This window comes from Chenopodium quinoa, unplaced genomic scaffold (genome assembly GCF_001683475.1).
Source record: "Chenopodium quinoa cultivar QQ74 unplaced genomic scaffold, ASM168347v1, whole genome shotgun sequence".
Lineage (NCBI taxonomy): Eukaryota > Viridiplantae > Streptophyta > Magnoliopsida > Caryophyllales > Amaranthaceae > Chenopodium > Chenopodium quinoa.
Window position 1 is genome coordinate 1,589,132 of NW_018745177.1, and position 144,179 is coordinate 1,733,310.

Here is a 144,179-nt window from a genome sequence, read left to right on the forward strand (position 1 = left end):
ACAACAAGTCATGACTCAGCAAGTGATTGTAGTCCAATATTTTATAAAAAGACACTTTAAAACAAACATAATTAAAAAAATGTGGCTACAATGGCAGTAGATTGCTTTATTTACTGGTGTGGGCTCAAAGATCCATTATCTCATCCATCATCATGAATAGACCAACCTCGATGTCTTTATTGTCTGCATAGTGGACAGTCTGCATAGTGGATATGCATGGGATTATCTTAATATAGTATTAATAAAATACGATGTAGAATGATCATACGTTATTTTAATATATTACCTTATATGTACTCCATAGTATTTTGGTAATATACAATTTTTTTTTTTTTACAACATATGAAAGATATGTTAAAATATTTTCATTGAATGTTATAGAAACTTCGTATATAATTTCCATATTAGAAGTTAAATATTATAAGATATAAATTAACATTCATGCAAATTTAACAAAAAAAAAAAGTAAAAATGGCAGAAATTTTTTTAACCAAAAGATGGAATGCCTTTCGCCTTTTGCATATAATTATTGATACTATAGATGCATCCCTTTTCTTTTAGATTAAAAGTTTATGTGCAAAATTACTACATCACCCTCAATTTAGTGGGGATCAACTCCATTTTTAGTTTACACTATATTAGTTATGTGCGTTGCACGATTTAAATAGTTTTATTATGTATGTAATAAAGGAGCGGGCCCTGGTTTATAACCTAGATAAACAAATTATGTTTATCAAATGACATTTTCGTAAATAAGTTGCATTGAAATTTGTGTTTTTGATAAAAAATATTTATTTTTACTATTTGTGGGCCACTATGACAAGTTGGACAGATTTTCAAAGTTAACACTGCTAACTTTCCATTTGCTACTATTCATCATCTTCTTCCGCTGTCCCACATCTTCTTCCTCTTGTTCATATTTTTTCTTCCCACCCACCTTAATCTTCTCCCTCCAATCTCTGCCCACTTTCACCTTCTCTTTCAAGTCCGTTCGACTCCATTTTCGCCGGCAAAATTAAACGAAAACCCTAATAACAAAAAGGAAAAATTAATGGCATGGTTAACCCTAAAAGATAGCTGAGTTTTTCTTCCTTCATTAAATTTGACTTTGCACCACCAATTCCGGCAGCGAAACGAAAATCCAAATAACAAAGTGAGAATAACAGGCATGGTTAACTCTAAAGGGTATATAAGTTTCTCTCTCCATTGATTTTGACTTGTTCGACGTCATATAGTGAAAAAATGTACTTTCCGCCATTGAAATTGAAGGTTGGAGGAGGAGAGAGAAAACAACAAAATGTTGAAGCATGAGAGAGAAAATCATAAATTACCAAAAGGTTGAAAGAGGGAAGAGAAAACAACAGTTAACTAAAGTAAGATGTAATTTACGTATACACCCTTGATAAACAAGAATCAAGGTTATAAACTTGTATTCTCTCGTAAAAAAAGTGGTAATTATTCTTTGTTTGAGAAATGTGTAGTCATATAATTTCATTATTTTTTTTTGAAAGAATTATTATTTAGTTATGGAACTTGGAAAGGATAATAATAATAATAAAAAAAATAGAAGGATTCACAAGCAAATAGCCAAAGGAGAGCTTGTTATAAATGTCTGGGTGTACAGTACACCCATGGGTATTTTGTTCTCATTTTGATGATTGTTTTTTATTTTATCATCAAATTAAGAGCAAAACTAACCTTTGGTCCTTTGGTTAGTTGGGTGCACGGTGCACCTGGGTGTATATAACAAGTTTTATAGGCGAAGAGCTCTGATGAAAGAGCGGATTATGTCATATATAGCTTAAGTGGGTAAAAAAAATTTAACTGAACATAAATTATTTTTAATGAATTAAAATAATTTAACTGTATAAAAAATATCATTACTGATTTTCTATTATATTTCTTCTTTACAATTGTTGTTTTTACTAAAATAAACTTATTTTTACTAAATATTTTTTTTAATATGAATTGAACATGGCTTTATTTGTATAACATTATTTAACTAATGATATTGTTAATGACAATTTAGTTTATGCATGACTTTGGGCCAATCATTTTAAGTTCATCTTTATGTCTAATGATATTGCTAATGATAATTAAAGCCAAATTTCATATTTTTTAGTATATATTACAACAGCAACGAAGACGACGACAATAACAACAACAATAATAATATTACAACAAAAACGGCAACAACAACAACACCAACACCACCACCACCAACAACAACAACACCACCACCACCACCACCACCACCAACAACAACAACAACACCAACACCAACACCAACAACAACAACACCACCACCACCACCACCACCAACAACAACAACTACAACACCAACACCAACACCAACACCACCACCACCAACAACACCACCACCACCACCACCACTAACAACAACAACAACAACAACAATAATCACTACTAGAATTTCGTCCATTTCCGATGGAAAAAATCTGTCGCAAAAAACACCCTTAATTCTGTCGTATTGGGTGTTTATTCAGCGGGTGATGTTCGGAACTATGCTTTCCTTACGTCACGTTTGCAGTCTACTGGTCTTCATGCTATGCTTCTTCGCAATTCTGGTATTGTTGGTCCGAGACCAGCCTTCGATGGTGCTCTTAGTCTTTTAATAGGACTGTGGAGACTGACCTTATAAGTAACCCAAGCCAGATCGCTGCCCCAAAACTCATGAAGAAATTGGCAGATATATATTTCACGAAGGTCACTGCTTTTGCAACGTCCACTTTCTCCTTATCTCCGCGTCAGGTTGCCTTAAGGAAGTCCCAGCAAGGGGATCACACTTCTGCCTGGCTGTGTGCGGTGCTAATATCTAGGTTGGGTCAGACTATGAATGGTAAGACTTATCGTTCTGTTCTTTGCTACCGACTGGGTGTTCCATAATTCTTCGTTTTGGCACCTTGTTCTGCTTGCTCAAGGGTTTTCGAAGGGAATATTTTTGGGGATCATGAAGTGTCATGTGTTAGGATGGTGGGTATTAAACATCGGCATAATGTTGTTCGCGATACCCTTGTTGATATTTGTTTTAATTCGCTCTGGTTTTCTGCAAGAAAGGAGGTTAATGTTGGTTTGACCGGAGGAAACGATAGAGCTCTTCGACCGACAAATGTGTTGCTCTATTCTTGGGATAGAGGCCTTTATGTGTGTGTTGACTTGATGGGGTTTTCTCCTTTAACAATATCAGGGTTGTCTGACTTTCTTCCTGGTCGTGTTGTGTAGGTTGCTGCTTAGCGGAAACGAGACAAGTATGGGGCACGAGCGTTGCAAGGCTATTGGTTATGGTTTTCTTCCCTTCTCCTTTTCTTAGTTGAGGAAGTTAGAGAAGGACGTTGTTGTGTTGCTGAAGTGGGTTCAGGCATTCGCAAGGACTCATGTTATAGGTGCTCGTGCAGCTGCTTACATCTTCAGCGGGATTGGGTTTGCTATAGCTAGAGGAGTAAGGCCTTGATTATATCTTGATTCCCACTAATTTCTTATTTTTGTTAATATTCTAATAACAAGATAATAAATGATAATAATAAGGAAAATTTGCCAATTGCAGCCATTTAAAGTTTGTAATTACAAATTGCAGCCATTTAAAAAAAAATTGTAAATTGCAGTCCAAAAGTTCTTATATATAGTACTATATAAAGAGAAAGCACTTCTTCGTCGATAAATTTTGTTTTTCCTAAAATACCCTTCTATTTTTTTAAAATTACATTATTTACCCACAATTAAAAATTATTTTTTTATTAAAAAAAAAAATTATCCTATGATAACTACTCATAAACATAACCATTATTTAAATAAATAAATAAATAAAACTACCTATCATAACTACCCTATAATAACTGCTCCACTTCTTTCACATAAATGTATATCTTCAACTGTAAAACCGCTCTTAAGTTTTTTTTTCCTTCTATGCGTGTACCTCTTAGCTTGTATATTATAAATTGCAGCCCATATCAACTTTTTCATCGGTTTACGTGTCAAAAAATATTCGGTTAAGGTTTTAGGGGCAATTTAACCCTTAAGGATCCGAATTGAGCTCGGAAGTAACAAAAATAACGTAAGTGTCTCGTTTTGCGTAACAAAAATGTATCGATTTGTGGGCAACTATTTTTTTGCTGTAAAACCGAGGCACTTTGTAAATTATTATTTTTTTTCTAAGATCCTTAAGGACTAAAATGGCCCCTAAAAACTTAACCGAATATTTCGACATGTAAACCTATGAAAAAATTGATACGGGCTGCAATATTTACAATTTATAAGAACTTTTGGGTTGCTTGCAATTTTTTTAAAATAGATGCAATTTGCAAAATACAAACTTTAAATGGCTCGCTAGTCGCTACAATTGGCAAATAATAATAATAATAATAATAATAATAATAATAATATAATAATAATAATAATATAATAATAATAATAATAATAATAATAATAATAATAATAATAATAATAATAATAATAATAATAATATTCATTGTTCAAATGATTGTAATTTTGACACACATTTTTTTGTTGAATGGCAAAATGAGAGTAATACAGAATAGTTACTAGAAAAGTTATTAAAATCAGGATTCTACTTTGAATCGGAAGGGGCTATCAAAATCGAATCGTAAAATCGAATCGTAGAATCGTAAGATTCTACTGACATGAATAATCAAGACGTCAAATATAAATTTAATTAAATATATTGAAATTATGAGTTTGAAACCTAATTATTGATAGATAATAGTTATTTAACCATTAAGCAATCAATACTTGACAATATATATTTATAAAAACCTATATAAAAATGTTTTTTACTTGTAAGGATTTCGCTATTTCGGAAAAATATGTAAAATCGAATAGAATCGTAAATCGAATCGTATGATATATATACATGAATCGTAAAATCGTAAGATTCTAAGATTTAAATCGGGATTTAAATAACATTGGTTACTAGTTTTCATCATCGGTTTGTTCTTCGTCTTCTTCTTGTCCATCAAGCTCGGGTTCCTCTAAATTGACTGCCATATCTGATCAGTTATTTGCTGTCGTACACTATCCATAGTTGCTTTTCTGTTATCATCATACATATTATGATCTTCGTTCTCTTGGTTCCAGGCCATGACTTCAACTTGCTTTACTGCTTTTCTCTTGTTTTTTTTTTAAATCTTTGGATATTTTCTTCGTTTTTTTTGGGTTTGTTTTTGTTTAATTTTTTAACAACCAAACTATTAAAGTAGATTAATTTCACAGGCATTAATTACATGAAAATAAAAAATTTAAACAAAAAAGATTATCCGTGGATTAATATCATTACTAATCCATAGTTAAAAATCATTAATCTATAGTAAACATTTTCAGTTCAGTTTAGCTCCAATCAGTTCAGTTTAATTCAGTTCAGCCTCAATCAGTTCAATTCAGTTCCAATCAATTCAGTTATTTTCAGTAAATTTAAACAGGCCCCAAGTATGCTGATACATTGAATTAGATCTCTTGCACGTTGCTAGGCAGATCGAGTGGGTGCAAATTGTAGTCGAGTGCCTATTATGGACTTCAAGTAGTGCAACGACTTGAGCCGAATAAATCTTGTTCGAAAATATTTTTCATAAATTATTTCGTAGTGTAGTTTGTTGTACTTCTATACCAAATGTTATTTTCTTTACTTATTTACATATTATCTTAGACATAAAAAAAAAAACATATGTGTTAATTCATAACAGAGTTAAGTATAATGTTGGGTACTAACATTTTAATTTTTTCACCTTTTGGGTACTCCCACTTTTTTTTCACCGTTTGGGTACTCAAGTGTATAATCCGGTGATAAAGTTAGTACCTTGGGTTAAAAAAGTTAGTACCTTGGGTTAAGAAATAAAATCAGCAAAAAATGTTAGTACCCTATTAATTACGTCTGACATATGATTGGATGGGGGCCTCTAGGGGAATTACACGTGTCCACGGGGAAGCGGGAATGTCTGCTGGCAGTGACTAAAATCAGTGGTCCAAATTCAATCCTTTCGTCTATCTAAAATATTTATTTTAAAAAAAAAAACCCAAACGTCGTCGTGTACTGGGTACTTATTTCTCCATTTAGGCGCCATTTTATCACATTCACTCCCCTGCTCTGCATATTCTCTCTTCTTCTTCTGAATATTCTTCCTCTTTGGTGGCTCCCTAATCTGGAAATTGTCCAAGAATTTTGCAAGAATACTGAGGTAAGCATCATACTCCTTTACTGTGCTATTTTTTTTCTTCGAAAATGTTAGTAATTTGAAGTTGGATGAAATAGGGTTTAGGGTTTGTAAATTTGTTTTGTTTTTGTTGGTTGAATTATGCAAAATTTTGTTCAATTTAGATGTCGAATGTGTTGTTAGTTGTGTAAATTTAGGTTTTGTGAATGTTGATTGTTTCATTTGATTTTCCTTGGTCTTTATTTTGAGTTTTGGTTAGGGTTTACTTGAAAACAGAGTGTTAGTGTTAGAAATCTTGAAAATTGTTATGTTTGGTGTTTGTAGGAGTAAAATGGACGGACTTGAGAATGCTCACCCTTTGCTACACCTCGATGTCCTCCGTTTCCATGTTTTCACAAGGCTAGACGCAGTGTCAACAACCGCTGCCTCGAACACTTGTAGGCGTTGGAGGCAGATTATGGTGATCAATGTATTCCCCAAACTAAGTTGGGAAGACCAACTGGAGGCTGGCAGGGTATGTATGGCATGGCACAACATGGTCCATAGGCGTAGGATCGTGACGTACCGTCATTTTAACAATTTCAATGCACAAAGGGGCTGGGAAGCTGATGACATAGTGGACAATGGAGGGAAGGACTTCTGGGCACATATGAATGGGGACTGGATAGCCTACTGTGATGGCTTCCCATGTTTGTTTGGGGATGAATAGTGTTTGATGTGGGTAGGTACTTAGGATGGGAGGTTGGGGTTACCATTTTGGGGTTTATGCTTAGTGGTTGTAGGTAACAGTCTTGGGGCTCAAATTGTTATTGTTTGGTTGAAGTGCAGTAGTAGTTATAACAATCTGACTTAGGTATTTTGGTTGTCAATGCTTGGGTGACAAAGTGAGGTTGGTTTTTGTAACACCTTGTCACAACTTTGACAATATTCATGTATGTATTTGACTGATATGAAATGAATGAATGAATGAATGAATGAATATTTTGTGAAATTATTGTCCCTTATTTTGTATTCTGATTTGTTTATGATAATGAGTACTACATTGTTTTGTTAGGTTAATTTTATGCATTGAATGTTTAATAAAAATCCTAAAATGCATTTTGTGTAGAAATGGCTGATGAAATTGAACCATGTATCATTTTGCATCATGGTGGGCATTGGCAAATGAACCCCATCCCAGACTATGTAGGTGGACAAGTCAAGGTTTTCAATGACTTGGGAGATGATTTTGATGGTACCTTTCTGAAATCCCTCATCAACTCCTTAGGCTACAATAATGTGATCAAGTTGCACTATTGTGATCCTTTGAAAAATCTGTCAAATGGTGTTAGGTTCTTGTCATATGATGATTGCACATTCACCAAATTTAAGAGTATATTGTTTGAGTATAAAATTGTTGATATGTACATTGAACATGATCATGGTACTTGTTTTGGGTGTTTTTGTCCCTCGGGAGAGTTACGTCACGAAGACTGATCCGGCTTGAGCTGCACCTACAAATAACGGAGACTCCGGGCGGTTGGAGCTCCGCCTCCGACGGTCAAGTTAGTAACTTGAAAAGGAATAAAGAGTACGGAAATTTAGGTGGGTATCTGCTCGGATTCCAAGCTCAGGTGTTTCTCTGATGTAAGAGAATGCAGGTGTATTAAATGGTAAAACGTGCCCTCAAAATGAGGGACATCTCCCTATTTATAGGGTCTTTGGGAATTGTGCCCCTGATTAGGTCACTGAACCCTAATCATTGGTGGGCTGCGCCGTTTTGCGGCACTCTCGGGATTTGGGCCTGAAGGCCGCATTTTCCCTTGATTTCTGGAATGACACGTGTCGAGCAGGGATTGGTCCATTTTGGACCAATCTGGGGCTGACACGTGTCACCTTCTGATTGGGCCACGTGGCAGGGTAAAATTACCCTAAAAATTTGCCCCTCACAGATGTGACGTGGCACGCCACGTGGAATCTGTGACACATGTCACGCTCCGGTTGGCGGTAATTTTACCGTTACAGAGTAACCGTTCACCTTCCGGGTAAATTACGGAAATGCCCCCAAATTTACCCTCTATATATAGCCATTTTACCCTCATAATTTTGTACGTTTACAAAAATTTCCTAGAGAGAAAAACTTTGAGAGCAGAAGTCATTCGCTTGAGTCAGACGTGAGCAAGAGAGTTTGTTCTTCAGCAACACAGCCGGTCCCGCCTACGTTCAGATACCAAATCAAAAGGTACCGTCTCTGTCTCTCTCAGCTCTTTTCTTTTTTCACCGCTTGTACATATTTCTTGCAATAAATGGATGCATCACCAACACACACGGCACAACCTAGGTTAGAGTCCAGCCGGTCACCAGGGTCGGCTGAGTCTAGGACTGGGAGTGCCGGCTCGGGGTGTTGGGACCACCCTTTGCCATGGATTCCGACCAGTTATGTGTCTGTGCAGGACACCATGGCTCGGACAATGCAGACGGCCACGGACCCAAATTACAAGAGCGAAGGCTCAGGCGGCCAAACGCCTGAGGGAGAAACGTCTGGTCATGGAAACCAGACGGCTCTGGAGAGATCCCCTCCGCGCGCCCCTTCAACCCCTGCAGACTCTTTTTTAGAAGAGTGTGTTCAAGGCGGCGACGAGGCCGCCTCTGCCCCCATGGACCAAAGTGAGGGGGAGACGGAGAGTGACAACTCCTCCGAGAGCAGCGATGACTTGCCCCCTCTTCCGGATAGCGAGGAGGAAGAAAGGAAAAAGTGGAGTGAGAAGGACGATCCCTTCAGCATCCACGTCTCCTCCAAGGACCGGATCCAGATGGGGGAGAACTTAGAGAATTTTAAGAAAATGCACCCGCTAGGAGACGGGTATAGGATCCGGGTGCCGCCTGAGCTGGGCACCATCGCCTGGGGGGATGATCAAGAGAACGCCAACAGCTATTTTGGATGTTATGAGGCGGCGTTCAAAGCCGGCCTTCGCTTCCCCTTTCACCAGGCGGTGAAGGCAATTTTGAGAAGCTACGACCTTGGGGTCTGGCAACTTACCCCCAACTCCTGGACCAACATTCTGGGGTATGTTGCCGCCGGCGAGTTCCAAGGGCTTAACCCGGGCTGGGAGGCTTTTGCAAGCATGCATTACCTAAGCAGAAGCCCAGGCGGCTAGAGGGCGTGGTATACTCTAACCACACAGCCGCAATACATGATGACCTTGGACAAGGTCTCAAAGTTCGATGGCTGGAAGCACAGGTTCTACCTTATGTCAGCCCCAACCAGACGGGAAAATTATGAATTCCGTCTGTACAATAAGAAGCCCGACTTGTTGGACAGGAAGTGCGCTCTTCCTCGGATCCCAGAGGAAGACTTTGACAAAATAATCGAGGCAGACTTTTTCGGCCTCACAGACGCAACTCTGTCAACCGGGGGAACAATAAAAGTCCCTAAGAATTGGATTCCCAAGAGCGCCTGGTTTAGGGATGAATGTTTCCTATCCGCCTGCGGGCTAGGGCACATGTTTAATAAACGTATGCGCCTGAGTTCACACCGTCCGTAGTATTTTTCTATCGGAATTGATTTATGATTTTGACCAATTTCTTTCTTTTTGCAGAAGAAGCACTAAACATGTTGCAGACGGAGAAAACTCCCAAGCGGTCTTCTGCGGCCATCCGCAAAGAGCTTGCGGAGAAAGCTGCGGCCGAGCTCAGGGCCAAGGTATTGAGCGCCTGACCCTTTCTTAAGTTTATTTTAAAAACTATCTTGCCCGGATACTAACCCTGACTTGTTTATTTTCGCAGGGGGGAGAAGTTGGGAAATCGTTTGAGAAGAATCTCAAACGGGCTAGAGAGGAGGCCCCATCCGTTCTCAACAAAATAAAAAAGTCCGCCTCTGCGTCAACTCCTGACGCCTCAGCCGAGGCTAAGACGATACGGGTATCGGGGCGACTCGAGAAGGTAGGAGGCAGCATGTGCCTTGATCTTGTCAACCTCTTATCAGCAGCCGCGGGGTTCACCACGCCTGCAAGCGTTTCCCGCTTGGCTAGCTCTGAAGGTAAGAACCCTTTTGAATCCCCACTTGAGCTGGGGTGGCCTTTACGGGTGAAATTCCACTCCCAACAAACGTCATCCTTAGACGGTCGGCAACAAATAGGTGCTGCCTTAGTTTCGCACTCATTACGTATTGATTGTGGTGCAGATCAATCTCCCCGCTGGCCAGACGTCCATAAGCATGCCAAGGCCATGCTGGAGGCCGTCCGGAAGAGGGATAAGGACAATATCCCTGGGATAGAGACGTTCAACCTTGAACGCATTCTATCCCTTCTGGCTGAGGTAAGAAACTTGTCAATTATATTCTATTTTTTCCAGGTGTTTTATCCCGCCTGCAATTCTTATACCGCCTGCTTTTTTGCAGGCCATGCAGCGGGTGGACGGGCTCAAACGTCCTTATTCCCGCAAATGGGAAGAGGTAAAAAGGGCCAAGAAGTCCGCCATAGACGCTGATAATATTGCTTTCCACTCGACTATCGTAAATGAACTTGAAACTAAAGCAATAATTATGACACAGGAGTCTAAAATCCAGCAGCTGGAGCTAGATCTGAAGGCGGCCGACCAGCGGGCAACGGATGCTGAGACGGACAAGAAGGGGACAGAGGAGGCCCAGAAGAAGGCAGACGAGAGCGCCAAACAGGCTGATGAGGCGCTCAAGAAGGCCCAGGCGGACCTTGGCAAACTGAAGACCAAGGTTAAGAGGCTGGAGAAGGATGCTGCTCAAGCTCAGAAAAACTTTGCAGCAACCCTGGAGGCGGAGCAAAACCGCCTTGTTGCTGAGAGTGATGCTGACAACGACGCCCGTATGAAGATTGCTTGGGCTGCCTTGTACCCAGACGCTGATTATAGCATCTGGGCAATGGCGCACAGCTATGCCGAGTACGTGGTGTACTTGAGAGAGCAAGGCGAGCCAGAGCCTGCATCCTTTGAAGCCTGGCTCAGCAACAATGAGCCGACCGCGCCTGAGCTTCCTGGTCCCGGTGAAGCGCACCAAATTCCCTCAGATGATGAGGAGAAGGAGGAGAACCAGGAGGCTCCGTCTGCAGGCCAGAAGTGACCCCTCAGCGGCAATATGCTAGTCTTTGCTTTTTTAATTTTCTTTTTATTCAGCGGCTGTATGCCAAAACTTGATTTTTCCGGCATGCGAGCCGAGTATTTGTGTTTTTACCGGCTATGGAGCCGGGTTAATTAACAATTTCTTTCTCCCGGACGGGGTCCGGTTAACATTTGATCCATTACAACCGTTTGGTTGGATGGACTTTTATGAATTGCACCGACTAAGTCGGTTTTGATCATTTTGCATTTGAATATTTGTTTTTTGCAAATTTTAATTTTTGCCTAACTTATCAAAAGCATGCGGCGATTTCTTGCCTAACTAGTCAATAGTCCGGCTGTCCTTGCCCCTGGACGGCTGTGTGATTGGTTTCAAGTGGAGCAGGTTGATTGACTTGAAAACGTCTAATGCTGCAAAGAGCATGATATGTTTGTAAGTCAATCAATCACAGTAGTGATTGCCCCAAACCAAGTGCACAGCCGTACACCAACAGGGGTTTTGGTCACTACACAGACGGCGTATGTCCGTCTTGGTAGAGATTTCATAGCCATTGAACTCTTGTCCCAATTGGGGTGAGAGGTGCAATTTTTGGAATAAATAACCTAAGTGAACTCTTGTCCCAATTGGGGTGACCGATTGTGTAGCCACTAAACGTTTTTGTGCTTAGTTTCTTAATCAGTGTTGAATTTACACCAAGTGAACTTAGTTTTTTAGTCAGACGGGTCAGTCTGGGTATTACCCAGGCTGATAATCAGGCGGTTGAATAAACAAAGTATCAAACCGAAATAAACAAAGGGATCCGAGTATTACCTAGGTGGTCCAACAAATGTAACCTTTACTAAGTGTCAAACCTAGTTGGGTAAAGGAGAACCCGCCTGGGTATTACCCGGATGGAGAATAAAAAAATAACACAATTTGCAAACAAAGTGATTTCATTAATTAATTCATTTGTTTACAAAATTTTACATTCTCAGAAGTAATACTTTTTCAGATTGTCTACATTCCAAGTTCTAGGCAGGAGCCTGCCGTCTGGGGTTTCCAGGCGGTAGGTGCCGTCCCTTACTTCTTCATAGATCCGGTAGGGGCCTTCCCAATTTGTGTTAGCTTTCCCAACTCATTGGCCCTACCGGTTGCCTCCATTTTTCGTAACACTAAGTCATCAGCTTTCAAAGGACGCTTGTGTACTTTTTTGTTGTAGGCTCTAGTCATTCTCAGACGGTAAATCTCATGACGCAAGGCGGCATTGCCCCTGCGTTCTGGGAGTGAATCCAATGCCAGGCGCATTGCTTCCTAGTTTGCTTCTTCATCATACAGCATGACTCTGACAGTCGGCTTGTAATGTTCGATGGGCAAGACGGCTTCAGCACCGTAAACCATGAGAAATGGGGTTTCACCGGTTGCCCCTTTCGCTGTTGTCCGGATGGCCCATAGGACATGGATTAATTCTTCTGCCCATAAGCCATCGGCTCTCTCTATTTTCTTTTTAATGCCGTCTGAGATGAGTTTGTTGAAAGCTTCAACTTGGCCGTTTGCTTGGGGTCGGCCAACAGATGCAAAATAGCTTGAGATCCCCTGATCTCCCAACCAAGTTTTTAGCTGAGGCGTCTCAAACTGAGGACCATTATCAAACACCATAGACATGGGTACCCCGTACCGAGTGATAACATTCTTCTAAATGAAGGAAATTACGTCTGAGGTCTTGATGTTTTTAACCGCCTCAGCCTCAATCCACTTGGTGAAATAATCCACAGCCACTAAGATATAGCGCTTTCCGCCTAGAGCAAACGGGATGAATAAGGACTTAGAATGTCCATGCCCCATTTTGCAAACGGGATTGGGCTGTGGATGGCCGTCAGATCAGTAGCCGGACGATGAATAAGTTTTCCAAACTTTTGGCACTTGTCACATTTTTTCACCAATTCCTTGGCGTCTGCCTCAAGAGTGGGCCAAAAGTAATGTCGTCTGGCTCTAACGGCTAGGGACCTGCCGCCTATGTGAGAGGCGCAAAATCTCGAGTGCAAGTCTTCGAGAACTTCCCTCCCCTTTTCTGGGGTGACACACTTCAACAGGGGTTTAAGAAACCCCGCCTTGAGGAGTTCTCCATTTCTCAACTCGAAGCTCGCAACTCGCTTCTTCAGGGCGGCTGCCTCCTGTGGCGAATCAAGAAGGGTGCCGTCTGAAAGATAAGCCCGGATGCCATCCATCCAGATAGAGCTTCGGTCCAGGACTCCAATGGGATCTTCATAGATGCTTCTCTTTTCCAGGACTTCCCAAAAGACAGACCGAGGCGTGTCATGGCAGGCGGAAGATGCCAGTTTTGACAATGCATCCGCCTGATTGTTTTCAGACCTAGGCACCTGATTCAGTCGGAATTCCTTAAGTGCCCCAGCCTCTTCTTTGACTGCCTGAAGATATTTGATCATAGCCGGATGGGTAGCCTCATAACTTCCCTCATACTGACTAACGACCAATTGAGAATCAGAGTAGGCGTCAATTTTCATGGCCCCTGCCGCCTTACACATGCGTATGCCGGCTAGCAGGGCTTCATATTCCGCCTCATTGTTAGAGGCCTGAAACTTGAAGCGTAGTGCATATTCAAATCTGTCTCCTTCAGGAGACTCATAGATTACGCCTGCACCACAGCCGTTCTTTGTAGAGCTCCCGTCTACGTACACTTTCCAAACCTGATCAAGATTATCCGGAGCCACCGGACGAGTCATTTCAACAATGAAGTCGGCGAACGCCTGACCTTTCACTGCCTTTCTTGGTTCGTAAGTGATTTCAAGGCTTTGCATTTCAATAGCCCATTTCAACATTCTCCCGGATGAGTCCAAGGTAGACATTGGCCGCTTGAGTGGCTGGTCCGTGTAGATCACTACCGGATGTGCCAAAAAATAAGGCTTCAATTTTTTGAATGCCATATACAAAGCAAGGCCAAAATTTTCAACCATGGGGTACCGGAGTTCAGCATTTTTAAGAACATGGCTAATGAAGTAAACCGGGAGCTGCACGCCGTCTCGCTCAGCAAGGAGAACGGCACTAAGGGCATGGTCTGAGACGGCTAAATACATGTACAACGTCTCCCTAGGCAAAGGACTGACCAACCTAGGCAGAGAATGTAAATGCTCTTTCAACCTCTGGAACGCCGCCTTAGCATCATCCCCCCATTCAAATCTGGTCTTCTTCCTGATTGCTTGGAAGAAGTAGAGGCATTTGTCACCTGACCGGCTGAGGAACCTCCCCAGGGCGGCCAGGCAACCGGTGAGTCTCTGAACTTCCTTGACAGAACGGGGTGACTTCATGTTAATCACCGCCTGTATCTTTTCGGGGTTAGCCTCTATCCCCCTTTGATCAATCAGGAATCCGAGAAACTTCCCAGACTCAACACCAAAGACGCATTTCTTAGGATTTAACATAACCTTATGCCGCCTAAGGGTGGTGAATGTTTCTCGGAGATCAGCAAGGTGATCCGTCTGCTGCTTGGATTTGAATATCATGTCATCAATGTACGCCTCCACATTCCTCCCAATCTGATTAATGAAGACCGTATTAATCATCCGTTGGAAAGTGGCAGGCGCATTTTTCAAGCCAAACGGCATCACAGTATAACAGAATAACCCTTGATCAGTGATGAAGGCCGTCTTCTCTTGATCTTTCTTCCACAGGGGTATCTGATGGAAGCCGGAGTAGGCATCCATAAAGCTCATCACGGCGTAACCGGTTGTAGAATCGACCAGACTGTCGATCTTTGGAAGCGGGTAACTGTCCTTTGGACACGCCTTGTTGAGGTCTGTGTAATCAACACACATGCGTCAGGTCCCATTCGGTTTCTTAACAAGGACCACATTGGCCACCTAGTCGGGGAAATTACAAGGCCGAATGAACCTGGCGTCTAGCAGCTTTTTGACTTCGGCAGCTGCCGCCTGACTTCTTTCCTCGCCGAGGTTTCTTTTCTTTTGCCGGATGGGCTTCTTTTTGGGATCCACGGCGAGTTTGTGGACAGCAAGATCCGGGCTGACGCCTGGCATCTCTTCCACTTCAAAGGCAAAAATGTCTTTGAATTCCTTCAACAAAAGGTGCAATCTTGCACCCAAGGTAGCATGAGCAACCGTCCCAACCTTAAAAGTACGTTCTGGACGGCTGTCATCCAGAACGAGATCAATGCTTTCGCCAACCGGTTGGGGACGGAGCTCATCTGACCGTTCACCGGTCAGTGATTGCTATTTTTTCTCTTTCTTCACCTCCACCAGCAGAGGTGCCTTTCTTTTCTTTCCGGCTGCAGGTGGGGCAGGAGCTGGGTCGGCATCCTTGACATTGTCAAGGTCTATTGGTTCCTGGCCGCCTGGGGCCATAGTATCTCGGACGGCTGAGAGATAGCACTCTCGGGTCGTCTTCTGATCCCCATTCATGGAACCAACAGAGCCGTCATCCCTCTCATACTTGATGAGCATGAGGGACAGGATGATTACTGCCTTGGCTACGTTGAGGGTTGTCCTGCCAAGAATGATGTTGTAGGCGGTCAACTCCTCAACGACCAAGAATCTGACGACAATATGTCGTCCCTGGCCTTTTTCTCCCAGCCGGATGGGTAAGTCAATTCTCCCGGCTGGGTAGACCATCCCACCCCCAAAACCAACCAAGGGGTGGGTAACCGGATGCATGCTACTGACGTTGTATTTCAGCTTTTGCAGGCACCGGAGGCTGATGATGTCTGATGAGCTGCCGGTGTCAATAAGGATTCGTCCAACCAGCTGGTTGGCAACCTTACATTCAATGACCACCGGGTCATCATGCGGGCGGCGGACGCTGCCCCTGTCCTTCTCAGTAATCAAGACGTATGGGAAGGAGGAGCTGGCTTCCGCCTGCTCACCATCATATTTGTCCATCTTTCGAAGATGGCTCTTGGTGCCCCTGATGGTAGGGCCACCTTAGGAGAACCCTCCTGCTATAGTGTAGACCGGCTCCTTGTCGGTATCCGAGCTACTAGCAAGCTGGGGGGTAGTCTTGGAGGACTGACCCTTGTTTTTCTTTTTTGCCCCGGCTGGGGACTTAGAAATGTAGGACTTCAGCAACCCTTTGTCAGCCAGACGGTCCAACGCCCGCTGAAGACTGAAGCAGTCGTTGGTGTCATGGCCAACCTCCTCATGGAACTGACAGAATTTATTTTTGTTCCGTGACTGGACGGAACTCTTCATAGGATTCGGCTTCTCAATGGACAGCCGGTCCTTTACCTCCAGGAGGATGGAGTTGCAGTCTTTATTAAACTCGTACTTGGGAACGTACGGTTTAAATTCTTTCTTTTTCTTCTGGGACGGCTGGTCAGAGTCAGTAACCGCCTAGACTTCTTTTCTTTTCTTGCTCTCTTCTTTGTTTTTGGTCGGCTGAGCTGACCGGCTGTCTTTCTGTTTGTCGGACTTCTTAGAGTCCGACTGGCTACCAGGCGAGTAGAGGTCGGTAGCTTGAATGTAGCTTTCCGCCTCCCTCAGGGGCGCCTGTAAGGTGAAAGCCCCTTTTCTGACGAGGTCGAACTTAAAAGTCGACCCGTCTCTCAGACCCTTGAAAAAGTCTGTAAAAGCTACCTCGTCAGACAGTCCTTGAATCTGAATTCTTATTAGATTGAACCGCCTGACATATGAGCGCATCCCTTCTCTCTCTCCCTGCTTAACAGTGCTCAAATCAAGGCTCGTTTTCTTAGCAGGGATGTTCATTGAGAAGTTAGAAGCAAACAGGAAGGCGAGCTTCTTGAAGCTATCGATGGACCCGGCTGGCAAATTGCCAAACCATTGTTGGGAAATGCCCTTCGATGTAGCCGGGAAACATCGACACCAAGTGGCATCATCCAACCCCTGCAAGTACATGAGGTTGGTGTAAGCCATGAGGTGATCTTCCGGATTGGTGGTACCATCATAGGTACCAACCAACACGTTCTTAACCTTGGCCGGCTGAGCCACCTCGGTTATCTCCCGAGTGAACGCAGAAGGTTGTTCACCCAGGCGCAGCAGACGAAGCTGCCAGTCCAGTGGCTGGATATTTGGGTATGCCGCCTGACCCCCAAAGAAGGCCGGCTGCATGAAGTGAGGAAGATACTGCCCGTAAGCCTGAGTAGGCACATACGGGATAGCTCCAATCATATGAGGGCTAGAATGGACGGTATTACCGCCTATTTAACTCTCATGCAAGGAGGGTGCACTCCCTGCAGAAATGTTGTTGAAGCTGTCTGGAAAATTCGGCGTTGAAGCCGACTCAGACAGCGATTGGTTTCTCTTCCGGTTAATAATCTCCCGGGCATCAAGAGTTTATTTTTTACTTCTCACCGGTTGTTGGGTCCAGCGAGTGTTATTTGTGTTCCTCCCAGGAAGGAGAATTTTCGACCAATCAATGGTCCCGGCTGCCTTCTCCTTTGGATGAGGAGTGGGCTGCTGGTTTCTGACTGACTTCCCCTTCTCTGGAGGAGTTTTCTTCGCCGACTGACCTTTACTTCGGCCAGCCCGACTTTTGGTGATCAGCTCTGTAATTTCACCCTTGAAACTCGTCATGAACCTCGTGAGTTCGTCTCGGGTGACAGGGGCTGATCCAGTTGCCGTTTGGGTTGCCCCTTCCGGCTGCCCCGTGGGTCTGCTAGGACCCGCCTGGGAGGCGCCCCGCTCTAGAGTCTCTCTGGGCCGGGTGCGCTTGACTCTGAGTGAGCCGTCCTCGGCTGTGGAGGTTTCGACCTGAGGGTCCTCGTCCTCCTCATGGTCTGTAAAGACTTCTGGGTCTTCGCCCAGACGGTTAGCGGGTACAGATTCTTGAACCATCTTCGAGGTACTCTCCCCACAGACGGCGCCAAATGTTTTGGGTGTTTTTGTCCCTCGGGAGAGTTACGTCATGAAGACTGGTCCTGCTTGAGCTGCACCTGCAAAATGACGGAGACTCCGGGTGGTTGGAGCTCCGCCTCCAACGGTCAAGTTAGTAACTTGAAAAGGAATAAAGAGTACGGAAATTTAGGTGGGTATCTGCTCGGATTCCAAGCTCAGGTGTTTCTCTGATGTAAGAGAATGCAGGTGTATTAAATGGTAAAACGTGCCCTCAAAATGAGGGACATCTCCCTATTTATAAGGTCTTTGGGAATTGTGCCCCTGATTAGGTCACTGAACCCTAATCATTGGTGGGCTGCGCCGTTTTGCGGCACTCTCGGGATTTGGGCCTGAAGGCCGCCTTTTCCCTTGATTTCTGGAATGACACGTGTCGAGCAGGGATTGGTCCATTTTGGACCAATCTGGGGCTGACATGTGTCACCTTCTGATTGGGCCACGTGGCAGGGTAAAATTACCCTAAACAGTACTGTACAAGGTTTTAACATTGGGTCAGGTGGTATGGGATGTGGGTCTAGAAGTGATTCTGATGCATTACATGAGCCTATAGGAGTAGTGGAACTAGGACAGAATAACTTTGACACTAGTGGTTACAACTTTGATGGTGCCACTGTCAATTTAGAAGATGACATAGACTATGATGAGGAGGGGAGTGATAATGATGATGTTGAACTGAAGGAGGCTAGGGAGAAACTTTAGGTGGATGCACAGAATGAGTTCTAGTTCACTCAAGAAGTAGAGTCCCTTAATAGACTTGCATGTAGGTCAGGGGAGGGGAACATAGAGGTAAGTAGTGAAGATGGTGATGATTCAAGTTCTGACCTATATTCACCCCCCAATCTGACAATGAGGAAGACTGTGGTTACCTCCTGCCTCAACCTTTGAAGACTAAAACAGTTAAACCAAAGTTCAACTTAAATAAACCAATAAGGGGAAGGGTAGAGGTGCAATCACCATTTTATCTTGGACAGGAATTTGAAGATGTTGTGGCACTGAGGTCAGCAATCACTTCTTACTGTGTGAGTATAGGGAGAGATGTTCATTACACAAGAAATGCCAAGAACAGGATAGGTGCTAAGTGTAAAGGCAAAGATTGTCAATGGTATTTGTGGGCATCTCTTCAGGGAGGGAAAGGAACAATGACTGTCAAAACACACTTCTCACAACATAATTGTGGTAGGTTAGCTAAAGTTAGGAAGATCAGAGCATCATGGATTGCTAAACAGTATCATCCTAAGTTCAATGTCAACCCATACCTGAAGTGTCAAGAAATAGTTAATACTGTTTGGACTGAATGGGGTATCAAAATCTCGTTGTGGATGGCTCTCAAGGCCAGGAGATTAGCACAGAAGCTAATATTGGGTGAATATAGGGAGCAATACTCATTGTTACATAGATATGCCCAATAGATACTTAGGTCAAACCCTGATAATACAATCAAATTCAAATTGAACAACAATGTATTTGAGAGGGTTTATGTCTGCTTCTCTGCCTTAAAAAAGGGTTTCTCGCTGGGTGTAGACCATTTTTTGGGTTGGATGGATGTTTCTTGAAAGGTCCATTTGGTGGGCAGCTACTGGTGGCAGTGGGGAGGGATGGAAACAACCAAATGTTTCTAGTGGCTTGGGCTTGTGTGGAGGTTGAGAACACTGACACATGAACCTGGTTTCTGCAATTATTAGCTGATGATTTGGGTACTGTAGATGGTGGAGGCTACACCATTATGTATGATCAACAAAAGGGATTACTCAAGGCTGTGTTTGATATTTGGCCTTCTGCTAAGACAAGAGTCTATGCTAGACATGCCAACTGTAATTTCAGACAAGTTTTTGGAGGGAGTTTGCAGTACAGACTAGGCTTTTGGAGAATAGCTAAGTCAACAACAGAGAACATATTCAACAGGAATATGGAAGAGTTTAGTAAGATTTCAGCTGCTGCAGGGCTAGACTTGCTCAAGAGAAATTACATGAAATGGGTGAGGGCATTCTTCACACCCCAGTCCACTTGTGAAACCATTGATAACAACATGAATGAAGTTTTCAATGCTTACATTCTGTCTAGTAGGCATAAGCCTATTATAACCATGCTGGAGGACATAAGGGAAAGCTTGATGGAGAGGCTGCACAAAAAAAGGGATTTCATTGCCAAAAAAGAGATCAATATTTGCCCTAGAATCCAAACAAGGTTAGAGAAATCAAAAATCAATGCTAGGGGTTGGTCTGCATTTTGGGATGGGCATTACTGTTATGGAGTGAGAGAGGGAGCTACACAAACAAGATATGTTGTTATCTTATTAGACAAAACTTGTAGCTGCAATGCATGGCAACTAAGTGGTGTGCCATGCCATCATGTTGTGGCAGCTATATGGAAGGCAGTGGAGCATCCTGAGCACTATGTGTCTGAGTGGTTCAGCAAAGAGACCTATCTAAAGGCATATTAGTACCCTTTAGAGCCATTGAATGGTCCTCAACAATGGCCTGAATCACCTTATGCACCAATTGTAGCACCAAAAGTGATATCCATAACCCGAACCGATAAGTTCGGGTACCCGGATTTTCGGAACGGTTATCGGGTGTAACACCCTAGAAATTCCTTTCTTTTAAATACCCATTCTACCCTTTAAAAACACGATTTAGGAATAACTAAGACATTACCGCCACCGTGAAAACGGCTAAGGCAATTATCAAAGATACACAGCGGAAGACTCAAAATTAAAAACCGATTAAGCAAGTCAACTTAAAAGTCAACCAAACGAAAATAAAGTTTAAAACCAAACAAACAAAGTTAAATAAAATCAAACTACAACTTGGAACCATTAAAGGCCCTTATTCAAAAACCGTTCCAAAACCAAACTTTTGTGTTAGTCCACATAAAATATGTCATAAATAAATAAAGCATAAAACACCTTGTAACCTAATGAAAACTAGTAAGATTCACTCTTCACTCATGCCCCATCATGATCATGCTTCAATACCTGAAAAGTTTATCTCTACTTGTTTCCACTACTCTCCATTAGAAATGGGTCATCATAGGGCCAAGGTAAAGACATGGCCAAATACACAAACACACACACAATCAGCAAAGCTGAGTACGTAAGCGTAAATTAGCCACACTAACATGCTTTCACCTATCAACAAACACTTACCTCATTGCACCTGTTCACAAGCATACACACCAATCAACAAGACACAATGACTAGACACTAATTAATTCATTTTACATTGATTACGTATCGAACGGGTTTCCACCTATTAACCTCCCCCAAATAAATTTGAGGTTAACTGGCACGGGAGCTAACTGTACCAGCGACAAAACCACACAAAGGTGGCGGAATCCCTGCGCATAATAATAAATAATAAAAAAAGGAATATACAGCGTCCTGTACTCCATTGGAAGTTATGGTTAAATATAAAACCCCATAACTCCCCCCATTGTTCATACTCAAGGTATATACGTTCCAAGAGTTTTGGTGCGTAATCTCTTTCACTTTACGTTATTTACAGATTATTAGACTTGTTGATGACTCTCAAAGCATAATAAGTCAATCAACAATAATTATACAATCAAACAAACATACCAATTTAATTCTTGAATAATTAGTGACCACATATTATTTATTGTTGAACCCTTTTTAATTCTACCTCAGTGTCAAAGACACCTTAAACGCATAATGCGCCAAAAATCCTATCCCTCGGTGTTAAAAACACCTTAAGTGCACAAAGGCACCAACACACTATTTATTCCTTGTGTACATAGACACTTATATAGCTCCTTCCTCATGCTTAAAGCATCAATAAAAATTATTTGAACCATAATAAAATTCCCTTTCAATATTCCAAACATAATTAAACATGTAGTTTAATTAATCATGCCTTCTAACATGCCATAAATAAAAATGTGGTTCAAACACAACATGCCCAAAGTATAATTTTCCAAATCCATAACCATCACAAATAATTCATGCTTCACAATTCAATCACAACCACCATAAATTCTCAATTACATACATAAACCTTAGCATGATACTACTTGTCATTGATTGAAATCAAACCTAACATGATTCTACATCATCAAAATATGCTAAGTACGCGTACGTACCTCAAATAAGCCCTTAAAGTAGCCGATTACACTACAACAATTCCCGAACCAAGTCTCCTACATAAAGGGACAATAATATTATATTAATTACCCTTGTATACACAATTTTCAGCAACTTAAACTCACTTTAAATAATTTATAATAATCTGAAAATTATTTAAAAACCCCTAATTAAACTCCTTTTTAATGGATACTCACACCCTTTTATTCTAAATCACAATCATACTACTTTAAATAAAATTCTAACATTTTAAACTAATCAAAAAATCCTTTAAAACTTCATCAAAATACATCTTTATACTTAAACTAGTTTTGTGCCCCGTGCGATGCCCGGGTTGTTTATTGAATTATAAAATAAATTTTTAATCTTTATACGATTTGCTAGATTGTGAAGTATATTATTCTAACCGATTAGTATATATTATAAATGTATGTTTTACGCTTTGAACTATTTCCTTTGCCTAAAAAATATTATGATACAAAAAATAATTTATTAATTTTTAAGAATTATAATCTAATAATTTTTTTAATAAAATTATAATTGAATTTGTACATTTGAAATATTGGTATTTTATTGAAAATAAAACTAATTTTATCCTAAAATTATATCCAAATAGAATTCTAAATTAACTTTTTTTTATCTTATGAGGTCTATTTAAATCTATCCATCGTGGCGCGACACTTGGCAAAAAGTTGGAACGCCAAGTGTCGCTGTCTCGTCACCTGGCTAAAAGTTTAGCTTCATATATTAAACTAATTTTATCCTATAATTCTATCAAAATATAATTCTAAATTAACTTTTTTTTATTTATCTTATAAGGTCTATTTAAATCTATTCAACGTGGCGCGACACGTGGCAAAAAGTTAGAACGACAAGTGTCGCAGCCTCGTGACCTGGCTAAAAGTTTAGCTTTATATATTAGTTATATGATTATCCATAGAAACATTAAATTATCTCTTACCCCTTTTAAACTCAAAGATAAAATTTTAAGCATAATAAAAAAAAACTTCGTTAAAAATCAAAAACTGCTCGAAAATCGTATTTAGAGGCTGAATTTGGCCACGAGAGGGTATACTAGACCTGCAATGGTAAGCTAAAACCCCCCATTTGTATTTACTGTAACTACAAACAACAACCATTGATCAACTAAATAATTAAGCTTTTATTGATAATTGTTGCAGCCAATTCATACATCACAGCCAAGTCAGCCACAATCCAACTAAGGATCAACTACTACAACAGTGCGCATGTTCTAACCAGGTTTTTTTTTTTTCTTAACAATCACTAATTCAATTGCACATATACATTACAACAATAACAATAGGAATTTCCTTGCAGAGACTGAAGAACAATTTTGAAGAAATGAAGGCTTTCTGATGGCTTCATGTGGCAGCTAATATGAATTTTTTGTTTTTATTTTAAAATTCAACGGCTAGTTGAATATATGAAGCAGCCTCATCAATTTTTGGGAATTTAGTATTTTTGTTTAAAATATTTGGAATACTTTTATATGCTTAAATTAATCAAGGTACTCACTTATTTGAAACGTTTTTCAAGGAGGGGACTAACTTTTTTTGCCAAATAATTGAATGAGGGGACTGACTTTTTTCCGGTGAGTTTATGTTGAGTTAATTAGCCGAAAACTTAATTAGAGTACCCAAAAGGCGAAAAAAAAGTGGGAGTACCCAAAAGGTGAAAAAATTAAAATGTTAGTACCCAACATTATACTTAACTCATTCATAACAACACATTTGTAGATATTTTTTCTTAAATTATTTCTTCGGAAAATAAAAAATCAATGAATAATGACAGAGTTGAATTACATAAAAATATCAATATAATAAGGGTAATGCTATATGTAGCCCTTAGGGCTATATATAAGCATTAAATATACTCTTGAAAATTGAATAAAATTAGGAATTCATGATAAAAACACGCGTAAATCAGTGTAATTAATGTTTATATTTTCATGATTTCTTAACTTTTTACGATTTCAAATGTAAATTTAATGCTTATATGTAGCCCTAAAGACTATGTATAACATTAACCATATAATAATTCCATAAAAATAGCATTAAAAATATCATAATGATAATTAAATTATCCAATTACCTGCCGCCTTATTAGTTGACATTGACATCAATTACCACTCCTCCTTTTCTCATCCCAATCTCAATAGAAGACCACCGAAGAACTTCCCACCAACACGCAAAAAGTCTTCTTCTTTCTTCTTCCATTTCCTCTTAAATCTCCCCCCCTTTTCTTCCAATTTTCTCTCTCCTAGGGTTTATAATTTACTCCCTTTAATGGCGGCGACATCCTCGTCCTCGTTGTCTCCGCCTCCGTCGGCGGGCGAAGGTCCGTCGACTTCCTCGGCGACGTCGTCCGGATTTCCGACGAGGTTGCCGGAAGTTTTTTCCGATGAGGAGAGAGAAGTGGAGTCCTCGCCGGAGCTTATTCGGCAGCAATCGAGTATGTCGTATCGTGTTCGGCCTGTTCAGCGTCGGTTGTCGTCGCCGGCGATGGAGGACCCGCCTGGTGATGATACTTTGTCTTGCGTTATCGTTATTCTAACTTTTTGGTTCTTTGGTAATTCCTTTATTCCTTTATTTTGTTATTTTTTGATTAGTTGGTTTTTTTGATGTTGTTGATTGTGTTGTTTTTGTGTGTAATTTGTTAAATTTCAATTGCGATTTTTGAATGTTGTCTTGCTGATATTTTTTTGAAGCATTGCATTGCTGAGCAATGGCAATTTAGCTCGTAATCCCCGGAAAATTTAATCGATTTGGGTTTTGACTATTAATTTTGTTTAGAACAGGGTAAAAAATATGGGATATCAATTAGAAATGAGTGAAAAAATCAGCCAAGACTATATGTTCTTGAAAAATTTGAAGGGCTAGTCGCCTAGTCGAGGAATCCTGTTTTAAGGCCATGAATTAGATGAAGTTTTCATGTATCAAACTAGAGTAGGAGAGTGTAGGACTTTTACAAAACTTATAATCAGGCCAACTAGGATTCTGTAGATGCATCTTGTCAATCAGAAGTGTGTAAAGCTGTGAGCTATAATAAGTCTGTATTGACCCCGCTTGTGGACCTGTGGGCCCTGGGATGCCTTTGCTTTCCAGGCATATGGATAGTCTCACTTGGACATAAGATGTATGATTAAACTGCCTTTTCTTGTCAGCCATATGAATTGGGCTCACTTGGATGTAAGAGCTATAATTAAATTGCTGTTGCTTGCTAGACGTACAAAGCAGGCTCATCAAGAGGGCTATGATTCCATTTGTTTTGAAAGAGGTATGAGTGTATGACAGGTGGAAAAGAGTTTTTGATAGACTATTTTAAGTTGCTCTTGAGGGTGAATTGGTGGTGCAGTTGGATAGAAAGAAATTAATGTAGTTTGAGAGTATACCCACCTTTTGTCAAGGTTTAGAGGTCCCCCTCCAGGATTTTGTATAGTTGGAGTCAAGAATAGGCTATGTTATTTAATGTTTGATAGTTCAATGGCATACCTTTTTGTCCTTTGCCCTCCTTTGGTACATAGATGGCATGCCCTTGTCATTATATTACTTCTGCAGTCCCTAAATTCATTTCCCGTTTGCTTTTTTGTGCAGATTTCATGACACATATTTGACCATCAGTCTTCTTAATTACCTATTGATGAACTCATAAAAGTTATAAAAAGTTGATAGTTTGATTGTATACACGAGATAAATCTTACAAGATCCTACGTCCCCCTCTTCCCCACCCAAATTGTACTAGCAAGAATTTATGGGCAAATTAAAATTGACTTTTTGAAAAGCAAATGGGAAATGTATTTAGGGGGTAAGGGAGTATGTCTCACTATAATTTGCCAAAACTAAAATTGCTTTGCATTTCCATTGCTAGAAGCATAGTTTTTTTTGTTGATGCAATTTTTTAAGACTAGGTTTGCCTGATAATCTCCAAACCTCCCTTACATTACTTAAATTTTTTCATGATGAATGAACAGCTTTAGAGTAAATCAATGCAGGCATGGTCAGCAGTTTCTAGATTTTGTGTCAAAAATTTTTAATCTGTTTTTGATGCACATTTCCACATCTTTTAATCTGTGTTTGTATCTGTTGCCAATATTTCCTTTTGTTTTGAGGAGGTTGCATTCAATCATGCAGACTGAAATTCACAACACCTGGTTTTATTTTATCTCATATGCCAATTGACTAAACGTCATCTTTCTTGCAGTGTCTATGACACTCATTATGGGTATTTTTGGATCGGAAAATTTACAAATTGGCCCATATAGCTCCATTCTGTTACGGGCTAACCCCTTATTTGTACATACTGTAAAGGTAAACATACATACAGAAGTGCATTTCTATATTGAAAAGAGATCTTATAGCTTTTCTATTTTTATTTTTGTCTCCCATGGGATGACTTCTGAATTCTGCTCAAGTGCATGCTCTGCAGAAATGGAGCTACTTTTTTGTCCTTATGATTTTTATGTTTCTGTATTATTAGGTGGAAACATCAAAGCATATGAAGGTTGCTCCTGTGCTTTATGGGTTCTATGAAAATCCTCCACTAGAGATCACTAAGATCTGGTCTGAATCTGTGAATGCTTCTATTAAACCGGAGTCTCACAAGGCATGGCCCCCCTCTTTTTATTTTATTTTCCTCATGTGATTTAGTCCATTCTTCAACTTTTTGATACGACCATTATTCGAGCTCCCCTCATCATTCTTTTAAGTTTTGGCTGTATTCTGCTACGTTTGAGTTTTGGACTGACTTTATAATTTGCTTCGTTTTCTTTCATTCAACTCTCTAGGAATGGATATATTACTTGAATAAGGGGTCTCAGATCAATATATCGTACAATGTGGAAAGCTCATCTTCTTTGTTGCTCATAGTAGCAAAAGGTATGCTTATATTTTCTGATGTTTATTTCATCTGGATTTTGCCAGAAGAAATTTTCTGCATTTATACCCGTCGTTATCTTTGCAGTTCACTTTCTCATTTTTTTAGTCTGGGTTATTCTGAGAGGAAATTTGTGGGGAAAAAAAAAGTTTAGGAGAGGTATTGGCGGGAGTGGGTTAGAAGCTCCTTGAAGGGAGATACTATTTAGTTAGGATAAATATCAGGGCATCACACCTTAAGATAGGGAAAGAGAAAATGTGTTTGGGTAGAGAAGGCATAAAAGATTCAATTATTGATCTCTTATGTTTCAGGGATTGAAGGACTTGCTGAGTGGTTGGAGGATCCGTCATATTCAGATGGTACTTTGTCATGGAATGTCATACGTGGTAAGATTTGGTTTTGCTTATATCTGTTTAAGTTTCCACATGCACTTACAAATCTGTATGGTTTAACCTTGACTTGCAAGTTGAAGCTAGTCTTATGTTGACCAGCTCTTGTATTTCAGGAAGTGGTTCTATCACGCAGGATATATTAAGATCTTACGACTATTATGTTGCTGTTGGAAATCTTAACTCTGAGGATGTGGAGGTATTTTTTTCCCCCCTATTAATCTACTCTAAGAGAACATGTCCTTTTCTCTATTGTTAGACATGGATTTTGTTGTCTTGCTGCTGTAGAATTTTTTATATTTTCATCTAAATAGGCTTAAATCTATGATAGTTTACATTGTTCTTAAATGCCTTGATTTGTAAGTCATTTGAGTGTATCCATTGAATACTAAGAGATTTGCTTTAACAACCTTAGCAATGTCATTCTGCCTTGCCAGTTGAGAAAGGCAGTATACTATACTGAAGCTTCACTTTTTTTATGTGACAAAATGCTGGTTTACTTTCTCAAAGGAGAGAATGCAGTCATTGTTTGAAAAGTTTAATCACTGACCTAATTTGTCTCCATATTCATACCCAAAGGCCTAAGCATAGGGCTCGTTTGGTATCGTTGACTTCATTGTTAGTTTCTAGTTATCGGTATTAAGAAATTACAATTCATGTGATATAGGCTGTGTACTGAAACGTAGTCATACTTATACTAATCATGTTAATTTTGAAAACGACAACAAAAAAGTGGAAACTATTTTTCCGGTTTCCATATTTTTTGTGAAATTGGAAGTACAAACAATAACGAACAAGCCCTTAGATATTTAAAATCACAAACCAAATTCCCGTGTCATGAAATTTCCCAACAATCAATGAGGGTCAAATGTTCACATACTAATAATCCTTTTGCTTAAGTATGAAGAATAGGTTAAAAACTTATTCTGTGCACCTTTTGTATGAAGGGGATTTTAAATGCCAATAGTGTTCCAAATTGATGCACATCCACTCTCAATCGTTAGATCTCTCCTAATCCAATGGGCCCACATTGGTTATTGTGACACTGTGAGTGAAAATTTGTACAAGGAGTTTGGAGTAATCTCAACATTATTAGATAATTTAGGTAGTCTTAATACAGTACTATGCTCAACTAGAAGTCATGCCAGATACATATTGTACTAGGGAATGCCTGAAATCAAAATGTCAGAATATGTTTTGTATCTTGTCCTTACTAATTGAAAGAATTACTGCTAGTTCTTGGCACATACATACAAGCAAACATTCATCTTGGCTTTGGTTTTAATGTTCCCACTGTATGCGATGATTTTCTCTTTCACTTTTTGAGTAATGTTGACGTTATGAATTGCTTTGCTGTCATTTTTCTAAACAGGTCGAACTGAATCTCACAATACTATCTTCCATGCATAACACTGAATTTTCGTACTACAAGTGTAATTTGACTCAAGGTTGGTGCAATTTGAAGATTCCTTTCCCAGGTGGAAATGCTGCTTTGTTGACTACTCCAGGACCATTAGAGGTGAGGGCTTATTTTGTTAGTTGTAGTTATGTCTATGCAAGGGAGGGACACTGTCTTTGAGTAGCTTTCCTCTCTATTATCCTTCTATTATTAATAGGTGTTCATGCTTATATCACTCATTGTTTAGACGGCCGATTTAAGGAGTGCAATGCCAACTGCTGAGAATATTTAACAGGCAAGTAAATCATGTCAATTGTGGAAATAGTAACTGTCTAACAGAAAGTTAATGGGAACATTAGTAATATCAATAACTATAGTAACTACAGTAAGAAACATCTTCCCAATACTAATATGCACATGTATTCAATTTTACTCAGCCTAAACCCTCTAGATTCTTAGTTTTGTCTCAACTCTACATTACTCCAACTTAGAATTAATTGGAGTTGGCAGGAATAAAATATGCTCCATGAACCCGACTCTAGAAAAATACCTCTAGATACTTTGGCAAGTTCGCTTCTCCTTTATAGGCCTTGAATTTAACAAGCTGTATTCACAGCATGCATTTTTGGATTGTGTTGATTGTCACATTGATGTAAGATTTTTCATGGAATGGTGACCTATAAGCTAATTAATTTATATTTTCTGTTCATATGGGTATGCTTGCAGGGTGTTGAAAACAACAGAGAGTATGTCAAACTGTCTTATGAACCGCGCTGGATGACTTATTTTCTTGGTATAGGTAGAATTCATCTTTTTCTTCAGTTGTCATACTAGAGATTGCTATGTGCTATGAGAATATGCTGACACTAAATTGTATAATAAAATATAAATTTGACTATTTGTTCTGTTGGCCTTTTCATTCGTAAATAATAATTGAAAATGTGATGTTTAGAAAATTATAGCTTTTGTATATCCTTTAATTTAGGATCATTGTTCATAAACCAAAAGAAAGGAATGTCCTTTTCTTTTATATATAATAATTGAAAATTTGTTGTTTAGAAAATTATAGCTTTTGAATATCTTTTAATTGAGGATTATTGTTCATAAACCAAAAAAAGAAACGTTGTAAATTAGTATTGCTGGAGTAAATCATAAATTCTGGTGCTTGTAATTGCAGGTGGGATGACTTCGATCATGTTATGGGCATTCAACTTCTTGAATAGAATCAGACGTAACATGGAAGAATCTACAGAAAGCCAATCAGGTGACCTGGGATCAGAGAGAGCTCCCTTGTTGTCTCAGAAAGATGATGAAATCTCTAGCTTGGGTTCTTCATATGATTCTGGTTCACAAAATGATGAGGAAGCCCAAGAGGACTTGGAAGAAGGATGTCGGCGACTGTGTGTTATTTGTTTTGATGCACCTAAAGATTGCTTTTTCATTCCTTGTGGCCACTGTGCCACTTGTTTTACTTGTGGGATAAGGTATATGCTCGTTTTTTCTATGTTTTCCTGTTTGCTTTACTACATTTTTTGTGCTTATTGGAAAAGGTAAAGGGCTAACAAGAGACTGAGTGGGCTGGGAAGCCGGACCATTTCTTAATATTGTTCTGTGATCTTAGTTGTAAGCAATGAGCTAATTGGAGACTTCGCAAATCTAGGAGCCTGTTAGCCATTTATCTGTGTTCGTGTTATTAAGTTAGTAAGTGGTCAGATAATGGAAGCTGAGCAGCTTATGAAGACACAGATATAATAAAGAAAATTATAATTTGGATGATAATTATATTAGTTGTACTTGGTACGTCCTATATTTACGTCTCTAGAGTCGATAAAAAGGTGGAATGGCTAATTTGAGTTTACAGTAAGGGCAATACTCGTTACTATGATCTCATTGCATTTTCATCTTTTGCTAGGTATATTTATTGGATATGTGCTAGCTATCTGATTGATTTCCATTAAGAAAATGAATTTTATTCCGTGCTTTGTCCATTTTCTCAGAATCGCTGAAATTGCCGGTACTTGCCCTATTTGTCGACGGAAGATGAAAAAAGTTAGAAGAATATACACCGTCTGATGTTATCAGTAACATACAATCTCTCAGTTCTCCATCTCTATATCGCTCTCTCTGTGGAGGGTTGTAGCTGGCCAGTTTGAGAGCTGATGTTTTTAGCCTCTTACATTGCCATCGATTGGGAATGCATCAATTACTTATATAGGGCACTCTTGGGTGAATGGTCAAGCCTTCGTATTTTTTCTGGGTTAACCATTTACCGTATCTGTACTATGTCATTGTAGTCCAGATATGAACAGATACATGTAAATCATTGTTGGGGTCACTAGGCAGGGTGAAGAATACAACTGCTTTTCAGTTGGCTCTCTGGATAGTCTAACGTTCACCAACTTCCCTCCTGTAATTTTCTCTCCTCTTGTGTACAGACCTGGATAGTAATTATTGTATATGTCAAAAATTCAAAATGTATGCTCTTGTAATATCTCATTGTTAAACGATAGTAGAATTGAGGCATGTCTTGAAAAAAACCATTCAAGGAGTTGCAAAGTGTAATGACAAACAATTTTACATTAAGAGACTGCCTAACTAGAAATTAATCGCTGCAAAATTGTTGATGGGTGAGTAATGGTTCTAATCGGAATAGGAGCTGGATCTACGGTTTTGATTCCAGGTGATTACACAAGGGTTATAACTATTTTACATTTTTACCTGACTATTTTTTTTTTTTTTTTTTTTTTACTATTTTACATTTTTACGTGCCCTGACTAGTTTTTTTTTTTTTGTTTTTGTTGTTGTTAAACACCACCCTCAAATATCTGAGTAACGCCCACAAGATAAAACTAAATTTATGAACTTACCCTTATTTATAAATGAATACTATCATCTCCAATCACTTTCACCAATTCATATTCAGCCATTGAAGGAGAGATAAAATTAAAGGTATCAATCTATCATATACACCACCACTGGTCAAATCACCATCTCCTTTCTTTACAAATCACCATCATCCACACTACAAAAATATCACAAAGTGTAGACCTACGCATCACCATCACGTGAAAATATTGAGGAAGGACAAGGGATCGGAAGAATCTCGTTGAGAATGCCGACGCGTCAAATGTTTTTTTTTCTTTTTCTGAAATGGGCTAAAACGCCCAAGTTTTTCGAAATCTCTCGGTGAAAACGCCTAGAAATTTCGAATCTTTGACGGAGGTTCGAAATTTCTAGGCGTTTCATGTGGAATCGCCCAAAAGTTTGAACCACCATCCAAGATTCGAAATTTGTGGGCGTTTACTACTTGGTTGTGCGAAAAAAATGGAAGTTGGTGTATAGGAAATTTTGATTAAAATTTTTGTAATTGTGTGATTTTGTTTTTGTTAGCAATTTTCATGAGTAATTTCCATGAATAGGGTTAGAAAAGTTATAAATTCCAACAATATGCTAGTTTTTGTTAATATTTGCTACATACTGTCCATGTCACCATAAAAATCTGTTATTTTTTTGTAGAAAAATAAAACAGCTAATTGAATAGAGTTAGTGTAAAACCGTTAATTGAATTAATGTTTTTTTTGTTCAAAAAATAAATAAATTAGTGCATGGTTTACTTACTTAAATCTCATATACACAAAACAAAATAATTGAAACTGCTTATTCTTAGCGGTAAATTAAGGGTTCATTTGACATCCTTATCGTTTTCTGTTTTTTGTTTTTCAAAATCATATACTTACTGAAAACTAGTATGTCATATAATGAATAAAAAAATTAGTCAAACTTATTAAAATTATGATTATTTTGAAAACTGACAATAGAAAAAGGAAATCACATTTTTCTTGTTTTTTTGTTTTTTTTATTAAAAAAAGAATGTCCAACAAGCCCCGAATGAGCGGTTATATTGTGAACTAGTAAAAAAGAAAAAAAAAAGTTAGTTGATGACATGGACAATAAGTGGGGAATAGTTGCAAAAAGTAGCATAATATTGTAATTTATAACTTTTTCAATATTGAGAAAAATACAAAGTTAATTCAAGTTCACATGCATGTAGTCTTTAACCGGTTAATGCAAAGTAACCTACTACATTTTAAAGTACAACAATGCTAATATAGTAAAATTTCGCCTATAAAAGGGCAAGTTAATAAAAAATACGGAGTATATTTCTACTACACAATACTTCAATCTCTATTTTTCCTCTAAACAGTAGAGTTTTTAACATTCAACAACTTCTATGAAAATTACTCTAATTGTAAGTAATTAAAATTTCTCAATCAAATATATAAAGAGTATATTTTTTACTTTAACTAACTAAACTACTACTTTGTACCTCACCAAATAAAGGTGGGGGGAGGTGGCTCGGCTTGTGGGGGTGATTTTTTTTTTTTTTTTATAAAAAATTAAATTAAAAATGATCATATGTTAAAAAAATAAAACTAAAGACCCGTTCACTTCACCCTATTTTTGCTGAAGTGAAATTATTTTTGGTGAACTAAAATTAATTTTAATGAACTTAAATTATTTTTACTGATCAGCTTAAGAAGCTTCCTCCATAACCCACTTCAGTTGTGCCCATTCTGCAGCTGTATTGGTGCCATATATGATTTACAATGGCCTCCAATGACCCTTGTAGGCTTCCTCCATAACCTACTCTAATTTTGATATTGGGTCCCAAATGATCCTTTAGAAGTGAATGGTAACCTACAAGATGGGTTAAACCAGGGTTGTTCCAAACCAAGTGTAGTTTATGATCCATGATATCTAGTATCACTCCTAAGGATATTAAGTCATTCTTAGCATCATCATGTGCCTGCTAAAATTACATATAAGTTGCCAGAGGGTTTGTTGTGAAAGTAAGGAGCAGACTTGATGATAATTTCTAGGAAAGAATACTTCAATATCAAGAAACTGAGAAATAGAGATGGGAATGGGATGCATACTATTCAGCAATGATTGTCTTCAAGCTTATCAAGAGACAATTAAGAAGGAAGAGGTCAACAACATAAGGAGCACATAGCAGTGTACACATAGTAATATCAATACGAACCATCAGGTTTGTTAATTCCCATGCCAAATGCCACCTGAAAGACACGATCACAGTGAAATAAGGCAGGCATTCACTCGATAAGTATAGATGATAAACAATTGAATTATTTTCGCTAGCATCTTACTGTCCCAACAATGACCTGTAATTTGCTATTGCTCCACCTGCATCGTGATAGAAATACCAACTTAGACTAAAATATGCCAATAATCACCAATTCTAGATCCATCACTTATTCATCAAAAACCATTAAAATAAAGACTACATATTTAATTAAATCAACCTAAATATCAAGGTTTGCAAAAAGACACTGTGAAAGTGAAGGGTGATCTGGCATACTCTTACCACACATTTATATTGCATCAATTGATATGTACATACAGAGAAGTGATGAGTCATAGAATAGATCGATGACAAGAAACGAAATAAAGGCAACAACAGTTCTCATTAAAAGGGAAACAAACCCAAAAGTAAAAGGCAAGAGTAATTAGAATCAACATCCAAAAAGATAACATATTCTCATGATCAAGAAGCAGCACAACATGTTATGAGTATACAAAATACTACTTTTAATTGAAAACTATCATTAAAAAAAGGACCCACTTAAACAACAAAGGTAAACAGAATCCACTTAAATCTACCTAAAGCTAGTATCATTACAAATGGATTACATGTAAAAAGGTCTGAGAAAATAGGTGTTTTGAAAACAATTTTGAGGTGTTAAGCGGCAAAGGTGACTATATAAAAGGAAGCTGTTAGCGAATCTTACAAAGCTAGTAATGGGGTGACAGCGAACATCAGTTTGTGAGCTGAGATAGTAAAATTTTAAAAATGGAAAGAATAGAAAAGGAAAATTTAACAAGAAAAAATAAAAGACAGAACAATGAATTGCTATGCTGCATGATTGATGCATAGAAAATTTAGACCATACCGCATGTGAACATTTTCACAGTCTCTAACTTCCATATCAGCATGGTAAAAATCAGCTTTAATTCTCTTTTCACGTAATTCCTTTGCAACCTATTTTCCAGAAAAAACAGAAAATTGTTAGAAACCAAAAAGGTTATAGTTCACAGTACGTAAACTATCTATTGTGGAAGGTAAGCCGTATAACTAACCTGCTCACATTCTTTCCTAGAGAAGCAGTAAACTATTCCTGATTCATTATTTGGATATGATCCACTGATAAAATCAGCAATTTCATCAACCACCACCTTTCCAACTGATGACTTCTCCCTCACCTGTGCAAGAAAATAGAAATAACCATTGGAAACTCTGGCATTCAGGCAAATAAGAAACAAAGCACTCATATGTCTACTAACCATATAAAACAAATTTGGCCTGTTCACACTGCTAACAAATGTTACACATTTTTGTATATGCAACATCTCCATCAGATCAAGTTGGACTTTCTTTGTAGCAGTTGCCTGAAAATAATAAGAGAAAAGATCAGGTTTAAAAACATAAAAATTAATATATCGGACACTTGATTCTTTAACAAAAACAACTTGGCAGAAAGAAAAAAAGGGCAGGATACCGTTAAAGCAATAACAGGAACTGTTGGAAATTGAGTCTTCAAGATACCAAGGTTCTTGTAGTCAGGACGGAAATCATGACCCCACTGACTGCAACAATGTGCCTCCTGCAAAAGAGCGACTTACTGACTCGTGCTAACAATTTCAGCTATAACAAGAATCATTGTCTATGGCAGCAATAAACACAGTTAGCCAAAATTTTTAGGATACATCAAACTTATAAGTCCCTACATTTAAAATTAATGAGAGCATAAAATAATGCAACACAGGAAAAAAAATCGAAAACTAAGCATTCAATGACAGATTGACAGCAGAAAAGTTGCATATTCTTGTATATGCCTCAGCAGACGACCACCATTCAAACATATTGATTTTTTTTATTTTATTTTCAATTTTTTATCTAGAGTCCACCAAGCAAATAATCGTCTTAACTTTATTGAACAGAGTACAATATAAGTTCTTTTTTGGTTAGGAAAGTGGGAGGGAGTTAAGTAAATTGTTGTAGTTCTTTTATAATGACGTATTAATTTGTTTACAGCACCAGGAACAAAGTGATTACCATACATCAAATGAGTTCCTACTCTCAAGGAGGAATTAGCAATTTCAACTCACATCTATTGCTATGAGCGAAAGACGGCCAGCATGGTGGCACTTTTCAAGCTTTGACATAAATCTTTTACTCTTAGATATCTTCTCTGGTGTAACATACAATATCTTGAGGTCTCCTTCATTCTTTTCAAGGGCCTTGTATATGAACTTCTCATCTTCCTTGCTAGTAGTTGAAGTCAACATGTATGCTGGAACACCTAAAGCAGTCAGACCCATCACCCGAAGCAAAAATTCAACATTTTATAGCTAGATTTGTTTGGTGGCAAACCAATGAATGCTTTGCTTCACGCAGCATTAGCATATATGGATATATCTGATCTTGGATTAAAGAAAGCAGAGGACTGACTACAAGGCAAACCCCATCACAAAGTACAGCTGGAAGTTGGTAACAGAGACTTTTGCCACCACCTGCAGCCATAATCACCAACACATCTCTACCACTCATGACTGCATTTATTATCTAGTAAAATTGAATTTACTGGGTCAGACCATGGCAGAAAAAAAAAGTAGATTCCTGGATATAGTTCAACATGGAGAAAAAAAAAGTCACAACAATGGGAAAATTCATTGCATAAATTTTCTTATAAATAAACTAAAATAAAAGAAAAATGCTGAAAAGCCTAAAATATAGGAAAAATCCACCACGACAAGTATTTTAACCCTCAAAAAAGTCAAAATCCCCAAAACATGAAGAGAACATATTACTTACATAGATTTAAATATTTAATACCTTTTTTGTAACACACCAATAAATAGCCAATAAAGCAAGAATCTAGATGTTCCCCCCCCCCCCTCCTCTTTTTTTATTTTTTTTTTATTTTTTTATTTTTGTTTTGTGCGGGGTAGGGGGGGCTAAGCATCTGTTGTTGTTGTTGTATTCGGCCAGAATAGTATTTGAATTTTTAGGATAAAGATACTGAGCCCACACTAGCAATTCTTTCAACCCAAAACCCATTACCTGACCCTGATGCACACAATATCTCCTAACCAGCAACTGCACACAAATTAAACTCAACTTCAAAGTTTCCCAAAAGACCAGTTGATGTGACATACTGCCCATTAACTCTTTCACCACTTCCATGGACATAAATATGTTGCTCAAGTCAGCCATGATACTTCTGAAATTTTAGAAAGATTAAGATTAATCATTTGCTTTGTGAGAATCTATGAAAATAATTTAAACTGGACTTCACAGCCTAGAGACTAAATTCATCATGATGTTAAGCTAATGGATTCACAACATAAAAAGAGGACTCCAAACAAATCAGGAAACCCTAAGGCTCAAGCTAAATAGACTATGCATTATCTCAACCCAATTAGACCTAATTTTGTCGACAAGAAGGCAAAATATACAACATTACTGATTTTAGAAAACTATGTTTCCTTTAGATTAGACAAACAAGTTGATAACGTATTTACCTCCCGTTGATTTGCACGATATGAAGAAATGCCAAAAGGAGATCCTCAGCCTCAGAATCCCAACCAAAAGACCCTGACCAATCCTCTGGAGCTGTTGAGGCACCATCGTTACGGACTTACGGTGGCTACCTGATGCCTCACAATCTTCAAGGAGTGCCTTTAGTTCAGATTGTCAGGCATACAAATTTTCTTGTTGATCTAGCAGTAGCTTTATTTGATCTGCAGATCCATGCAAAATTGTAAACAGGTATTACCATACCAAATTAGATGACTTATACTCAGGTATCCATTTCCTGTTTCGAAGAAGGTTTTTTTTATTTTTTTATTTTATTTTATTTTTTTCCACTTTTGAAGATAGAATTTGGGTTGTAGGTCAACATATATTGACAATCCATATTAAATAAGTAGAGCATACGTAATTGCTATTCTATGTAACAAGCACTTTCTTATATTTGTGATGTATTAAAAATCAAGGTTCGGACTTGTAAATTGAAGGTGAAAAGTGTTTATGAGGGAGCGACGATCTTCTGGCAGGCTTAAAGCAACTGACACTGGCAGTTAGAAAAGTTAACAGAACAGCATTATAAAAGACTGCCAAACAAAAATTTCAAACCACAAGGCCACAAAACAATAGCCCCGATAAGCTAATATTACAAAATTCAAATCAAGAACAAGATGGACAAGGATAGACTACAAGAAATTAGACGGAGTCAAATGGGTTTTTTTTTCCCCTGTGGGATATATAGCGTCACTGTAATTCTCAATTTCTCCTTTTTACATTTTGAAAACAGCTCGATACACTGCTTCGGTCTCTAGCCAGTGCTGAAGGCCTCTCTACAATATATAAAAACCAAACTTTTCCAAAACCAAATTCTAAAAACAAACTCTAGGAGTCTTCAAACAGTACATCATCATACAAGCAGTTAGATAAGTAACACAATGCCTTTTGTTAGGCCCTTCCTCTTAGGTTACCAAACAAAAAACATCATGATTACCCTAGCCATTGTTACTCTCTCCAATTCTTATTATCTGTCCATTTACCCAGCCTTTCTTATCAGGCACACTTCAAAATCAATTAGCAACACTATATAAGTCGTCATTTCAATACCGGATGCGATACTACTCACCAATTTTAAATACCAATGCGATAACTAACAAATAGTAAACTTAGTATTAATATTAGAACTTGGCTCTTACTGCTGCTCTTTGTTCTTTACATGTTAAAGTTCTTGGAATTAGTCCAAATATATATAAACACATCAAATGAGCTAAATTTCGAATTTCAGAAATCATATCATACCCCAATTATTTAATGGGTGCTTTAAAAATGTTAATTTATACACTATTTGGAAACAATTGTACACACAGAAAAACCAGACCCCCAAAACTAATTTGTAACAATCATCTAAGCTTCATTTACCCAAAAATCACCGTCTAACTCAACTAAAATGTATTATTTCTTCACATTTTCTGGTTACGCAAAATTTGCCATGAAAGATGGAAATAATTATATAAAAAAAATACCCAAATACAAATACTAAATTAGTAATTTACCTATAAATAAAATGCAAGATTATAATGCAATTTAAAACTAGAAAAATAAACAAGAAAAGAAAAAACCTTGAACATCTTGAAGCTCGGCTTCCACATTCAGCAACTCTTCCAGAACTTCATTGGTGCAGTTCATTTCCCAGAATTTTTGCTCTTCGTGTTTGTAAAATTTTTATTTCAACAAAATTTGTACTTTTGAATCAATTAAATTAACCCCCAGAAATCGTAATTGAAGAGACTACTGCCCAATTAAATTTGCGAATTAATTGAAAACTGGAGAAAATGTTATGTAATGTCAGCCCATTCTTTTCTTTTAATTTTAAGATAAAATTGCCTTTTTTTTTAATATTTTTTAATAGGTGGTCTTAAATGTTTTTTTTAATAGTTGGTCTTAAAGGTTAAAAATACTGGAATTATAATCGAAAGTTCAATCCAACACAAAAGCATAACAAAATGGAGTAGTGTAAATGACCAATTCGTGGCTATTGTGAGTTGATGTGTAAGCTTGTATAAGTTGATAGTACTACTCGTGATTATATTGGGATAAATTTTTTGGACCGAATTATAAATCGTAACACTTCATTTATTAATTCATATCTCCTATGATCCCACGTATATAATCAAATGTACAAATTGAAATAACGGATCTAGATGGATTCGAACCACCAACCTCCCAAACATAATTTAGGCGCTCTTTCCATTTAGAGCTTATAGATCATGAATTCATGATGCACCTCACATAATACTAATACGTAGTATGAAATTCTAACCAAGGCCTCAGCATCATGCTTTTTCTCATAAAAAGACTATAGAACTGCACATCACAGCTTTTGTTTAAAACATATCTTGTACCCTAGTAGCTACGTTCGTGAGTCCGCCCCGGTCTCACTCACTCCAAGAGCTACAGCACTGATCGATTTTCCATGTTAGATTCTCAAGTTTTGGAAAATTCATAAGTGGTCAATGAACCATTTCGAGGCTACCCTAGCTCAAAAACAAAAAACATTGCAGGCTACAATCATATCACATTGCAACTCAGCTAAATTGATTGCGATGAGCATCATCTTTTACTCCCAGGAAGTGTAACACAAAGGAACTTCAAATTTATTAATTATTCGAGTAATTAAAAAAAAAAAAAAAAAGACAAAACTTGAGCAAAATCTAATCTATTAATCATATGGGAAAACATATCTTTGAGAAATAGTCACAATAAACAATCAATCAAGGAATTACTATTAATAGGTTCACATCTCACTCTGACAACAGGTATTCAGCATTGAACATTGAAGTTGTGACATTGGCAAAACACATCAAGCATCAACGAACCACATTTGATAGTGCCTCATTGCTAGGCGAACCATCCATGAAAATCTAACAAACAGCTAAAAAGTTAAACTTGTGCAGATGAGATCCTCGGAATCAGAACAGCACCTTGCCCACACAGCGTAGAGTATCAGCAGTCTGGCACCTAAATGTACAAAACCTGTAGAAGAACATCTAATACAAAAGTATACAAAGAGAATGATATAATGTCGATTACACCACTAACTCCAAACACGATTCAACACTATTGTTCTCAATAGACAGTAATGTAAAATGCGAACACAAGCAACAAAGAGCAGAATTAAAAAAAAAAATAAAAAAATTGCTCGCTGGTAATAGATTGTTTAAATTAATTTGAGCATCAAGATGCCTGAACAGAATGCATAATAAATAAACTTAGAATTTACTTCAAGGATTACGGTGGCATGAAGCTGTGAAAATAAATATTGACATGGTTGAGAGATTGCCAAATAGCCCCAAACTGTATGGGGTAACTACGTACACATATATGATGGTTGGTGCAGTGTCCACATACGAGGATTGGTGCAGCGTAAACATAACCGAGGATCGGTACAGAATACAATCTAGTGGAATATATGACCTATCTGTGCAGCTGGCAAGTGGTAGTCACGTCTATTTTGCAATACCCTCTACAAATTGCTTGGAAGTTGCTCAATCAGAGTAGCTTATTCAAGAACATAATTAGCTATTCTTTTGATAAATATAAATGCAATGAAGGGAACTGTATGTAGCTTTCCACATAATGATCATGGAAGTTAACCTAAAGTTCGTAATGAATGTTTTGTATGGGTAAGTCAATGAAGAGATCTTTGACATGCTCGACATTCTGAACATAAATTAAGTTCTAAATAAGCAGAATTTCTCAATACTCCGTACAAGATTGTAGGACCCCCAATTTAGAAAGATTCAAAAAGCAGAGCTCTGTGCATGCAAAAAAATTTCGAAGACAGCAATTGTAGGACAGCCTTGATGTCAAGGGACTAATGAAGAGTACTGACACCACCTTAACCTTCGCAGATAACATTGCAATCTAAATAGTACCAGTAATTAGAAAGGATTTTTGATAAACATGGAATTTGATAAATATACCTTGGCAAAATTGGATCTTGGCCAAACATGTTGTCCAACGAAATCATTTGAAGTGGCTTTGCTCGATGTTGGTGCAATAGCAGTGGAGTTTGATGGTTCAAGTGCATAGGGGTGCAGGGAAAGGGAGACAAATAAAGAAAAACAGACACGACACACACACGGTTGGGAGAGCCGGGAAAAACCCCGTGCCATCTCCCAACAAAACCACAAAAAAGATCTTTTATTAAGATTGATGACCTGCCAAGCAAGCGCACCCGACATGGCAAAGGTCGACTAACAAGACCAATTCACCAAAACAAGGAAAACACTCCATTCTCCCCAACGACCCCGACCATACGAACTATACTACTAGTTTCCATCCACATAACATAAAACTCACCAATACCACATGTTTTGAGAGTAATTTATCACAACTGTGAAGTACAAATTATATGAACACACCATAAATTGGGCGAGCCAAACCGCAACGCAGCCATCTTCCTATACAGCCCTATCAGCCTGCTGAACTGTGCAGAACATCTGACAATCAATCAGGACCAAACCACTAGTCCACACGTCAGAGCACTGCAAAAGTCCTGGTTCCAACAACCAATGTAGCAAAATTAAATCGATTGTATAATTTTCTAACCTAAAAATCAAAGATGAATCATGTTTATAAGTTCGTCTAATCAAACCATCAAGGATATATCATGTTTATAAATTCGACTAGCGGAACAATCAAAGATGAATCAAGCTTCTTGCATCGCATGAAATCAATTTCATAGACGAACTTTAAATTTCAATTTCAAACCAATAGAACGAAAATAATAACCAATTTCACAGTTTTCCAACAATAGAGGCAGATTTATGCAGCAATCAAAATCTTGAAATAATGGCGATGTAATCACATGCGAACAGCCAAAATAACCTAAATGCACAGAGATATATTCAATCCAAACAGAAAAATTCACTTAAATTGACAGAAATATTCGTAAATTTCATTTAAATTAAACGAAAGAAACAATGTAAAAATTAAACTATTAAGCAATTACTCCATCAAAAATTTAATGATCATGGAAATTCAGCAATCTTATTTAAAATTGATATGATTGAATAACAATAATCAAACAGATAAATATATTCAAAGAAAGGCAGAGACAACCGATTCGAATCAAATTCAAATCTCTTACGACAAACGAATCATAAAATTCGACCAAAATCAAACAAAAACGCCAAAAAATTTCAAGAAATCATAATTATTGCATATAAATTATAATTGAATCGAATAAATAAGATCGGATGATAGCTTAATACTTCCGTAATCAATCAAATCCGCAAAAAGGGAAGAATTAACGGGAATCGACGCGAATCAAATAAATCATTGAACAAAATAATCGATGAATTTGAAGAACGATTAATTGAATGATTCGAAGAACAAAAAATTGTTTGGAGAAATCTGATCGAAGAGGAGAAGACATGGTTAAGAAGAGAGAGAAGGAATCAGAAATCAGAGAACAGGTAAAAATATGAGATATATATAGGGGATCAAGAAAAGTAATGGACGATTGAGATTGCATGGTTAATAGGATGATCGGACGGTTGTGCTTAGAAGGACTTGGTATTAAGGGTCTGTTCCGATTTTCGATTGACTGAACTGAACTGAACTGAACTTATTAATTAGTGATTTTTAACTACGGATTATTATTATTATTATTATTATTAATTATTGATATTAATTATTATTATTATTATTATTATTTATTGATTACTAGATGTAAGCTCGTGCGATGCACGGTTTTTAAATATTTCATTTTGTATATTTTTTTGTAATTTCTTAATATTTTTTGTACAATTATTTTAACATTAATTTAAGCTAAAATATTTTGTTAAGTTTTAAATTATTCTGATAAAATCATAATCATTAAATCAAAATATATTTTTTAATTTCTAATTATTTGTTAAAATAATATAAATCCTAATGTAAAAGATAATATAAAAGATAATTTTTTGTTTTTTTCATAATTTAAATCTTAAATTACTATTTTTTGTTTTCAATTCTCAAATTTCATTTGTTAATTTTTTCTTAAATGGCGACTAAAAATTAAAATTCTAAATTAATATATAAATCTAATTTTTCATTGGTCGAAATATTACTTTTGCTTATGTGGCGTGCGATGCATGAATTTTTATACTTCGTATACATTTTGTATATAAATATTTTTTTGGTGATCTCTTAATTTTTTTTCTTGCATTATAAGTTTTAAAATTTTATATGAAAGTATCATATCATCAGATATTTACATAAAAACATTAACATCAAATGATAATTTATATTTTTTTTAATATCAAAATATAATTTTTAGTTTTTTTAAATAATATAAATCCTAATATCTAAAGATAATTTTTAGTTTTGTAATAAATAAAAATAATAAAATTTAGTGTTCTTAACTAATTAAAATCCTAATAAATTACTATTCGTCGTTTTTACCTACGTGGAAAAAATTTAAAATTTCATTCGTCACTTTTGTTTAGGTGGCGAGTGATTTTTTTAATTCTAAAATAAAATAGAAATCTAATTTTTAATTGGTCGAAAATATATCTTTTCTTATGTGGCGCTCCCAATGCTCTCCAAAAATGTCTACTTTATTTATTTACTAGATGTAAGCCCGTGCGATGCACGGTTTTTTAAATATTTCATTTTGTATATTTTTTTTTGTAATTTCTTAATATTTTTTTTATTTTCTATTCTATTATTTTAACATTAATTTAAGGTGAAATATTTTGTTAAGTTTTATATTATTCTTATACAAATTTTACATATATAGAACTTGAATATATAAATTGAAATAAATATTTCTCATTCATCGGATAGTTAGATAAAATCATTAAATCAAAATATATTTTTTAATTTCTAATTATTTGTTAAAATAATATAAATCCTAATGTAAAAGATAATATAAAAGATAATTTTTGTTTTTTTTCATAATTTAAATATTAAATTACTATTTTTTGTTTTCAATTCTCAAATTTCATTTGTTAAATTTTTCTTAAATGGCGACTGAATATTAAAATTCTAAATTAATTATAAATCTAATTTTTCATTGGTCGAAATATTACTTTTGCTTATGTGGCGTGCAATGCACGAATTTTTATATACATTTTGTATATAAATATTTTTGTGGTGATCTCTTAATTTTTTTCTTGCATTATAAGTTTTAAAATTTTGTATGAAAGTATCATATCATCAGATATTTACATAAAACCATTAACATCAAATGATAGTTTATATTTTTTAAATATCAAAATATAATTTTTATTTTTTTAAATAATATAAATCCTAATATCTAAAGATAATTTTTAGTTTTGTAACAAATAAAAATGATAAAATTTAGTGTTCTTAAATAATTAAAATCCTAATAAATTACTATTCGTCGTTTTTACCTAAGTGGCAAAAATTTAAAATTTCATTCGTCACTTTTGTTTAGGTGGCGAGTGATTTTTTTAATTCTAAAATAAAATAAAAATCTAATTTTTGATTGATCGAAAATATACCTTTTCTTATGTGGCGCTCCCAATGCTCTCCAAAAATGCCTACTTTATTTATATATATTAGATATATATATATTAGATTAGATTATGATTATTATTATGATTATTATTATTTATTGATTATTATTATTATTATTGTTATTATTATTATTATTATTTATTGATGATTATTATTATTATTATTTATTGATTATTATTATTAGTATTATTATTTCAATTATTATTGTTATTATTATTATTATTATTATTATTATTATTATTATTATTATTATTGTCAGGGCCTGTTCATATTTACTGAACTGAGCTGAATTGAACTGATTGGAGCTGAACTGAACTGAACTGATTGGAGCTGAGCTGAGCTGAACTGAACTGAGGGCCTGTTCATATTTACTAAACTAAGTTGAACTGAACTGAACTGAACTGATTGGAGCTGAACTGAACTGAACTGAAGTGAACTGATTGGAGCTGAACTGAACTGAACTGAACTGAAAAATTAAAATGCATAAAACTGAACTGAACTGAACTGAACTGAAAATAAGTAAATATGAACAGGCCCTGAACTGAACTGAAAAATTAAAATGCATAAAAGTTGTTGTTGTTGTTGTTGTTGTTGTTGTCGTCGTTGTAATAAGAGCTTTAAAGAATGAAATTTGGCTTTATATCATTAGCAATATCATTAGACATAAATTAAGAGCTGAATTGAACTGAACTGAACTGAACTGAACTGAACTGAGCTGAACTGAACTGAATTTCAACGGAAGAGAACAGGCCCTAAGTTTGGCGGAAAAAGGGGTCTATTAATAGAGTGGATAGAGTTTGGCGGTTGAATTAGGCCACGTCATTAGGGCTCAAATAGTATTATGTGGTAGTTAAACACAATTTCTATATTCTTAATTTATTTTATAAAAATCTTTGGCGGAAAATATAATTTAATTAAGATCCGTCAAAGTAATTAATGAATAAAAAAAAATCTAGTAAAAGTCCCTCGTGCTTGGGTTCGTGGTCCCGTGCTAGAGTTAGTGATTTTCAGTGCCTTCTTTGTGTTTTTCTGTGATTTCTGTGTGAATTTTGGTGATTGATTTGTGATTTTCCTGGTCCTTTAATCGTGTGTGATTGATTTTCTGTGTGTATGCTCGTGATGGATGGTGATTTGTGTAAGGAGTGGGAAAAACTTAAGCTTACGGAGGATGAGAATAAAATTGTTGGAAACTCGGAGGAGTCTGATGTAGGGTGTGAGTTTGAGGACCAATTGAGTCTTGCTCTGATTGGGAAACTGTGTACTGTGAAAACGTTTAGTGTGGAAGCCATGAAACGTACCCTGTATGGCATCTACATGATAACATTGTGATAAATTCTGTGGACACAAATCTCTTTATTTTTCAATTCTTGAAGGATGAAGATAGGACGAGGATTATAGATGGTAGTCCGTGGTTCTTTGATGGAAAATTACTTCTGCTGAAGGAGATTAATGGTGGAGAGCAACCTTCGGAGGTATCTTTTGAGTTCTCACCTATGTGGATTCGATTATTGGATGTCCCATTCAATAAGAGGAACTTCTCTGTTATGTATGAAATTGGTGAATTACTTGGTGGTTTCTTGGAGTTTGATGACTCTAATCCGTTAGGGTGGGGCGATTATATGCGCATAAAAGCGAAGATTGATGTTCGAAAGCCTCTAAGAAGGGGTCTATTTATATCGGCAGGTAGTCGAAGCCAAAATGGATTGACATCAAGTACGAAAGGCTGGCTGATTTCTGCTTCTTCTGTGGCCGATTGAACCATACGATTAGAGATTGTTCAGTGAAGCAGGGGACAGAGAGGAGGGTGGCAAAATTGTATATCAATATCTCGCTTGGTTGAGGGCATCTCCATCTAAACCGCAACAAAAATCATATGTTGTACGGGAGAAAGAAAGGTTATGGACCGAGAAATCGGAAGCTGCTCGTTGCGGTGAGAGTTCGAAGGGGAACAGCCAAAACATATCAAACTCGGATCTGTTGGTGTAGTAAGAAAGCTGGTTTTTTTTAAGGAAAAGGGGTCTGAAAGTCTGCTGCAACCTAAGGCTAGAGAGGCCACTCTGGCTCTGGTTTTTGATGAGCAAAATATGAGAACCGTGCTTCGACCGAAGAGTGTATCTGCGATGGGAGTGCAAAATCCTATTATGGCAAGCAGGGGGAGTGAAGAAAGGGTGGTGGAAGATGAAAGTAAGGTTAGAGAGAAGATAGAGGAAGGAGGAGATAAAATAAAATGTTAGGGTCAAGTAAGGGGGGTATGGAAGGGTTGTTGGTTGCTGAGAGTGGGAGTTTGGAGGTGGAAAAAAATGGGGATGGTGTGGGACTTGAAGTGGCAGGAAAAAATAATGAGGGGGGGGGGAATAAATTAAAAAATAAAAATCATGGATGAGAATAGAGAGAATGGAGGAGGGTTATGGGAGTGAGGTGCGGCTGGCGGGAGCAGAAAATTTGATGGAGTCTTATGCATATAATAAGAAGAGAAGGAATAAGAGTGAGATGGTGGAAGTTTTGGGGGACAAAAGAAGGAAAACATATGGTATTATTGTTACTGGGGACAGTAAAATCCAAGTAGAGGGAGGTGGAGATAGCCACTCCCTTGAAGGACAATGAAACTGTTAAGTTGGAACATCCAAGGGATTGGCAACCCTTGGGCGGAAAGGACTCTCCGAGATTTATGTTGGACAGAGAGGCCGGATGTGGTGTTCTTAATGGAGACTATGACAGATGATGGTAGATTAGAAAAAATTCAAAGGCGTTGTGCTTTTGAGAATGGAATTTGTAAGTAATGGTAGGTCGGGTGGAATGGGTTTTTGGTGGCGTGGTGTAATGATTAATACTGTCTCTTACTCCCCTCATCATTTTGCGGTGGATGTATGCAAACCGGATGGTGTGCCTTGATGGAGAGCTATAGGTGTATATGGGTGGCCAGAAACAGAAAATAAATATAAAACATGGGAGTTAATGCGAAATCTTAAGAATAATTGTAGTATCCCGTGTATTATGTTTGGGGATTTTAATGAGATTGTTAGTATGAGGGAAAAGGAAGGTGGTACGGTGAGGAGAGAGGTACTTATGGATGCTTTTCGTAATTCCATTGATGATTGTGGTTTGAGGGATTTGGGTTATAAAGGAAGCATTTTTACTTGGCAAAGAGGGAAGACGGTGGAGACGATTATGAGAGAAAGTCTTGATCGGTTTCTTGGTGATGATGGGTGGTGCGAATTATTCCCTAATCATTCGGTGCAACATTTAGTGAGGGAAGAATCAGACCATTCTCCTATACTTCTTGATAACCTGAATTATTTTGAAAGGGGTAGGAAGAAAAAACTGTTCAGATTCGAAAGCATGTGGCTCGCAAGAGAGGATTGCACAAATGTTGTATCGGATGCTTGGAAGAGCAGCGAGGGATTAGCTCCTCATATGCGCATAGCTCTATGTGTCGATGACTCAAAATATGGGCAGCAAAGGCATTTGGGGACACAAAGAAAAAGCTGAAAAAACTTGAAGGGGAGCTTCATACGACGCAGGGAGGTTCAGTGGATGATGCTATGTTAGCAAACTGTGAAAAACTGTCGAATGCAATTGGTGAACTTCACCGACTTGAGGAGTCTTACTGGTATTCTAGAGCCCGGGAAAATGAGATACGAGATGGTGATAAAAACACAGCTTATTTCCACAGGAAGGCAAGTCAACGTCGTAAGAAGAACCGCATTGAGGGCCTGACAAATTCGGATGGTAATTGGGTTAGTGATGAGCAACGTGTGAAGGGAATGATAGCTAACTATTTCGCCCATCTTTTTAGCTCGGATAACCCCTCAGGTTTTGACGAGGCTTTGGTGGGAGTGGATTTGACTGTGAATGATGAGATGAATGCAAGTTTGAGTCTTGAGCCTAGCGCAGAAGAGGTCAAGGAGGCGTTATTTCAAATGCACCCGAACAAAGCTCCAGGCACTGATGGTATGCACGCTATCTTTTTTTCAGAAATTCTGGCATATTGTTGGTCCCGATATTATTACTCTTGTCAAAAATTGGTGGCGTGGTTCTGTTGATATTTCTGAAATTAATCGGACTTGTATTGTACTTATCCCAAAATGCAATGATCCGAAATTTTTGACTGAGTATAGACCGATTAGTTGCTGCAATGTGATTTACAAAACAATATCAAAAACTCTGGTGAATAAGTTGAAACCCATTTTGAATGATATTATTTCTGTAAATCAAAGTGCTTTTGTTCCAGGTAGGTTGATTACCGATAATGCCTTAATTGCTTTTGAAACCTTTCATTATATGAAAAGGCGTGGTGAAGGTAGACATGGGTCTGTAGCTCTGAAATTGGATATGAGTAAGGCATATGACAGGGTTTGAGTGGGTTTTTTTTGGAGAAAATGATGGAAAAAATGGGTTTCTGTGCTGGTTGGATTACCAGGGTCATGAAGTGTATTTCTAGTGTCTCTTTCTCTTTCAAGGTGAATGGGGATATCTCAGGGAATGTGTGTCCTACTCGTGGACTCAGACAGGGTGATCCTATTTCTCCGTATCTTTTTTTGGTTATGTGCCTGTAGACACCCAAATGTGTCTCCCCAAAACCAAACCCAGTGATGAACCTTTCACGTCATTTGATTATCAAACAAAGCGAAAGTGTGAAAAGTCTAGTGATGATGTTTTTATTAAAATATCTCTTCTTTCTGTTTTTGAAAATATTTTTTTTCTTACCCTATTTTTGAAAAACATGCATTCCAGTTTAGTTTGGTCCATGATATGGGTCTAATAATGGTGTAGTTGGATGGAGCTTGAAAAGACCTTTCCAACGATACATTATAAGCCCAATTCCGATGAATAATGAGGAAGTTATGGCCAAAATACTAAACTGGGCTCGAACCGGATCTTACCTACGACCCAATGATCATGTGGAGGGTCCAAAAGTATAATCCTATTCCTAAACTAATTAGGATTAATTAGAAGCTTCTATAAGTTTCTAAAAGATCTTAATTATCCTTTTTGAAAAGATAAGATTAAAGAATTTGAGTTAAATAAAAACTTTCCTTTTTTAAAACTTTCCTTTTTCTTAAATCCTAATTCTATTCGAATTTAAAGATGTTCAAAGACAGTCAGATTTTATTTTCGTGCCTCCTAATCTTTATCCAAATTTTATATGTTTGGATAAATTTTGAAATTATCTTTCCAATGATATATTATAATATTAAATCCGAGTTATAACGAAAAAGATATGAATGGAATATGAAACTTTATCCAAAACTAACACCCTTCCACTATTTCGGCCATATCTTTTTATCTACAAAATATTTTAATCTGATTCTAATTGTTTTGGAAAGTAGACTTCAATATCTTTCCAACGACATATTATATGCCTTATTTGGATTTTTGGATCAAAAGATATGATAAAAACAAAATCCGAAAAAACTGATGTCCATCGAGTTTTATTTCGATTCAAATTCAGATTCTTTTCTTATTCTTTGACTCTCTTTTTTCTCTATAAATAGAGGTCATATCTCCCCTTTTTCAATCATCAACTCTTATCAAGAATTTCTTGATTCTCTCTCTTTCTAACCAACCCTTTTTACAAACACAATTCCTCATACATTAGCACTAGACACACCTAGCCAAGTTCGAAGTTACATTCGCCCTAGACGTGAAAGGTTTTAATTTCTGAGGGCTTGGTCCCAAATCTCTATTTCAATTATCTAATTTAATTGTTGTTTATTTTATTCCTTGAAGTTACTAACGCGTGTATTTTGTTATTAGAAAGAGATACGAGGCATCCAAGTAAGTGCTTTAATTGATTAATTGATATTTTGATATAGAAATCATGTCTAGGTTGTTATTTTGATTCCTAGCGTCATGTTAGGGTGTTTTGATCTTCCTAGTATTATTTTTAGGGTAATTTATAATATCAAATATGACAATTGTGTTTCCTGCGATGCTTCCTATTCTTTTCCTAATATTCATGTTAGGGCTAAAACTTTGATCTTTATGTTTAGTGACATGCTAGGGCTTGTTATTAATCTTGTTAGTATCATACCTAGGATCTTGCTATTAATATTATGCTTAAACATGATTATGATTATTTTAAATATTATTATTATGATTATTATAATTGTTTTAATTTATGATGATTATTATTATGTTGCTTGATATTTATTGTTATTGCTTGATCACACCTTTTATGCATGTTTAAAGGAATTAGTACTTGTAATCACGCTTAATAAGATAATTAATAATCTTGTTTAGGGTTAATATGATTATAATTCAAGTGATTGCCAATAATAGATTTATTTGTGCATTAAATTCAACCAACATAGATTAAACAAGTTTAGGGTTAAACCTAATGATTGCATGTTAGTCAGAAAGCGCACATGAATAAGATCAGAATAAAGTAGAGGCCTAGCTATTATTAGGGCAGGTTCAATCTCTTTTAGGTTGGATTTGTACCTTCATCCCCGAACTACCAGTCATGGTTCCAGACCTATTGGAGTTGACGATCTCTTGGATCGTTAAGGGGTGTAACCTTCACTCTGTGAACGGTTTACAAGTTCCTAAAACTTGTTGGCGACTCTTTTGCTCTAGCTTCTTTCCCTTTGGACGCCACCGTACTTAAGTGTATGATCACAATGGGGTTCAAGCTAGGGGTAATGCTTGAAATATTCTCTTCAGTGCCGATGCTTTTTCAGGGTTGATTTCGAAGGCTTCCAGAGAGAAGAAAATTAGTGAGGTTAAAATTTGTCGTTCGGCCCCGAGTGTCTCTCATTTATTTTTTTTTGCTGATGACAACATTTTGTTTGCAAAAGCTCCACTTAAAAAATTGCTGAAATTATTAGTATGTATGAAAGGGCGTCTGGTCAGAAAGTTAATCTAGATAAGACGGAGGTCGCTTTTAGCAAATGTGTGTTAGTAGAAAGGAGGAATTTGATTATTGAGACATTGGGTGTGAGAGAGGTTGAGAAGCATGAAAAACATTTGGGTTTGCCGACGATGATTGGTAAATCTAAAAAAGTAATTTTTGCCTGCTTGAAGGAAAGAATTTGGAAAAAGGTGAATGGTTGGAAAGAAAGATTGATGTCAAGACCAGGTAAGGAAGTTCTTATAAAGGCAGTGGCTCAGGCTATTCCCACTTACATGATGAGCATTTTAAAGATGCCGGATGGTCTTATTGAGGAAATACACTCGCTATTATGCAAATTTTGGTGGGGTTCTAGGGAGAATGAGAGGAAACTACATTGGCAAAATTGGGATAAATTGTGTCTTCCAAAAGCTAGGGGTGGCATGAACTTTCGGGACCTTAAATGCTTTAATCAAGCCCTCCTTGCAAAGCATCTATGGCGGTTACATACGAATGAGTCGTCTTTGCTCCATAAAATCATGAAAGCAAAATATTTTAAAAATTCATCAGTTATTGAAGCAAACAAGGGGTTTGACCCTAGCTTTTCATGGCGAAGCATGTGGGGGGCAAAAGGCTTATTGCGTGATGGTTTAGCTTGGAGGGTAGGAAATGGGTCGAAGACTGACATTTGGGAGGATACTTGGCTGTTTGTAGATGGAAGACCATGCAAAATTCCCATAGGTGAGAATGGGGGGGTAATGTGAAGGTATGTGCGCTGATGTATGATGATTGGAGTGGGTGGGATGCCTTGAAGATCACTGATATTGTCGGGGCTGATTGGTGCGCTGCTATCCTGGAAACACCGTTTCCTTTTGTACCTCAATCTGATACGAGGTTTTGGGGCTGGACAAAACATGGGATTTATGCGGTTAGATCAGGTTATTGGCTTGCCAAATTGGGTAGTTTCGAGGGCTATACTGGAAACTTAAATGAAGATGTGTGGGACTCAATATTGGAAGTTGCGTGGCCGTGCTAAACTACAACATTTTATCTAGAGTGTAGTGAAAGGTAACTTGGCTGTAAAAGATAGGCTCCGTTATCATCACATTGTTAATGAAAGCTCATGCCAAATATGTAGTGCGATGGAGGAGACGATCATACACGCTCTATTTGAGTGTGAAGCTGCACGAGACATATAGGATAAGAGCGAGCTTCAAACCAATGTAGTTGGTGCTCCGTGTGATACTTTTGCCTCGCGTTGGGAGTGGATTGTTAGCAAATATACAGCAGACGTGGCATGCTCAATGGCTGTTTTGATGTGGGTTGCGTGGAGGTGTAGAAACTTGCTAATCTTTGACAATGAGAGGCCTAATTTTGTCATGTTAGCAGCGGGTTTTTGCAGATTGGTTCAAGAGCATAATTCCTACGCCTGTAAGGTCTTCCTACGTGCTGCAAGTCAGTTACGCATTACAAGTTTTGATGCCTAGCACCCTCCTCCTTCAGGTTGTGTGAAATTTAATTCTGATGCTCATGTTCCCAATTCTGGAAATGCTGGTCTTGGAGTGGTGGGGCGTGATGCAGAGGGTAAGCTAGTATGTACTGTAACTAAAAGGGCATGGGGTTCTCATCCGGAGTTTGTAGAGGCAATGGCAGTACTGAGTACTATATGCTTTAAGGATCGCACGAAGGTTAGGCTACAAAAACATTTGGGCGGAATGTGATTCTGTAAATGTGGTCAAGCAGATGAATTCGGATATTGGAGGCTTCTCTCCAATCTTTGTTATTTATGACGAAATTAGAATCGATAGAGCTTGGTTTGATAGTTGTATTGTTACTCATGTTAAACGATCTTGTAACACGGTAGCTCATCTTGCAGGAAGGTGGGATATGGGTGATTCTTTGGAGTATGCAAGACTTAACTCTTTTCCCCAAAGCGCTTTGACTTTGGCGGAACTCGATTGTTCTTAATAATATGGCTCTACCGATTCCTTAAAAAAAATATTTTTACTGATTTTCTTTTATATTTCTTCTCTAAGTTTGTTGATTTTTACTGAATTGAAATTATTTTTTTACCAAACTTAAATTATTTTTATTGAACTAAATTTATTTTTACTGAATTAAATTATTTTTTTACTGAATTGAAATCATTTTACCTAGTACTATTTTTTTTAAAAGTGGAGTGAACAGAGTTAACTATAATAAAAAATATAATTAAAATTCATTATTAATGTTATGATTGACCATTCACTAGAACATTTAAAAATAGAAGGTTATCAAAAATAATTTTCATATCTGTCAAAAAAAAAAAAAAAAAAAAAAAAAAAAAAATAAAATTCATAGCTTGTTCATATGAAGCTAATTAGGAAAGTTGTCCCTAACAATTTCTCTTTCTCAGTCTCTAACGTCCAACCCCTTGTTCTCCCGCTCGACCCCCATTAACTATCCCCAAAACATACAGCAAGATCTTGCTATGAAGCAATTGCAAAATTCACAAAATTAATCAACCAAGAAGAAGAAAGAATAATGGTGGGATTAATGGCGGCTGGTTCTGAAGAAAGAATTCAGAGTCTCATTGATGCAATTACCTTTGCTGCTGATACCCCTTCAAAGCTCGAAAACTTGCATCAACTTAAGCAGGAATTGTTGGGCTTAGAAGATGATACTACTGTTTCTTTCTCTGATTTCCTCCCTTCTTTGTTGAGGCTTCTTTCGGATTGTTTTAGCCCTGTTCGTAAATGTGTTACCGAGTAGGAATCTTCTCTGGGTTTCATTTTTACTGATTAAAACTTATTTTTACGGATTCGCTTTTGAATTTTATCGTTGTGGGTTATCAATTTGATTGTGTTTTTACTGATTAAACGGAATTCGATATTTTTAGTTTGTGGGGTTTTGATTTTTTGTGCATTAGAGTTGTATAGGATGATTGATGATTGATGATTGTAAAGTTTAATACTTGTACTAGCCGTTTTTACATTGTTTGTTGTTTGGTTTAGGAGTTTGTTGGAACATTGATATAACAAGAATTATTGGTAACATTCTGTAGTTCTTAAGAAGAATGTTTGTGGAAGGACAATTCAGTATTGAGAATTCAATGATTGATTTCAAAGCTACTAGGGTCTAGGGATAGTCTCAAGAGGAGGTGTTTGCGATTTTTCATTTTGGACAATCAAGAGGATAGTTTGATGATAAAACCTTAGGGATTACCTAAAATGGGTTTAAGATTGGTACATCGATTTATGGTAGAAGATTGAAGTATCATTTTTTCTTCCCTAATGATACAGTTGTTATAGTAGAATATCAATCTTTTTGTTCATTTTTTCAAATAATACGAAGTAGTTACATATATTGTTTTAGAATGTCCAGAAAAAGTTTTCGTAATTTCTAAATTTGAAAATTATAAATTGGGCTTCTCAACGCACCCCCTCTTGAATTAAGTTCCTGAAAGAAGAATGTAAGAATAGAGTTACTGTATTGGGCATATGGTGACATTGTGGTGGATCCTTAATTTTGAAGAGTTGGGAATGTGACGCTTATGGTGAATCCTTACTTTCATATTAGTTTACTTACTATGATAATATATGTGTGAGCTACAGGAATTAAGGATCCTAACTTCTGAATGTTAGAAACAAAATCCAATGTTTTGCTGACAAGGTGTCACAAGAACACTGAATATTATTGGGATTCTATGTAACAATAGAAGTGATAATGATTATAATGAAAGTAGGCTAAAATTTCTACTCTATCAATCAATCTTCTTTTATTCTAAGGTTTATTGTGAGAATTGTTGGCCTCGAGATCAACTTGTTTGTTTAAAAGAATTAAACTGGAGTTTGGTAAGGTTGGCTGATTCACTTGTCAAGCTACTTGTGCCGTGCTGTGAATTTAATTTCCAGGATGCAGGTTGTCCTTCTCCACATAGGAATCTCTTTCTTAATTAATGCTGTATTTCCTAAGAGGTTACTGCCAAATTGGAGCAATGGAGGCAAAGGTTGGAATCTAGAAGATTTAAGCTAAATCAAAGTAAGACCGAATATTTGGTATGCCGCTTTGGTACTCAGAGGGGGACAAGCGATGATGTGGTGTGTTTGGATGGAAAGTTTTTGACCATGAGTGAATGTTTTAAATATCTTGGGTCGATCATTCAAAAATATGGTGACATTGATTAAGACGTGACTTATAGGATTAAGTTGGGGTGGCTTAAATGGAGAGCAGCCAAGGGAGTGTTATGTGACCAAAGCATTCTCTTATAGCTGAAGGGAAATTCTACGGGATTGCCATAAGACCAGTGTTGCTCTATGTTACCGGATGTTGCGCTCCTAAGATAAAAGATGGAGGTTACAAAAATGCGCATTTTAGTGGATGTGCAGGAATACTCTAAAAGATAGAATTAGAAATGAGGTTGTTTGGAAGAAAGTAGGTGTGGCAGGCATTGCACACAAATTAAGGGAAATTCGTCTACGTTATGTAAGACGGACGATACAAAGAGTTGGACCATAGAGGGATTAAACGAGGGAGAGGGAGACCAAAGATGTCTTGGTTGGAAGGAGTTAGGAAGGATATGATGTATTTGGATTTGCATGAGGATGAGGCATTGGGTCGTAAGGGATGGAGGAAGATTTTTGTCGATGACTACATGGAATAATCACTTTTGGTTCATTTTAGCTGACCCCACTTATGGGATTAAGGCTTTGATTGTTTGATTGATTTCTAAGGAGGGTTCTTATACTAGTTGATGAGGTGTTGAGGCATGATTCTCTTTAATGTAAGAAAGGTCTTCATAATTCTTGCTTATGATTTGTGTAGGATTGCTTGTAATTTTAAAGAAGACTAGGAGCTTCCTTGTGGCAGATTGTTTAATTTTATTCCTAAGGGATAAGGTGAATTGGGTTTTATTACAGTGTTTAGAAACATCTCCTGAGTGTGTAAGGTAGCTTTAGCAGTTTCTGTTAAATGGTATTTTCTTTGCACAAGGTGATTAAAGTCTATGTGGTCTCCAAGGGGGTGAGATGCTTTTTTTGATGGGCTGAAGCCAAACTAGGAAGAGTTATGGGAGAACTATTTAAAAATGCAATGTTCTCATTATTAAGACTTTGACTGATTCCTGCTGATACAAAATCCCTCGATTTCCTTGTCTCCTTAAACTAATTTCTGGAATGACCTTAGATGACAGGCCCATGTCTGTTCTTCACTAGTGGACTTGTAAACTGCTGCTTCCAATTTCACACACCCCCCTTACCATTTGTATTCGTCTTCTCTTTGCATATTCCTGATTTTTTGAGGGGGTCATTCATGCATCTGTCGTTAAACTCTTTTGCGTTTGCTAAGGTTAGTGAGCTTGAAGCAGATTCTGATTTTGTTGCTTTTTTGGAAAAAAGAAAGGCTTTAAGTCCTTTTTATTTTCTTAGATTGGGCATTAAAGGTCTTAGCACTTTCCCTTTTCTAAGATTGTATTTTCTTTTACCTTCCATTTTGTCTAGATTTTCACTCTCTTCTTTCTAGAAATATCAATCTATCTGATGTTTTCATCTGGATTCTAGGGTAATTGGTGAAATTGGGTTGAGGCATTTGGAGGTTTTACCTGAAATTACAACTGCACTGTTGACTGTTGTTGATGATGATACTCCAGCAGTGGCCCGGCAAGCTATTACATCTGGCACTAATATATTTTGCTGTACCATGGAGAAAATAGCATTACAGGTAATCTCATGTGACATATGATCCATTAAATTTGTTTGCTGAAAAGTTGAATCTGTAATTGTGTAGGATTTTAACATCATGTTGGTGGGAATATAGTGACCCAGATAGGAGGGGGGGGGGGGTTGTTAGTTTGACCCAGTTATGGCTGATTCTGCTAACCGTGTAGAGGTGATGCCTTGAGGTTTCCCATGTCACTGCTGAGAATGTGAGTGAGCTTGAGACTTTTTATAGCTTAATATGCTGCATTTAGGTATGTGAGCCAAAATGTGCTTGAGGCTTTGAGCACGCTGAACTGGCTTGGCTCATAGATTTGTAAGAGTTCAAGCCTGGGATTGTCTTTCAGATGATGCATTTAGCTATGTGAGCCAAAATGCGCTTGAGGCTTTGAGCATGCTGAACTGGCTTGGCTCATAGATTTGTAAGAGTTCAAGCCTGGGGTTGTCTTTCAGATGACTACTTAGAAATTTGTGTTTGTAAAATCTTCCTAGTATAAGGTTTTCCGATTGTCCTGCACTTTATTCACCCCCCCCCCCCCTTTTAATGATTGTTATTTCATCAAATTCTATTTTTTTTGCTCCTTTCATTAAAGGGAACAAATATGCAATTGCAAAGCTTTCTTAGGAGAGTGATGATATAGCATTCCAAATTTTAGGTTGGTTTTTAGTACTCCCTTTGTTCTTCTTTCTTTCTTTTTAAAAAAAAATCTTCCCACTTTTTATTTTTGATATGTTCTTTTTTTTTTTTTTCATCTTCCTACTTTTGCTTTATTTTTATTTTTTTATATTAAAGATAATTTCCACTTCTATCACTCCTTTCCCCATCACTTGGTCCATATTAAATTATATAACAATACCTAAACAACTTTTTATCTCCTACCTAAAAAGTAAAAAAAAGGGACTCACCTTCCACTTACTACATTTTATATGAACATTAAGTAGGAAGATTTAAAGAAAAAAAAAAAAAAAAAAAAAAAAAACAGAGGGACTATGAATTATCAATGCCTGTGTAGGAGGGCATGAATTTAATGTGATTCCAATTTAATATGATGTCAATTAGCTTAAACTTATCCCTGGATGGTTCGTACCATTTTCCTTACAAATATTTTTCATCTTCTAATCAATTTGCTTCAAGAATGTTCTCATCTCATCTTATTCTGGCAAGTGTAGGGGCTAAATGCAAGCAAGTTGGATGATTCTCTTGAGTCAGCGTGGGAGTGGATGCTGAAGTTGAAGGAAAAGATATGTTCAATAGCTTTTGAGGCATGTTACCTTGCATAAAGTTCTTCAGTGTTTTTTTCAATTGTATATAATTTTTTAAAAATAAGTTCTCAGTGCTCTTATTAGAAGAAAAAAAAAAAAATCATTCATTTTTTATGTACTGATGAATGCCTGTATTTCAGTCTGGAAGTGATGGAAAACGATTGTTGGCTCTGAAATTTGTTGCAGCCATCATTCTTATTTATACTCCAGACCCCAATGGTGGTACTGAGCTTCCATCTCATCTTATTAGTGATGGTAATGGTATGGATCATAAATCAATCTAGCAATTAGTATGTACTTAATGTTTCTTGTTGATATTGTTATTAAGGGTCTGATTTTAGCTGTAGGTAAGGAAGCAGGGTTCAGTATCTCATGTGTTCGTAGAGGGCATCCTCTTCTGAAGCTTGGGGATCTGTCAATTGAAGCCAGTCAAAGTTTGAGATTATTGCTTGATCAGCTTCGCCTCCCCATCGTGAAATCGCTCAGCACCTCCATGGTGGTTGTGCTCATTAATTGGTAAGCTATACCTCTCTAATGAGTTCCTTTTTTGCTTGGAAAATGATGTAAGGTTGCTAGTCTAGAAGTTTAGTAGCTCCCTAGCTAATACCCAAGTAATGCTTGGTGTTTTCTATTTTGGTCTTGAAGTTTAGTAATTCAAGTTTTATACCCGAGCCGTGCTTTTATTTGAATACATATATGAAAAAGAAATGGCATTATTGACTAAATCGATGTACAAGAAAGCTCTAGGTGCGATAAGGCCATATAAGTCTTGCTGCACCTAGTCGCGCCTTAGGTCTCCATTGATCTGCCTCAATAGAGTGATTTGCACTAAATTTAAAAATTAAATATATTTCGAGTTGCGAGGGGGGGCCTTACCTTGCTTTCAAAACTAGCTGCTTCAGCTTCGACTGATGTGCGCCTTTGGTAGTTGGTTGCATCTGAATGGTGCGCTTTCTGGTGCACCTCATGCACTTCTTTGAATTCATCTCATCTAGATCACAAAGCGCTCTACCCCAATCATCTAGCAACTAGGCGCTCTTGAGGTGTGCTTTTTCATACACTCCCCCTAAACTCTGATTTCCAATATTCTTATTTTATCAGTTTTTACTTAAATGACAATAGTAACTAATTTATTTGATTTCTAATGCTGTCATTTACTAAGTGTGGACTCAATTACCCTGATACACCTATTAAATACTTTGTTAAACGGCCTTCTGTTTTTGAATAAAACCTGGGTATTACTAGATGAGATTTTTTAACATTCACAAATCTTTGGATTTTTAGTCCAACAGGAACAGCTGTCAATGCAATGACTTTTTAATTGTTTGTTTAAGTATAACTGTATCTAAGCACAAGAAGAAGGCATTATTTTGGTGTTGTATTTTGCTTTAAGCCTTTTACAACTCCTATTAGCAAATGTTCCTGCCCTGAACTTGCTTTACTCTTCAAAGTAATAGTGATGCCTTTTTCTCCCCAGAGTCAACTGCAGGAAATACTTCAATTTTGTGAATGATAATGGGGTGACTTTAATTTTTCTGGAGAAACGCTGTGGTGATTGACGACTGCAGTAACATGGCTGTGGAACATTTTACCATCATCTTTAGATGTTAGATCCTTTGTCAATTGCCTTGGGTCAGTAGTCTTTTATTCTATTTTAAGTTTACTTGCAGGAAGCACAACAATGATGGGAACTTCCCATTCATGTAGTAATGAATTATATCTGTAAACTGTAATGCAAGGCTTTACATTTATTGTTGCGGGGGAGATTGTGGCAAATGTTCAAGTGCTGTGTTAGTGTTACACACATCTTTTGTTGTTGTTGTTGGTGGTGGTGGTGTGTTTGTGTGTGTAATCGCAAGTGTTTCAGCCTATCAAATGATATCACTGTCTTTGAATTGTTAGAAAGATAAGTGATGTCATAGTCACCAGAAAATAGATCCTCTTAGGACAAAAAGGAAAACATACTATCAGTTCCTATTGCAAAAGCCTTTTTTAAGACCATGAGACCATGACCTTCTGATTGATGTCATAGTCCAAATATTTAGATCTGTGTCCCAAGTTTTCTTCCTTTCATTATCTTGGGATCCTCATGATTTTTTTCTGACTGTTTGGTCTTACTTATTATATATTCTTTACCAGTTTGTCAGCCATTGCTGTGAAGAGGCCATCCTTCTATGGACGAATTCTTCCAGTCCTTCTGGGTCTGGATCCTTCAAATTCTGTTATCAAGGGGTTGCATGCTTATGGAGTACAAAATGCTTTAAAGAATGCATATCTCTCTTGCTTGAAGTGTGCACACCCTAGTGCTACACCGGTATGATCTTTCATCTTCCTTTTTTGCGCTGTTTCTTATGTAAATTAATAAAGTTCTGATTACCTTGGTTGTTAGGATAGTTGTATGAAGACTGTCTACTTAATTTGATGATAGGGTTGATAGATTTACCTTGGTTGTTTAAGTAACTGTAAGATGACTGTCTACTTAATTTGAACAATACACATTAGATAATTAAGAGTCATAATTTTGACCCTTTGTATATTTACTCATTTTTTTCTTTCATAAATCAACTTTCTTTGGTCATCTGCTATCTTTATCTTTAGGTATGTGACACTTTCTAGTCGTACTTGACCTGTTATTAATTTTCTTATTGAAAGTGGCCTCACTGGATTGGGATTAGATATTCTATTTTGTGTCAGGTATAGATGCTTGAAACTGGCATAGCAGTGAATGACTTGCATGTGTATAAGAGAAAGTTTGTTTTTTTGGTATGAGTTTGGAATTGCAAATGAAGCTGAGGTGGTATGGGTTTAATTGTTTGGTTATGTTTGGGAGTGAATATTGTTACTTTATTTGATATCTGATAATTTGGTGCATTTGGTATGAGCCATACCCACCTTCCCCGTAGGTTGAGCCTTTGAGGTATGGGTTTAAAAATTAAAACTTTGTTAAACAAACCCTAGGTATGGATTTTAGCCATTCCCTTTTTGTGATGTTAGTTCCTCCGAAGTCCTAACTTCTTGACAGCGATGACATTATAAAGGAATTACCAGTTATTGGATGCCATTATCTCCTTAAAGCTCCTGCACTCTTATTTTATCTTGAGAAGGAAAAGAGTCAACTTTGTACAAAACCAATATTGCAGGTTTTCTCTAAAAAAAACAAGATTATAGCAAGTGAAGAAAAAAAAGCCTACAAAAATTACAAAGAGTAGAAGAATGTAAAATTTTTTGAAGATTGAATAAAACGCTAACTATTCTATTCATAAAGGCTATAGCATCTCTTTGCCTGAATTTTGCACCTAATTTGCGCCATAATTAGAAAAGAAAAAAAAAACTAATAGCGTCAGACGAAGAAGAAACGTTTGGTGATGCCTTTCTAGTGATGGCTAGGGTTTGTATCCAGAGTGGAATAGAGTCATAATCTTAGGGGGATGGTGGGTATGTGATTCTTGGTAGTTGGGGAAGAGTTAGAAATTTTATGGTATGAGATTCTAAGGCAAGAAAGTTCAACCAAACAATGGAACGTATTCTAGCTCAATTTGAATCCATTCCAAAAACTCTGACCGAGCTCCCCGTTAATTTAAAGGTCCCTCAACTAAGTTAATAAGATCATTTGGTCATTTTGCAACCACCACTATAATGAGAATTGAGATGATGAGGTTTCAATTGCGCAAATTGTTAGTCACCTTTCCACAATTTCTTATATGAGATGAGCTACCCCATTAGTTGACGGTGTGAAAAATTTTAAATGAGGTTGTCAATAATCCCATATATGGACTTACTAACCATTATGAGATTACTGACAATGTATGTAATTATGTATGGGGTTACTGATGGAGGGATAGAGCTACCTACATGCTTAATGAAGCTACTTGTAAAACTTTAGAGTAGTTGCTGGAATTAATTTAAAGGGGTTACTAATTATGTCACACGGCTCACACCACCAATTGGGTGAAAACCAGCTGGTCACTTTATGACCTTTTGTCTTAACATGTTTCCCTGGACCTAGATCTTTGTTACTTTATGACAAATGTCTTGGTTAAATTTTTTTACCTCTTCCGGTTCCTCTCCCTTTTTGAGCTTTTGCTCCAATTTACTTTCAATTTACCAAGATGTATAATCTAAATGCTATCTTGTTTTCTCAAATTATCTTGCCACTACATTTCCCACAAAGCTGCATAATACAGCTGGATCACGCTTTCCTCATGGTCTTGAATGATGAAGCGCCAGACCGATTCATAATCACTCAATAACGCATCATCAATATTTTCTTATACCGTATGCCACATGGAGGCACCAACTGCTGTCAGCGCTGTTGGTCTGGTCCCTCTTCTCCCATATTTCTTAATGTTAAGTAAATTAAAGACTGTAAGGTAGGTCTGCAGTTTTTCTCTTCCTTGCTCCAAAACTAGACTATCCTTCTGTTGCATGTCTTCTGAGCATTAAGACTTGGGGGGATTTTTTTTTTTTTTTGTTTGGCTTTTTGCCCTTGTTTGCACATTGTTGATATCTTGGTACATACTCCCTCTGTCCCTTTATTTTTGCCCCATAGCCATTTTTTGGGTCAAACTTTAAAACTTTTGATCATATATTACCGTTAATCTATGCAAGATTACATAATCCTGAGTTGTCTTGTTAGATTCGTCGCATTGTACATTTTATTAATATCAAATTTGTATAATTTTTACGTTTATGGAAATGAAGATATAGACGTTTTAAGATGCGTCTTGAAGACGGTGTATGGTCAAATGGGGCAAAAAAATAGGGATAAAGGGAGTAGCTATTAAGAGAGCTGAATGAAAGAACATCATAGAAATTAAGTGTAAAAAAGTTTCTAATGCATTCACTGGCTCACAGCAGATTCCTTTCTTTGCAAATTGCGCCACATTACTTTGTTTCTGTAAATCAAGCTCTCATCCGATGTCTGTTCCCACTAGAGTAATCTCAGAATTGGGATACAAAGATACACGTTTCATGAATTCATTCCGTGGGATTCTGGCTTTGCATTGCAATCATTTGGCCCCATGTTGAGTCAGTAATTTCAGTCTGGTCTTAATTTGCAGTGCTTAACATAACGTATCACTATAAGTTGCAGGCTAAACTGACCCTTTTTGTGCATTTAATATTCATTAAAGCTGATTGGGATTGTGGGCCTTGCCTTTATGTTAACTATCACTTTCATTGATCTAGTCACTGCAATCATTCTTGCACCATCCATTGTCATACGCTTCAGAAAATCAACCTGATGCTTCCTGACCATGGATTTGATCCCTTTTTTCTAGAGCTGCAATATTTCACACGACACGACCGAAACCGGCACAACACGAACACAAAGTTACTGAGAGAAAACACGAAGTCGACACGAAATGAAATTAACCCGAACATGACCCTTTTAGATGAAGTCAATTTAATTGATGTGACTACCAGAATTCTCTCTCTCTCTCTCAAACACACACACACACACACATGCACGCACCCACCCCCCCCCCCCCCCCCCCCCAACAGACATAAACTCTGCTATTTTTTTCACGGAGCCTAAATTTATAATTATGACCTTGCCATGCTCCACCCTAGGTCTGAATATACTTGGATAGAGTGTGTCTCCTTTGATTTGGTAGACTTGAGGATGCTGATGGATTAGAGTCTTTGAGCTTTAGGAGAGTCAGTTTGTAGCTGCATATTTATTTTGACTCTTATGAGGAGGCATCCACTAGTTCCATTAGGCTTTCAAAGTTTGCTGCATCATTTAATCATTCTGCCTACATTTTGTGATGTGATAAATGAGTATTCCTTCATAGGACATCGGAGATTGTTTGCTATAACTTGCCGAGTTGTTGACTTATTTAATGTTGTAATTTTTACCAATCGGACATTCAAGTTGCAGCGGGACAAATAATGAGAATTATTCTATTTAAACATTATGCTCTTTTAGCTCATGATATCATTGATTTCATCAGTGGCGGGATCGATTAGTTGGTGCTTTGAAGGAAATGAATGCTGGGCATATGGCAGAAAAAGCCCTTGAAAGCATGTGCAGTAACAATGGAAATGTGAAGGAGGAAAAGGCTGAGCTAGTTGCTGTTAAGGTATTCACTTTTGGATTATTTGAACTGAATAAGATTTTTCTTTTTTAGATGAGTAACTTTATGTAGCATTTGCTTGAATGTACCAGTTTTACACATAAGAAAACTTAGATAATTTGTTCAAATTTGCACCAACTTATCCTGAGGTATCTGACAGGAGGAGCAGTCACTTGAAGTCCATGATCCAGTGCATAATAAGGTGGGTAGAAAAAGATCCAGTGACCTGGAAGTTGGTGACAGGAATGAAGATGATGATACACCTGGAAAACGTGCCCGATCTATGCACAGTGTATCAGAGGAGCTGAGTGATAAGTCAGGTGATCTTCGTTCTTCTGTCGAAATTAAGTCTGATTCACCTGGGGTGGCAAGTGCATCGAAAGAAGATGATTTGGGGCCTGTACAGCAACTTGTTGGGCTTTTTGGTGCCCTGGTTGCTCAAGGTGAAAAGGCTGCTGCATCTTTGGAGATACTTATATCAGGTATCTCTGCTGACTTACTTGCAGAAGTGGTTATATGGAACTTGAGAAACCTTCCTTCTACTTGCCCAAAGGCTGAGGGAGATGAAGAACTGCAAGCAAATTTTGGTTTGCGTTACAATAAAGTTGATACTGATACCCCCTTTGACCAACTTTCATCATTTTTGACAAATGCTGTTCACTGTAGCAGTTCCGAGCTCATATCTGCAGCAGCTGATGTCAAACCACCAGTGTCACTTGACATTGAGGCAAGCATCTATATTTTTCATGTTGCATCTTTTTAGTCTCAAAGATGTGATGTTGCAGGCCCCTATATATATATATATATATATACTTCCTCCGTTCTTTTATTATTGCACCATAAGGGTTTGACACAATATTTTTGGTAGTGGAAAAAAGGATGAGAGAGAAAGGTAGAAATACAAAGTTGTCCATGTGATTGTACACAAAATAAAATGTAAGTGTTGAAAAGCAAGGGTATATTAGGTAATTATAGTGTGAACACAACTATTTCTTTTCCTAAAATAAAAATGGTGCAATATTTGTGAAACTTCCTTAAAAAGCAAGTGGTGTAATATTAAAAAAACGGAGGAAGTGTATATATATATATATATATATATAAAGTTTGATCAGTGTACAAGTAATGCTTTGTCACATTTATTGGAAATTTAGCTTCCTGATCATACTTTAAACTAGGAGATAACTCCAGCAGAACCACTATGAAAAAGTACCAAAGGGAAATTTAGCTTCCTGATCATACTTTAAACTAGGAGATAACTCCAGCAGAACCACTAAGAAAAAGTACCAAAGGGAAATTTAGCTTCCTGATCATACTTTAAACTAGGAGATAACTCCAGCAGAACCACTATGAAAAAGTACCAAAGGGTAAAAATGGCTGGAGCAATGACAGGCTAAGTGATGGGGTTCATGGAGGTAATGCTTTGCTTTGAGGGCAATACCGTGTTTATTGCTATATGACTAGTGGAATTGGGGTGTTCTGGGATTGTGCTGTGTTTGTAGCCTGTTTGTGGTTGGTTGCACCTGGGTTATTTTCCCACTTAATCAAAATTCCTCTGTATCTTGTATGCAGTCTTATAACTTTTATCGTGATGTAGTTTTGTTCTATGAAATTATCTTTTATCGAAAGTAGTCCAAAGGGAAAGTAGTCTGGGACTCTGTTCCACAAGGACTCAAGACAGCCATTCCTAAAACCTGCATTTTTGTTACAGATTGTATATATGCTCTTTTCCTTTCTTTTTTTTACACAAGTATATGCTCTTTGTTCACTAATGTTATAAAGAACTATTTTTCCTGTGTACTTTTTTTTTTTTGGTATAAGTTTGTTTGTTTTTTTTTTTTTTTGTTTGTAGGAAATATATATTATTTGTTCTCTAGTTTATTTGAGTTTCGTGTCTACCCTGAATTGACAGCATCCGCTTCTAGAAGAAACTCATGCTATGGATGTTGCTGATAACATTGTGGGATGTGCTACGTCAAAAAGTTCAACTGAGCTTGTTGATTCAGATATGCCATGTGCTTTTGCTTCTGGTAATCTTTTTGAAGTACCCAAAGGGTCAGCTGTTACCTGTGAGTTTCAAGATATGGGACCTTCAGATAATGCCATTCCGGGCTTGGATAATGCTCATAGCGATGGATTCCTGGACACTGTTGCTTCTTCATCGTTGGCCTCCACAGATCGGGATGATGGCAGCCAAGATCAAGTTACAAGTGTTGGGAAAAGTTTTAAAATAGAATCACTTCCATCAGTGTCAACTGAGAAGTCTGAGGAACTTAGCTCTAAAGCTGCTGCAGCAGATGCAAACATAGGGATGGCCTCTACAGCTAGTTCCCTTGGGCCAGTTCACCAGTTTGTCTTGCCTAAGCTCTCAGCACCTGTGATAGACCTTTCTAGCGAGGACAAGGATAAGCTTCAAAAACTGGTATTTTTGCGCATTGTGGAAGCATACAAGCAGGTTGCTGTCTCTGGAGGTTCACAGCTTCGATTCTCTTTACTTTCTTATTTGGGAGTTGAGGTAATTATTATGTTTTATAATTTTAATGCTTATCCTTCAATTAAGGTGCTTTTGTATTTCTTATTTTTAGTGATGGGTTTGTTCCTCAGCAAACATTATTATAAAACATTTCATTTGCGGATTTGAATTAGTCAATTAGTAGAAAGTGTGCAAACACGTTTTTTTTTTTTTATTTTTTTATTTTTTATTTTTAAATAATTTATCAACATGAAAGACAGCAAAGAACTATCAAACTGTAAGGTTTCAAAATTTTCCTCTTGGGTGAATCATATTTTTCCCTTTACGCTGATTGAACAGGGAAATTTGATATCCAAAGGATCTTTCAAATGATTGCGTTATCAAGAGCCTTCATTCAAGTCCTTGCATGATAAATTATCCTTTTTCTTGTAAAAGTTAAATCACTTCATTTACTAGTGCATGATCTGGTATGATTTCAGATAAAGAAGTGATGTTTTATAAAGAGAGAACTTCCGTCCAGGAAAAGAGGAATTTTTGGTGTCATTCTAAAGGATTTTGGGGTGTAAATTTGTATAATGGCTTTCTAAAATACCTGGTTTTTAAAGTTTCTTATTCTTCACAAAGAATCCCAAAGCCGTAGTTTAAAGTAAACTTTTTTTAAAAAAAAATTTATCAAGTTTTCTTATCCAGACAAAGCATTTACTTTTGAAGATGAAAACTAATATTTAGGGCCTTTTCTATACGAGAAATTTTTATTACAATAAAATGGGAGTTTTGGGACCAAAGTGTACTAGATATCAAGGGAAAAGAATAGAAGGATTCCTGCTTCACAATACATCAGAATGATTAGGGAACTCCTCATGAGGCCATGATTCTGAGACAAAGTCCAAAGAGAAGTTAACATCAGCATTACAGCCCATTAAGATGTCAGAATATTCCCTAGTATGGAATTTAGGTCATTCATTTCTAACTTAACTTTGATATAGTAAAGAAGCAAAGTAAACTATTTTATTCCCCTTGTTTTGCCTTCCAAACTGCATACTTATACTGTATGATAGAGGAGTAAACCAATAGAATTCTACCAAACCAAAAAAATCCTATCACCTTTGAAGATGTGTGATTGACTTTCCTTTTTTCTATGTCAGAACTCATAAGCGTTTTTCACTACGGTGCAGCATCACTATTTTCTAGTGGACTTAGGCTTTTGATAATTTCTACCTCTGTGAATATGGCTGGATTAATTAACTTGTTAAAGCTCAAATTTTATGTATATTTACTCATTAACGTTTGGTGAGAACATTATCTTTTTTTATTTGCTTAATAGACCTGGATGCTAAAATTAATATTGTACTGCCTTTTGAAATGAACTCTTTAAGTGTATCCTTCTGGCTACCTTGAGGATGGTTATTTTTTTTTTGGGTGATGTGTTAATATTAGAAAAGCAGCTCCATATCGAATATTAGAAAATCTGAGAGAAGAATAGTGATGCTGGAATGAAGCAGATAAAGATGCTGTGTTTTGAATTTTTACGGCTTTTAGTCGGGTGTCCCTTTGGTTTTCACTACCATATGTGACATTTTCTGTGCTTTGACCTAGTTTCCCTTTCTTCCTTCTGCAGCTCTCATTGGACCTTGACCTTTGGACATGTCTACAGACACACATATTGTCAGATTACATAAACCATGAGGTGATGTATATTATTTAATTTGCTGCTATTGACGTCATGTTGTGTTAATTTCTATGATATTTGTTTGAGTTTCTTATGATTGTTTTGAAATATGATTGTCCAAAAATATGCACTACATTAACTGAATCACGCAATGTTTTAGGGACATGAGTTGACATTACGTGTCCTCTATCGATTGTATGGGGAGGCAGAAGAAGAGCGTGACTTTTTTTCTTCCACAACTGCTTCTTCTGTATATGAAACTTTTCTTCTAAAAGTGGTGGGTATACAATCCTCTATTTTGTCAATTTCGTTCCATTGGACATATATTCTTTGTGGTAAGTTGTTGAATATCTATGCAGGCAGAAACACTGAGAGATTCTTTCCCACCATCTGACAAATCTTTGAGTTGTTTGTTCAGTGAAGTTCCATATTTGCCCAAATCGAGCCTTAAATTATTGGAATGCTTGTGTTCACCTGAGATTGGAGATAAAGATGAAAAAGAATTGCACAATGGAGATCGGGTTACTCAAGGTCTCAGTGCTGTGTGGAGTTTGATAATGCTGAGGCCAACTCTCCGTGATGTGCTGTTGAAAATTGCTTTGCAGGTCTGTGTTTTTATCATATTTAATGATTTTATGTAGATGTCATTCTCTAATTGAACCATGATCTAAATGTAAATGTTGATTGGAAAAATTTGTGTTCATTGAGAAATTAGCTGTGGTCGGGGATGCTGTATGAGAAATCATCTCTATTTTCCCCATGTCAGAATGTCTACATAGATGTGTTATCATTCTGATAGATCATCCTTTTCTTTTAGGATATTAACCCTTGAATCCCTAGAGGCATGAAATAAAGTAATACGCTAAAACATAACCTCATATGCCGGAGATTCAAAGATGACCCTATGGTCTTGTTTGCTCATTTTTTTTGGATGGAAATTGACAACGTTATTAAAAAAAAAAAAAAAAAAAAAAAAAAAAAAAAAAAAAACCTATGGCTATGAACCTTCCTCCTCTTCCTCAGTCTTCACTTATGGTCAAAAGCATGTGAGCATGTGGCAACCATAATAGCTTGCATGGACAAATTTAGAGGGGATGCAATGGCCAATGGGTACAACTGCAACACAAGAAAATCTCAATATACAAGGGTCATTATTGGAGGGGGGGGGGGGGGGGGGGGGGGGGGGAATATCCAAGAAAATCTCAAAATTTAAACTTTATTAAAAAAAATAAAAAAGGAAATTTTGTCTAAAACCACCCGCCAAATTCTTGTTTTTGTCAAAAAGCACCCAAAAAAAAATATGTTGCCTAAGACCACCCAAATTCAAATTTCTGTTGTTTGAACACCACCTGGATCAACTTTTTCCGGCATTGACTTTGAATTCCGGCGTTGACCAGGGGCACGTGACAACCACGTGACCCCAGTCCCTTTTTCTTTTTTTTTTCCCTTGAATTTTCTGTCTATTATTGACCACCACCACCACCACCACCACCAGCCCCACCTCAGAACCACCGGCTCACCCAACCAACACAAAGACCCCAACCACCAACCTACCCACCACCACTCCCACCAGCCCATTCCCCACCGTCACACACAACTGCACACCACCACCGACACCACACACCACCACCATTCCACCAGCCCCCACCCCACACTACCAGCTCCACTTCAAACCACTACCTCACCCAACCATCAACCTACCCACCACCATTCCCACCAGCCTCTTCCCCACCGTGACACACAACCACACTCCACCACCAACACCACCACCACCACCACCATCTAAAAATTATTGCGAAAAACCAAAATTAACCCATTAAAACGAAAATCAACCCCAAACAATCGAAAATTAACCCAAGAAACGAAAATAAGCCCATAAATAAGAAAATTAACACAATAAAATCGAAAAATACCACAAAAAAAAATCAAAACCATTAGATAAAAAAAAAAACGATAATTAACCAACAAAAATTAAAGAAAATATATAAATATACAATTATCTAATAATATTTATAAATTAAGATCACAATTACATAAAAAATTAACTAGATCTACAATCTAACCTAAATTAAAACAAGATCTACAAGAGATAGTAAGTTATTGCCTCGCGACGGTGGTTGCCTTGTTGGTGTTGCGCCATTGTTGTAGTTGCGGTTGACGATGTTGGTTGTTGGCTTTGTTGTTGGTGTTGCGGCAATTGTTGTTGTTGCGGTTGATGTTGGTGGTGGTTGGTTGATGTTGTAAGTGTTGCGCCGTTGTTGTTTATGGTTGTTGATGTTGGTGGTGGACAGAGAGAAAAGAGGAGGGACAAGGAGAAGCTAGATGAGAAAGAGGAAGGAGGACCAGAGAAAGAGAAGAAGAGGAAAGAGAAGAGAGAGGAGTGAGAAATTCAATGCAAAAATGCCCAGAAAATTCAAGGAAAAAAAAAAAGAAAGGTGGAGGGTGTCACGTGCTTGTCACGTGCCCTGGTCAATGCCGGATTTTGAAGTCAATGCCAGAAAGTTGATCTAGGTAGTCTTAGACAACAAAATTTATTAGGGGCAAATTTGTCAAAAAAAAACCTTTTAGATACACCATTTTGCGAAAAAAAACCTTTTAAAAGCTTTTTAGCTAAAGGAAACCCGAATTTTAACATTTTGGCAAAAGAAAACCCGAATGTGAATTTTTTTTGTTGATGACAACCAAGTGCCTCTAATACACGTAATTAATTTCTGATTTATTCTAATTATCCTTTTAGTACTCACTTAACAATTTTATAACTAAATTAATTTATAAAAAAATAAAAAAAGAACAAAAACCACCACCCTCCTCCCTTTCCACCTCCCCTTTGCAGCAGCCCTTTCCTTTCCTCCTCCCACTGCAGCAGCCCTCCTCCCCCACGCCTCCTACAACCTCTCATCCCCGGCTACCCACCTCAACCTTCGGTCGACCCCCCTTACCACCGGCTTGCTGCAACCCTCCACCTCCCCGGCCCCTCCCTTCGAACATCTACCTTTCATTTCTCCCTCAAACACTCTCAAACACACAACCCAAATTTGCTAGGATCTTTTTGGAAGCTTCAAATCAAGTTTTCGCACACAATCAATGCATTTTTGCTTCGATTTTATCTTATAATGTGCTTGAACTTTGCAATTTTTAAATTTGTCCATAAACCCTAGAAAAATCGATTTGGGGGTTTCTAAATTTGTGCATCTTGCTTGCAATTGATGTTTATTTTGGCTTTGATTATATATGTATATGATGGTAGGATAATTTGGAAGCAAATTTCAATTGATTTGGACTTGATTTGAGCAATTTAGGGCCAAAAATTGAAAATTGCTTACTTGTGGTGGTCGCCGCCGGGGATAAGGAAGAAAGGGATTGTCGGCCGGTGGTGGAGGTAGATCGCCGGTGGTGGGGGATCTGGGCAGCGGGTCCAATGGGGGTGGGGATGGTTGGCTAGTGGTTGGGAGGTGGTGGTTGGCTAGTGGTTGGGAGGTGGTAGTTTTTTTTTTAATTTAATTTAATTATTACTCATAAATAGGTGGGTTAGAGAGTGATTAAAAGAAAGAAAACAAAATAAGAGACTAATTAAGTGAATTAGAGGACAATTAGTGAAACAGGTTTCTCCTTGCAAAAAAATTGAGGTTGTGGTTTTTTTAACTAAAGAGCTTTTAAAAGGTTTTTTTTGACAAAAGGGTGCTTTTAAAAGGTTTTTTTTGACAAATTTGGGTGGTCTTAGGCAACATATTTTTTTTGGGGTGGTTTTTGACAAAAACAAGAATTTGACGGGTGGTTTTAGACAAAATTTCCAAAAAATAAAAAGGATTTGAAACTACTGAAGGAGGAAAGATTGAGAGACATCATGAAAGACAAGGTATAAAAAATAAAAATCACAATGCCATCATGCATGAAATCAGTGAGGAGCTTTGAAGTGTTTGGATTATATGCTGTCTTTCTTGTATAATTCCAGCACCAACTAGAAGGGAAATAAAAAAAAGATGATTACATTGCTTCCATTGCATCCCCCTTTTTATAAGGAAATACTAAATTTGTTCAATGCTCCTAGTATGTCTTTTCATTACAAATTTGATTTAACAAAAGAAGAAATATAAGGTGGCCACCATATAATGAATTACAATGGGAATTATATAGAGAATGAATAATGAAACTATCACAGTCTAAAATGAACAATAAAGTGGAGAATTTATCATTTAAAATAATATCAATTATATATTACAATATAATTCTTATATTTTTGGAGAGAGTATTATAGCAAGTGGTAATTATTAATTGTTTCTGGGATAAGCTGTCTAACTAAAAATAAGTGTCCATGGAAACAAGTTAAACTAAAGTGTGCGCAGAATGATCTTATGGAAATGTGTTGTGACTTTAAGAAGTAAAAATCTGGGATAGTATGATTCTCAGCCCTTTAGAAATTATTCTAGCTACCACCATAATTCTTGTAGGATTGTTAGTGAATATTTTTTATTGTTTCAGAATTATGAATTTTGAAGATTTTTCTAAGAAGTATTTTCTTATTCTCCACTTTGTAACTGATTAAAGTTATATATATTTTTTTTTATTGCTATTCAATGAAAACCGTCAAGAAAGGAAATAAATATATTGTAAATGTGCGATAAATTGAAAAAAATATGCAAATTTGTGTAGAGAAGTTGTAAGCTGTAACTTTTAATTTGTGTCACAAAAAAAAGTAACTTTTAATTGAGAATAGTGATCACAAATCTCACAATGAATAAAACCACCTTTTGGAAGTTGCTTGTTTGACATTTCTTATTAAATTATGAAAGACTATTGCGTTAAGGTATGTGAAATGTTAGAACGTAGGATTAAGTAAGAACATGGGTTTAGCAATGCAATAACAGCTTTACCAATTTACTACGAAACTTCTTTTATATAAGCTAGTGCCTTAGTGATATTGAAATTTATGTAATAAAAGGCTTCTTACTATAGGAACTGGGATCTAATATAGGGGTCGGACATGATTTAAAATGATGAATCTGTATACGCATTCATTCTGTATCGATATCAAGTCTTCTGATAAGCTTTTCTCCTTCCAAAGAGTGCAGTGCATCATATGGAGGAAGTTCGTATGAAGGCAATACGTTTGGTATGTCGACTATGCTAACAAATAAAGCTTTCTATATGTACTATTTAAGTGCACATATCACTTGTGTGCCTTTTATCTTATTTCCTTTTTTGCAGGTTGCAAATAAATTGTATCCATTACCGTCAATTTCCCTGCAAATAGAAGAATTTGCTAAGGAGAAGCTGCTTACTGTAGAAAATACTCATAGTGCAGATGCTGAAAAATCAAGTATTCAATCACAAAAGGTGTAAATTGCTTTTCAGAACTTGTTCTGTACATAATAATAAGAGGAGACTGAATTTCATTAGATTACCTGCTGGATTTTATTCTTTTTGAATCCCCCCCCCCTTCCACCTCATATACTAATATGTGTCTACTACTCTACTTGAAGGATTTGAGCGGTTGTTTTATTGTTGATATGCAAACTCATATGTGGAGGAGAATTGTTATAATAACTTGTTTGATCAGTGGGAGGAATATTTTTGAAATTACAGATATATGTTTAAGGGACGATTCTCATGAGAAGGATTTTTCACTCATTGGATGTCTAAATTCAATCCATCCTGTCAATTCTCTATTGTTGCATTCCACTTCGTGTAAATTTCAACCTTCTTTTGATGTCCCCTTACCCCCTTGTTTTTAACTTGATCAGAGTCTTGAAATAACTTTGGCTGCGAAAGACCAATCTACAGGGGAAACAATGGCCATAGAATCATCTGCCCATAATTCCCCGCCTTGCACACCTGGAATTGTTGCCAGTACTTCCGTATCTGAAGCACAACAATGCATGTCACTGTATTTTGCCCTATGTACAAAGGTGACACATTTTCTTAGTTGGTTGTGTATGACTTTGTTATCTGTCGTCTAATTGAATATTTTGTTTTTTGCGGCCGACTTTGCTTGCAGAAACATACTCTTCTTCGTCAAATATTTATCATATATAAAAGCTCACCAGAGTCAGCGAAACAGGTGTATTTGGATTTGCATGTAAAATGCTATTTGACTGGGTTATTTATGTACTTTTTAATTTGCTCATTCTTAAACTGTTTGGTTTTGTACAGGCAATTCATAGCCAGATGCCTATTCTTATTCGGACTATGGGTGCATCACCACCTCTTCTTGAGATTATCTCTGATCCACCTGATGGAAGTGAGAATCTTCTGATGCAGGTTTGTTCAGATTTATATTACCTTAGAGACTGATATTTCCTTGCATTTTATCCTTTTATGAGGCATGTGGAACTAAAATGCCCAAATTCTGAGACACATAATTTTCCATGCTATAGGTTTTGCATACTCTTACAGATGGCAGGGTTCCATCTGCAGAATTGATATTTACTATTAAAAAACTTTATGAGACAAAGTTAAAGGTATAGTATATTTTTATTTCTTATCTCTGCTTCTCATAACTTCCATGTAGAATTGGTAATATACTAATGCATCTTTACTTTTGCATGGCACAGGATATAGAGATTCTGTTTCCAATATTGCCCTTTCTACCAAAAGAGGAGGTTCTTTTTACATATATACTCTCTATGTTATTCTCTTTCATGCTTGTTTGTAAATGATACTGTGTAGACATTTGATTTATCACCTGCAGCTTGCAGAGAAAATGCTACTATTTATAGAAATTATTTTCTTAGATAGTTTTTCTGTAGTTACTTGTTGGATACTGTATAGTATTTACCTCCGTTTTTTTATTTTAAAAGTCAGACACGTGTTCCTTTTTAGGAAGTTTATTTTTAGTTGACACGTTTCCTTTTAGAGTAAGTTTTATACCTTGCATTCACTAGTGTACCACACTTGCTTTATCATTCTCTTATCTTCTCTCTCCTCTCCTTAATATGTGTGCCTAAATTGAACGCGTCAACTATATAGAAACGGAGGAAGTAAAATTTCCCTCAACTTTAAGCGTTGTTAGGGATGGTTATAGTATGTAGCATATCATCAACCTCTTTACTTATGTTCACCAACTTCCAGAATTCTAGGTTACCTTTGTGCTGATTGAAGCTACATCTGTTTTTTTTTTAATTTTTTTTTTTTTAATGTTGATATATAAATATAGGTTTATATATTTTACTTACCCAAATAGAAAAAAGGTATATATAATTTACCACATTGGAGATTTGGAGGAAGAGAGGGTCCCAATAATAGTGCTGTAACGGTCTCTCCTAGTCTCTTTGTAATCACCTTTACTTCGATAATTCACCACTTTTTTCATGTTAGGACCCCCGACTAATGTTATTGTTGCTGTGCAAATACTACCTCTGTTTCACAATAGATGAGACGTTTAGATTTTGTTCACTATTCATCTTGTAACTTCGACTACAGTTTCAATGCCTGCACATCATCATTTTATAGCTGTATTTCTAGGTTTTTGGAGTAGGCAATATTTGGAGTAATCGTTATTGACTTTGTATTGTCAGGTGTTGAGGGTCTTCCCTCATGCTGTTAATCTCCCCCAAGACAAGTTCCAGGCTGCTCTGGCACGCTTGCTGCAGGTATATTCTTGCTAATTGTTATTGCCTGTTTGGAATAGTATTCTTCTACTACTACTTCTAGGATGTCGATCTGAAAGCAGTAGAAATTTTGTGTTGCTAATTTTTTTTTTAAGTCTTAGTGTATTATCTCAAGTAAAGATGACGAGGAAGATGACAAAAGTAGAGAGAAGACTTTTATCTTACTCTTTGCCTAAACTGTCAAATTGAACTACCTATATGCTGTTTTTTTCATCCTATTAGAGCCTGGAGGATACGAGTCATGATTTGCTATTCTTGGTAGTATCCAAAGTGTTAACGAGAAACTATTCGCATTGAGAGTTCTTTGTTTCATGGAATCCATTGACTTTTGATTTTGAGTGGGAAAACCATCCTAGCTTAATAGTACTCATAGATTCGGCAACTACTTAAACCATTAGATTCAGCAACTGCTTAAACCATTCTATGGAGGGTTTTTTTTTGTTTTTTTTTTTTTTTTGAAGAAATTCTATAGAGTATTATATAACCACTTGAACGAATTGTTTTGCAGGGTTCGACTCCTAATCCTGTGCTAACTCCATCAGAAGTGTTAATTGCCATCCACAGCATAGATCCTGATAAAGATGGAATTCCTTTGAAGAAGGCATTTTTCTTGCCACCATCTTTTAATTTTTACATCTGCTTGTGTCTAGATTCCCATCTTAATATGATCTTGCTTGTATTTCCTTTCCATGAACAGGTGACTGATGCATGTAATGCTTGCTTTGAGCAAAGACAAATGTTCACACAGCAAGTAATTGCCAAGGTTCTGAATCAGCTGGTATGTTCTGAACATTCTTATGTTTTCTCTTTATTTTTTTCCCTTATGTTAATCCTGAAGCCCTTGGTTTTGTTTTCCCCTATTCTTCTTGTAGGTTGAACAGATTCCTCTTCCATTGTTGTTCATGAGAACAGTACTACAAGCAATCGGTGCTTTTCCAGCTTTGGTAAGAGGGATATTATTTTTTTCTGCATGCTATGATATTAATATACTTTGCTCCTTCTTTGACCCTCTAGCCTTTAAAGCTATGTTCTATTATGTATTTCTCTAACTTATTTTCTGTTGAAATGAGCAAGCAAAGATTTGCTTCTTTAGTCTGAAACAAAGCTATATAAACTCTGCTGCTTGGCTAGCTGTCTTGATGTGCTTAAAATCTGTTGCTCAAGCCACTTACTGTTCATAATATGTGAAACTACCCCAAACTTGTGCAATAAATGTCAGGGACTGGAGAAAAAGAATAATAATAGTATTATTTTAAAAAAATATCTTTTAAGTACACTTCTTGTGCGTCTAATTTGGCTATTTCATTTGTTGATTGTAAGTCTTAGCGAACTCTAAGTCCTGTCTATGTTCCATTGAATCAATTCTCTGATTATTCCTTAATCCCTTGTGAGATGCCGTATTGTTCTTTTAAATTTATTTCTGCTTCTTTTATCTTATTATAAAGTTCTTGGAAAGTTAAGGTCTCTTCCATGAGTGCTTTTGTGTTGAAACCGGCTTTAGGCAAGATTAATACTCCCTCCGTCCCTCTTTACTTTTTCCATTTCCATTTTTGGTGTCCCAAATTGGCAAAATGTGCTTCCCATTTCCTTTTATACTGTAATTATCTTCATTAGGCCTTCGTTGGAAAATGTTAAAGACACAAGTAAACTCAAATTTGCCCTAAAATGTACCCACTATGAATAAAAAGTTTATGGGGAACCATATCTCACTAAGTTCCAAAATGACTTAAATGATATATCTCCTTTTTGTCATAGAAAAATTATAAAAACAAAAAAAGGACAACCTTTACACTGTAATCACATCATGTCCCAAATTCCTTAATTTCACATGAAAAAACTCAAAACAATAAAAGTAATGTGGGACAGAAGGAGTACTAGTGATTTGCTCCCACAAAGTGATGACCAAGGTATGCTATTTTTCAAATATTTGCTTGCTGTCTTTCTTCATTTTCAAGTGGCTGAATATTTGTTTGACTATATGTATTAGCATACCTTAAGTTTGATCTTGCCTAGCTGCCACTTTCATTGGGAGATACCATTTACCTGTAACTGCCACTTTCATTTTTTACCTTTAACTGTCTCTTTCATATTTCAAGTATTTTGGCTGCGTGAAAATTGCGAGATCATTTGTTGCTTTGATTTAGTACTTGAATACTGTGTTATTATTTATGGTGCATGCTACTGTGTACAAAGTATCAACTAAAACTTAACCATAACAGCCTTTGTTGGATACATTCAGTTACAGGTATATGTTTTCCTCGTGATCTGTTCTTTTTTTTTTTTACTTTTTTCTTTTTTTTCTTTTTTGGTGTAGAATGAGCTGCTAGGGTAATTGATGTAGACGGGATTTGATCCTAGATTTAGAGTACCACCCCTCATGGCTTTAACCAACTAAGCTAGTTAATCTTCCACCCTTATGATATGTTCATGCATTTAGGAAAATCTTGCCACCATATTTTGTTAGATTTGTTACACCACACATTTTAACTGTGAGGCAGGATTTTACATTTACTCATAAATTGAGGCTACATCTAAAAACGTTTTTTTGCCTTAAATTTCAACCAGCTTAGAGTGAGCTTGTTGGTTATTAGTATTAAAATTAGTGTATTACAATGGTTTCCTAGTTTTAGTATTCATTTGCATTTCACTTTGAAAAAGATTACTCTAATTTTTATTATTTTTTCACACTATAGGTGGACTTCATAATGGATATCCTTTCTCGACTTGTAAGCAAGCAGGTAACATTTTCAGCTATAGGTTGCCTTGCTATTTATCTCTGAGTACCTTCATGTTTACTTGAATCTTATGATTGACACATTGTTTAACAGATATGGAAATACCCAAAGTTATGGGTTGGATTTCTCAAATGTGCACAATTGACACAGCCTCATTCTTTTACCGTGTTGCTTCAGGTACGTCCAATGTTCTGATATATGTCTCTGTGTTTTTTAATGAGCCATCTTTTCTGAGGCATCTTACCAGGGGATCAAGTATATTTTATTAAAACAGAAACAATGATATTTCAATTCAATATGAATTTACTGTTTTCAGAGATGAATGAAAACTGAAAACTAAAGCTGCAGATTTAACAATTCCATTTCTCTTCAAATACTGGGATCCTAAGTTTTATAGTACATCTGAGTCCATCTACCTGCTGCTATCCAATAAACTGGGAGGGTAAAAAAATTATATTATTATTATTATTTACAATAAAGGTTTTTAGAATTCTTGGCTCTTCCACTCTAAGTTGTCTAATCTTCTTTTGAAAAGAGATTGAAGCTTTTCAGCTCTGGTTGACTTCTTCCTTGTAAATTATTCAGAAGAACAATCCTACTAGGTTTTAGCATTTTTAATTGAGCACATCTGGGATCTATAGAGAGCAACTCTTAAATTACTTTTGCTTGTTGCCATTAAGCGCATGGTTGTTTGTAAAGAGATCATTTCATTAGAATCATGCTGTCTGCTTGCAAACTCCTTCAGGACCAGACGGTTTGTGCATGACACTGTTTAATAGTGAAATTAAGTTGTACTTTCTTTGGATGGTAAAATCACATTGGCTCGACATAATTTCTGTTAGACAAATGTTTACAACACATGAATTCTGAATATTTGTGGTGCCTTTGGAGTTTTGTTTTAAATGTTTATACTGTTTTTTTCCAGTTGCCACAAGCTCAGCTTGAAGCTGCTCTAAATAAAATTCCTGCACTCAAAGCACCTCTGGCTGCTCATGCAAACCAGCAGAACATTAAATCTTCTCTCCCAAGGTATGTCGAAAATGATCTCTGTTTTGTGGCACATTTACCTTTTGTCATAAAATCATGGACTGATGATTATGATTGCATCTGCTCTCAGGTCTGTACTTACTGTACTTGGCATCGCCTCTGATTCTCAAGCTGGAAGTCAGTCGCAGTCAGCCCAACCTGAGGCTGAGGATGCAGGCAGCTCTGACAAGGATGTCGTCCCAGAGAAAAGTAAAGAATCATCCAGTGGAAGCTAGAGTAACTGGTTGAAGTTCATGTAATTAAGTTAGATTACAATTAAAGCTACTGTCTTATGCAAGTATCAAGTTTAAGCTTGTCTACCTACTGTCTTATGTCAACGTTGAAGTGCATATGATTCGCATGAAGCTGCTTAGAAAATTGATGAACATGAGAACCAAAACATTTGGAAGTGTATCAAATGGAGCGGCTTTGCAAGGACTGCGCATATATTGCACCTGAATGTTGTCTGGTCAGCAGAGGATTATATGCGCTCCATTGTGAAAAGGTTTATAACAAAACAGATATATAATAATATATAATAGAGACCCACAAATGTTAAGTTGTAGATCAAATTTGGTTTTGGGTAGCACTAGAGAATTTTATTAAGCTAAATGACATCCATTAATAGGAGTTGAATTAATATCATGTATTTGTATCCAACATACCAGCTGATATATAAAAAGGAAACCGATTCAATGTCTTAACACATACTCCCTTTGTCCCTTATGTTTTTTGCCTCATTCACATTTCACGGCCTCCAACACGGCAACACACGTTTTCAAACGAATATATCTCCATTTTTATACGTGTAAAAATTATAAAAACATGATATTAAATATACTATGAGAAGATTCTAACAAAATCTAACATAAATATATTATCCCTAATAGATTAATGAGAATTCATGGTCAAAGTTATAAAAGTTTGACCCATATATTTGCTATGGAAAAAAATAATAATAATAAGGGACGGAGGGAGTATTTTATACGCAAATATATAGATATTGGTTGCTTGCACAACTGCACAAGCATACATCAACCTTTTGCATTCAGTTAGCTCTCTCTCTTTTCTCTATTGTCCTGCCTCCACTATTGTTAGAGACTTTTGAGCTATCTTTAAACATAAAATTATAAACTCAATTTGACCTATGGATCTTAGAATCAATTAACCATTTCTACACCTTTTTACTGTTACCTTCGTTTCTTTTTAGTTGCAACAAAGGGATAATTTATGTCCCACAAATAATACTTCTTTGCAATTAAAAAGAAATAGAAGTAGTATTTTGCCAAATCTACCATGCACCGTCACATATTTCCCATTGTCTCAAAATCAGCAACACATGACTTTCTTCCTCGTAATCACTAGTATCATAGAGAAGCTTGGTTTCATCGGGGAAGTTGGAGCAGGTGGTGGTGACTCATTAACCGATATTCTTTTATTTACAATTCTTTTTTTGATAAGCCTTTTATTTACAATTCGACCATTAAATTAACAAACTTTGTTGATAAATAAAATAACTTGTTAATTCTCAAGGGTACCCTGATTAAAAAATCAACTTTAAAAATACTAATGGTTGATTTGATTGCACAAGAAAATGAGGGAAAAAAAAGGAGAGAATTTAAAAATAGTCGAGTTGTTTGGTTGACAATAAAAAAATGTAAATATAGAGATTGCAAATTCATGAGAATTATGACTTCCCATAAAATATGATAATTTAATTATCCAACTCCTAGATAAGTTATCATCTCAACCAAACAAGTTTAAGTAATTCTTAAAAATTTAATGTAGTTATTTACTTCAAATAAAAATTCCTTCCCAATATCAAACAAACAACACCAACTTAAAGTTGATTAAACAGCTTAATTATGTAACGATTAAAGTGTTGCGATTTTGTAGAATTAGAATTCTACTTAATCATGTCATAATTTCACAAGATTCCAAACTCACGTGAGCAATTAAACTAACATGAGTCCAACAAAAAAAATAAAAAGGGCAATTTAATCCACCGGCCCAAATCATCGTTTTCTCCCACTCTTCTTTGATCATTCACCCTTCTTCAACCTTCTCAATTCCCAAAAAATTTCACCCAAATAAAAAACAAAGACATAATTTTTCTGAGAAAAATTCCAGAAAAAATTCCTGATTTGATTGAGAAAAGTAGTAGCAGACATGGGTGTGGATTACTACAAAGTTCTTCAAGTTGATAGAAGCGCTAAAGACGATGATCTCAAGAAAGCTTATCGTAAATTGGCTATGAAATGGCACCCAGACAAAAACCCTAATAATAAGAAAGATGCTGAAGCCAAATTCAAACAAATCTCCGAAGCTTATGATGTAATTCTCTCAATTTTTTTATCAATTCCCATTGTTAATTTTATAGGGTAAATCTTGAATTTTGATTTTATTTGTTTGTTTGTTTGATTGAATTGGAATTAGGTTTTGAGCGACCCCCAGAAGCGAGCTGTGTATGATCAATATGGTGAAGAGGGGTTGAAAGGGAATGTGCCACCTCCAGGATCTAGTGGGTTTCCTGGTGGTTCAGATGGAGGAAGTGGGTATAGTTCGTTTCGATTTAATACTCGAAGTCCTGATGATATTTTCTCCGAATTTTTCGGGTTTTCGAGCCCGTTTGGTGTGGGAGATATGGGGGGATCTCGTGGTGGTGTTGGGGGTTCATCTGCATTTGGGAGAGGAGGTTTTGAGGATATTTTTTCGCAGTTTAGTCGTGGTGCTGGTGGCGGTGGCGAGCCCTCGGGTATGCCTTCTATGCCCCGAAAGGCGGCAGCTATTGAGCGCACATTGCAATGTAGCTTGGAGGATTTGTACAAGGGGACTACTAAGAAGATGAAGATTTCGAGGGATGTTGTCGATTATTCAGGGTAATTGCTTGCTTGCTTGCTAACTTTTTAGTCTGTGTTTGATTTTGTGTAGATTTTAGTGTTGAGAGTACTTTTTAGTCTGTGTTTGATTTTGTGATCTTTGATTCAGTGTTACACTATTGATAACTAGTATTGTCACTGTGCAATTGGATTGTGATTGTAAATGTTTTTGTGCTGAGGTTCTAGGATAGGTGGGTGTTCCATTCGCATGTTGCATGTCAAGACATTGTATAATGTGATTTTGAAATTTTCCAACTAGATTATATAAGTGCACTGAATTTGGATAAATTTCGAGCTACCAAGTACCAACTGATGGAGTTTATCGGAAAACTTATATATCTGTAAGTTGTTTTGTGGTAAGTTGGTAATTTAGCCAATGCGTAGCATCCTTGAACTGGTACAATCACTAGTACAAGAATCTGAATTTCTGAAGGGATGAGAAGAAAGATTTGAGAGTCAAAAGCCTGTTTGATAGGAATTAGTTTACTAAAGGATATCTTTCTGCCATATACTTATACTTCTACACAGCTAACAGAAGGGTGAAATTAACAAAAGCATTACATTGTCAAATTAGTAATCTTTTATGTCTCTCTTATACCTCTACACAAAGGCACCTTGATGTAATTAGATGTAAGGACTTGAGAAGTGCTAGAGAATTTTGCTTAAGAATTATCCCGACAAAATTGTGATTTCATAGCTACAAAAGCAAGAGGTGAACTTGGTCAAAACTGGCATACATAGCTTATATGTAATGTTCTTTATATCTCTAAATATGGTTTTTGGTAACATTACTTAACTTTATTACCATAAAAATTGCAACTTTGAACAAAACTTCAATTAAAGTTTTCATCTTTGTAAAGCTACATGTTCTTTAATTCTGATTTGAGCATAGGTGATCCATATGGCTTTTGATTTCAATTGGGGACGTTCTTTCTATTTATGGCTCCATGCTAATGTGTTTGTTATCAATGTTATCCTTCTGCTATTGATGTCATGTCTTATTATTAGGTTGAAGTTCTTATTTTTACTGCTGGGTTTTTAAGCTATGAAATTATACCTTTCTTGATGGTTTTACATGTGTTTAAAGTTTACTCAAGAATCAAGATAAACTCTCCTACTCTTCAATCTTGAGAACTTATAGTCGCTATAGATGCAATAACTATTGATTGCAGAAGTCCTTTTGACCTGTATTTATGTAGTGATGGTTGCTCATTTAGTCATTAGTCTTTTTATATCATCTTAAATGTTTTTGAAACCAAAATATATGTGGGAATTCCAAGAAAAGATGTTAGCATATGGATACTAATACATTCGAAGTATGTATTACGAAAGTTTAGGTGCTTGTTGCAATCAGGTCTGAAGAGGTTATTAGGATTCTGTGCGATAGAAGAGCATTTGAGACCTCATTTATTAGGTTATCAGTGATAGAAGAGGTTAACTGGTTATTACAAAGTCGGCTTTAGGTTTTGAATTTTAGGATGGCAGTTATGTATTACAAAAGTTTTGGATATACATCTTGCAATAAATATGGGGTGTTTTGCAAAGCTTATGTCAAGATAAGGCCTCAGCCATTACCTTGGTTAATTTTTGTGCAAAAAAAATAAAGTAAAGCTATAACTAGATATAGGTAAAGTTTGTGTTACCTACTTACCTATGAGAAGTCTAATTCTTGTGAGTATCGTTGAATTGATATTTTGCTTGATGTCTTGTCAGTGCTTCAGAGACATTTGGTTAAATAGAAATATTACTGAGGAAGGGCCTCATTTGGTTAAAGTAGGAAATAAATTCCTATGGGAAATTCTAATGCATGAAAAACTACTTTCCTTATAAAATTCCTAGGAATTACACAAATGTATTTGGTTGTCATGTGGGAATTTGTAAATCTTAGGGATTGGGATTGACCAAGTGGGTGGGTTTATAAATTCTCATGTTTTGTGGGAAATTGTAATTCCCATAAATTGTGAATTTGTGATTTCCTCCATTTTCTTTTTTAATTTCAACCAAACAAGATGACCAAAAGGAAATTCATGGGAATTTTGAGTGCCAATAGTAATTAAGGGCAACCAAACGAGGCCTTAGAATTAGGTAAAGTGGAAGTTTCATTTATGGTTTAAAACTTTGGTGTTTTCTACAACACATTATTGCAGATATTGGTTTTTTCTAGCTATGACAATGAAATTATGTTAGCATTATATAAAGACAATGGATGGTGTTGTAGAAATTGATTTGGCAATATATGTTGCATCAAAGGTAAAACGGCATAAGGTGTTGAGTCGGATTTTGATATTTAATAGTACTAGAAACATCCAAAATATGTAGTGCTGTTTTTTAAATGATTTTCCCTTTTTTAGCATCCCATCTCCCCCCCCCCCCCCCCCCCCCCCCCCCCCCCCCTCAGCGGTTGCAGTGGTATTATGTGTTCCTTATGGAAGGTTAACAATTTATTTGGATAGAAAGAAATGGAAGGAAAAGAAGAGAAGAGAAAGGGAGGGGGACAAATTTTCTTGATTGGGTAAAGGATTAAGGGAAGGAAGGGAAAGGGGAGGGAGGGATTCATTTTCCCTCTCTCTTTAATAAGCATAATCCCTCCAATATTGGAGAGATTTGGAGGGAAAATGGAGCTCACCTCCCCCTCCCTTTCTTTTCCCTTCCCTTCCTCCTTTTCCCTTCCCCCTTTCCCTTCCCCTTCCTTTCCTTCCTTCTTTGCTATCCAAACAAAGCGTAAATGTAAACCAAAAATACTGCTATTATGAATTTATGATATGAGGAGGAAACGATAACCTGTTGTTGAATACTAATCATAAATTTTTGTATATAAATTGCTGCAGAAAAGGTTTTTTTTTTTTTTTTTTTTTTTTTTTTATTTATTTAATTTTGCATGCTTGGAATACTAAAAAATGCTACGTATGAGATAAATATGTGATTGGAAGATGATTGGCCTGTTGACCTTTTGTGCTCTTAATACCTTCTCTTGTTTTACATGTACTTTGAATTTGGACTGCTGCTTATACTTTGCTTCTGTTTTTTTTTTTTTTTTTGGGGTAAGACCTTGATTGTAAGACATTGTTTATCTCTCCAAGGCACAGCACTCAGAGGGGGGGCAGTTATTACCATTAGTGAACCCTAGATAGTCTGAGACTGAGGTTGCTATCAACAAAGCATCTCAACTGCTTGGGTTGCTTCTTGATGTTCATCTGATCTTCATGATTTTTTATTGTGGTTAATTGTTACTGAAGTTGTATTTGTATCTGGTTTGCACAGCTTTCAATATGGATTACTTTATTGTCCCAGTTTTATGGTTAGTGAGACTTTGTACGTGTACTCCCCCTCCCCTTCTCCCTCCCTTCCCCCTCTTCCTCTCCCCTTCTTCCAGATAATAATAAAAGAGAAATACAGTTGGAAGGGAGCGTGGGAAAATCTGGTGTCTTTGATATTTGTGTCAAATAACTGTGTTCTTCCTCTTGTAGGAGGCCGTCCACACTGGAGGAGATCCTCACCATTGAGATCAAACCGGGATGGAAGAAGGGTACAAAGATCACTTTTCCAGAAAAAGGAAACGAGCAGCGGAACGTTATACCTTCAGATCTAATTTTCATCATTGATGAGAAGCCTCACAGCGTTTATAAGAGGGATGGTAATGATCTTGTTATTACTCAAAAAATCTCCCTAGTTGAAGCCCTGACTGGCTTTAATGCACAAATAACAACACTTGATGGACGTACTTTAACAGTACCCATCAACTCTGTTATTAGCCCTTCATATGAAGAGGTGGTTAAAGGAGAGGGAATGCCTATCCCTAAGGAACCTTCTAAAAGAGGTAACTTGAGAATAAAATTTAACATCAAGTTTCCAACAAGGCTTACTTCAGAGCAGAAGACTGGTATCAAGCGGTTGTTATCTTCATAAATGGTGGTCACGGCTTAAACTTTGTGTATGCCACTTGCCTTATTTCATCTTGCTGTTTTGATTTGCAAAACATTGCACATTCCCAAGTTAGACAGCTTTTGAAATTCTTAATTATGATGGGATTGTATTTTCCCTTGCTTAGCCTCATGACCGTTCATGTCATGTATATCTCTGAACTCCATTTGTGTTGGTTTTCTTTGAAAGTCAGTTTGATCTCTGTTCATGGTTGTTTCATTTTCTAACCTGAGAGCACCTGACTGTTTCATGATAACTTTCAATTGCTATCCATGCAGAAACAGCAAGGGCATTGATGAAGGAGAATTCGAGTAAATTTTCTTAATTAGTGTTAAAGTATGCTCAACCTATATTGTTGCAAAACCTGACAATGTGTGGTTGCAGTGTTGCTCTAGCTGTCGGTGTGCTTGGACGTGCAGCCTACATTGGTACTGGATAGTGTAATCTTGAGTTAGGTGTATATAGGAGTTTGCTTTTTTATTTTTGTTGTTTGAGTTTTATTTTTTAATTTAATTTTAACATGAATGGCTGAATGGTTTGGCTGTAACTGTAGTTAAATCAGCTCAATAAAGCAATTTTTATAACTAATTTTTCGGATTTCTTTGATATGATAAACAACATTCTTCTATTTTTAATGTTTTAATGTGTTCAAATGCTTTTGGATTGGGTAGGTTAATTTTTTTTGTGTGGTTTTAGTTTCTATCTTCTAGTGTGGTTGATTTGTAGTTGAGTTTCAGGTCAAGTATTTTTTTTCTACCTTGAAGATGTTTTATATTATTATATCCTGTGATAGTTCTTACCTGCATATGCACACCTCACAGGAGTAACCCAACTACTTTGAGTATGATTCATGTGGTGCAGAAATAATCAACACTGTGACTTGTTTTAGGACGCAAGAAATAATATGCTTTTTGTATCTGAAATTAGCAAAAATCTGTAACATAACACTAAAGTACCTTTTCGGGCTTTTACAATAAATTTAGAGGTGTCAAAACTAGATTCGACTCCGACCTGAAAAATATCCTATTCAAATTTTGACTTGTATGGACGCAATAATTTAACATGGTTCAAGTTTGAAATTACACCTGACTTCATTGAACCTGACTGAACATTCAAATTGACACCTTACACTTCTATTTACATATGCTTATTCATTTTTTTAATTTGTTGAGTAAGACAATTGATGCACTTGCAAAAGCCGGATGGAGTAGTATTTTTTTTATTTTTTTTTTTTTTAACTTTATTGAATATGGATTAAATGTACGGTAAAGATCATTATATCATCCAAGTGAAAATTAAACCCAAGGTATTTTTCACTTTTGATAATTATTGCTCATTTAATCAAGTATAACCTTGAGTAAACCTTGCACTTGAGTTGAGCGTATATAAAATTTTTCAATATATAGGCATTGTTTTTTAAAGATCTAAATTAATTACCAAAGTGGAGGACTAGAATATAAATTTATTTATTGACTGATGTTTACAAAACCAGAAACTTGATTGGATCCAAGCTTTAAAGGTTTTAATTCAAGGATAAAAGATTAAACTGGAAAGAACATTTTACAAAGTAAAGTGGAAATTTACATTTTCTAGATCCTAAAATAAGGATTCTAAACATTAGCTTCACTACAACTTTTTGGCAGCCCTATACATCTTAGGACCAATTCTTATAACCTTAAATCAGAAACAGTGGACAACTCTTCTCTAGAATTAAAGGTGTCGAGGCCATCACACTCTCATTGATAAGCTTTTTCTGTTCTGCTAATTTATCTTCTAGTTCATGTAGTTCAGCACGCAGCTTGGATGTTGTCGTCTCAAGCTCGAGCATAGCTTCCACCTGCTCATTGTTGTTCTGGAGGGCTATTGCTCTTTCAACATAGGGAACTAGCCAGTCTAATTTAAAGTTCATAGACTGAAGGTCGGCTAGGGTAGATCTCAAGTAGTCGGCTTGAGATTCGTTCAAGGATGCACGTATGTTGTCTTGGAGAATAACTACCATCTTTGCTAAGGACTCTAACGCCCATGTCAAGAGACCAATACTGCAGACTGCATGATCTTCGATTATATTTCCATACTTCGCCCATATTTTTTGCAGCACTGGAATTAGATCAGGGCTAACTTCAAGTCCTTGAAATATGTCTTCTGATGCAACATTCTCAGGTGTCTGAGAAACAGCGAAGGTACAGAGATATGAGACATCTAAATCGTTGCACTATTATGCAAGGTTAAAGACAACTGCTGTCGATGAAAGAACAAAAACCTATCAAATTTACCTCAGTTGGACGACTATTTACTGGATCCGAACCATTACTGTTCTCATCTGGAATCTCTGAAACAAAATATGAATAATCAGTGCTAAAAATCCAACTTTTATGTAATATGCGTAAAGCCAAGTTCAGATAAAATTCTTAGACAGAAAGGAAATGGAAAAGGCAGCACTTAAACACCGCATGACTGCAAAGAGGAATAGGGAGTACTACCTTGCTGAGCTTCATCTCCTTGGCAGGCAGACTGAGAACGAGCCTGAATAGCTCCGGTGCCCTTTTCTATACACTGCAAAGAGGACTTGGGAGTACTACCTTGCTGAGCTTCGTCTCCTTGGCAGACAGACTGAGAACGAGCCTGAATAGCTGCCGTGCCCTCCTCTATACATTGTAAAGAGGCAGGGTGTTCTGCTGCTTCTGAGCAAGACATTGAACCAATATCACTGTAGGAATCCATATCTTCATCTTCATCCTCATCAGAGTTCCTTTTATAAAAGCACTAGTAACAATCAAAACATTTTTCTAACCATCAAGTAGTTTTTGCCTCTTTAGTCTAATTAAAGCAATTGGTATATACGACTAATACGAGTAGCTCTCGTGCTCAACCTTTAGTTCAAGGTAATACAAAGATCATACCTAACAAGAAATGAAAAAATCCCATAACAAAATCATATAGTTCGGTTCTTTAGGCACGTAGCAAAGGCACAAATCATTAGTTCCATTATACACAAACATAAAGTATGAATCTCAAAAAAAGGTAGAAAGTTTTATACCAATTTTGTGATTCTGATTCAGGAGAAAGCCACGAAGGGGGAGGCCAAAACAACTCAGATAAGCCCGGCTCACTAGATAAAGGGCGACAACCATCCTCGTTCAAGTAGTACACACCAACCTCCATATACTTGCTAACTCCCTCAAAAAGTTTATAATCCTTACAATACTCTCGAGAATGTAAAGCAAATAAATTCTTAGGGAACACAATACAATTCCCTCGACAACCCGGAATTTCCTTAGCCTTAACAGCAAACACATTATCGAATGTCATAAACAAAATCCAATCTCCCATATCACCCATTTTAATCCAATCATGCTCTTCTTCTCTTAGCAAATAAACCTCGAACTTTTCCTCATTTCTGACAATCATGAACACCAAACTATAAATCAACACCAAGAATTTACGGCTAACTCTTGCATAACAATGATCATGTATTGTACAAAGAGGTACACTCATTGTTCCAACGACCCTACATTCACTCCCATCAATAAGATAAGCTGTACCTTCGCGATCAATGCCACAAAGTAGTCCATTTCTTCGTAAGCTTATAACATCATCGAATCGAAAACCCGGGCCACGATCAATGAAACTCCACTGCCCATCCAACTTCAAAGTACCCAAACTACCACCCTGACTAAGCAATAGAACCATGACAGACCAAGGATCATCAGTAGACGAATCCTCGTCTCGAAACAAAACGACTTTACTCTTTGTTGGGTAATTAGAACAAGGTGCAAAACCCTCAAATTGGTAGACATCTTCATTGCCATTAGAGAAGCATAATTTAAGGCCTTCGCCGATGTGGGACACTTTGAAATCAAAGGTACAGAGCTTTTTAGGGAAATCATTGGGGAGATCTTTAATGGGGTTTTTGGAAAGAGGAAAACGAATACGAAACCGACGTCGGTTTAATTCTTCAACTGATATAATCCAGGATTTAGAAGAGAAATCAGGGTCTGAATCTTGAGGGGGTTGAATGAGATAAAGGGCACTACCCACAAGATTAATCGGCCGATTCGATCGGATAAAAATCGAAGAAGGGAGAATTGGGATTGTTTTTTGGAGAGATGGGTATAAAAAGTAAGTTAAGATTGGGTAAGAGTGTGAAGATCGCCATTTCTTGCAAACTGCTCGAAAACGGTGACGTTCGAAGCGAGAACCGGTGAAATTGGCAATTTTTTCGAGTAATTCTTGAGGGAGTGATGACCAATCTACCTTCCTACGTTGAATTTGTGACATTTTTTCAATTGATTGGAAAAAAATTGGGACGGAAAAGTGGTGATTGAAGTGGTGGAAGAAGATTTTATGGGCAAAAGATGAAATGCGCGGTAAATTTTGATTAGGATTTAGGAATGAAATTTAAATGTTTGGCTGAATTTTGTAATTTGCCGCCAACTTTTTTTGGGTTCTATTTTTAAATTGGGAGGAAATTGAAATTTTCCCTCTATTGAACTTTTTGGGATTTGGGAATTAGAATTGGGATTTCTATCCGCAAAATGTTTAGCCCGTATAAATTATGTATAATCCACGATAACTTCCGAGATCTTGGCCTCATGGGTGGGACTTGAGTTGATGTGAGAGAACTTTAGCGTTGAGGGGTGGTAAATTGGTAATGGATTGAGTTTAGATTTAAGCGGTAGTAGAGCAGACACTGATATAATACTCCCTTTATTTCATAATAATTGCAATAATAGGCTTGCATAAAATTTTAGGAATTTTATAAATTAGGATATTGAGGATCAAAGGATGAATTTTATAATAAAAAGCATAGTTATTACAAGAGATAATTATAATAAAATAAAATTAAATAAAAAAAGTAGTTCCTTCGTCCCAATTTATAGTTTCTGTTTATATTTTTCATGGTATTTAACTAAAGAAATGGGAGGTCAAAGTGGATGAAGTACATTAAAAAGGTGAAAAGTACAATTATAGACAAGGGTTAGAGAGAGAATCGGAAAAAATTAATACAAGGCGTGTGCAAATTTCAAGGGTATATTAGTATATACAATGAATAAAGTGTTTTTTTTTAAATGAGGATATAATGGTCTTTACATATATGAAAACGTGTTCAATATTATGGGACAGAGGGATTAGTAAACATGGGATTATTTAGAATGAGAAATAATAAAATATATATGCAAGTAGGGTAAGCAGGAGAGAAAAATAAAATAAAAAATCGAAATTGGTCCTTACCACCACTTAATTGATTCCATTAACTAAGGTCCACAGTGCCATCTTTCAAAAAAAAAAAAAAAAAAAAAAGGTCCACAGTGCCACATGTCGCTCATAGACCTAACCCTAGTCGTTGCAACCTGTACAACTGCACAGGGCCCAATATTTATTGGGGCCTCAAATTCATATAATAAATAGAAATTGTTAGGGGTGTCCGTTCGGTTTTTTATTTGGATTTACGCTAAATCCAATCCAATCCGAAATATAATTTGGTTTTCACATTTTCAATCCGAATCACTCACCCAATCCAATCTGAATTAAAGTCCGATTATTTGGATCCGATCCAATAACCCGAATTAAAATATGCTAGTTTATAGCGTCTAATTAACTAGTACGATAATATAAAAATAACATTTTATCCAATCATTAAGATTTATACAAATCTTGAAAATAGTCATCATTAACATAAATTGTTTAACATCAAGTCAAAATAACTAGTATAACCGAAAGGAACACCATTAGTTCATTACAACCATTACTCCATGTACTAAATACTAATATCAAGCAGCAACTTCCACCAGTTTAAGACTTAAGATAGTAGCAACTTCCATATTATGTATGCTTAATTCTAAAATTCGGTTTTCGGTTTGGTTTGGATCCGATTAGAGTCAATATGATCCAACCCGAAAATCAAAAATTTCAAAAAATCTCAATCCGATCCGATTTAAAATTCGAATCCGATCCAAATTAATAATTCTTTTTGAATTGGATTGGATTTCGGTTTTAATCCGAATTATAGACATCCCTAGAAATTGTTGTTAAAAAAACAAAAGCTAGTATAAGTGTTGTGGATCAGCGGTGAACATGGAGGTCTTTTTTTTAAAAAAAAAACATGGAGATCTTAGTTAGGGTAAGGCGGCGCATGGTTCAATTTCCATTGATTTTATTTTTTCAGTTTTTTTTTTTTTTTAAATGTAAAGGTTTAAAAACTCTCTAGTTTTATCTATGTGCTCTATTTTCATTTTGGGTCAAGGCCGGTGATGAGACTGTGCAACCAGCCCCACCGCACAGGGCCCCCAAATTAAAAGGGTCCCAAAATCCAACTTACAATATATTATATTGGCTGCATCAAAGTACCATAAAGTTTGTTGTAGCGTAGTGGTAAAGCGGCACATCACAACATTGATTATCACCCACCTAGAGAAGCAGGGTTCGAATCTCTTAGGGGTATAATCATTTATATTAGCTTCCTTCTTATTTAGTTTCCCACAAGTGAAAATTGTACTTTACCTTACAAGGAAAAAAAAAAGAAAAAAAAAGAGAGATAGAGAGAATTTCACTCTATCTTATTGTTAATTTTTTTTTTTAAAAAAAAAATTATTAATGTTGGGGCCTAATTTTTAAAATTAGCACAGGGCCCCCAAAATATATAGGACGGCCCTGGGCCTTAAGGTTATGTGAGATGGGTAGCCCATCGTTGAAGATCTCATTTCTTCTATACCCTATGCCCTTTAAAAGTCTAATACTTTACACTTGTTAAGATGCGGTAGGATTTGAATTTTTGACTATTTGGGAGACCTTGAATTTTAGAGGAGTTAAGCAAACACTATTTTTTTACATAAACTAAATAAAGTCGTCAATAAGTTTGAGGAAAACTCATAAACCTCGTTCATACATTTCTCCCAAGTAGAGTTCATGTGATACTTAATATGAATCATAAGTTTACTAATGCCCACATTTGTAACACCCTAGATTAATGTGAGCCCACTAGTAGATATTGTCTTCTCTAGACCCTAATCTATAAGGATTTGCTTTGGTGCAGGACAAGAAGTTCTACCCAAAAGTCCTCTAATAAGTTGATGTATCAACCATCATATAAGAATAGTTTCCTTCTCCTCAACTTTCAACGTGAGAGCGTCATAGGTATCTTTGAAAAGCTAAACAAGTATACATGGGAATTGAACCCCAGACCTTGTGCACTGCCCAAGCGCACAATCACAAGCACCTTGGTACCACCGAGCTACGTTGCGGCTGTCAAAAGTTGACACGACACAATAATTCGACACAAAATAAGCGGGTTTATGTCAAGAGTTTTCGACTCGTTTAAGTAATTGGGTCGACACGTACCCAACACGAAATTAAATGGGTTAGGTTTGGGTTGAAAATTTGAACCTGAAACCGACACGCATAACCCGATTATGTTAATGGGTTGAACGTCAACCCGTTAAACTGAATTTGACATGGTTAACTTGTCTATTAAAATAGTTAAAATAATTGAATTTTTTTATGCCAATCTTATTAACCCTCTAAACTACATAACTTGGCAGTATAAATATTTTGGTAAAAACTTTTAGCGGGCAAATTTTTTGGTTTGGGCGGACAAATAAATTTACTACTTATTCACTTTAAAGTTTTATAGTTTTGAAATAAGTGGGTAAAACCCGGGTAACCCGTTTAATAAGTGGATTAGGTTTGGGTAAAGGGTTTTCAACATGTTTAATAAATAGGTTAGGTTTGGGTCAAGGGTATATCAACCTGTTTAATATTGACACGAACACGAACCCGACATGACACGACTCGTTTGACAGCCCTAGCCTTTTTTAAACCACAAATGAGTTCAAGAATATAATAAGGGTACTAGGAAATCATTCATTTGAGAATAAAAGACCGGCCTAGCCTAATACGACCTTTACTAAGCTTCCTTTTTCACAATTTCATGTAAAACACACACACACACACATATATATATATACAGGGTCCACATTTGTTGCAACTTTGGTGGTGATTGCGGAGGCCGAGGAAAAACTTTTAAGGGGTTGATTAGAAAAATTAAGGTGAAGTAATTAGGGGAGAAATTAGGGGTGAAACAAACTCGGTTTAAAACCAAACCAAACCGAAAACCGAATTGAATAAGAAATTTGGTTCGGTTTTTTTCGGAAGTGGTTCAGTTTCGGTTTTAAAAAAAAAAAAAAAATTTCGGTGTGTAGTTCGGTTTCGGTTTGCGAAAATGAAAAACCGAACCACACCGAAATATAGGCCCAATCCAATTAAACCCTAGCCCAACTCTAAAATTACCCTAGGTATATAATGCAAAAAAAAAAAAAAAAAAAAAAAAAAACCCTAACACTCTCAGCCTCTCTCTCCTTTCCTCTTCTCCTCTTGAGGATTCCGTCCGTCCATTCTCTCTCCTCTCCTCTTCTTCGCTTCACGCCTTCACTATCTACGAACACCATCAACCTTTTTCTTGTCTTTCTCCTCGCCACCATTAACGAACACATCACGAATTTGCTTTCAAATTCGCCCCCTTCACCATCTACGAAAACTATCAACTAAATTCGAGGTTTTGATTTAACACCATCAACTAAAGGTTTTTCATGTCAAATTCGACCATGAATACTCTAGATCTAGAGTTTTCATGGTCGAATTTGACCTTTAAAAGCCAAATTCGATGTTTTTTCGATGGAATGTGAGGTATGTTCTCTTTTTCTTTCTTTTAATTTGGTTTGAGTTTTTTTTTTTCCTACTAATTTATGCTAAACTTCTAATTTATGTCCAATTTTTTTCTGATATTTAGGTGCTTTTTATTCTATTTTTTCTTTATCATGTTAGAAAACTTGTTTAATTATGTTTGTATGGATTGGTTTTGTTTGGTTCGATTTTGATTGGTGTGATTTGGTTTTTTTTTTTTTTTTGCAAAATTTGATGTTTATGGTGCTTGATATGAAAATTCAGTTTGGTTCGGGTTTTTTTTATAAAAACCGAAATAATAATGGTTTGGTTTGGTTCGGTTTTGAAAGTAAAGTGGTGCGGTGTGGTTTCTAAAATCCAGAAACCGAATTAGAGTGGTTCGGTTTCGGTTTGGCAAAAAACCAAAGCGAAAACCGAACTTTCACCCCTAGGAGAAATATGTAGGGAATACATGTGGTCCCTTTATTTGACTTTAGAGGACCACTTCCACTTTTTGGTTTTTAGTGGGAATTTCCCACCCAATTTTCCTGCCAGCTTAACAAAATTTGGCAAAATTGTTTCCCACCTTTTTTCCCTCCCAATTTTTCACCGAAATTCAAAATTAAGTGAAGTTACCCCAAATTTCAAATTTTTCATTCATCATTCAACAAAATGCCCCATATAAAAGGAGGGCATCCTTTTCAATACCCCATATCAAAAGATCATTTTTAGGGGAATTGGGGAGGGGTTGGGGGGGGGGGGTAATAGAGTAGTTAGGTTACATCACCAGAAATTAAGTACTGTTAGTTCAAAATACAGGCAGCCCTACCAAATTACATAATTCTAAACCAAGATTAGCAATAACCTAATTCCTATAGCTGTGTTAGTAGATGTAGCATTTGTAATTACAGGAATAGGCTCCGTTGAAGACCGTCCAAAAAAAAATCAGCCACCACTTCATCACCAAAAAGCCAACCTGAAAAAAAAAAAAGAAAGGGGCTCATGGCAGAGTTCATAGATGAACTTATGGATGAGTACATTCAATCTCAGCATGCATTGGATGATGAGTTCATAGAAGGTGAATTCTTCCGAGAAAAATATCTATGGTGGTACGATTCAGATGCTGAAGAAAACCAAGAAGAGCAGGCCAATGCTGATGGGTATGAAGGAGATGATGATGCAAACAATGATGAAGCACAACCAGAAAACAGAGTAAACAAGGAATTGACTGTGGAACAAAAAAGAACTCTTGTTGATGAGATAATGTTGCACATGGAGGGGTGACTCACTGCCAAGAGGTTTCTTAGCCAATTTGGCTAGAAAACATTCAGTGCACAAATCCACAACAACAAGATATTTCAAACTAATCAAGCAATCTCTAGCATAAGGTATTGCAGTTGTTGTTGAAAACAAAAAAATTGGGTAGGACAGGACCCAAACCAAAAGTGTACAGAGATGAATTTCTAACTTCAGTACCACTGTACAAGAGAGGGACTGAAAGAGGATATGTTACAGCCCTTAAAATTCCCAAAACAACACTGCACAGACTAAGGCAACAAGGGAGGCTCAGGACACACACCAGCACAAATCATCCAGCTCTAACAGAGAAGCATAAAATATCAAGATTGAAATGGGTACTAAGTCAGATTGATCCAATTCCAGCACAAGGGGACCCAAAATTCAGAGACATGCAGCAATGGATACATTTAGATGAAAAATGGTTCTACATTAATCCAGAGACAAGAACATTTTTTTTGCTACCCACAGAGGATGATCCATACAGGGCACATCAATCAAGGAGATTCAAGATCAAAGCAATGTTCATGGGAATGATCGGGAAGCCCTTATTTGATGAGCACAACAACATGGTACATGATGGAAAATATGGGCTATTCCCTTTTGTAAAGTACGAAATGGCAAAAAAAAAAAAAAAAAAAGCAAAAACAGAGATGCAAGGAATCTAGAGACTAAGGCACTTCAAAGTGTCACAAAAGAATGCATCAGGGATATGCTACTCACACATGTCATTCCAACAATCTATGAGAAGTGGCCAGAACAACTACCAAAGGACATCATCATCCAATGGGATAATGCAAGACCTCACCAAGTTCCAAGAGATGAAGAATTTCAGGCAGCATGTAATGCACATGGATTCAACATTCAATTCATTTTTCAACCAGCTCAATCACCAGAAACAAATGTTCTAGATTTAGGTTTGTTTAGTGTCATACAATCACTACAATACCAATCATTCCCAAGGAATCTAGATGAGCTCATACAAGAAGTTGCAAGAGCTTTTGAAGAGTTTGATCCAGTTTTGAACAAGTACACATGGATTACTCTACAATCATGCTTGATAAAGATACTAGAGAAGCAAGGTGGGAACAACTTCTCTCCCCCTCACATGAAGAAGAGAAGTTTGGACAGTCAAGGTCTACTCCCACAATTATTACAAGTAGATAGGAATCTGATTGGTGAAGTTGTTCAATTTTTAGACTCAGTCACAGATATAGTAGATGATAATGGACACATAGAAGTGGATGCAGACTGAAGCACATGAACACAAGAATGCAAATGGAAGAAGGACTCAAGATATGACTGCCACACATAACCTTTTAATATTCAAACAACTTTTTAAGTGAGTTTATGTCTAGGTTGTGTGTCATTTTGGTAAATATGAATTGACATATGTTTTAGGTAGTCATGTAATTAGTCTAGGCTTTACCTTTTGTGTAACCAAACATGTAATAGCACAACAATTATAATTATATTATGAACTAGTATTTCCATCAGAATGGGTGTGTATTCAGTCAAAGCTTTAGTGAGTGTTGGTACCTCAACATCAAACCTCTAAAAGAGGTATCAGGAGCATCCAGACCACCCAAGTAGCTATCAGGTGAGTCCCATCATCATATGGAAATAAAACATGCACTTCACACAAACATAAGGGGAATCAATGCAAGTAAGGGACTCAAATGCATAGGAACACCAACTACACCATGCTTACATTAACAAACAGGGGACTTTCAACTAATGGCCTGAGTATTATGCATCAGGGAAACTACCAAAACTTATTAACACCAATTACCAACAACAACTAACATAGATCCATACACAGAACACAGATAAAAAACAAACATCATACAAGCACGCATAAATTCTCACCAACAAAGAGTCATCATATCCCACCAACATCCAACATTACATTCACAGCAACAACCATATCCATTCGCATCAAATTAGGGTTTATACCAACAAAATAGAGGACACAATAAACTTAGGGTTTATACCACAAAACACAACAAACAACAAAATTAGGGTGTATACCAAAAAACAGATGAAACAATATACCAACAACACATTCAACAAGATTACAGAACAAACAAACAACAGAATAAGGAAAAAAATTAGGGTTTATAGAGTATACGCTGCTGAATCAGTTACGAGGAGGGTTGAATTGAGGGTAGTAGATCTGCAGGTACGCCTTAATCACCTCCTCCCTCGTCATCCCTTCAGGTGGACCAGATCTGATCCGCTTAGAATCGGTGGAAGGCCCTTCACCTTCTTCGTGGGACTCAGGTGGCTTAGCCACCTCAGAGACCTCCACATCTACTGGGTAAGACTCACCAGTAGCAGATCCAGCGGCGGAAATCTCGGCCTCAACAACTTCAGCAGCCACCTCAAGCACCACCACAACCAGAGGAACCACCTCAACTGGTGGTTCCTGTACAGCCGTAGACACAGGGACAACCTTCTCCTCCTCATCGCTCACATATTCAGCCAACTTAGCACCAAGGATCTTCCTCCTAGCAATGACTGAAGCACGACGAACAGGTTTCATGTTACCCGTTCCTCGTTGGGGCTTGTACGTCACACGTCTAGATCGCCGCTTAGTTCCACTGGTTTCAAGGGTCTCATGGCAAAGAAGATCCAGATCTTTGTCATTCGAAGAAGACATAGTGAGACTCAACAAAAACAACAAGTGAATCGAAGAAAGAAGAAGGGAGAAAATAGAGATGGAGATGAGAGAGACACAGACTACGAACTAGAGAGAGAGAGAGGAGATCAAATTCGGCGAACAGTGAGGAGTGAGAAAAAGAAGAACTAGGGTTTGGGGGGGTATTTATTCTGGAGAATTCTCCAGAATAAATGTACTCAACCATATTCATCAGATCAATTGAATATAGGAGCATTCAATTGAGTTGGTTGGGATGATGAAGAATTTAAACAGTTGGGGTTTTTTTTTGGTGGGAGAGATTAACCTAATTAATCAGTTTGTAAGTGTACATAGATTAGGTTAGTTGTTTAATAAGTTTGGTTAAAAAATAAAGTAAGGGTAAAATTGTAATTTTAACAATAAAAATTTACTAAATTAGGAAACAATTGGGAAAGTTGCAACTAATGTGGACCAGCTCAAAATGGCAAAAGTTACAACAAATGTGGACCGGAGGTAGTGTGTGTATATATATATATATATATGTATGTATCGTGATACCTGTAGGTGTCGTTCAAAGCGCACCCACTTAAGCATGTGGTGAATATACTTGGCACTCATAAAAAGTGGGAATTGACATACGATTAGGGACAAAACAAAATAGGTAGCCGCCAACAAGTTTTTGAGGAATTTGTAAATCGATCACGGATCATTAAAAGTAACCACGATAAAGAGACAACGATTGATAACAATGATTGACCCGTGAAGGTTACACCTCATTCATAATCCATTAGATTACTAACTCCATATGGTTCGAAACCATGAAAGGAGAATCGGGGATGGTGGTATGAAGTGAGTCATGGAGTCACATTTGCCCTTATTGGCCTCTACTCAATTCTTATAGTGAAAAGTGTTTCTTGTGATCTCAAAGGCATGCAAACAAAGATTCAATTTGCTCCAAACTATAATTAAGCTAAATTGGTTGAACATTTATGCAACATATAATTCTAAAATATTGTGATCACTTGATTAAAACAACAAGATTAAAAGGAACCTAAACCGGTGGTCCAAATTATCTTATTAGTCGTGATATTCAATTGCAAATTCCCTTTAAACATGCAATATGGTGATCAATAAATATAATAGAATAAACATCAACATTGAAAGCAATTTAACCATAATATCATTAGTCAAATAAAATAATAATAAACCTAATCATGATACTAGCAACAATAACAATAAAAAAAAAGTAATTAAGTGAATTAATTACTCACGTTCCGCGTTTCTTTGAATTGCTACATCATGAATAAATTGTTAGTAACTTCAATAAAAATATAAATCAAATTGAATTTAAATTAAATAAAAAGTAGAGTTGATTTGGTCTCAGTCAATTATGCCTTTCACGCCTTGAATTAAGTATGAACTCCAGGTATTGTATGAACTCCGAAGAGTGCTTAAGGGATGTATGATGAGAGAATAGGGAAGTATAGTGTTTAGGCTAAATCATTAGAGATAATGATTTGATGTATAAGAGAGAAAGAGAGAATGATTTAATTTGGTGTATAAGATAGGAAGAGAGAATTGTTTGGTGCCCCTAAACTTGTGAAATTAGCCTCGTATTTAGAGAGGAAATGTAAGGGGTGAAGCACGGAGCCCTAGTATTTAAGCGTCGTGAAAAAATTACCTATATATTGCCGTGTCACGGCATAAATTGCTGTGAACGACAATGTCTGTGATGTCACGTTATTTTTACCGTGACGCGCTAATTTCTAGTTTTTATGCGTTTTTAAAACTATAATAACTTTTGATTCGTGATTTCGAATAAGAAATTTAATATATCGTTGGAAATATATTTAAGTCTACTTTCCAAGACAATTAGAATCAGGTCGAAATATTTTGTATATTTTAATATACGGTCATTTTAGTGCAAGGGTGTCGGTTTTGGGCCAAGTTTTAGTGTTTTGCCCATATCTCCTTCGTTTTAAATCGGAATTGGGCTTATGATATACCGTTAAATAGCTTATTTCAAAGTCTATCCAGTGAAATATTATTTGGATCAAATTTATAGTGACACAAAATCAGTTTATCTCGGTTTTGTGATGTAGACACGAAAGAGGAAAATAAGTTATGGTTTGAGAAAATGGGATTAGAATTGGGTTGATTTATGAAATATATTGGATTGAATATGGATTTAAGCACTCCAAAGATTAAATACTTAACTCGACAAATAATGACGGTGAAAGGTTGTTCATCATCGGGTTTGGTTTTGGGGACACATTTTTAGGTGTGTATAATACCTAAAAACTAAGTGAGTTGATTTTATTTATAAGCAAGAATCACAAAAAATCTACATTGCAACGTATGTCGTTGTTCTTTTTTAATCCTAAATTCGTGAAATAAATAATATTAGCCTTGTTTAAGGTGATTAATTAACAATTCAATTATTCCTATTATAATGTTTAATCAAGGAAATTTTGTCAAGAACTACCAATTAAAGTGCATGTTTTGAAAACAACTACCTGCTATTTTTTTTTTTAAAGAAGTACCACAAAATTGTAAATAGTTTAAGTAGCACTACCACTCTATTTGTAAAAAATCTAAGCCCTAACCCAGTCACCACCCACACCACCGACGACACTAACCCACATCGGTGGCTACCCGACCCCCTCCCCATCTCACCCTCACCTACTGCCGGCATCCTCTCCCATCCCCCGTTGAAATTAGTCCAGTTGACCACCAGAAATCCTGAAACACCCAGCCCTCGATTTTGTGTGGATTGCCAATCGATTTTGGATGCGGGTTTAGGTCTAGGTGAGGGCTGGGCTAGGGTTCGCCTCGTCGGCAAGGCTAGGGTGGGGATTTCGGCGATTGTGGGCAAGGGTGGGGATTTGGGAAGTCGCCGAATGGGTTTGTGGGGTGTGGGTTAAGGGATGAGATTGAGATGGTAGCTGCGATAGGCGTGGAACGTGGGATGAGGAGAGGGTGCCGACAATAGGCGGGGGTGGAAGCTGTCGGCGGTAGGTGATAACTTGTTATTTGGCATGATTTTAGGGTACTTTTGAACCTTGTTTTCGTTATTAATCGACATCAAAGTTCATTTTTTATCCTATTTTTATGCAAATTTTGTGCCATCCATGCTTCACCGGTTGTTTGTGTTTTTGATGTAATGTAGCTATTTTTAGCACTATGGACATGATCAAGCATGAGTGAGAAAGGATAAGGGCAAGCTTGGTTGATAGAGCCATGGAGAAAGAAGGAGGAATGCCTTAAAGGGAAATGAAAAGCTTTTGGAGAACCTTGAAAGGTCGTTTGCGTAAGCGTCAACTTCAACCAACCATAACTTTTTATCTTATCAACCTTTTGAAGCGATTCAAATTGGAGATTAAAGTTCGTCTCAAGAGCTTTCCAACGACTGGTCACAAGTCCATTTCCGACAAGAAACGTAGAAGTTACAGCTTCCCAAAGTTAAGCAGTCTAGGCAGGGCATCCTGCACGGACGTGCAAGATGATAGCACGTCCGTGCAAGTCTGCACGTCCGTGCCAAAAGCTGCACGTCCATGCAGACCTTGGCAGAAGCTTCTGCCTCCATTTTGGCCCTCCTGCACGTCCGTGCCAAACTTGGCACGGCCGTGCTTAGCCTTGCACGTCCGTGCCAAATCTGGCACGTCCGTGCAGACCTACAGTCGAACTCCTTCCTTGTTTTCTCCGTCCTTTTTATTTGGGGGTCATATAAATACCCCTTTAGAGCTCATTTGTACGGGGATGCAGTTTTTTAGAGCTTTCCTCTTAGTTTGTAGTCTTAGAACATTAAATTCTCAAATCATTAGTTAGTTCTCAATTATTAGCTTGGAAACATTCAAATTCAATCATTGTGGAAGACAAAATCCACCATTGTTGCTCACTTTGAAGCTTCATAGTAACCATTTCTTACTCATCTTTTCTACTTCTCTTTACTTTGTTGTTAATTATTTGCTAGTTCTTGCATGTTTTGGATTGTTAATTAGCTTAATCCTTAGTTTGAACTTGTTCATGAATTGCTTGAAATCTTTAATTGCTTTAACCCCCATGGATTGTGAGTAGTCTAAATTCTAGGGTTTGGGCAAAACCCTCAATGTAGTCACTAATTACTTGTTGCATGTGCTAATTTGGTTGTTGCGGGATGTTAATTAGTTGAGCTTAAGTGGTTTAATTGCTTAGTTCTTGTATATGGCCATTGCTAGAACTATTTATCCAAGCTTTCTCAACGAAGGATCGAGAGATGAACTTGAGTTAGCTCCCTTATGCTTGATTGACCCGAAATGCCATGAGAATAGGGATTACCGGTCAAGGGAATGTTTATGTCATCGTGATTATTCTTTAACACTTGTTTTATGCTATGTAACCACGAGAGTAGGTTGTACTCATGATTCAAGTAATCCCTCTAGCTTGAGAGAGTAGTTGGGTGCTTTAGATGACTTCCCCTAATTTATCCCATTAATTTACCTTGATTGTTGCATGCTAATTGTGATTTGTGATGAAATTGAGTGGTATAACCCAAGCCCTAGATTCCTCTTAATATTGTTAATCTCCTCTTAGCTTTAGTTGAGTTGAATTAGAAGAAGTTACTCAAAACCAACCCAATATAGAATTCATTTAGCTTATTTAAACGGTAGTACTCGGTGGTTGATTCAACGCCTCTCTTGGGTTCGACCCTTTCTTACCCTTACTATTGTTAGTGAGACCAAGATAGGAATCATTATCTTTGGTAGGCTCGACGACGGCCTATCAGTAGGATGGGGAAGGGGTTGCCGCTAGTGGGAATTAGGTTTGTCGGTGGAGGCTGGGTTAGAATTTAGGTTTTTTTTTAGTTTTTATTTTATTTTTAAATCCAATAGATTGGTGACACGGGTACCGGATGGGCCCCAGTAATGGATTTCATCCAAGAATTCGTTAAGTGGTGGTGAAATTCAATTGGATTTTTTTTTGTGCTGTTATAATAAAAGTTTTAAATTTTGTGGTGTTATAATCAAATTTTTGACAATTTTATGGTGTTATTTTCTAAAATTTCCTTTCATTTTTGGTTTTTTCTCTCTCTTGTTTACAATAACCTATAAATACTTATATAAATTTTTTTCAACATAATTTGCTTGAATAATAATTTAATACATTTATTTATTTGTTATAAACGTTTTGTGAAAATTATAACGAAACACTTATTAAAAATCATGAGAGTATTACACATTTCATTATATTAAAATGGCCTAATTTTATCTCAATTCATTGGGTCTCCATAATAGTTGGGAGTTGGAACGGTCTTAGTCGCCATAATATTGGTTAATGAAAGAAAAATAAAAACATTGAAACTAGTCCATCCACCGGCCCTTCTGTACCCTGCCTAGGAGACCACCACTAACTACCACCCTTTGGCGCACCGCTTCCCCAGCCCAACTGACCCTTATCCTTTCCCTCACCACAAAACCACCGGCTACCACAACCCCTTTCCCTAGCCAAAACGGAGCCACCCTTTTTTCAAATTCTCTTAATACGGTCATTGAAATCGGCCGGTTCAGGGTCAAAATCAGTCAATTTAGGTTCAAAACCGACCACTCAGCCCCTGAATTGGCCTATATTGACTAGTATTGGCTGATTTCGGTGGTCATTTTAGGGGAGTTGGTATATGGGCGACTGTTTTGGATGGGGGAAAAGAGTAATGACCAATTTTGGAGTGGGGGAAGAGGAGGGTTGTGGGTTTTGGTGGCTGAGTCGGGGAGGAGGTGTGCCAAAGGTGGGATGGTGGCATCTGTCTAGTGGGAGTGGGGAAGGGGATGCCGGTGGTGGGGGTAGGGTGGTTGGGTTAGTTTTGGGCTACGGAGGGGAAGAGAAGTTGGGCACCGGTAGGGGAAAGGGTCATGATTTTTGTTTTATTTAAAAATAATGCTATATAATTTTCTTTCCAATTCACCAAGAGAAAAATTAAAAGTTAAGTGTTACCAATGAGAATTTTTATTTTTTTAATATTACATTCCCATTTACCAATTGCTACATTAATTACCTTGACATTAAAATCTTTATTATTTCAATTGAATTTCTCTTATTAGGATTCATTTTTAATATATCCCGTGATTATATTTTTTTCTCCAAACTTTTGAATACCCTACATCTATTTTTCTAATTCCGCGTGTTTTGGCTGAGGATCAAATCCATCTTACAAGTGACTGACGTGGAAGGACTATCTCCATCCACCAAGCCAGCCTAAATAATCTTATCTGGATTGATACGCTATGATACGATATTCACTGCGTATCATACATCTCCATATTTGGTCAGAAAAACTAAAGCATAATCACGATCCGAGCTGATCCTATCCTTGGCTAGGCTAGGTTAGGTTAGGGTTAAGTTGACTCAATCAAAGTAAGGGTTAACTTGGACATTAGCCTATAAAATGTCACATCAAAGTCACATGAAAGGGTCCCAATTATCAAGGTTGCATATTTTAGCAACCACCTTCAACTCTCTCTCTCTCTCTCTCTCTCTCTCTCTCTTTCTTTCTCTGTCTCTTGTGGCGATCTCACCGCACTTCTCCCCTCTGAATGACAACAAAACTCCACTCTTTGTCCTCCAATTCAACCATTTCTTCACTCACTTCCTCATACCCTTTTCATCTTTTCCTGTAATTTATTTTTCTTTGTTAAATTCTTAACAAATAAAACCCTTTTAAATCTGCTTTTTATAACGATAATTAATTATGTCATCCTCAAATCCTCGAACTGTGGAAGAGATCTTCAAGGATTTTAGCGCTCGTCGTGCTGCTATTGTTCGTGCTCTTACTTCTGGTACTTTCTGGGTTTTTCTCTCTCCTTTTTTTTTTTTCAATTTTTGATTTCTGGGTTTTTTTGGGTAACCGTTTTGTGATCTGGGTTTTTGTTGTTTTTTTAATTTAGATGTTGACGAATTCTATGGACTTTGCGATCCGGGTAAGTTGAATTTTCTTTTCTTATTTTGTGATTATTTTTCATGGGTTTTTGATTCCGATGCCTATTTTAGTTAATTGGGAAAATGGGGTTTCAGATTTGATGGTTGATAAGATTTTTAGGTCAATTTTGGATTATGTTCTTGTTCAGTTTGTACATTTGGATTTTATTGTTTTCGTATTGTTGTAATTTTTATGGGTAATTGTAATTTGGCGTTGTTTTCATGAAATTCTTTTATTTCTGGGTTACTGAGTTTTCATACTTGTTAGTTGTTACCCAGTTCAATGCTGTATGTAGTTGTTGAAGTTAGTTGGCTCTTAAATTTTGGATAAAAAATTCGGTTTTGCAAAGTCTTCAAAAAAATTAAAAATTTATTAAAAAAATTAAAATTTTATTAAAAAAATTCAGCCTTTTTGTTTTTTTTTTTAAGACATAAAAAAACTCAGATTTATTGAGTGTATTTTTGTACTGAATTTTGATATCGAAATTCAGTGGTTAGCCTGAAGTTAAAATCTCAATATCAGATTTGGGTAGTTGGTGATGCATGAATACAAAAAGGGTTATTTTGTCTCAATTAATCAATCAATCAATCAAAGCCTTAATCCCATAATTGGTTAATTTGACTAATTTTGTTTAATTTTAAGTACATTAGTGAGATGAGTTATGTTGCATAGGAATTACATTGTCCTGTATTTTCATACGAGAGGATTTAGGTACAGGGGCAGGTGACAGCACCTTTTTTCTTAATATATCTCCTTTAAAATAGAGGTTCAAGATGAGCAAAATGTGTTTTACTTAACATGTTTGTAATATCTCCATAATTTGAGTAGTAAAGAAATGTCATCTGGATAGACCATCTTATAAATTACTGGGATTTAATCACGTAATTTACTGAACTTTCAATAGTATAAGGCTGATATTTGACCTTGAGGCTACACTGTAAGGCCAGAGCCTTGCTATTGCTATTGCTATTGTTATTAGCTATTGTGATATGTTACTGTGTAAGTGATATCTTGCTGAACCATGGTGCTAGAGTAGCTGATATTGTTTCATTTTGCTTGTTTTGTGTCTCCTTGCAGAGAAGGAGAACTTGTGCTTGTATGGGCATCCGAATGAATCGTGGGAAGTTAATCTCCCTGCAGAAGAAGTACCACCTGAGCTTCCCGAGCCAGCTCTTGGGATCAACTTTGCACGGGATGGAATGAACAGGAGAGATTGGCTTTCTTTAGTTGCTGTGCACAGTGATTGTTGGTTGTTATCTGTGGGTTTCTATTTTGGTGCACGTCTTAACCGCAATGAGAGGTATATATTTTCTGTTGGTCTTGTGTGTGGTTATATGCTTGTCTTTCCTTTTTATAAGGATGGACACAAGCTCTTCTGAGATATGTTGATAACCTGATAGTTATGCTGTGGATGACATGTTGGTTTATTGTTGCCATTTGATGTACATGTGCGCAGTTAATTTTGTCATGTACTCATGTTGACATGATTAAACACATTTATGGTTCTCCAATCTGCTTGGAGACAGCTGTCTATACAAACCAAAGTTTGGAAAATAGGAAGCAGAGAGAGGGAGATTTGGGGGTAATCATTTCCCCAGACTTCAGAGGCAGTGTCAAATGGTGAAAGAGACAGATGGAAAGTCAACTTTAGTGGTGGAAGTAGGGGCTGACTATATTGGGTTCTCTGAGGATAATAGTTGAGGACTAGTGATGGACCTGATGGCGTAGCCGCGTAGGACCAATAAGGGCAAGATTTAGACATGACAGGATGTTGAAAATAAAATTGCCAATGATGTTTGGCTTTGTTGGTGAGAGTCGTAGAAGAGGGTGGTGAAATTTGATCTAGAGTCTTTTTTTTAGGGATGATAGAAGAGGAAGATAGGAGGGAAAGGGAAGACTATATGGTTAGAGGGGTAAGGGAAGACTATATGGTTAGAGGGGTTGGGGAAGACACGAGTGGAAGTCTTAGTAAAATTAAGCACATAGGCTTAAGATGTCACTGTTGTAAGTTTTGTAACTTTTCTATGCCTCCACCCTATATTATACATCCACATGATTTTTTTTTTTTTTTTCCCAATAGTATTATGTGAATATTATAATACTTGGTATTTTACCAATGTAGTAATTCTTGTTAATGATTGAATACCTACCGTTTCTCAATATGTGCATAGTCCTCTTTTTCTATAATTAAATTGCATTGTGGAGTTACATTGTGATTGGTGTTTGTCTTGCATTTGCTTAAAATGATAAAAATGTGTCTCCTTAGGGTGGTTTAGAAATTCTATGGGCATGTCATTACATGAAAGAATTTAGTTAGAGTGGAGTCCTCATGTCCCAAATTTTGAGTTGTGGCAAGTTGCAGACCAGTTGCACACCTGAATAATATATCCATAGTTAACCTATACTACCTCCATGTAACAGCCATTATGCATTCTATAAAGTTTCCCTCTGTTGCTTTGTTAAGTTTGTCATTTTATTTTTAGTAGAAAACTGTAAGTGAAATAAGAAGCTGGTTGGTTTTTAGAGAAGTGGAAAGGAAATCAGAATCATAAACTCCTTTGTTGCTGTTTGGTTGTGCACTATTTTGATTAGAATGTTCAATAGGCTAGGATGGATGATTCATTAATAGAGGAGCGAACACTGAACAGTGGCAGATTTAAGTCAGTTGGGGCATTAATGTTGGGATTTTGAGAGCTGTGTGCGTTGTTGCTGAGATATAAAGAAGGGTCTGGAATCTTGAGAGGAAGAGAGAGGTGAAGGGAGGATTAACAAATATAAATATCCTTTTTGCTCAACTTAACGATACCCCCCCCCCCCCCGGGGGGGGGACTGTAATTTTTTTTGTCTTTAGTTTCTCTTTCTTCATTTCATTCCTTTCCTTACTCTTGAACGCATTTTGAATTTACTTTGACATTTTAAAAGGGGAGGGTACTCATGGGAGGACTCTACTGAATGGAATTTGCCTGCATGAACATTAGTTTCAAATAGAAACTTATCGCTGATGATTATAAGAATGAGTGGCCATTTAGAAAGGCATATTACAACTTTGAAAGCAAGTTCAAATTGAAGTTAAGGATTTTAGAGTAACAGTCTTTAAGAAGCCATCCTATAGAAAAACTGGGGAACTCTAATGATTCCTATGACGTATTCAGGTTCTGTAGAAAACCACCAAATAAAGTGTCCCACATCATAGAGTAGTAGAAATAGACCCCTTTATAATCTTGAGTTACTCCTATTGCAAATTGGTTTTAGGACAGAACCTCCTTTGGGCTTGTAAATGGTTCAAACTTTCTTCCATTGATGGGTGTGGCACTGTGTCCCAAACCCTTTTGGCCATTGGCAATTTTGACTTTCAGTTGATTGACAAGTGCTCTCTCTTTTATTTCCTCTGACGTTTTGTCTCTTCATTTCTTTCTTGGAAGATTATCTTAGATATACTCTCTATGGGGTACTATATAAGTAACCTTCTAGACTCTATCCCCCTTAAGCTTCTGCATTTTTTTTGATTCCATTGAAGTTTGACTTACCTGGGGATGAATCATATGATAATTTCCCTGCAGCTGTTTGTGATTGATCATAGCTTATTAATATCCACTTGTTAAACCAACTTGAGTCACACCGTGTTCTTTTTCTGAGAAGGTAAACTATCTAGTATGTACCCAAAGTAATTGATTACCTTAATCCTTTTAGTAACTGAGTTAGTGAAACATTTTCAACCACTTATACATTTTGTTGATGAAAATAGGTTGCTAGTAGGATTGATGAGATAGGATGCATGTGTCGTGTGTCTCATTATCTTGGCTTGAATGTGTGCAATGTGGTATCTGTATTTAGATTCTAATGTTGTTAAAGTAGCTGGCTTACACTCTGATATGTCTTGGCTTCTCTCTTATGAGATTTTCTGTGCTATCTGCATTGAGCTGTCACTCGGTGTGGTAAATTGATGATAAACATTTAACTTTGCTAGTCTGCGGCTTATTAAAAAAATCTTGCCTCAAGCAGGCTGGGACACATGAGGCACTTATCTGTGATTTATGGGTTCACTTCCCCCCTTTTTTTTATTCCCTTTGTCCCTAAATATAACCACCATTTCCCCCAAACTCTTGTCCCTAACTATAATTCCCAATTCTCATTTGGGCGGGGTAATTAACCAATACTTTTTTTTTTTTTCCTTCCTTATTTTACCTTTTTATTGTTAACTTTCAATCAAGAAAACCCCTCTATCCTCCATATTTTATCTTGTTGACCCTAAAAATAATAAACTGTTTCCACTACCTTACTTTTATATTATATTTAAGAAATAGTACTCCCATTCCGATTTATTCCCTAAGAATGTGTGACTGGGAGACGTGGGGCTTTTATTGGAGGACAGGAGTAAAGAGGATTGATTTGTTATTAACTGGGGTGAAAGGGGACACTGGTTTGTGACTGCATTGCCATTTTTATTTTTTATTTTTATTTTTTTAACTTGAAATATGCTACTCCGTAATTACTACTCCCTTCATTTCGAAAGATTGTTACTTTATGCGGTTATCAAGGAAAAGGAGATGGTGGAAATGATTAGATGTCACATATGTCGGGTACTTCACAGTTGGACATGGATGACTCAAGACATTTCATTTTTCATCAAAACATGCAAATTCTCCATAAATGCCTCTGACACTTAGATACATACCTGTTTCCAATACTTTGAATCTAGTCCAAACATAGTTTACCGAGATCTCAGTTTATGCTGTCTGTTTATTTGTTCTGCGAGTGTATTTTGTGTCGGCTTTGAATTAAAACAGCAGGCTGCTTATGTTCACAATTTTCTTTATTGTCAGTTGTGAAGAACATTATTGATAAAAGTTTTTTTTTTTTTTTTTTTTCTTTTTCAGGAAGCGTCTATTCAGTATGATAAACGAACTGCCAACTGTCTTTGAAGTTGTGACAGAAAAGAAGCCTGTTAAGGACAAGCCTAGTGTGGATAGTGGTAGCAAATCCCGAGGAAGCACCAAGGTGAGAATAATAGCAGTAGTTCATCATTATCTGGTTGTATTGATACATTATTAGGATTGTTGAATCCTGAGAGTTCCATTGAACTCTTGTTTATGCTTTTTGATAATACAGATATCAGTGACTTGTCTCTTGTGTCTTCTCTGGCATGTTTGTGATACACATCACATTGAATTTATGTGCTTTTAATTTTTTTGGTTATTGAGGGAGAAGGCGGGGGCTGATTCATATTGATTATATCAAATACTGTTGTGTGAAAAAATTTTATACGTAGTATTTTGAATTCAGAATTACATTTTGCCAAAACAAAAACAGAAACAACCTGCTTCTGTATGCTAGTCTCTCTCTGACCTGTATTATTTACACCACTTAGATTGCTACAAACTGTTAGGTATCGGTGTGAAATGTATATTTGCTACCGGATCTAGTATAAACTAGGAGATTGAAGGTGGTATGCTTGTGGGAAGGGAGAAAGTGTTTTTTTTATTCTTGGGGCATTTCCTTTGGGTCAATAATGCCCCTTTGTTTTCTTGCAGAGAGCAAGTGATGGGCAGATCAAGAGCACTCCCAAGCTGGCAGCTGATGAGGGCTTTGAGGATGATGAAGATGAGCAGGGTGAGACACTGTGTGGCAGCTGTGGTGGTAATTACAGCGCAGATGAATTTTGGATTTGCTGTGATATTTGCGAAAGGTGGTTCCATGGCAAGTGCGTGAAGATAACTCCGGCCAAGGCCGAAAACATTAAGCAGTACAAATGCCCATCTTGCAGCTTGAAGAAGACAGGCCGTAGTCACTGATGCTGGTACAAGGAAGATCAGAAGAATTTTTACCTGGGTGGCTGACATAGTATAGCAGATACTAAAACTATCTTTAAAGTATGAAATTTGTAGTTAAATTTGTTGCCAGCTGATGTTTGTTTATACAGCACCCGCATTTTAATGTGATCCAAGAGTTCTTTATCTGTCTGGGAGTCTTGTATTTTCTTGTATCGGATAGTCTGGTTTATGATAAATGTATTCGTATTAGTAGCGATAGGCAATAGCCAATCACAACTTGATGTTATCAGTAACACATAGGTTGATTGTCTTAAAATTTCAAGTATTCAGCAATCATTATACATCGAAAGCTGAATTTATTAAACTTAGCCCCAAAAGTTTCTCATTCTAAAATGTTTTGATATGCTCCATTTTTTAATAATTAATCTTATCTGAATTCTTCAAGATTCCAATGCAAAATGGAATCTATAATTAATTGAATATCTATATCAAAATATACTCAAGTGAGTTTTTGTTAGATTATTCTTTTTGATTTTTAGTATTAAGTACTTCTTATATAATAATTTGTATATTATGATATATATATATATGTTAAGATTTCTTAATTATCCAATTAAATTTTGCATTGAAAAATTGACTGAAGGAAAGGACTAGAATGAAATGACAAGTTAGGATGATAGAGGTACTCCTTCCTCCTAGAATAATTGACACACTTAACACTTGTTTTTTTTTTTTTTTTTTCCTCTCAACTTTAACCATTTTTTTAAAAAATATTATTTAAAATAAAATGTTAATAAACAAATTGTCGTTGGATTTATCCTTAATGTATATTGTTATTGGAATATTAATTTTTTTTTACTAAAAATTATTATATATAATATCTTTTGATGGTCAAACTTAATGATATTACCTTCGTTACAGGTTATGTGCAACGATTTGACATAAAGTAGAGAGGAAAAATATCTAATCGTTGCACATAATCTGTAACGAAGGTAGTATAAAAAGTCAAGTGTATCAATTATTTTGGGATGGAGAAAATAATCAGCAAACAAAAATCACTCTACCAAACAAATTCATTTGTAAGATATGACAAGTCACAAGAAATTAAAAAAAATAGTAAAAATTGAGTTTATAAATCCCAACTTTGGGCGGTTTACTATAAAAAATCCCAACTATGTATTATCCCTAAAAAATCCCAACTTTGATACCCATTTTCTTTTAAATCCCAGATGACCGGTTACTTGAAGAGATGGTTAACTCATTTTTTCTAAAAAAAAAAATTGCCACTTGTCAGAATTTTAATGGTCCAAAAAATAAAATTAATTTTTTTTTTTTTTTACAAAAATCTAATTTATTCAAAAATAAAAATAAAAAATAAAAATAAAAATAAAAAATAAAAATAAAAAAACCCAGCCCCCACCCCATCCCGGAAAACACCTCACCCCCACCCCACCCTGTCGGGAAATCGCCCCCATCCCCGAAAACCCCTCCCCCACCGTTGGAAAACGGCGCCCACCCTTCCCCCACCCCCGATAATCCCTCCCTGTCACCAGAATCCGGCGAAAAACCCTCCCCCCACCCTCGCGAAACCCTCCCACCCCCTCCCAAAACCCCTAACCTCGAAATCGCCCCTCTTCCCTTCCCCTACCCCTGAAATCGACCCACGGTTAGGGAAGGGGAAGGGGGTGTTTTCGAAGGTGGGGGTTAGGGGGGGTTAGTGGGTGGGTTTCGCGAGGGTGGGAGGAGCAAAAGGGGTGGGTTTCGAGGGTGGGAGAAGGTTGGTTGTCGGATTCCGGCGACGGGGAGGGGTTGTCGGGTGTTGGGGGGGGCAATAATCTGGCGGGGGAGGGGTGCGGGTAGGTTGTTTTCCGGGATGGGTGGGGGCTGCTGTGTTTAATATTTTTTTTTTGGTTTTTTAGTTTTTTTTTTGAATTTTTTTTGACCAATCCCGTGTTGACACGTGGATTGTAACCTAGGTAACAGGTTAGGTGACCTGTTAGGATCTTTAAAAGAAAATGGGTATTAAAGTTAGGATTTTTGAGGGATAATGCATAGTTGGGATTTTTTTATAGTAAATTACCCAAAGTTGGGATTTATAAATTCAAATTTTCCAAAAAAAACTATTACTCTTGCTTCCAATTTTCGATAAAAATAAAATAAAATTATTACTAGCCGACTTGGTAAAACTGGTTTTGTTTTTTGTTTTGGGGGTAAATATGGATTGATTATTTACTTGTTACTTGATTAAAAAAAAATTCGTAAAGACTAGCCGTTAAAAATGGCACAACTAAGGATAAATATTACGCGCAAAATCTTATAGATTTACGTAGTACTCAGTTAGTTACATTCTTTGGTTTAGTTTAGGAAAGTACTTTTCATCATTCCATGCATTAATTCTATCTACCATCAAACTTTCATAAACTATATATTAGACCGTTAAATGTTATAGATTTAGCGCGCAAAATCTTTTAGATATTATTTGGTAAGTTAATTTAGGAATGTACTTAGCTTGACCATCAAGTTCATCAACTCTATGATTTCAACCGGCAATATCATACTTTCCTAATTTAAACCTAATTCATACATTCATGCTTTTCATTCTATATATTAATATATACTCTTAACATTCTATGCTTTCTTTCACAGTACAACAATCATCCCTTCCTCCATTTTCCTTTCCTTTCCTTTCGTCGCCCAATTCGTAAACCAAACACCCTTAGCTTCGTACCACCACAAGATCAACCAAGAAAATACGGTGATGAGTAACAAAACAGTTGTTGACATTATGTCTCTTCCACCCAAAAAACGAACTTATGCCTTGGCTTTTTCTACTACCAATCAAGAACCCCATAATTCGAAACGTCTTAGAGGTGATCAATCTACTGATGTTGTTAGTAAGAACAATAATGGTGCATTGTTAGAGTCATTGCGTCAACACATCAAGAGCAATAATATGGATTTTAAAGACATTAGTGATGCTAAAATACTCTTGGACAAGAAGCTTACAAAATCCGACATGAATGGTAAACAAGCGCGATTATCACTCCCTAAGAAGCAAGTTGTCCCAGTGTTTCTAAGCCGTGGTGAAGATTTATTTCTTGAACAGAAAGTTGGTGTTAAAAAGAACGCTCACATCGACGTGAAGGTGATCATGGGATCGTCCGTGTACAATATGCATCTAAGTCGATGGAACTACGACAAGGGTTCATATAGATACGTTTTGAAGCACAATTGGAACAAATTGAGCTTGGATAAGGGGTTGAAGCTAGGGGATAACATTCGAGTCGCGTCGTTTCGATCGGAGAATCGTATTAATTTTGTCATCCTTGGTCCTAAACGTACCTTCACATTGTTTGGGAATAGAGTAGAAGATTATCCTTGGTATTAAATTAACTATATGTACGTTTTATAAGTTGATCTAGTTTTATTTAGAGTACGTATGTTTAATTAGTTGGGGTGATTTATGTAATGTAGGAAGATTGATTATGTTTCATGTAGAAAACATTAGTTAATTGGTGTGATATCTTACGTACTATATATCATTGTTTCTTGATCAAATATGGTCATATGAATATTATGTTAATCATCTTTTTAGCAATATTAATTTGCTTTATTGCTTCATTCATTGTTTATGGTGTTTTTATTCTAGTAAAAAGCGATAGTGGTACAATAAGTTAGGATTAATTATACAGATCATGTTAATTAAGTAGTGATTAAGACCCTGAAGCCCAAGGGCAAGTTGATCATGTTAATTCTAATATTTTTTTTTGATGGAATATCTATATACGGAGTATATATTATTATTATTAATTAAAACTCAAGGGCAAGACTTACTATCCGCCATATGTTACCAATACTTGGCAAATAATGTTGTCTTATGAAGTTATGATGTTGTTTCCTACTAATAATTGTTTACATCATATTTTTAACATAAGGCCAAATTCTAATTAATCGCCTTTCCAAAGCTGTCATTTATTTTTCTGATTTAGATAGCGTCTTGCAAGATATTTTTTTTTTAATTTATTATTATTATTATTTTTTTATTATTTTTTTTTTAAAACAAAGCCCCAAAGGCTTACTCATTCATCATTAATAGGGAGATCATGATCCAAAAACGGAACAACACAATCAGGAAAATTCGACAACCAAACTCTACTACCCAATACCCACAGAAAGCAATGAGCTAACTCATGCGCAACCTTATTACCCTCCCTACTAATATACTTCCAAGACACAGATTCAAAGCCTTGAATTACATGATAAATATCATCAAATATTAAATGGAGACTACTATCCCCTCTCTCTTGTGCTTCAATTGCGTTCAACACCCCCAAGCAATCACCTTCGACGATGATTCTTCGTACTCCATAATCAGCAGCCGCTTGCACACCCCATAGAATGGCCTTCGCTTCAGCTATCTTCGGCTCCCACCTATCTTCCACCATCCGAACAGCAGCAAGCACAGCTGCACCATCAGCTCCACGTATCACAACCCCTGCAGAAGAACCCACCCCCTCAAAAACACCCCCATCCACATTTAGCTTTAGCACGCCAATAGGAGGTGGCTTCCAGCGTTTGCGAGCTGATTTTCCCTTCGGTACAGCACATAAATCCTCCTTTGCTAGCTCCCCAATAAGTTTCTTCACATGCTCCATCGAGTGCTTGGGGTCACACTTCTCTCCTTCAAAAATCCACCGGTTCCTAGCGTTCCAAATAGCCCAGCAGGTCATAATAAAAAGTCCAAGCTCTGAGCTTGACAAGCGCTCCATACCAGCTAACACCAGGTCCTAGAAGTCTCTGAACTCCCCTCTCAAAATTTCGAACAGCTCGCACTCCTCCCAAATTAATTTGGCTATAACGCACTCCCACAAACAATGCAGCTCCGTTTCCTCAGCAACTCCACACACACTACAGCTAGCATCCCTCTCTTGTATTCTCTTACTCAACCCCTTAGAGGTGGGTAAAATTCCCCTACAAGCTCTCCAAAAGAAAATTTTAACTCTTGGGAGTATATTCGAATGCCATACCTTGTTCCAGATCTTAGTAGCTAGTGAAGAAGAAGCCACATTTTCGCTGACCCAATCCCCAAAAATCGCCCTATACGCTGACCGTACAGAGTATTTTCCGTCTTTCTCTAAATCCCAGCAGAGCTTGTCTCCGGGAAGGCGAAAACTAAGAGGAATGCTTAACACTCTTTCCCTTTCAAATGGCAAGAAATTTGCATTCACCTTTTCTACATTCCAGGACGCCGTGGGCAAGTGAATGAGATCACATACCCTCAAATTACACTTATCATGAATAACAGGAGATAGTACCTTTCTAGTTTGCGTCCCGGGAATCCAAGGACAATGCCACACCGGAATATTGAGCCCATCCCCCACCCTCCACCTCATCCCCCTTTGGATAACCCATTTCACACCCCAAAGACCCCTTCATGTATAACTCGGGTTATTCCCAATTTGAGCTCAAATAATCCCCATTAGCAAAATATACTCTTGCAATCAAGCTGTCCGGTTCTTGTATAATCCTCCACGCCTGCTTTCCTAGAAGGGCCGCATTAAAATATCTAAAATCTCTAAACCCAAGCCTCCCTGCTGCTTTCGGCTCACAAAGCTTCCTCCATGACAACCAATGGATCTTTCTCTCACCCTTCTTTTGGCCCCACCAAAAATTCGACACCATCGAACGCAACTCATCACAAAAGGAAGAGGGAAATTTGAACAAACTCATCGCATAGGTTGGGATAGATTGGGCCACGACCTTAATCAACACCTCCCGACCTGCCTTTGATAGCATTCCCCCTTTCCACCCTTGAAGCATCTTCCACAATTTCTCACGAACACCCTTTGTAATCACTCTCTTTGATCTTCCTACCACCGTAGGGAGACCAAGATACTTATCATGAATATCCACCAACTTCACTCCCATCAAATTGGCGAGCTCCCTCCTCTTCTCATCCGAAACACCCTTACTAAAAGACACCGTCGTCTTATCAAGATTCACTTTTTGCCCCGAAGCCAATTCATAAATATGAAGAATATTACGAATTGTCTCAACTTCCTCTACATTCGCACCTGAAAAAATAATACTATCATCTGCAAATAATAAGTGTGAAATAGAAGGGGCTGACGATGCCACTCTGATCCCGTGTAAACTACCATCCACCACGGCTTTATTTAATAACCCAGATAGAGCTTCTGCACAAAGAATAACTAAATATGGGGAAAGAGGGTCACCTTGTCATAAACCCCTAGATGGAATAAACTCCCCCGAAGGTGCCCCATTTATAAGAACTGAAAAAGTGACAGTCGACACACAATGCAAAACACGATCCACCCAGCTCTCCACAAAACCCAATTTCAACATAACAGCTCGCAGAATACTCCATTCAACTCTATCATACGCCTTAGCCATATCTAATTTCAAAGCCATGGACCCATTACTACTGCTCGAATTTTTCATATGATGAAACACCTCAAAAGCCACCAAAATATTATCAGTAATAAGCCTGCCCGGGATGAAAGCACTTTGATTCAAAGACGTAATATCCGAAAGAAAAACCTTTAATCTATTATCCAACACCTTAGTAATCAACTTGTACACCACGTTACAAAGGCTAATAGGTCTAAATTCCGTCATTTTGTCCGGGGACTTTGTTTTCGGAATCAACACAATAAAGGTCTTATTAATTTCTTTCGGAATCACATTACCATTAAGCACATCAATCACAAGAGTAGTAACAGCAGGGCCAACAATATGCCAATAAGTTTGGAAAAAGAGAGGACACATACCATCCGGACCGGGAGCTTTTAGGGGATGCATTTGTTTAAGAGCCGTGAGCACTTCCGCTGCCGAATATTCAGCACATAATCCCTCATTCATCTCACTAGACACACGTGGATCAACTACACTCAAAGCCTCATCAAAATTGGAGCCCACTGAAGATGTAAAAAGAGTTTGGAAATACTCTACCGCCACTTTACATATTCCATGTTCTTCATCATGCCTAACACCATCATCTGCAACAAGACACCCAATATTATTTTTTTGACGTCTTTGCGAAGCTTTCTTGTGAAAAAAACTTGAGTTCTTGTCTCCCGCAGCTAGCCATAATGCCCTTGAGCGTTGTCTCCAATATATCTCCTCATAATGAATCAAATCATTGATCTCCTTCATGACCTTCCTCCTTTCTCTAACCCGATTCTTGGACCTGCTACCTTTGTTGAGAGAAGCAAGTTTTTTCCTCCTTTTTCTAATCTCCCTAAAAATATTTCCGAACTCACTATCACTCCACACCTTAAGTTCAGCCGCACACGCAGCCAACCGACCCTCCACCCATCATCCAACTATGCCGAACCACCTCTTCACACCCATCATTCTCCACCCAAACTTGTTCAAAGCGAAAAGGCTTCTCCTTTCTCTTCGTATTACCCTTTTCCTCATCCAGCAACAACAAAATCGGAGCATGATCCGACCACTCCCTCTCAAGGTTAATCACTTTTGCTCTCGGAAAAGAAGCCATCCATCTTTGATCCGCTAAGGCCCTATCAAGTCGGCATTGAATGTTATCATCCCCCCATTGTCCGTTATCATAAGTAAACTCATACCCCTTAAAGTCTACATCACACAAATTCCAAGTATCCACCACCTCCCTAAAATTCCCCATTTGCCATATAGCCCTATCTCTACCACCTTTCCTCTCCGAATCGAGCAATATTTCATTAAAATCACCTACACACACCCACGGTTCTCCATTACCATTTGCTAGTTCACTAAGGAGCTCCCACGAGAGATGTCTATTGGTCACTTCCGGCCACCCGTAAAACCCCGAAAGTCTCCAAGCTTCATCCCCAACACCCTTTTTGACTAGCACGTCCACATGATGCAAAGACATCGATAGTAATTCCACCTCTAGACCACTCATCCAAAACATAGCAACACCCCCAGACCTCCCTCTACTATCCACCGCAACACCATCATAACCAACTAATTTATCCCGGACTTTACACATTTCACCACAACTCAATTTCGTCTCCATTAGAAAGATAAGAGATGGGGCCTCCCTCCGAATCAAATTCCGAAGGTTATTAACTGCAGAGGAATTGCCCAACCCTCAGCAGTTCAAGCTAAGAATACTCATTGAGCTCGACGGGACTGTTTAGCAACAGTCTCCGCCACTCGCAATCCGGATAAATCATCATCAGTCACCATACCATCCTTTAGTCCATCATTCTCTGTCCTACCCCTCTTTCCCAACACTACCTGATCCTCACCCCTCATATAGCTGTCATATGAATCTTTTTCTCTCGTCCTTTTTTGCCAAGTCCTCAACCCTTTCAAACTCTCTGTCCCCACCTTCCCACTAGCATCCAACTTACCATCCTGATGCGTACCATCCAGCACCTCCTTCCCTTTTTCCATCTTCCCCCCACTCGCATCAACCCCCTCACCCCCCGAGACAAGCTCACCTCCCCTCTTAACATTCTCCTACTCCCCCTTATTCACCACTACCTCCAGCTCCCTCACCCCCGATACAAACCCACCCCCACCCTCAATAAGCGGCTGCTCTCTCACGGGCACCTCTGCCTCCAACTCACTCACTTCCTTCTCATACTCCAAAGATGATTTTGCCTTCTCCTTAGTAACAAACAGTTGTTTCCTCCCACCCACTACCGCTTCAAGCTCTTCATCATCCTTCATCTTGCCCTTTCGAGGCGAGGCCCGCAGCCACCTCCCCCAGCCCAATTTTTCTTGTTTGCACTCCTCCGACACCAAGCAACAGTCTTTCTCTGAATGTCCAATAATCCCACGCGCGAAGCAGAAAAATGGCAATCTTTCATAAGCGAATTCCACCACAATCACATCCCCTTTTTTGTCTCTAACTCGCTGCACTCTTCGCAAAGGTTTTGTGATGTTTAAAAGCACTTTGACTCGCCTAAACCTATCCAAACCCAGCACATCCTGCTCCACCTCCAAGACTTCCTCCCAATTCCCCACAATTTCCTTCACATCATCATCAGTTCTGCAATTAAACGACAGGTTTTTAATTCGAACCCAGAAAGGAGCGTGCACAAGTGAAACATTCTCCGGTTGTTCATCTCCTTCCACTTCCCTTAGCACAAGTAATTTGTTATCAAAGCACCATGGGCAATCCCTCAGCACTCTCTCCTTATCCCTCCAATGGAAAAATTGGAAAGCATAAAGATTAGGACCCAAGACCCTAATAACTATTTTGTTAGTAACACCCCAAGCCTTTGTCATGGTATTCTTAAAAGCCTCGATATTGTACGGTCTCTCAGTCACAAGTCTACCAATCAAGAGCAAATGGAATTTGTCATTCGGAGTTTGTTTGTCAACAGCCCCTAGGTCCACGACACCATTCTCTTCCTCCTCCAATCGAAGCCTGGCATATCTTTCAGCAATATCGTCAGCCATGATCAATCAAAATCAAGAAACAGAAGAAAAATAGCCGTCTCGAACGGCAGCCCAACCCTACTTTCTAGAGAGAAAACCATTTCTTTTGAGGGAGATAGTGCTCAATTGTATATTATTATTATTATTATTATTATTATTATTATTATTATTATTATACAACCTACAATAAATTAGTGAAAAGCCGAGATACAATCTAGCTGGGCCCCACTCCTCTAGCTATAGCAAAGCCTACCCTAGTAAAAAATATGAGCTGCAGCACGTGCTTCAATGTCTTGCGTCGTCGAGAACCTCTGAATTCGCTTAAGCAACGCAACAGCCTCCTTCTCTAATTCACCAAACGAGGAAAAGGAGAAGGGAATGAACCCATATCCAATCGCCTGACAACGAGCCTCATACTTATCCCGCTTCCGATGAGCTGCATCAACCACAACCCGTCCAGGAATAAAGTCAGATAGCCCTGACTGTGTCAAAGGAGAAGATCCCGTCAAATCTACACAGACATCACGACCACGATCCCAAAAATTATTATTATTATTATTATTATTATTATTATTATTATTGTGTGTTTGTTGTCTTTTAATTGTAACTTTAGTTCCTTAGCTTTGTGTGGTCTTATGCCAAAAGAGATGTGAATTTTGAATTTATTGAACATTATATTTATTAAAATTTATTTTAGTTGTAATTTGGATTTGAGTAACCCTTATTAGAACTTATTATTTGTGAACTTATTAGATTTGAAATAAGTACATATAAGTTAGGTTAACAAAGGTGATTGTATAATTTAATTAGGTAAAAATATTCAGCAAATACTTACACTCCTTCCATTAGTGCTAGCAAATTAGTTAAAAAGGATTATTACAATCCGACTAATAAATTAAACTTTTTTTTATTTATTTTTGTCAATAGGGATAGTTAGCTGATTATAAAAAATAGTCATTACTATGTAAAGAATTAGGACTAAGGATGAATGTGTGTAAAATATTTAAAAATAATTTCCTTGTAATTAAATTTAGGAAAGTACTTGGCTAACAAGTTCATTAATTCTATCTGCAAAATCAAACTTTCCTAATAATATACCCAATTAATCCACCCAATACTCCGTTCTAATTAAAAAACGTTGACCAAAACTTCTTATAATTAATTTATTTGCATTATTTTTATTATTGGTCATTAAGATATATTACTTGATTATAAAAGATAAATAGCCGTTAAAAATTGGTATTAGGATGTTTACGCGCAAAATCGTTTTAGTATGTAATTTCCTTTGGTAAGTTAATTTTTTGGAAAGTACTTGCAAATCAAGTTCATTAATTCTATCTTAAACATCAAATTTTCCTAATCCTATTCTAATTAGTGCATGCTCTTCATTCCGTCTATATATTCTACTTCCGCATTCAGCATTCTTTCATTATTTCTCTACTCCAAATTAAACCCTCATTCATCATACCTTCTTCCTCCATTTGATCCTGAATTCGTAAACCCAACACCACCAAATCATGATCCCCAACAATCTTCTTCCTCCTACGAACCTTTGCCTCGGCTTTTTCGTCTACTAATCAACAAACTCCTATTCTTGATCAACCCGACGACACTTTGAAGGCTCACAAACCCCTTCCTAAAAAGCGAATTTATGCCTCGCATAATCATGTACTTGTAGTAGATAAACCCAAGTGCTCGAAACGTCCTAGAGTTAACCGTGATCAACCTATTATTGGTAGTAACAGTAGTGCATTGCTAGAACTATTGCGCCAACATATCAAGAGCAATAATATGGATTTCAAAGACATCAGTGAGGCTAAAATAATCTTGGATAGGCAGCTTACATCATCCGATTTGAATGGTACACAATTGCGATTGTCACTCCCTAAGAACCAAATAGTCCCGGTGGTATGTCTAAGCCGTGATGAGGAAGCTTTTCTTGAAAAGAAAGTTGGTGTTAACAAGAATGCTCACATTGAGGTCAAGGTCATCATGGGGGCGTCTGTATACAATATGCGTCTAAGTCGATGGAACTACGACAAGGGTTCATATAGATATGCATTGACACACTAGTGGAACACATTGAGAGCGGACAAGGGGTTGAAGCTAGGGGATACCATTCGAGTCGTTTCGTTTCGATCGGAGAATCTTATTAATTTTGCCATTCTTGACCCTAAACGTACCTTCGCATTGTTTGGGAACAGAGTAGATGATTATCCTTGGTACTAAATTAACTAGTTGGTGTGATGTATGAAAGATTGCTTGGAAGTACAGAAGTAGAGTATATGTTAAAGACTTAGTGTTGATCTTGTTTAATTAGTTGGTGAAGTGTATGCAAGATTTGTGTTAATTTTATGTTGAAAAACGTTGATTGGTGTTATATTTAACGTACTATTCATTAGTTTATTGTTATATGATCGATTATATTATTATTTGTTAATAATGTTTTAGCATTAGTTATTTCCTTCATTACCACAATAAAATTTATACATTTATTACTGAAATTTTTGTGTATTGATACGTTTAGGTTTAGCATATATACTGATGAATGTAGCATATTGCTACTAAGTTTACTTAGCAGTTAGCACGTAGCATATATATTGTCCAAGTAGTATCATTGTTTAATGTCGATGATTTTACTTGTACAGATAAAGTTCTTGAATTTTAAGACTCGAAAATGAAATTGATTGAAGTCCATGGATTTCGAACCAGCTCGGTGATAGCAAAGGCAGCCCTTAATGACTTTAACCTGTTATCCGTTCTGATCTACTACCTCCGTTACATATTATTTACAACGATTTGACATAAAGTAGAGAGGAAAAATGTCTAATCGTTGCAGATAATATGAAACGGAGGTAGTATTCACAATAAGCATAAACAAAGATCCATCAACTTCTAAAGATTATACATATTTCAGAATCAATTTTTTTGAGAAATAGGATAAAAACGGCTTGCTTATGAAAAGGATAGTCTGTACACAAATTTGCAATAGCAATTTAGGATGTTACTACTAGATTACTTAATACTACACATTAACCCCATAGCAAAACTTGTTAAGAAACGAGAAAATCGCAGAAACAAAACGTGAAACTCAAAACCAAAGTTTTCTTTTATGTAGGGAATCTAGTGATGGAATCAGGCCTACTGGGGATTTGGGGGACGGCTGTTAGCAGCAGATACTCGGGATCCCCATTCAAGCAGTTCTTTGCTTGTATCATCCTTGTGCACTATCACCTCAATGAAGCACAGACAATCTTTCTTTGATCCTGTCGCGGTCTCAATTGCTTCAACAAGCTGCTCTTCATTAAAGACCTGTCCAGAAATGCAAAGCCCAGAGACTCCATTAGCAACGAAAACAATGAAAGACTAGTAACCAGATTACTTGTAATGTTAAAAGCATGCTGATGTTCAAAACAGACCTTAGCTGTCCAGCAATTCCCTTCACCGTTGTGAATTGCCTCAATAAGAGCTGTGTAGTTCCAGTTTTTGATGACATTGTATGGACCATCATGGATCTCAACTTCAATGGTGTATCCACCATTGTTGATCAAGAAGATGATAGTCTTTTGCTCACACCGCAACATTGTTGACACATCTTGAGCAGTAACCTAAGCAGGCAAGCAAATCAGAACTTCAGAAGTGCAAAAAGAAAGAGGAAAAAAAAAACACTTCACATCAGAGTATTTCAGCCAAGAAGCATAAATGGGTTAAATAGAGTACATTGTGCATATGAATAGTTGGTTATTGGGAAATAGTTGACATAGTAAGCAGACCGGGTCTTGCAACTCGCCCCTGGAAAGTAAAAATAAGGGTCTCTATGTTCTTCATTGGAGAATATCCAAGGACTTCAACTGAAAGCAGATTTGAAAGCAAAACTCTGATACTAAGGACAGCTATTGATAATATCTCATGGTCAGGAGGATATTATCCTTGCTCTTAAACAGCTTTACTTTTTGTCAAATTAGTTATTGTTTTAGACAGATAATTATCGATTCCCATAAACTGGCCATTACTGGAAGGATTAATGGGAACCAATCTACTACTTAATATGATGATTAGTGCCTGTCAAATTACATATAGTCTTCATAATGTACTTGACATCATATATACTGTAATGATTACTATCTAGTGGGAGAACATCATAGTAAAAATGCAAGTAAACTATACCAACAAAGATAACCGGTGGATGTATCCATGACTATAAAAGACAGTATATTCAAGTTAAGGTTCATTGAAGCAATAACATTCGATTTGCATATGACAATAAGAAATATATATTCTGCTTCACCACGAAATTTAGCTGGGATAACACAGAAAGAAAAGAAAGAATACCTGGAAACTCCCATCACCTATGAAAGCAAGGACCCTCTTATTGGGAACAGCTTGAGCATAACCAAGAGTTGCACCAACCGACCACCCAATAGATCCATATTGCATCTGGAACTCATACCTGGAAAACCCATATCCTGTTAAATATACAAACCAAAAACAAATGATAATTCAACATTGAGCAAAGAGTTATTCACATTGACAAAGCATACCCGCATCCCTCGGGTAACTTTAACTTCTGACAATTGAACCATGAGTCCCCTGTCTCAGCTATCACAGCCGTGTCACTTGTAAGCAATTTCTGTACATGCTGAAACAGGACATTGACCCTCAGTGGCTCATGAGGCTCAGACTTCAGAGGCTTGCCCTCGGGAACAAAGATTCTACTGTAGTTTTCAAAGGCTGTTGTGTTTTTCTTGATTTTCTTGGCTAACTCTTTCAAAAAGTCCTTCATCAGAACACACCCAAATGCAGGGCCGTTGCCAATAACGACCCTATCAGGCTGCACAAGGATTGCCTTCTCTCTCTTGAGAAGCAAAGAATACCCGACAGAGCTATAGTCATTGAAAATAGGGCCTGCAAACAGATATGCGTCAGCTGACTCGACAATTTCAGCACAAAAAGCAGTACTCACTGCTCCCCAGTATGTCCCAATGAAATGAGGATGGTGCTCTGGTACTAGGCCTTTGGCCGAGGGCATCACTGCCAATGCATATCCTGATGCATCAGCTAAGTCAACAAAAGAACCACAGGCCTTTGCCACACATAATTTAGGCCCACCAACCATGACAGGCTTTACAGCCTTGTTTAGAAAATCTGCTGCTGCCTCCACTGCAGCATGGAGACCCATTGGGTTACTCAACCTGCATTGCAAAAAAATATTACAGATTACATGCGTTAAGTATTCGCCATTGTATCATTTCTGATTTTCTGGTATCCATACAAAAAGACATTTTCTACAGACAAATTAACCTCTATAAGAATAATATGATGCAGAGGCTAGAAAAGAACATAGATGTCAGCAAACTTCCACCACAACAGGATTAATACCCAATTTTCTTGCTTCGGACACAACAGGCCGGATAAAGCGGAACAAAAAGGGTATCAGCCAATCACAATTTACATTCATAATAAGTCGCATTTTGCAATTTCACCTTAAGTCTATTCAAATCTACCACTGTCTAACCATGAATCACATGACCAAATAGCATCCAAAATGTCAATTATGGTTCATTCAGGGTGCAAGGCACAATACACTGTATGGTATAAAAGTTAAGTACCCAAGCACACCACGTCACAAGGATTTAATAAAAAGAGTCAGGGTACAATGGTAAATAGTTAACAAGAATAAGAAGGGTATCAGGCAATTTTTTTAATTACATGATAAAACATAATAATGGCACCCAACAAATAATTCTAAATATAAATTGTCCACAAGGTCAGGCAGAAAATACATCAATTTAGGTAAGAGATCCATATATATTCCCCACATATTAAATCCCAAATGCCCTACAAGTGATACCTCGATGTACTCTATTCATATTAGCATTGTCTACAAGTCTACAACCATGAACGCGGATGATAGATTTTCGTCTCACAGGCCACAGCATATATATACAAGGTACACAATGTATGGTAATTAAAATTCAAGCTTAGCATATCACATGTTGTAGTGTTTTAGTATAGGAAACAATAGAATAGATTCTTGAACTACAACCAAAACTCCTTCAATGATCTAGTACCCAACAAGATGCAAAGACAAATCATGGCAAGGTAAAACTGTCACAAGAAAGGTATCAGTCAATCACATTATTCTTATGATCACAGCACATTCACAAGTTATTTTAAAAGCAGGCATTAAATACATCAATTTCAAGTAACAGAATATCAAATTTCCCAAAAATCAAATCCCTAATCGTCCAAATGCCCCAAAACACGACACGCTATCAACCCCATTCAAACAAAACCTGAATAGATCACTTCTAGGACATTCAAAAATCAGGATACAAAGTATATGACTGGTATGACACAATTACAATGTACGTCATGATAAACTAAATGCCTAGCTCTCAACACATCACATGGGATTCTAAACACCTAATGCAGACACTAGATTCTTTAATCAACTAGTAAGTAACAAAAAACAAATCCAAAACATTCCAATATTATATACACCCAAACCATTTTCTTATCCCAATTTGTCCTCCGTCCATTCTAACAACTTTTCACCCAACAAATCAAAGAATCACACGTATATTACAACTTTAAAAAGCAACTAATTAGAGTAAAAAGTTCTTAATGTGTTATCATATCATATCACTTCACTTAATACATACTAGTATAATAGTACTTCATAGTATAAACTATTCTGATGACTTGACTTGACTTCAATTTTGATTATCAAAATCACAACTTTACCACTTTTGTTATTATGGAGTATAATATTCACAGATTTATCCCAAATCATAACATTAACACTCAATTAACTTCAAAAATCATTGTCATATTTAGTAATAACCACAAAATTTGACCATATATCGCATATTAATAGATAATAGCACTCTTTAACCAAAATAAAATCACGGAGGTAAAAAAAAAAAATAGAAATAATACAATAATTAACATTAAATAAATAAAGAAGGTATCAACACCCAAAAAAAAATCCAGCAAAATAATAATAATAATAAAAAAAACCAACAAAATTTCAAACCCAAAAAATAAATAAATAAAAAAAACACAGGAAACAGAGAGATGAATGTATGCCATGATTTAGCAAAATATTTCACAGGAATTTGACCCATAAAGGTCAAAATTATATTCCACAGGTTTCAAGCAAAAATCAATAACAATATTCAACTAAACTTAAAGAAAAATAATCCAAAAATCCAGCCAAAAAAAAAAAAAAAAGAAATCATGAAAACAGAGAGAAAATTTTACCTGGGAGATAGAGAAAAAGGAACAGGTTCCCGGCTAAAAGTAGGATGAGGAATCGCCGGCAAATTACAACCGATGCTAATATACACCGGTTTACTTTCCTTCAACGCCGTCGAAATCGCCGTATCAATCAACTCATGTGCATCATCAAGATTATTAACCACCGCCTAATACATTCCAAAAAATCCATCACAAAAATATTCAAAAAAAAAAAAAAGAAAATAAATAAATAAATAAATAAAACCGCCATTAACGATGAAACACCTGAAAACAAGTGATGGTTTGAAAGCAACGAAGCTCTTGACTAAAATCAGGCAAACCAATAGTATGATGAAGAACCCTGTTAGTTCCATAATCATTCGAGTTCGGCCCACCAACGATACAAATCACGGGTAGATTCTCAGAGTAAGCACCAGCAATCGCATTCAACACGCTCAACCCGCCAACAGTGAAGGTAACAGCGCAAGCACCGACGCCGCGAGAGCGAGCATAGCCGTCGGCGGCGTAACCGGCGTTGAGCTCATTGCAGCACCCGACGAGGTTGAGACCAGGCTCGGCTAGGAGGTGATCGAGGAGAGTTAAGTTGAAGTCACCCGGAACGGAGAAGACGTCGTTGACGCCGATTTGAACGAGACGGCGAGCGAGGTGACGGCCTAGAGTGGATTCCGGTGGTGCGACGGTGGTTGTGGTGGTGGTTTGGATGGTGGAAACGTCGCCGTTTTTGGAGGGGCAGCAGATGGTGGTGTTGGTGGGGGTGTTACATGTGTCTATTGATCCTATTTTGGTGTCCATTTTTTGGGAGGAGAGAGAAATTAGTGTGTAAGAAAATGATTGTTGTTGAAATTTATGGATTTTTTTTTTTTGGGTTTGGACGTGATTATGGGAAGAAAAATGAGAGAAAATTGGGGACTTTTATAGGGTGGTTAAAATTAATTTATTATTTTTAATTTTGGGAAAAAAAAGAAATGAAATTTTTGTTTCTTGGTGAAGGGGGGAAAAATAAACAAGGGGCGGTTTTGGTTTATACAGTAATTAAGGATTAATTATTTTCTTTTTCTGGGGGGTTTTTATGATTGGCGGCTGAGAAAAAGTGGTGACTGTGATAGTTTTATTGATGGATGGATGGATGGATGGATTAAGCCAATACTAGTCAAATACAGGCATACAGCTACATAAAACATGATCTAGAAAATTCTTTATTATTTTTATATATATAAAAAAAAACTAAATAATGAGTTTTACTATTCTATTCTTTATTAAAAAAAAATAATAAAATAAAATTAGTAAGGAGTATTTTGTTTGGGGTGTCCGTTCGGTTTTCGGTTTGGATTTAGTTCAAATCCGAATATAATTCCGTTTTCAATTTTTCAATCTGATCTGATTCAAATTTCTTTCCCAATCCAATTTGATCCAATCCAAATTGAAATTCGGTTATATGGATCCGATCCAAAAATCCAAATATATTACGAGTATTTTTAGCGCCTAATAAGATTATAAAAATTAAGTTTTAATATAAATACAAGTCTTCAAAATCATGATTAAAATAAGTAGTTTAACATCGAGTCGTTAATTAAGTAATACAAAGACTCCCTAATTAAATTTATGTAATAGGAAGTATTTGACTTAAGCTTCAAAAACAAAGAAATCCACATTTATACCTGCTTAATTTTACAATTCGGTTTTCGGTTTGATTTGGATCCAATTAGGGTCATCCAATCGAAAAATTCGAATTTTCAAAAAATTAAAAAAACATCAATCCAATCCGATTCGATTTAAAGTCCGGATCCGATCTCAATTGATAATTCGGTATGGGCTGGATTGAATTTCGGTTTTAATCCAAATTATGGACACCCCTCTTTATACTATGTTACCCGTGCGATACACATATATGATTAAAAAAAAAAGAAAAGAGAGAGCTATATACTAAAACAATACTCCGTATCAATGCATAAAATAATGTTTCATTGGGTAAAGGGCTGTCCTCAAAAGGTTTATTTAAAAAAAATCTTCAGTGAAGAGTTTAATGTATATATATTAGGGTAATGCTATATGCAGCCCTAAGGCTGCATATAAGCATTTAATATACTTCCTTTTTTAGTATTAAGTTGGGAATTTATCGACAATTCACGAGTAAATCGGTGTAATAAATGTTTATTAATTGTCAATTATTCTTTCCATTTCTTTTTCCTATATATTAAAGTATTTTGTAGTCAATATTTAGTTTTTTCCACTAAAAAATGTGAAAGAAAAAAAATTTTAAACGGGAAAAAATTGATGAAAGAGAAGTGGATACATGTACAATTTGTATAAATGAATGATGTTAGCTGTTGTTATTTTAGTATTGATTATACATAGATTGTAATTTGTAAACCATTGAATTTTAATAGATTAAAAAAAAAACACTCCATATTGTATTTCATTTTAAGGGTTTAGATTTTCAACATTTGATAAATTTCTTCCCTTTTTGACGTGTTTTATGACCTATTCTTTTTTCATTTTGTCATAATTTGCTCTTTATACATTGAATTTATTTGCTATAATGATATTATAAAAATGGATATTACTGTAGAAATTTAATTGATTTATTATTAATATTGACAATTTTTTGGGATTAAGGAGGTAAGATATTGCAAATAAGAAGTATATATTTGTACGATTTGATTAATTAGGGCCTGTTCTCATTGACTGAACTTAGCTGAATTGAACTGAACTGAACTAAACTGAACTGAGCTGAACTGAACTGATCTGAACTGAAATGAATATTTTATAAGTGAAGGAAATTAGGAGATGAGCTGGACTGAACTGAGCTGAACTGAACTGAACTGAGCCGAACTGAACTGAACTGAGCCAAACTGAACTGAATTTCAACGTAAGAGAACAGGCCCTGAATTTATATATTTGACTTTGAAAAGAGGCAAGCTATCTATATATTTTCATTTACTCTGTAAAGGAAAAAAAATGCAACCTATAAGGCAATAGATCACTCTAAATTTCTAATAATGTATTCGTGGTAATTAAGAAGGAAATGCTTTGACATGCAAAAAACAGTTAATATACTAGTATGAATGGATTAGCTTAAAGATACTCCTATTCAATTTTTGCATACTGTTGTCAAACTTAACTTTAACTTTGTAACAAATGATTAATCATCTATCTGTTGACGTAGTACATCAAAAACCACTTAATTAAGAACAAATTAGTAGTCTGTAGTCGATATAAACACTTGTGACTTGTAGTACCTCAGCTTGATTTGTTTATTAGATTAGTGAATTTTCACAAATATTTAAATTAGCAGGAACTGATTGACGTAATAATTTTTTTTTTTTTTAAAAAAATGGAAAAGCTAAGGAAGCAGAGAGTTACGAGTATACAAATTATAATTTGCATGGAAATAAAATAATGGACTTGTATTATTCCACCTTTTTGTCAAAGGAGAATATATGAGTCAAAATAAACTTCAAACGCCTAAAGAAAATGACTTATAAAATTACGACCGTGGATAATACTTCCTCACAATTTTTTATAAATTAATCTCACCCATGATATGGACAAATCATTAAGAAAAAAATATTTAAAGATGGAGTATTTTTGTATATGTAAATTGAAGTAGTACTACAAAATTATTACGATGAACAATTTTTTTTCTAATCTCATTGTAAAAAAATATTTAATTATTAAAAACCTAAACAAAAATCAAGTTGTCTAATATAGTAATATATTTATAGTTATTTTTTTGGTTGATATGTTTCGTTTATCATATATGTCAATATGAACATCTAAATTAAGCTATTAATGTTTAATATCACTAATTGTCAATAAATAAATTGTAAAAAGTTGATATTACATTAAGATGATTCCATGAAAATTCCTTGTAACTATTGTTTTATATTTTCTACATACATCAGGTAAATAAGTCAAAATAGAATTTATAAATAATGTGAAAATTAAAACGCATACCAAAAAAGGGAAAAAGCATTACGTACTCCATATTGGGTATATGTTGCATTATAATATTGATGCAAGATGCAAGAAAGTGCATGCATGCCGCTGCCTAGTATGTAGCAACAAGACAACCTAACATTCTAACAATTGGTTGGTTAATAAATTAATACTCGTAATAATAAGTGGGTTTAATGGAATTCAAAATAGGTAGCGCGCCATGTATATATCATATATGATGCGCACACCGGTTTATAAACAAGCAAAGCAACCCATCATAACCGACCGTAACATGGCACGGCCAACACCCGCTCTTAACGTGGAAAACGAAATGCCTAAACCACTTTAATGTCTTCAATTCTTGACTAGTGAGAGGGTTTTTAATTAGTACTCCGTATTGAGATGATTTAACTCTATTATTACACTAATTGAAATTGTTTTTGCCTAGGCCTAGCTAGCTAGCTCTTATTACTATACATCACAATTCCTGCATTATTTTGACTTTTTATATTATCGTCTAGAATAGTAAAACCCTCAATAATGATATATTTTTCTAGGATCAACAATATTAATAACCCTAAAATAGTTGTACAATCAATCTAATATAGCAAAATAATATGGCATATATACAATATACGCATACCATACCATACCATACCATACAACATATCCAAAGGAATAAGCGTGATAACCTTCGAAAATAATGAATAACCACATGCGTACCATACAATGTTTTCAAATGTAACAAGTTCAGATAAGCTTGGTTAAGTTCCAGAAAAAAGTACTAATAAGTGTATGTTACCCAAATATAAAACTTATTATATGAACTCAACTAATTTCACTTTTTATAAAAAGTTTTGACAAAGTCTAATAAGTTCATATAAGTTCTAATAAGTGAAAAACAGGTGAATAGAATATACCCTGAAGGTTATGCATGTATAATGTTACTCGTTGACTTTAAACAAGGGTGTAGCTACGTTGGTGCACACTGGTGGCCTGGACGTGCATCACAAGTTTTTTTTTTGAAAGTTTAGTTAAAAAATTAAATTAATAACTCAATCAAAAACAGGGGCGGAACTAGGGTGGGTTCAAGTGGGTTCATTGAACCCACTGATTTTTTGAAAAAAATTTAAATTTTTTTTTTTTTAAAAAAAAAAAAATCAAAATAGGTTTAAATAGAATATTTGTGTATTATATGGCAACAAGTAAAGTTGTAGCCCAGTGGTTATTTTTACCTCCCATCACACAAGAGGTTGTGGGTTCAAAACCCATAACTCACATTTTTTTTTTTTAATTTTGTTTCCTGAGCACTGAGCTTTCCTGCTTCGTGCTTCCAGAGTTCGCTTTCCTCTTCCTCATTCAGTCATTCCCCCAAATTGCAAAACCCTAACTTCTTCCTCCAATCCTCCTTCTCTTAATCTCTTCCCGTTCTTCCTCCTTCAGTCCTTCTCTTCCCGTTCTTCCTCCTTCTCTTCCCGGCGCAGCACGGCAGCAGACTAGCAGAGTCAGCAGAACACGGCGGCAGCGACAGGCCGGCAGCGCACCAGCCACTCACCCAGACCCAGCGTCCCAGCCTCACAGCCGTGTATGGTGTATCGGTGTATGTAGGGGTAAGTGAATTTGGGGATTTTTTTTTTTGCAAATGTAATTTACTTCTCAATTTGGGGATTTTTTTTGCTAAATCATTGAATACTTGAAAATTGAAATTCATATGCTAAATTCAATTGCTAATATACATTACGATTTACGAATTGCCAATTTTTTGTAAATTGCTGAAGTTTGGTTAATTGGTTATAATTATCTAATTTACTTCTCAAGTTCTCAATTTGGGGATTTTTTTGTATTTCGTATGCTATTTTCTGATTTTCATATGCTATTTTCTGATTTTTTTGTAAAAGCCGGTTGTTTAGCTACTGCAAAGTTGCTGCTGGAGGTTTAGTTGTTGCTGGATTTGCAAAACTAGCTTCTTTCCGTGAAGGCAGTGGCAATGGCATGTTTCAAGTTAGAGAATGGTTCAAAAATATTCGCGGAAAAGGACCAGAGAATAACTAAGGACTTATAAGCATTCAAGTGTTCTTATTATGGATTATGTTAATTAGTTTTTGTGAGTTTAAGCTTATTACAATTATATATTCAGTTGAAAATCTAATTAGGTAATTTAACATTTTTAGTTGGGTGATAAAATTGGACTCTGCCTTACAAGCATTAGAACTAGGAGAAATTGAAAGTGGGCAAGGTTTAAACCAAGAACATGGCTTAGGTAGGCCTGGTGATACTAGGTGGGGATCACATTACAAAACTGTTTCAAATGTTACCGCATTGTATGCTACTATTGTTAAAGTTCTTGAGAAGATTGGATCAAATAAGATTTATAAGGATGATCGCGTGAAGGCTATCACTGTCATGTCTACATTTGAATCATTTGAATTTGTATTTATGATACATTTGATGTCCGAAATATTTGGGATTACTGATAAATTGTGTCAAGCTCTGCAAAAGGGGGACCAAGATATTGTTAATGCCATGACATATGTTAAATTGACTAAGGAGGGATTACAACAAATGAGGGACCATGGGTGGGAAGACTTTTTACATCTTGTGGTTTGTTTTTGTGTTAAACATGATGTAGAAGTTCCTACTATGGATGATATGTATGTTCCTCGTGGAAGGTCAAGACGCTTCTTTGCCAAAGTTTCAAATCTTCATCGATTTCGGGTAGAAATGTTTATAAGTGTTATTGATTTACAACTCCAAGAGCTCAATAGTAGATTTGATGAAGAAAATATGGAGTTACTTATTTGTGTGTCATGCTTAAACCCGATCAATTCATTTGCGGCATTTGATATGCAAAAGTTGTTGAGACTTGCTGAGTTATATCCCAAAGAGTTTCCAACTAATGATATGACGATGACTGCACTTCGTCATGAGCTTCAATTTTATATTAATGATGTGCGCCAAGATGCAAGGTTTGGAGACTTGAAGGGTATTCATGAGCTTTCTATGATGCTTGTTGAAACAAATAAGCATACTACTTACAACTTAGTTTACTTGCTTATAAGACTAGCATTGATCCTTCCGGTTGCAACTGCAAGCGTGGAACGAGTGTTTTCCTCAATGACATACGTAAAAAATAAGTTGCGAAATAGTATGGGTGATCAACTATTGAATGATAATTTAGTCACTTTTCTTGAAAGAGATTTATTTTCAAGAGTTAGTGATGATGATGTATTGGAACGCTTCCAAAGTATGAAGACTCGAAGAATGCTTCTGTAGTCTTTTTTTTTTTTTTTTTTTTTTCATTTTTCTATGTGTAATCTATTTGTAATCCATAGTTTGAAATTATTTATGTACTGAATATTTAATTATTGTATTTTTATTCCTTTGTTAATTATGATTTCAAATTTCGGAAGTTTCGAACCCACACTTCGAAAATCCTGGTGACGCCACTGATCAAAAAGACCCGTTAATTGAAATAACAGGTTCTTTGATGGCTTGATGCAGCCCGGTATTACACATTCACGCCGGCATACGCTCATTTTTTTGACATTCAAGCTGACACTTTCTTTTTTAATGAAAAGAGACCGGTTACTTAACAAGAAGTCCCTTTGGGTTTTTTTTTTTTTTAAATTTTGTTTGTTTGTTTTTTTTTTTAAAAAAAAAATTTCTTGAATTTTTTCCTTCTATTATATCTCTATATGTGTGCATCCAATTTAGATTTCTTTTTTGTTAACTTAAAAAAAACTAATAGGGTCTGTTCTGTTCACCTTATTTTCACTTATTTCAGGTTTAATAAGTTCAGATAAGTTCAGATAAGGGTTAATAAGTTCAGATAAGTTCAGTTAAGTTCAGATAAGGGTTAATAAATTTAGATAAGTTCAGGGTTAATAAGTTCTAAATTAACGTTCTCCTCACCTTATTTCTTCTTATTATATTTATATAGAGTTATTACTAATCAAGATTGCTTTTCACTTTTTTTTTCCGTAAAATTTTATGTGTTTTATTATCATGATTTCCTATAAGAATAAAGTAACATTTGCATAAAAAATAAAATTAAAGTAACGTTATACTCATAAGTTATGGTAAGACTAGATAAACTTTGCTTATATAAAAGTTAAGCAAATCAACAAGTTTATTATTTTTGTAAAAAAAACAAAGGGAAATTAATGAGAATGAAAGTCAGATCAACAACAAAACCAAAGGAGAATTTTTACTATTTCTAAACTATAAAATAGTAGTGTTGTTAACCGTTAAGTTTTTACTATTCCTAAGCTATAGAATAGTGATTAATTGCATGTTGTTAAAAGTCAAGTACACACTATTTTTAAGCTATAAAATAGTGGTTTTAGTTTCTTCATGCATGCGTTTAGTTACCATTACTAATATATATATATATATATATATATATATATATATATATATATATATATATGTATATAATATGCACGCACATGCTTTTTCTTATTCAACAACTAATTAGGTGTATCTTCACAAAACACCAAGAAGGTACGAGAGCTTGTTTATGAGTATTGTAGATAACTTCATTATTTTGATACTAATACACTATTTTCATACTATATTTTTCAGGTTTTGCGGAGGTAGTTTCAATAAAAAGTATACTTGATCGACAACCAAGCTACATACGTAAGTCTATATTAGCTACTAAGTTTGAAATATGTTATACTATTGTAGGGAATATTTCAAGCGTTAACTCCCTAGCTTGAACCCCATTGTGACCATACACTAAAGTATGGTGGCGTCCAAAGGGAAAGAAGATAGAGCAAAAGAGTCGCCAACAAGTTTTTAAGGAACCTGTAAACCGTTCACGAGGTGAAGGTTACACCCCTTAACGATCCAGGAGATCGTCAACTCCATAAGGTCTTGAACCAAATAGGGTTCGGGGATAAAGGTACAAATCCAACCTAAAAGAGATTGAACCTGCCCTAATAATAGACCTCTACTTCATTCAGATCGTATTCATGTGCGCTTTATGACTACCATACAATCAATAGGTTTACCCTAAACCTGTTTATCTATGTTGGTTGAATATTAATGCACAAATAAACCTATTATTGGCGATCACTTGAATTATAATCAAATTAACTCTAACAAGATTATTAATTATCTTATTAAGCGTGATTACAAGTACAAATTCCCTTTAAACATGCATAAAAGGTGTGATCAAGCAATAACAATAAATATCAAGCAACATAATAATCATAAACAATTATAAAAATAATCACAATATTATAATCATAACAATCATAATTAAAAATAATCATCATAACAATAATTATAACAATTATAATCATAAATCATAAAAATAATCATAATAATGTTAAAGCATAATAATAGCAAGGTCCTAGGCATGATACTAACAAGATTAATAACAAACCCTAGCATGTCACTAAACATTAAAAATCAAATATTTAACCCTAACATGATACTAACAATCATAAATATTAGGAAGAACATAAAAGGCATCATACTTTTAATCATACTTGATATTAAATTTACCCTAGACATGATACTAGGAATAATAATAACAATCTAAGCATGGTTTCTACATAATAACATCAATAAAAACCATTAAAGTACTTACTTGGATGCCTCGTACCTCTTTCTAATAACAAAATACACACGTTAGTAACTTCAAGGAAAATAATAATCAAACAACAATTAAATTAAATAATTAAAATAGAGATTTGGGACCAAACCCTCAAAAATTAAAACCTTTCACGTCTAGGGCGAAGGCAACTTCGAATAATGCTAGGTGTATCTAGATCTAATGAATGCAAAATTTTGTATTTGTGAAAAAGCTAGTTTAGAAAAAAGAGAGAGAGAAAGTAATCAAGAGAATCTTGATGAGAGTTGGTGAAAATTCGTGATTGGAGATGATTCACTAGTGGAAAAAAGGTTATCCGTAACGGACAAAAAGGGCCCATCCGTAATGGGCAGCGCCCGTTACGTATGCGGTCGTTACGGATGGTCATTGTTATTCGTAACGGGCACTGTCCGTTACGAATAACCCATTATTCGTAACTGACATTTCAAATGTCCGTTACGAATAACCCCTTATTCGTAACTGACATTTCAAATCTCCGTTACGAATAATGGGTTATTCGTAACGGACATTTCAGGTACCCGTTACGAATAAGGCCTTTATTGTATTAAAATAAGTCCTTATTCGTAACTGACATTTGAAATGTCCGTTACGAATAAAGTTTTATAGTATACAATTAAATACTTATTTGTAACGGGCAACAAAAATGCAAAAATGCCCGTTACGAATAAGTGGTTATTTGTAACTGACAACTCTCCTGCCTGTTACAAATAATCATTAAATAAAATTTTTTTTATTAAATTTTGGCAACATGTATTTATATATAATTAATTTATATTAATTAAAACCTGTTATAATAAACCTGTTCCTGTAAATAAACAATTATACCGAACAATCTTTCATAAAAATTAATACAACGTATTATAAAAATTGTAGTAATACATAACAAATAAAAACTTGTATAAATTTATCCAACACATACAACAACACTAATAATATTACTTTGTTCTACCTAAGCTAATAGTTATGCATTCAATAAATATTTACTTCTAAAGTATTGCGCCCACTGCTCTCGAACCACATTCAACTCGTCAACATCATACGGTGTTGTCCTTTGACAAAAATCCTATTGAAAAAAAAAACATATGAATAAGGTTACAAAATAAAAACAATCCATAATAAAAACAATCATTAGAATAAATGTGATGGTCCAAATTAAAGAAATAAAACTCAAAATATAGAAATAAAACACATAACAACCTTAATTAACTTATATTTTTATTTCTATGAATTGAAATCAATGAAAAGTGAACATTTACTTACTTTTGGGAGCGTATAGAGCCCAAAAGGCTTCAAAATTGCCTAACAGACTTCTATCTTTCTCATCTTTCATGTATTGGTCCAAATTAACACAATAAAACACATAACATCCTTAATTAACTTATATATTGATTTCTATGAATTGAAATAAATGAAACGTGAACATGTACTCACTTTGGGAGCGTATAGAGCCAAAAAGGCTTCAAAATTGCCTAAGGGACTTCTATCTTTCCCATCTTTCATGTATTCGTCCAATTAACACAATAAAACACATAACATCCTTAATTAACTTATATTTTGATTTCTATGAATTGAAATCAATGAAACTTGAACATTTACTCACTTTTGGGAGCGTATAGAGCCAAAAAGGCTTCAAAATTGCCTAAGAGACTTCTATCTTTCCCATCTTTCATGTATTGGTTCAAATTAACACAATATAACATATAACATCCTTAATTAACTTATATTTTTGTTTTTATGAATTGAAATCAATGAAAAGTACCATTTACTCACTTTTGGGAGCGTATATAGCCAAAAATGCTTCATAATTGCCTAAGGGACTTCTATCTTTCCCATCTATCATGTATTGTTCCAAATTAACACAATAAAACACATAACATCCTTAATTAACTTATATTTTGGTTTCTATGAATTAAAATCAATGAAAAGTGACCATTTACTCACTTTTGAGAGCGTATAGAGCCAAAAAGGCTTTAAAATTTCCTAAGGGACAGAAAGGTGCCAGTTACGAAATAAGTATTTATTTGTAACGGACACCTTACTTGCCCAATCAACAGAACTTCGTAAAAGCAAGACTAAATTATAACCAACTTCAATCTCATATTAACATTGATGAGTCTATCAATCTTTGACAATTTGTAAATTATAACTAACGTAATCTAATTGCTTAAATATAATTACCATGTGTCCAAATACCACTTTCAAAGATGAATAACATGAGTACATGTAAATGTACAGTTTATATCAACATATTGCTCAAATGATCAAGCATTCATTCATTTTACCCACTAGATACATACCAAATCAGCAGTGGGAAAATTAAATATAAAGGGAAAAAAAAAAGGTGATTCTAAAACTCCTAAATACAGCCTTAATTAACATATATTTCTGAACAAGAAGTTGAACCACTCAGTCCACCAAAAATCCTCTTCATCAAGAAAAAGGGTAACACACATGCAAGGCATCAAGGAAATTGACTTTGGTAACACTTCCCCTATCTTAAGCTTTCTACTATGTGATAAGTAGAAGCAAGAGGTAATGGTGCATATAAACCATTATATAGGTCAAATTTAGCCAAGCCCATTAAACAACTCAGGAAATTAGCAATAAATAGAAAAGGCCTGAAATGAACTGATCAGAACTGAAATTTCAGAACTGATCAGAACTGATCGAAACTGAAATTTCAAAACTGAAATTTCAGAACTGATCAAAACTGATCAAAAATGAAATTCCAGAACTGATCGAAAATAAAATTTCATAATAGATCAGAACTGATCGGAACTGAAATTTCAGAACAGATCGGAACTGAAATTTCAGAACTGATCGGAATTGATCGGAACTAATCCGAACTGATAAAAAAAGACCTAGCTGTCTTTTCTTCTTTATCATACCCACTTGCACAAATTTTCTATAAGTTTGCTTATCTTATTAACATGCTCTGCCAATTTTCACAACTTCATCCAATAATCTAGAATGAAGTAGTCAATGATAACACACTAATATAATAACTCACCTAAATAGACTGTAACATATGGAAAGCTGATCATCAAAAATTTCGCGAACCATGTCAAAAAAAGGAAAACGAAATGTTAACATAGTTATTGGCCATTTTCTGTAAGATCATGCTCACCAGTGTAGTTGATACAGCTCCAGAGACGAGAGTTCTAGGCGACTGAGAGGATCCTTTAAGGCTTTGACAACACTTTCGCGTCCTAATCTCCATGGTAATGCAACAAACTTAGTTGCAACTGCTACATCAATCTTTGGATCTTTCTCTTTCCGCTCCTTAATAAATTTATCAAAGAACTTATTTTCATGAAATATCAAGATAGCAGACCAGAATCAACAGCTCTACATTTCAGACTTCAGAGGATCTAAATGCAAACAAAGCAAAATCATTAACTTATCTCAACTGCAATGACATTAAAGCTATACGTATTACAAATCCACTATTATTAAATCATCTATGGGACAATGAAGAGTTGATTATAATAAAACAGCCAAATATACTCAAAAAAAAGTTTAAGCATATAATTATGCTAAAAGCAACACCATGCATGTTAACCAAATAATGTTGTAAGGTATATGAATCACTTATGAGTGCTCAAAACAAGATATTTTGATTGACAATTAGAACGCATTGTCAAAAAGTCACAAACAAAATCTTGAAACCAGAATGCACATGTAATAATAATGCCTTAATCATGTTAAAGTTTACATCGAAGCCATTGTAATATTGTGGTTTTTGGGGATTAGATGAGTCACCCGGAACCCAACACGATTTTTAAGCAATAACCCATTCCACTACTCAAACCCTTAAATTCACAAGCTGCAAAACAACAACTCAAATCTAATCAATTTTAATTTTTCCACAAAATCCAACATAACACTTTTGACATTTTAATCTGTCATATTCAACCAAAAACAAAGAATATATGATATTAGCTAAAACGCCATGTATCCGTCACACTGCTTCTTGTTTAATCAAATCAACCAATTGAACACCAAATTAATCAATTCACCATTGAAACAATCAATAAAACAACGAATAAATCAAATGAACATCAAATTACGAATTTAAAAAGCAAGGATTCGATGAATTTTAGGCTTACATGTTGAATTTATACAGGCAAAGGAAGAGTATAACGCAAATTAAACGAATTCAAATGCTGAATTCAATTTCTTAACTGCAATTAAAGAAGATAAACTGCATTGAACTGAAACAAATTGGATTGAAAATTTATATTAAGAAGGTGAGGAGAGAGAATACCTGGGTTCACAACTTTAAGTTACGTATGCTTCAACTGGAGAATTGTCTTTGCTGATGTAGGGTTTCAGAGAAAAACAAGTATGTATTCATATCCAAGTTCCATTCACTTGATTTGGTAACGCATCGACAACCCTAAGAAGGGGAACAAGAAGAAGTAAAGCGAGTTTATAAATAAATAGAGAGAGAGAGAAAACAAATCTTGAGCTGATAACCGAGCTGCTTCAATGGAGTTGCGGGAGTGAGGACGGAGGACGACGGCAAATTAAAAGTTAGTGTTTACTTTGAAACCTATTTGTAACGGGCAAGACTTGTTGGTTACGATTAGTTGGTTATTCGTAACGGGCAAAACTTGTTGGTTACGACTAGTTGGTTTTTCGTAACGGGCAAGACTTGTTGGTTACGACTAGTTCGTTATTTGTAACGGACATTGAATTTTCCCGTTACAAATGATGTAATTGTAACGGGAAATCATATGCCCGTTACGAATAGCTTGTTACAAATAAGATTTTTTCCACTAGTGATTGTTGATGAATGTGGATGAAAATTGATGAATGTTGATGAATGAAAACGGAGTTTTTACGACGTTATTTATAAAGAAAATCAGCCAAAAAGATAAAATATCAAAACAGAGTTCTGGCGTAAATAAAATTGAATTAGCGCCAACGCTGGCTATTGGCGCCAGACGCCAACATTAGCGCCAGGCGCCAAGCGTAGCGCCAGGCGCCAAGCGTAGCGCCAGGCGCCAAGCGTAGCGCCAGGCGCTGCAACTGGCGTTTGGCGTTGATTCAGAAATTCACGCGTTTTCTTAAAATCAGATAAAAATTGCCGTATAGGAGGATAAAATCGTATTTCCCTCAAAAAATGTTCTTTGATTTTAATTAAAACTCTGAAAAGTAAAAAAAAGTCAATTTATCAATGCTAATTGAATTAGGAATGAAAAGAACCTTATAGAAGAATCTAGAACACTAAAACCATTCTTAATTGCATTAGGAATGATAAATCTATATTAGGCCCTCCCCTAAATCATTGAGCCGCATATAAGGCTCAAACCGGGCCTAGTTCAGTAAATTGGCCATAACTTCTTCAATATTCATCGGAATTGGGCTTATAATATATCGTTGGAAAGCTCTTGTCAAGCCCCATCCAACTACACTACTATCGGAACCA

At 36.4% G+C, this 144,179-nt stretch overlaps 9 protein-coding genes, 1 long non-coding RNA gene and 1 pseudogene across 18 annotated transcripts; 6 read left to right on the forward strand and 5 right to left on the reverse strand.

The window, feature by feature from the left end:
- Positions 1-18,950: 18,950 nt before the first annotated feature.
- LOC110710823 lies at positions 18,951-20,544 on the forward strand. The gene is made up of 3 exons (XM_021889164.1): positions 18,951-18,965; positions 19,076-19,466; positions 19,787-20,544. The coding sequence occupies exons 1-3, from the start codon at positions 18,951-18,953 to the stop codon at positions 20,542-20,544; spliced, it is 1,164 nt and encodes a 387-aa protein (XP_021744856.1).
- A 3,800-nt stretch (positions 20,545-24,344) lies between these two features.
- Positions 24,345-31,501, forward strand: LOC110710698. 4 transcript variants are annotated; one of them, XM_021889028.1, is made up of 10 exons: positions 24,345-24,792; positions 26,425-26,531; positions 26,701-26,826; positions 27,008-27,098; positions 27,408-27,482; positions 27,602-27,684; positions 28,858-29,004; positions 29,599-29,683; positions 30,062-30,368; positions 30,882-31,501. In XM_021889028.1, the coding sequence occupies exons 1-10, from the start codon at positions 24,510-24,512 to the stop codon at positions 30,955-30,957; spliced, it is 1,380 nt and encodes a 459-aa protein (XP_021744720.1). In that variant the 5' UTR covers positions 24,345-24,509; the 3' UTR covers positions 30,958-31,501. The 4 variants fall into 4 exon arrangements, with proteins under 4 accessions (XP_021744720.1, XP_021744721.1, XP_021744722.1 ...); XM_021889029.1 differs by having other exon boundaries at positions 29,599-29,677; XM_021889030.1 differs by having other exon boundaries at positions 29,611-29,683.
- Positions 31,502-33,790: 2,289 nt separating this feature from the next.
- On the reverse strand, positions 33,791-39,833 carry LOC110710687 (annotated as a pseudogene).
- Positions 39,834-54,045: 14,212 nt separating this feature from the next.
- LOC110710718 lies at positions 54,046-81,101 on the forward strand. Of its 5 annotated transcripts, XM_021889056.1 has the most exons (28): positions 54,046-54,598; positions 57,389-57,548; positions 58,715-58,807; positions 58,948-59,068; positions 59,149-59,323; positions 60,947-61,121; positions 64,762-64,890; positions 65,045-65,204; positions 65,391-65,611; positions 66,794-67,396; positions 68,973-69,041; positions 69,184-69,300; positions 69,383-69,628; positions 74,086-74,133; positions 74,229-74,357; positions 74,765-74,929; positions 75,019-75,081; positions 75,174-75,281; positions 75,398-75,481; positions 75,575-75,622; positions 76,538-76,612; positions 77,139-77,231; positions 77,328-77,408; positions 77,503-77,574; positions 79,324-79,368; positions 79,459-79,542; positions 80,291-80,394; positions 80,483-81,101. In XM_021889056.1, the coding sequence occupies exons 1-28, from the start codon at positions 54,375-54,377 to the stop codon at positions 80,625-80,627; spliced, it is 3,837 nt and encodes a 1,278-aa protein (XP_021744748.1). In that variant the 5' UTR covers positions 54,046-54,374; the 3' UTR covers positions 80,628-81,101. The 5 variants fall into 5 exon arrangements, with proteins under 5 accessions (XP_021744748.1, XP_021744744.1, XP_021744746.1 ...); XM_021889052.1 differs by having other exon boundaries at positions 65,045-65,611; XM_021889054.1 differs by having other exon boundaries at positions 58,948-59,062; positions 65,045-65,611.
- A 1,177-nt stretch (positions 81,102-82,278) lies between these two features.
- On the forward strand, positions 82,279-87,779 carry LOC110710882 (dnaJ homolog subfamily B member 1-like). 2 transcript variants are annotated; one of them, XM_021889233.1, is made up of 4 exons: positions 82,279-82,725; positions 82,828-83,270; positions 86,738-87,201; positions 87,470-87,779. In XM_021889233.1, exons 1-3 carry the CDS (start codon positions 82,561-82,563, stop codon positions 87,174-87,176), a joined length of 1,047 nt encoding a protein of 348 aa, XP_021744925.1. In that variant the 5' UTR covers positions 82,279-82,560; the 3' UTR covers positions 87,177-87,201; positions 87,470-87,779. The 2 variants fall into 2 exon arrangements, with proteins under 2 accessions (XP_021744925.1, XP_021744924.1); XM_021889232.1 differs by lacking the exon at positions 87,470-87,779 and having other exon boundaries at positions 82,280-82,725; positions 86,738-87,418.
- A 134-nt stretch (positions 87,780-87,913) lies between these two features.
- Positions 87,914-91,658, reverse strand: LOC110710881 (F-box protein SKIP23-like). Its single transcript, XM_021889231.1, has 4 exons — positions 90,229-91,658; positions 89,672-89,940; positions 89,465-89,520; positions 87,914-89,355 (listed from the first exon to the last, which is right to left on the reverse strand). Exons 1-4 carry the CDS (start codon positions 91,467-91,469, stop codon positions 88,867-88,869), a joined length of 2,055 nt encoding a protein of 684 aa, XP_021744923.1. The 5' UTR covers positions 91,470-91,658; the 3' UTR covers positions 87,914-88,866.
- A 14,614-nt stretch (positions 91,659-106,272) lies between these two features.
- LOC110710699 (PHD finger protein ALFIN-LIKE 1-like) lies at positions 106,273-112,891 on the forward strand. Its single transcript, XM_021889033.1, has 5 exons — positions 106,273-106,595; positions 106,704-106,736; positions 107,813-108,035; positions 111,613-111,733; positions 112,267-112,891. The coding sequence occupies exons 1-5, from the start codon at positions 106,508-106,510 to the stop codon at positions 112,525-112,527; spliced, it is 726 nt and encodes a 241-aa protein (XP_021744725.1). The 5' UTR covers positions 106,273-106,507; the 3' UTR covers positions 112,528-112,891.
- Positions 112,892-116,585: 3,694 nt separating this feature from the next.
- Positions 116,586-117,161, reverse strand: LOC110710824. Its single transcript, XM_021889166.1, has one exon. It carries the CDS (start codon positions 117,159-117,161, stop codon positions 116,586-116,588), a length of 576 nt encoding a protein of 191 aa, XP_021744858.1.
- A 7,670-nt stretch (positions 117,162-124,831) lies between these two features.
- On the reverse strand, positions 124,832-130,353 carry LOC110710712 (pyruvate decarboxylase 2-like). The gene is made up of 6 exons (XM_021889047.1): positions 129,448-130,353; positions 129,187-129,350; positions 126,462-127,112; positions 126,253-126,370; positions 125,340-125,528; positions 124,832-125,232 (listed from the first exon to the last, which is right to left on the reverse strand). The coding sequence occupies exons 1-6, from the start codon at positions 129,973-129,975 to the stop codon at positions 125,062-125,064; spliced, it is 1,821 nt and encodes a 606-aa protein (XP_021744739.1). The 5' UTR covers positions 129,976-130,353; the 3' UTR covers positions 124,832-125,061.
- Positions 130,354-135,570: 5,217 nt separating this feature from the next.
- LOC110710825 (zinc finger MYM-type protein 1-like) lies at positions 135,571-136,395 on the forward strand. The gene has a single exon (XM_021889167.1). It carries the CDS (start codon positions 135,571-135,573, stop codon positions 136,393-136,395), a length of 825 nt encoding a protein of 274 aa, XP_021744859.1.
- Positions 136,396-139,618: 3,223 nt separating this feature from the next.
- LOC110710787 lies at positions 139,619-143,275 on the reverse strand. Its single transcript, XR_002509212.1, has 3 exons — positions 143,013-143,275; positions 141,873-142,116; positions 139,619-139,808 (listed from the first exon to the last, which is right to left on the reverse strand). It is a non-coding gene; the product is annotated as an uncharacterized LOC110710787 (long non-coding RNA).
- Positions 143,276-144,179: the final 904 nt, after the last annotated feature.

Coding starts and splice junctions, on each gene's coding strand:
- LOC110710823 (XM_021889164.1), top strand. Junction 19,467..19,786: donor AGCACAGAAGCTAATATTGG/GTGAATATAGGG, acceptor TGCAATTATTAG/CTGATGATTTGGGTACTGTA.
- LOC110710698 (XM_021889028.1), top strand. CDS start 24,510: ATGGCGGCGACATCCTCGTCCTCGTTGTCTCCGCCTCCGTCGGCGGGC. Junction 26,532..26,700: donor TATTTGTACATACTGTAAAG/GTAAACATACAT, acceptor CTGTATTATTAG/GTGGAAACATCAAAGCATAT. Junction 27,685..28,857: donor TTAACTCTGAGGATGTGGAG/GTATTTTTTTCC, acceptor TTTTCTAAACAG/GTCGAACTGAATCTCACAAT.
- LOC110710718 (XM_021889052.1), top strand. CDS start 54,375: ATGGTGGGATTAATGGCGGCTGGTTCTGAAGAAAGAATTCAGAGTCTC. Junction 75,623..76,537: donor CCTTTCTACCAAAAGAGGAG/GTTCTTTTTACA, acceptor TTGTATTGTCAG/GTGTTGAGGGTCTTCCCTCA. Junction 76,613..77,138: donor CTCTGGCACGCTTGCTGCAG/GTATATTCTTGC, acceptor ATTGTTTTGCAG/GGTTCGACTCCTAATCCTGT.
- LOC110710882 (XM_021889233.1), top strand. CDS start 82,561: ATGGGTGTGGATTACTACAAAGTTCTTCAAGTTGATAGAAGCGCTAAA. Junction 82,726..82,827: donor AAATCTCCGAAGCTTATGAT/GTAATTCTCTCA, acceptor AATTGGAATTAG/GTTTTGAGCGACCCCCAGAA. Junction 83,271..86,737: donor GATGTTGTCGATTATTCAGG/GTAATTGCTTGC, acceptor TTCCTCTTGTAG/GAGGCCGTCCACACTGGAGG.
- LOC110710881 (XM_021889231.1), bottom strand. CDS start 91,469: ATGTCACAAATTCAACGTAGGAAGGTAGATTGGTCATCACTCCCTCAA. Junction 89,941..90,228: donor GAATCAGAATCACAAAATTG/GTATAAAACTTT, acceptor CTTTTATAAAAG/GAACTCTGATGAGGATGAAG. Junction 89,521..89,671: donor AGGAGATGAAGCTCAGCAAG/GTAGTACTCCCT, acceptor ATTTTGTTTCAG/AGATTCCAGATGAGAACAGT.
- LOC110710699 (XM_021889033.1), top strand. CDS start 106,508: ATGTCATCCTCAAATCCTCGAACTGTGGAAGAGATCTTCAAGGATTTT. Junction 106,737..107,812: donor CTATGGACTTTGCGATCCGG/GTAAGTTGAATT, acceptor GTCTCCTTGCAG/AGAAGGAGAACTTGTGCTTG. Junction 108,036..111,612: donor CGTCTTAACCGCAATGAGAG/GTATATATTTTC, acceptor TTTCTTTTTCAG/GAAGCGTCTATTCAGTATGA.
- LOC110710824 (XM_021889166.1), bottom strand. CDS start 117,161: ATGGAGCATGTGAAGAAACTTATTGGGGAGCTAGCAAAGGAGGATTTA.
- LOC110710712 (XM_021889047.1), bottom strand. CDS start 129,975: ATGGACACCAAAATAGGATCAATAGACACATGTAACACCCCCACCAAC. Junction 127,113..129,186: donor CCTTTTTCTCTATCTCCCAG/GTAAAATTTTCT, acceptor TTTGCAATGCAG/GTTGAGTAACCCAATGGGTC. Junction 125,233..125,339: donor GGAATTGCTGGACAGCTAAG/GTCTGTTTTGAA, acceptor ATTTCTGGACAG/GTCTTTAATGAAGAGCAGCT.
- LOC110710825 (XM_021889167.1), top strand. CDS start 135,571: ATGTCCGAAATATTTGGGATTACTGATAAATTGTGTCAAGCTCTGCAA.